The sequence below is a fragment of the Anolis carolinensis genome, chromosome 2 (assembly GCF_035594765.1).
Source record: "Anolis carolinensis isolate JA03-04 chromosome 2, rAnoCar3.1.pri, whole genome shotgun sequence".
Lineage (NCBI taxonomy): Eukaryota > Metazoa > Chordata > Lepidosauria > Squamata > Dactyloidae > Anolis > Anolis carolinensis.
Window position 1 is genome coordinate 250,479,247 of NC_085842.1, and position 121,896 is coordinate 250,601,142.

Genomic DNA, 121,896 nt, shown 5'->3' on the forward strand with positions numbered 1-121,896 from the left:
TGAGACAAAGAGCACCTTGCCTTGAAGAGCTATAGAATTGCAAGATGGATAGTGGGTTTTAAAAGGATACAACAAAAACAAAGCCCTACATGCAGTCAACAAATCCAAATGGCTAAAAATGTGAAGAACTGAAAAAATATGTGTTAGTCAATCGGGGAAATGTGCATTTCTAAAAAAAGAAAAAGATAAAACTACATGTGCATAACATGTTAGAACAAAAAAAAATGCCATGCATTGAGAAAAAGAAAGGATGGGACAATAAAGAAGATAAGGTTTGGAGAAAGGCAATATAATTGTAACTCAGACCCATCCCTCTTCCGTGAGCTGTGTTTAGCTAAAGATCTTAGTAAATCTCCTAATTCATCCTTTGATGACTGTAGTGTATAACTTCTTGACCCCCAGTGAGCTGCTAATCGATATATTTAATTCTTGTTATTCCAGATCTATTTGAAGTTTTCTGCTAGGGATTCTAGTAAACACCATTGGCACAACACCAATACTTGGACTTCACAGATGTTCCTCTGAGGATATCTTAAATTGGGCTAATCCCCTTCTTATTCAGTCATCTCAATAATTAAAAACTCCATTTACAATGTGAGCGGTAAACTTTATGATAATGGTTTATTAATACTCGACTTCATGCTCCCCAATTATAAATGTTGGAGCTGTTTTTTTAACAGTGCTGAAGCTAGCATTATCTATTTAACAGATCTGTTTATTTACCATGAATATTTATGCACACTAAACACTCAATAAATCAGCAGTGTTAATTCTGGGACCCACTGTTAATCTTTTCATAGGAATTTATGGTTAATTTGCTGGAATCTGATGCACAGTCCAATGCAGTAAATTAAATGCTATATTCCAAATGACATTTATGGTTCACATTCTGTGACAAACACAGTTTAGAATTGTGATATTGGGAAGGAGGAAAGGGGATGATGCATGATGTAAAAGAGCGGGTGGAACAAACAGGGAGGGAATCAAATGAATTAAAATTAAATGAAGGACATTGGGTCTGAGGGCAGAAACACAATCTTAAATTAGGAGGAAAAGGTTACATTCCTTTGTGCTTATACCCATAATTAATTCCGTTTTGCAAGGTTATTGCTACGTTCAGTTAACCTTTGTAGTCTAACAAAGGATAACTTAATTCCTTTTGTGGTATAATTTCAATGTGTTTTAGCTACCGTATTTCACCGCATATTTGCTGGCAGTTAAAGGAGACCCCATAGGTTCCACCCACTGGCGAGCAAAGGTAAGTGGAGCTTTCTTTGGTTGCTGGCAGCTGAAGGAGGCTCCATAGCTCTCCCTGGCAAATGTACAAGCAGGTAAAGGATCACCTGCCCGCCCACCTGCCTGCGAGCCAGAGCTAAATACTCTCTCTGAGATGATGGCAACTGAGGGAAACCTCCTAGATCTCATGCCTTCACCTGCCTGCATGCCTGCCCTTTGGAGCTATAGAGGCTCCCCACAGCTGGGAAGCCTGGTAGCTCCAAAGAGCAGGTGTGTGGGCAGAGGGTGTTACTATTATGTGAAGAATTATTGAAAAACAAAACTGGAACCCCCAAAAGGGGTGTGACTATTATGCAACAGTGACTATTATGTGATGAAATATAGTACTTCTGCCTGATTATGCGGGTATGTTTTGAATAGGGGAATTACTTTTTTTAAAGTGCTTTAATGATAACTAATTTAGAGCCTTGCTCTTGTAACTAATTGCTTTTAAAGAAACATCTGCTTTGCCTTCAGATGCTCCCCAAGAAGATTCACCTCCATGCCCTTGAAACCCTTGCTCTTTGCTTCTTGACCCATTGGGGTGCAACTACACTGTAGAATTAATGCTCAATGCCATGCAATCCTGGAATTTGTAAATTTGGTGAGACCCCAGGGTAAAGACCTTGCAAAATGACAACTCCCACAATTCATCCTCTCCCCCCCAACTTTATCATCCTGGCGCCCCAGAAATGTCATTCTAGGAGATTGCTGCAACAAGGCAAATGGGAGGGGATAGTAAAGGGTGGCTGTCCAGTGGCAAAGAACAGGATTTGACGCTGCTGGGCAGTGAGGACTTCCTTCCCACTCTGCAGCAGCCAGGTGGATGTGTAAACCATCCAAGGGCCAATCTGGCACACACCACACTGGTTGAGCCATGGTATAAAGTGTCAGTGAAGATCCGCCCCAGCTTGTATTATAACTAACAAAATGAACTTCAGCAGGGACAAATGCAAAATACTCTACTTAAGCAGAAAAAAATGAAATGCAAAGATACAGAATGAAGGATGCCTGGCTCAACAGCAGTATGTGTGAAAAAGATTTTGTAGTTCTTGTGGACAACAAGTTAAACATGAGCCAACAATGCGAAGTGGCGGCAAAGAAAGCCAATGGGAGTTTGGCCTGTATAAATAGGAGTCTAGTGTTTAGATCCAGGGAAGTCATGCTACCCTTCTATTCTGCCTTGGTTAGACTACACCTGGAATACTGTGTCCAATTCTGGGCACCGCAATTGAAGAGAGATGTTGACAAGCTGGAATGTGTCCAGAAGTGGGTGACAAAAATGATGAAGGGTCTGGAGAACAAACCCTATGAGGAATGGCTTAAAGAGCTGGTCATGTTTAGCCTGCAGAAGAGAGGGCTGAGAGGAGACATGATGGGCATGTATAAATATATGAGGGGAAGTCATAGGGAGCAAGCTTGTTTTCTGCTGCCCTGGAGGCTAGGACACAGAACAATGGCTTCAAACTACAGGAAAGGAGATTCCACCTGAACATTAGGAAGAACTTCCTCACTGTGAGGGCTGTTTGGCAGTGGAATTATCTGCCCTGGAGTGTGGTGGAGGCTCCTTTTTTGGAGGCTTTTAAGCAGAGGCTGGATGGCCATCTGTCGGGGGTTCTTTGAATGCGATTTTCCTGCTTCTTGACAGGGGGTTGGATCGAATGCCCCACGAGGTCTCTTCCAACTCTAGGATTCTATGATAATAATATTATAAGAATAAGTTGTATTTATTACCTGCTCCTCCTCATGGCTTGAGGCAGGGTAAACACAGTTAAAACACCCAGATAAAGCACAATACCATGACATACATATATTACAATACGTAGTAAAAAGATTAAAATGCAATATTAATACACACAAATGTAAAAGTAATAGTTTAAAATGGACTGAGTAGCGTTGCCAGAAGAGATACATCTTTAATTGTGTCTTCAATTTTGACAGTTCATTTAGCTGTTGAAGCTCTTCCAGCAGGTCATTCCAGAGTCTAGGGGCAGCTGATGAAAAGGTCCTCTGTGTGACGGTTACCAGTCAGGTTTTGGCTGGTTGGAGTAATGTTCCCCAGAGAACCTCAATGTCTGGGACAGATTATATGGGAAAAGGCAATCCCCCACTTAATCTGGACCCAAACCTGTAGGGCTTTAAAGTACAAAAATGGCCCTTTGTACTATACCCAAAAATGTAATGCCAGTGCCTCCAAAGTACATATATCAGCTTTATTACAGCAGAAGCATTACACCAGAGGCCCAAAGTATCCAGGCTGCATTGTGCCAGAGGCACCCTGAACATTAGGTTCCATAAAGCTATTCCTGTTTAGAGTATTACCCCAGTTCTATGGAAACACTCTCTTTGCTGAGGATAAAGTCATAACATTGAACTTAGAGCTCTGTGATTGCCGGAGGAGAGGCGGGCGGAGGGAAGAAAAGAACTTTGTTGCATTTTCAGTTTATTGGCCAATAATTCATGCTGCAAGCGTGGTGCAACAAAGAGCAGCATTTCTGTGTAAACAAGATTGTTCAGACTCATATAATTTTATATATTAAAATTAAAGCTTAATTAGCCTTTCAAGTCAAGCTGATTATGTCTTGTTTGCTATAATATTCATTCAGATACATAAAATATACTAAGCCGTGTTCCATCTGAATCCTATCAAGCAAAGTTACTGAAGCATGAGGCCTATGGAAGCAGTCAAGCAGAAGACCTTGCTATTACATGGATAAATGCTCCAGAGTTACTGAAGCAATACAAAAACAATCACAGAACATGCCTTTCTGAGGTCTCTGATGCTATTCATTTTTAAAGGGGGGAAAAAAAGAGAGAAACAGGAAAAAGCTATTCGCTACCCAGAAGCCTCCAACTCCCCATGCCATTACAGTGGAAACCCATTTCCCCGTTTAAAAAATTAAACAGTGAGGAAAGGGCTAGAAACAAAAGACACAGTGGGAAGGGGAGTATTATTTGCTTGTTATTTAATTCATTTGTTGATGTCCAGAGCTATTGTCTGTGGGATATATTTAGAAATCAAAGTGAGACTGGAATACACTGAAACATGGTTGAAAAGGAATATTTTTCCCCAGAGATCCTTCCATTATCAACACGCTGGGTTATTTTCACATAAAGAATGGTTTCGGCTCCTTCGGTGCAATGGAGTTCATGAACCAGGGTCCTGAGTTATATATACTCAATGGCGAACTCAGCAGGAAGGAAGGAAATCCCTGCTTCCAAATGAATCTCATTGAGCATATCTTAAGGATCAGAGATGTAACCCTTCACTAAGGATTTATCTACAGTGTAGAATTAATACAGTTTGAGACCACTTTAACTGCCACATTTCAATGCTATGGAATCATAGGAGTGATAGCTGGGTGAGGCACAAGCACTCTTGGGCTGAAAAAATTAAAGAACTCGCAGAACTACAAATCCTACAATTAAAGTGGTCTCAAACTGCATTAATTTTACAGTGTAGATGCTAAGTTTCTTCCCAAAAGAAGCAATTAATAATTTTAACAATTTTATTCCACTGTTAATTCTACTGTTAAGAAAATCTTGGGAAACTATGCACTTTTTGAACCCATTCACAGTTCGGGATTTGTACTGCACAGATTCTGTGCAGAAAATGCTGTTTTCAGCACACACACAAAATCCCAGGCATTTGTTTTGTGTGGAGTAACTCTCAATGTGCAAACATTCTTACCAGTTCTGGATTCTTGGGGTTTCGCAGAATTTTAAAAAACTGACTATTTTAAAAATATTTTCAAATATTCTATCTATACCTTGCTGTCATGGACTGAGTTTGGGAAAGTTCTATGAATCTCAAGAGTCACTTGGTGCTGCATTACCTATAGGAATTTTGGGAGCTATAATCCAAAATGAAACTTTTCCCTGCACTTGAACAAATCTTGTCAAGGGAATTATTTGAAGGCAGACAATAACAGTAAAACACTTATTGGGCCAATGTCTATCTTTCTTCTTAGTCAATGATCCATTTTTCTTAATAGGAAAGAGTTTATTTATTTATTTACTATATTTATTTACCGCTTTTCTCACCCCGGGGGGACTCAAAGCGGTTTACAACATAATACTGGCAAAATTCAATGCCGTACATACATGTAAAACCAAATCAAATATTTAAAACAGTAAACATATAACTATGCATTAAGATCAACAGGACTATTAAACATGAGATAAAATCAACATTTAGACATTAAGAAAATAATTAAAACAGCTAATAAAAACATTAAAATCATGTGATCCAAAATTGTAGACTAGGGCCGTTCCAATTGTCAAATGCACATATTCCCTATTTATTTCTTGCACTGCATTACTTTACTGGCCAAAAGCTTGATCCCACAGCCATGTCTTTGTCTTCTTCATTGGGGAGGGAGTTCCAGAGCCGAGGAGCCACCACTGAGAAGGTCCTGTCTCTCGTCCCCACCAACCGCGCTTGCGAGCGAGGTGGGACCAAGAGCAGGGTCTCCCCAAAAGATCTTAACCTACATTATTGTTCACAGAGGGAGATGAGTTCGGACAGATAAGCTGGACTGGAAACGTTTAGGGTTTTATAGCACTTTGAATTGTTCTTGGTAACAGACTGGCAGCTGGCAGAGTTTATGATGATTGTCAGTATTAACTAAAGTGAAAGTTTGGGGTAAAGTTAATTTTGGGATGACTAAATTGGGGGTGGTGGGGATTGTAGTCCTAAAAATTAACTTTTCCAAAATCTGCCTAAGATTAAGCCCAGAACAAAGGGCAGCCAGTATACTAATATGCTAGCAGTTTGTTTGCTTGCTTGCTTGTTTGTTTTAGCCAAGTGGTACAAATCCCTGCAAAAAATAAGATAGTTTGGCAGACTTTTAATGTGAAATGCACTTCTGAAATAACCTACTTTGTATCAAATGTATTTTTAATGATTTATTTTCCTCTTTCTTTCTGTCCTGGGGTTTTTCTTGGGTTCTGCTAGGCAATGCTGCCCTCCTGTGGTGTTAAGTTTTAAACACACACAAAACAACAACAGAGTTGTATTAGTGGGATTGCTTCTGCTTTCATTTGTGCAGAGTTAAGCTCTTCTTGACTGTGCACAACAAGCTGAAAAGGAGCGGTGGTATACTGTACATTTTAAATCAAGCAAAATATGCAAATCTGTCCAAAACGATTACAGAGCTGTGTGACAACAGGGTTTGACAGGGAACGGAGCGGCTTGCAGTTCTGTATTACACAAAGTCATACCAGGGGTTCCTTGTAGGAGCTGAAAACATCAGTCTCTCTCTCTCTCTCTCTCTCTCTCTCTCTCTCTCTCTCTCTCTCTCTCTCTCTCTCTCTCTCTCTCTCTCTCTCTCTGCATGGTTATTTTCATTACAGGAGCTGCAAGGTGAGATTTGGAAGGTTTGATGTGCTGCCTGCATCCCAATGACAGAAAATCATTTGAAATTGATTGCTCTGAAAAGGCTGAATTACTCCATATGGTCTGATCTTTGATTTGATTGTAAAGGAGAATGGTAGGAGGGCAGGTGGAAGGCAGAGAGGGGTGTGTGTGTGTGAGAGAGTGTGTGTGTGTGTGTGTGTGTGTGTGAGAGAGAGAGAGAGAGAGAGAGAGAGATTCCAGTATCCTTAGAAGAATCTGTATGGATGAAAATAGGATATATATGCAGACAAACATATAACATATACCATACACACATACACATACATATAGGTAAAGGTAAAGGTTTCCCCTGACATTAAGTCCAGTCATGTCCGGCTCTGGGGGTTGGTGCTCATCTCCATTTCTAAGCCAAAGAGCTGGCACATACATATACACATGCACAAATACACACATACATACACACAACACATACACATACACACACACACACATACACACAGAAATGCACATAGATAGATGATTGACAGATAGATAGATAGATAGATAGATAGATAGATAGATAGATAGATAGATAGATAGATAGATAGATAGATGCTGGTAAAGGTTTTCCCACGACATTAAGCCTAGTCATGTCCGACTCTGGGGGTTGGTGCTCATCTCCATTTCTAAGCCGAAGAGCCGGCGTTGTCTGTAGACACCTCCAAGGTCATGTGGCCGGCATGACTGCATGGAGCGCCATTACCTCTCGCCGGAGCAGTACCTACTAGGGTTGTCCAAATATTCGTTATGTTTCTCGTTTCGTAATTATTTCGGATTGTTCTCGTTTTTTGAAACGAGTATTGAAACGTTTTCCCTGGGCGCAACTGGCAATGTAATTCGAACCATCGTTGGCCCATTCTCTAATTGTTTCTTAAAATTTTCATTAATTTTTTTCCTTCCAAAATTTTTTTTAAAATATTTTTTTTAAATTATTATTTATTTATTTTGTTTCTGCAATCTAACATGAATGGGAGCCTAGCGCAGCCTAACATGGCCGCTCCCTGGCCAATCAGAGTCTTCCACGATGGCTGCCAAAGGTGAGGGCTAGCGTCCTCTGTGTCCACATGGAGGATCTCTATAAAAATCCCCAACCGCAGCCGACCCAAGCCATTCTGGGTTGGGATACCGAGGAGAGAGGGTGTTTGGCGCGCGCTGGGAAGCTGCTGCTTGCTTGTTTGGGGGAGAGAGGGCTAACTGGGGGTAAAGTGTTTCTGTTGTTGCTGGTTCGATATTGTGTTTTTTGGGGGGGAAATTGGCTGGGGGCTTGGGGCAGAGTTCTTGCTGTGGCTGGCTTTAGGGAACTTTTTTTTTCCAAAGGACGTCTGCGTCCCTGCTAGTGCTGAGCTTGGGGTGCTTTCCATCTACTCCTGTGGGAGACCTTTTGCCTTTCTGTTTTCTCTTTTGGAATTTAGCAATCACCACATCAGCCCTTCTTTGCAATCCTGAAAGGGGGGGGGGACTTGAAAATAATAGTTTCCAAAGGACGTCTGCGTTCCTGCAAGTGCATTGCTTCCCTCCCGCTCCGTTTGTAATCCCAAGCCCCCGGGCTAAGTGTTATTGCAGCAATCACAAAGACACACATTGTTTTCAAACCTAAAGGGTACATTGGAAGAAATAGTTTCCAAAGGACATCTGCATTCCTGCAAGTGCATTGCTTCCCTCCCGCTCCGTTTGTAATCCCAAGCCCCCGGGCTGAGTGTTATTGCAGCAATCACAAAGACACACATTGTTTTCAAACCTAAAGGGTACATTGGAAGAAATAGTTTCCAAAGGACTTGGGGCACCTGCCAAGGCATTGCTTCCCTCACGCTCCATTTCTATTCCCAAGCCTTGGGCTGAGTTTTATTTCTGCAATCACAAAGTCAGACATTGATTTGATTAAATAGAGGGTCCACAGCAATTTATAGTTTCCAAAGGACGTTGCCAATCCTGTCAAGGCATTGCTTGGCATGTGCTGCATTTCTAATCCAAAGTCTACACAAGTAGAAGAGGGACTTTTACAGTGATAAGAACCCAATTGAACAGGAAATAAGACTTTCAAACCAGGAACAGGTTTCTTCAAATATTGAAAAATAGTGTATTATAAAAAGTTATGAAAATTCGCCAAAAATCATAGGAGACAGGAAACATTCTGCAATTTGTTGAGCAAAGAGTGTGGAATGTGTTCTCCCACTGTACCAAATTTGATGCGAATAGCTCAAGAAATGAGGGCGGGAGACCCCCCAGAAAAGTCCCCCCCCCCGGTTTCCTGTTTTTTGGCGATTGCACATGCGCGTCCGCCATTTTAGAAACATTTTAGAAACATTACGAATTTTCGGAAATATCCAAAAATTTTGGGTGAAACATTAAGAAATAATTTCTATATCGAAGAGCCGGCACCCCCTACTTTAGAAACGAGAATTGAAACATTTTTTCCATCGATCGGACAAGCCTAGTACCTACATACCTACAGTACCTACAAGCCTACATACATACACATACATGCACATATACAGAGTGGCCTCTAAAAGTGTATACACTCTTTACTGGTCAGTATTTTTCGAATAAATTTAAATGAAATTTCTCTTTCAGGATGAGGCTGTCATATAATGTTTTCTCAACAGTAAAAATATGTATGCATGTGTTTTTATCTCGATATGCTTCAGACATCAATTTTACCTGCCATCTGAGAGCTGCACCCTGTGCTTTTACCTACAACAAGATGGCACTCCACCCCATTACCATCAAGATGTCAGGTTCTGGTCCCCAGATCTAACTTCAACCTATGGGGGTCCCTAAATGATGATGTTTATCAGAGGAAACTAGCTATACTGGGTGCTTTACGAGAACACTGGATGCTCACACTGAACACATTACAGAACGTAGTTGGTGCAGCAGTTAGGCAGCTTAGTATTTGGATGCTAATGGCCACTTTGAACACCTACACTGAATCCAAAATTCAAGGATCGCTCTCATGTCCATTTTGCTGTTGTATAAATAGAGTAGCTACGATTATAGACTAATATTTCTCATGTCTATGTGTGTATACATTTTTGGGCCCACACACACATACATAATACACATATACAAAAAATGCACACATTCAAATATACACATGCATCTACACACAGCCCTAAGAGTATTTTGGGGTTGTTGTGGATTTTTAAAGTGTGACCCTTTAATAAGCAGGAACAGATTCTGCAAAGATGGATTGAAAAAGAGCTCCTGCTTTCCATTGCAATTAAGGATGCAAGAAACTAAATGAGGAAAAGAGGGAATTAGCTACGGGTTTGAGGTTGCATGAAGCTTGAAACATCTGCTAAAGCACTCTAAAAACTTAATGCTTTATTTTAGAATGGTACAGAACACTGAGGAAATATGTCTTTATTGAACAGAAGCAAGTTTCCCTTAAGGTTATTCCAGTGCTAGGCCTCATTGTTTATCTATAGCTTGTTAATTCCTCTAGGAATGGACAGAAACTTCATAAAGAGGGGAACTAGCTCTCCCAATGCATATGTATACACAAAGGAGACCGAAAGTATACCTCACCTTGTTTTGTGTGTGTGCGCCTTCAAGTTGCCTGTCTACTATTGGCAAGTCCATGAATTTCATAGGAATACCCAGAGGTGGTTTGGCCAGCTCCTTCCTCTGAAATGTAGCCTATAGCAACTGGTATTTATTGCCCCCCTCCAAGTATTAACCAGGGCTGACCTTGCTTTCCCTCCATAGAATCACCCCTTTGAAGCCATCAGCTACCTCTGTACATGGCACCAAATCGGAAGAGCTCATTTCATTTTTTCCAATCCCTAGTTTTAACCCTTGAAGCCTGAAATGCATTGTTATCTGGTTCCCTAAAGAGTTTATTGTCAATCTATGCATTAAGGTCAACATTGCTGACCTTGCCTTCTAGTCCACTTCTAGAATGTCAGAAGTGAAGAATAGAACTTTCTCTATAGCCGTATCACATTTGTAGAAACTGCCTCCCCCCCCCTTGTTTCTTTTTAAAAAAATCACACTTTAATGCCTTTGTTATTATTTCAGTCTGGTTTTATTTGTTGCAATCTCACTTCTTAATTTGTACAAAGGGATATTTAAAGAATGATGGTTTGGTATATATTTTGGGATTATTTGAGAATTGTATACTGTCCTGTGAAGCTTTTGTGTCCTGAAAGGTGCATTAGAAATCTTTAAACAGCTAATAAAAGGTAATGTGTCAGCTCCAGTCCAAAAGAGAAGAATCCTTCAGTGTCCATTTCAGGTCTTTCTGGCCCATCCCCAGCATGTTCCCCACTTGCAGTGAAAGCATCCTCCAAAGTGTCATTGGGAAGCTGGAGCCACCTCCTTCCTCTTCTCCTTCCTTCAAGTGAATAACAGGTATTTCGACATTCAGAAATGGGTTTGTGCAGGTGAACCTGAAGGAAAATATCTATCCATCACATACATAAACTTGGGAGGGAACACTAAAGAACAAGTTCCCTTCAGAATGAATAGAGACATGCTCTTGTGTCTACGGGCAGCCAAATCCCATTGATTTCTGTGGGACTTTGGGAAAGTATTTCCTCAACCTGGTGCTCTCAAGCTGTGTCAGATTCCAACTTCCCAAAGACCCCAACCATTTAGGATACATGTCTAGATGGGGAAGCCCTTCTACCATCTTCCTACCAGGTATGTCAGACTTCAAAGCCCTCATCATTAGTTATGTGGTTATGATGGCTAGGGATGGTGGCAATTGTTCAAAACATATAGAAGATTGAAGGTTGGGGAGGACTGCTGAAAACCTTCCCCAGCACTGACTGATGGGATTTGCAGTTTAACATTGCAGATCTTCAGGTTAGAGGCAGGTCTGGGTGGACACCAATCAACAACAACAACAACAACAACAACAACAAATTATTTCTTACCCATCTTTCCCCAAGGCTCAAGGCAGGGTACAGCATAATTTAGCATAAGTAATAAGACCCCTGCCTCCCTCACTTCAACTCATGGTAATGAAATCTAAAATAAATTCCCCAAGTTTCTTTTAACTGAATACTGTTCCATGGGTTATTTCAAAAAATACGCACACTGCCTGCAAACAAAAATCACTTACTTTGTTCTGTACACTGCAATTGTCACACTCCATACTGAACTCTCTCTCAAACTCAATTTGACATCCTGCTCTGTGGGAGTGCCAATTTTGACAAGCTGAACAAGGAACTATCCACCCCAGAAGTCCATTACTTGTAAATATGCTTCTACGAACACTGCAAATGCAAGTCTGGTTTTCTTTTTTAAACAACACAAAGAAAACCTTTTCTTTCACTGTGCGCATAAATCAAATGATCCGTGTTCCCCTTTTAAGGAGCACAGATTTCATGCCCATCAAAGCACTTCACTCTTCAAATTATTCATGTTCCTCTGTAAAAAGCACAGTTGTTCAAGGGGAAGGGGGAAAATGCTGTTCAAACAATCCAGAACATCTACAAGACAGACTTTTAAAAATTAACTATTCTGTGTGTCACTGCTGAGGTCTCTTCTGTGTCAGAGGATCCATATTTTAATTTGAGATGGATTTCATCATCGTCAGAACACAAAAGACAGATTATACAATTGCAGATGTTTCTTCCTTCATCTACTTGCCCTTTTGTAGAAAAGAGATTCAGGATAGCAGCCCGAATGTAGCAGATGCTTGGAAGCAGAACATTTAGATCAGCGTTTTTCAACCTGGGGTCAAGACCCCTGGGGGGGTCGTGAGGGTGGTTTCAGAGGGGCCACCAAAGACCATCAGAAAACACATATTTCTTATGGCCTTAAGAACCTAAATCCCTCCAATATTTTCTGTTGGCCATAGGGATTCTGTGTGGGAAGTTTGGCCCAATTCTATCGTTAGTGGGGTTCAAGAGGCTCTTTGATTTTAGGTGAACTATAAATCCCAGCAACTACAACACCCAACTGTCAAGGTCTATTTTCCCTAAATTCCACCAGTGTTCAAATTTGGACATATTGAGTATACGTGCCAAGTTTTGTCCAGAGCCATTGTTTGGAGTCCACAGTACTCTCTGGATGTAGGTAAACTAAAACTCCAAAACTTAAGGTCAATGCCCACCAAACCCTTCCAGTATTTTCTGTTGGGTCATGGGAGTTCTGTGTGCCTAGTTTGGTTCAATTCCATCATTGGTGGAGTTCAGAATCCTCTATGATTGTAGGTTAACTATAAATCCCAGCAACTACAACTCCCAAATGACAAAATCAATCCCCTCAACCCCACCAGTATTCAAATTTGGGTGTATTGGGTGTTTGTGCCAAATTTGGTCCAGTGAATGAAAACACATCCTGCATATCAGATATTTATATTACAATCCATAACACTAGCAAAATTACAGTTATGAAGTAGCAAAGACAATAATGTTATGGTTGGGGGTCACCATAATATATATTAAGGGACCACAGCATTAGGAAGGTTGAAAACCACTGATCTAGATGTTTCAGTAAGCAATTCTCGATCCAGCATTAAACTGCTTGAGAACACTAGGAAAGAGAACATAAAACTTTTTCAAAAGCAGTTATATTTATAGTCCCAAAGCACTGGACTTTGGAGGGATTTACTGCCAAAAAGGGGCATATCAAATTACGTTAATTATTTCCTTGAAATCATAAAGATTTTTTTCTAGAATATGTGATAACAGCTCTAGAAAGCAATATAAAATGGGACCAGAAAGAGAGATAAAAATTAAATTGGACAAGATTAAGATCATTTCCTGGAGAGTTCACAGAACAGAAAACTATAAAAAGATGACATGTTGCAACCACATATAATTGCATACACGATGTGTATTGAGCACATAGCAGTCTTATTCATGTATATGACAGATGTTCTGAATTCAATGGTGTGTTTAGGATCACATCTTTAGCCTTATCTCATTTAACCTAGAAATAAATCCCACTTAATTTTTGATCTAGAGTCCCAGTCAGAGCAGGTTCACTGAATCCGTGGAACTTGGTATGGCAATAGTGATGTAAGTTCAGTTCTACTCTAGTTAGGTCTGATTGGATTTAGGCTTATAGAACCTACTTCTTAATAGACATACATGGGATTGTGCTTTCAGTGGTACACAGCTAAATTTGGAAAGGCATACATCATTACAAGTTGTATTATTTTTATTAGTTTAATAAAGAGGTCCTCAAACTATGGCTCGCAGGCCACATGCAGCCCATCGAAGCCATTTATCTGGCCCCCACGGCAGCGGCTCCTTCCTCCACGTGCATTTCCTTCCTCCCTTGCCCTGTGTGCACCTTTCCCGCCACCCCCACCGCTGAGGAAGACACGCATGGGGTAAGAGATGAGGGAAAGGTACACACCTTTCCCACCTCAACTCGCCCCATGCACGCCTTTCCCGCCTTCTCCCTTGCTCGGTGCGCACCTTCCAAAGTTTTACTTGTTTATAATGGTATTTTAATTATTATTTAATTAATAATTATTAAGGGGTACTTTGCTTGTGCTTTTAGTACACAAAGGCAGAAGGGGGTTGGACTAAATGGCTCAAGGGGTCTCTTCCAACCCTCTTTATTATTATTATTATTAGTAGTAGTAGTAGTAGTAGTAGTAGTAGTAGTAGTAGTAACATTGAGGCTGGGTGGCCATCTGTCAGGGGTGTAAGAAAGATTCTTTTCTAGTCAAGACCAAACTACTCATCCTATATCACATTACAGCAGAGGAAGCTGACAACAGTATTTTCTTAAAAGAATCTTGCTATCAGTTCCTGTGAGGATTGCAGCCATGTCCAAAGAGAACAGGGGATCCTTGAAGGGTGGAAATAGATATCATCCCTAGAAATCAGAAAGTCCCTCCCAGAGCTCCATCCCTTTGAGCTCTGGTTCCACTACACCAGAGAAGTTAGCCTACACAATAAAGTCAGATGAGCAAAGAATCTTGAAAATGTGCGTTTTCAATAAATATAGCATTCATTCACGTGTTATATATCATTTTTATTCTAAGACATTTTAGCATCACACATTTTGGCACACAATCTCTCTGCATCTGTTAAATAACAAAAGCACTTGGTAGATCTAACTTTTCAGAGACTAACTACAACAACTACTGCCTTAAAAACATGATATATAGCAAGCTTTAAAACAAGTCAAAGCAGTAAAGAAGAAACAACAGTACTCGCTACTGCGTAATGCATAAAAATAAATCTTATGTACAGAATTCACCAGAAACAAATATATACAAAGATTTTCTCTTTTATAATAAATATATATGTATAAGGCAACATGGAAAGTCAATAAATAAGAAATACTACTTTTGCAGCTAGATCTACAAATTACGTACTCTAGAAACCTGCTGGGAATTATTTTCATAAATCTGACTGAAAGCCATTGATCACGCATGCTGTCATAAATACATTTGGGATTAAACACATATGCTGTATCCCTATATATAATTTCTGAAAATGGAGAAGTCTACCAATGTGAGTGTATATGTAGATAGCACTAGACCTCAGAGAACGCGTAGGGTTCCCGTTCCATAAAAAGGACAAGGAGTTCTTGATGGCTGGGAAGCTCCATATATTCCTAGAAGCTCTCATGTTCTCAAAACATGGCTAGTGACTTGAAAAGAATCTAAAGGGATCAAAAGTGCAATTATGCTGGTTTAAACTGGACATTCTTGGTGGGTTGACACATCTCTGCTACCATTTTCCTATATATTGGTGTGGGGTTTTTTGGGTTTTTTTTTTTTTTTTACAATGAACCTCTCTAAAATACAAGAATTCCAGATTGACATGAGCCATGCTGCAATGCAGTTTCTATGATATAATTATACTATACCAAGACCTAGATCAGTGGTTCTCAACCTGTGGGTCCCCAGGTGTTTTGGCCTATAACTCCCAGAAATCCCAGCCAGTTTAACAGATGTTAGGATTTCTGGGAATTGAAGGGCATAACATCTGGGGACCCACAGGTTGAGAACCACTAACCTAGATGCATACACATATTTGGGAAACAATGCATTTTGGGGTTACTGCTTCCAGTATCTTTCAACATACCTGCCTAATCGGCCAGGCTGATCAGGAACTTGTTGTTCAATAAAGGAACTTTTGCAAGCTCTATGTATCGCAGGCATCAGCAACCTGTGGCCCTCCAGCTGTTTGGGCCTCCAACTCCCAGAATTCCTGACCATTAAACAAGCTGGCTAAGGTTTCTGGAGGTTGGAGGCCCAAACAGCTGGAGGGCTACAGATTGAGGATGCCTGATATATCCCATTCAAAAAAAGTACTCCCTTTGGTGATAAAATCTGATTTTTTTTAAAGACAACAACCTTTTAAAAATTATATTCAAGATCTGGAAAAATGAACTCCGGATCTCAGCAACTGGTATGTTAAGAGCACATTTTTTCCCCCTCTCTCTTTTCCTTCCTGTATTTCTTCTCGCAGCAGTTATTGTTCATATTCTTCTCCTAGGCCAATATTGTTTATTCTAAAAAGTCTTATACTTTTAATAACCTTCTTGTTTAAGGATAAAAGACAATAAAGATTTATTTTTAAAAGCTCACAAAATAACAAAACAATGAAACTGGAAGCTGTAACCTACATATCTGAATGATTATTCGTGGATGCATGTATTTTTTTTAAAAAAAAATAGAGAACAATCTAAAAATCACTTATGGACAGCTCATGCACGAAGTTATATTTGTATTGGGATGATTTTAGTTCATACTAACTTGCATCCTTTCTCACTAATGCCTTGAAAAAAATTCACTGTTAAGGTCTCCAATGTAATTTGAGATCCCCAGTTACATATTCCCACAAAACAGGCCATTTTAGACAAAACATCAAAGTTTAGCATTACGTGCCTCCACTTTGAGCCTGTACATTTCCCCCTCTCTATTCCTGTGCAGAAATGCTAATCGTCAACTTTAAAAATAACGAGCTTTCTTTGTTGTAGATGAATCCAAAGGAATTCTGGTTGCTTTATATTTTTGTTAGTTTAAGAAACCCAAAATGAAATGGTAACTGATAGTTCTGGCATATTTGCTAATTATAATTTAAACTAACTAGGGTTCCAAATTCAGACATAAATGACCATCCAGAAAGAAAGAGGTGGTTGAAAACCATATGGTTCACTCAGACAACATTAAAGTGCAAATAATGTTAAATCATCATCCCAAACCCATATACGTTTTAGGGTTAGGCTGCTTATCTGGTAATATATTCTGATTTACAATAATCATGTGCGAGGACAGCACAAATTTGGTAGTAAGAGTATAGAGCTCTCAGTCCATTTTTAAATGCCCAAGATGATCTAACCAAATGATTTTTTAATGTAATTTGAGTCACTGAACATTTCATGTGTTTATCTTCTGAGTCTTAACATTCCTACAATAAAAGAGTCCTCTTTGAAACCTGCAAATATGGACTTATCTTCTAGTCAATCAGCTACAGTTATGAACTGTAATTGGGGCCTCTCAGCTCCAATTTCAGAACAATGCTAATCCTGAGCACAGAAAAGCAAAATAAACCTTTTACATCTATAAAAACAGACTAGTTTTTATAAGTTAATCACAAGAAAACGATACAAATCTAGAATTGCAATAAAAAATTTAAAACATGTAAAGGAGTCCAAATTTTTCTCTGGCCAACGCATCTATGAGTCAAGCTCAACTTCCTAGGAACCTAACAACATAGACTTTCTCTTTTCATGATAAAGATAATTCTGTTGGAATAATGACATTTTCTATTCAGTAAAGTAAACGTACACGCCGCACAAATCATACTCTGAAGGAAATTTTAAACAGATACTTTTGTGATTCAAAATAACAAGGACACATTTAGAACTCAGACAAAAGGAAAGGCTTGAGTTTTCAAAGTGACAGGAAGCATTCTGAGACTAGACCACTCAGAAGCCTGTTTTATACAGCTACAGTCCAAAATGGGATATTTTTCTTCCTCCCTTTTACCCTGATTTATAAAACTAGTGGCAGGAAGGAAATAGTGAGTCTTCCAGGAAGTAGCATGAGGCCATTTAAGTTCTAATTTAAGACAAGCCAGCATCTCAGCTATACCACTGATGGGTGATTGCTCCCATATTTGTGGGGTGGTTAATCCAATCCATGATTTAACAACATTTGAAGGAGCTGTCTAAGGGCCCATCTACATGGGCCACACACCTCAGAGCTGATCTAGAGTTGGTTAGCTGGATCAGCACCAAAGGAGTCTGCACAGTGCACCATCAAGCTGGCCTGGTGAATGGCTGGAGTCTACACAGCCCAGCAGTGTCTAAACTGAAGCTCCAGATAGGGGAGGAGGCATCTTCTCAGATTGCTATGGTGCTCCGGCCAGCATCAGAAAATGTGATGAGCAACAAGCACCAGCAATATTGCATCTGGTAGTTGTCGCTTAGCTGAGGACATGAGAGAAATTGTAAGAATAATCCTCTGTCTACAGGCTGCCCAAGCCAGGAGAAAGCAGGATGGTCATGTGAAGCCACAGCCAACTCCAAGCCAGAGCTGGCCCAACTGTTTACACTGCCACGAAGTGCAGGTAAACTCTGAAGCTATGGAGAAGCTCCAGAGCATCCTCCCACTTTTTAAAATGTGGGACAAGGCCACTTAATGCAGATATGGGCCCCAAAAAGTTCATTTGTCCCCACACCATCTCATTTGACCTGTGTAGATGGGCCCTACGACACTGAACCTATTTAGAAAAAGGTTCAGAATCTTAAAAACTCCTTTAAAGCCTGGATTAAAACCTGGATTGGATTCATTATTGCACTAACATGAGAACCACCACTGAGCTATAATATTTCAGATTGCACTGCTCATATGCTTTCTAATACTAATAGCTTTCTGTGTATATATAACAAAATATCTGGGGAAACATTCTTCTATACATCCTCATTTTTTTCAAACAGTAGTGCATTTCTCATCAATGTGGAACGTTCTATCTGCAGTCTGTAGCACAACAGCCCAAAACCTTTCCAGTGCAGTGATAAGGAGTTACAGTTTCACACAGAGATGCAAATGTAGACTTGTTAATTAATTCCAAAGTTTCCAGATGAAACCAAAGGGTTATTTTTCAGTTTTGGACACAATCAAATCTTCTTCTTAATTCTGGTTCAGTTCCCTTGACATCAAGTGTTATTATGTTTCTCCCATTCTTGGTACAAGCATTGCTTAGAAATGTCCAGAACTCCCTAAAGTCCTTTGAAACAAACCCAATCACAAACTTCAGACTGATGATGAAATTACAGGACTAGAAGCACAAGTCTTTCATGATGCAATTCAGAGAATGACCCATGGACTCTGTGCAAAGCTCAACTATATAGTTCTTGGTAAGAAGTATGTCTCTGTAAAGTTCTTACTAGGCCAGTTGACTTTAAAAGGCACATGTGGTATGATGGATGTGCTTCCATTCAAAAACCAAAATACAGATGTGGTTGTTGCTGCTTTGAGCCCAAACATCTCACACCCATTGGCACAGTTTTGTTCAACACATCATCTGATGCTGCTGATCATCCTTGATGAACTTGGTGGCTGTAGAGCACTGGTCCCCATTTTCTGCTCCACCAGTCGTCCTGTGCAACTTATGCCTAAATCCTTCATTTAAAAATATAGCCAGATGTCTTTTCTCTAAGACCAAGAATTGATTAGTTTTTTATATACTGCAGCAGTTTTTGGTGAACATAGACTTTTTAAGGGTTGTTCCTGTCAGGTTAGTTACTGTCTTGTCATCCTCTTTGTTGTCAGTTCTTTTTCGCACTTCTCTGAAAAACAGAAGTTTGCTAAGATTAAACAAGCATTTTTAGGAAGAACAATGAACAATCACGAACATTCACTACAAAAGAAAGGGGAAAATAGATTGTGCCAACCTCAGTCTCTCGGTGTAAATCTCATATTATTTATAGTCCAGGGGCAAATTTTCCAACCTCTAACCCACAGAGGACCATACCTCCCCTTCAGCTGAAGCCAGAAAAAGACAGAGGTTCAGTTGCAAAAACCCTTCATTTTAAATTTTTAAAGCTGGAAGAACATGTGCACGGACCATGCATCTTAGATTGTTTCTTCCTTATACAGTATCTTGTCTTTTCCCCACATGGTAGCTTACAAGTTAAAAACAAGATACAGGCGGGAAATCCTAATGCTAAAATAACTTTTAAAAAGTAACAAGTTATCTTATTACAACACCAGTAATTCAAAACAACAGACAATAATTCAAAAATATAATAGGATGACAATAATAATAACTTTATAATAATAACTTTATTTTATACCCCGCCTCTATCTCCCCAAAGGGGACTCAGGGCGGCTTACATGGGGCCAAGCCTGAATAAAAACAATAGCAATATAAAGCACAACAATAGACAAAAAACATGCACAATTATAAAAAATTTAAACATTTAAACATACATTTAAACAATACAGCACACAAAACTAATTAAAAGACCTGTCCATCCAAATATGGCCTTGTGAGAATGGTGGGATCAAGGGAAAGCCCTCGCTCATGGATCTTAAGGCTCGGGGAGGCTTATATAAATACAGTGCCCCTCAAAGGTGGCTAACACTTGTGAAGGGGTTAGCCAATGAAATATTGCGTTGGGAGATTTTTTCAAATGATCTATGCAGTTTTCTTAAGTGAAATGCCATTTTAGTACCATTTCAGTGGTACTAAGAAAGTTAATGTCTTTGAACATACCGAGCCAGATGAAGTACTGCCTCCACAATATTAGAGCCATCTTTAGCACTGGTTTCACAGAATAAAGCGCTGTAAGCCTAGGAGCAGAGGAAAAGGTTTAAAGATATATTCATGGATAATTTCACTCAGAAAAATTCATGAAAAGTCTAAATATCAATTGAAAATAACCTGAGCTACAATACAATTCACCAAACATCACAGTGTAAAGGTTGAGTATCCCTTATCTGGAAATCTGAAATGCTTCAAAATTATCTACATGGATGGCTGAGATAGTGACACCTTTATTTTCTGATAAAATTATTAAAATTATTTAAAATATTGGGTATAGAATTGTGAAACTGAGTACCTACCAAGTGTCACTCAAGGTATTTTGAGTGAATTACAATTGAAGTCATTTATGACTCAAGACCAACAATCTCATGCCCTACCTGATTCTAATACATTCATCCAATCTTCCTGCTTATGATCTACAACAAAGGTGGAAACCATGTGGCTCTCCAAAAGCGGAAAAACTACATACAACTCACAGGATACCTAGCCAGCGTACCTAATGACAGTGCTAGGAACTACAGTCCAACACTCTACATATTACAAATATATGAAATCTCTCTCTTACCATGGCCAATTTTTCTCCATAGTTGATCGGTACACATTTGTGTCCTTTTTCAGAAACCACCTGGCGGAGATCAGCTTTATTTCCCACCATCATGATTGGGATGTTTTCATGTGTTGCATCCTGGAACAAGTAGAAAGAGTTTGGTTTAACTGGGGCCTATTCACATTACAAAATCATAGCACTTTGATTCCATTTCAACTGTCATCTTATAGAATCCTGAGGTTTATAGTTTGTTAAGGCACTGGAGTAGTGCCTTACCAAAATTCAAATTCTACAAATTGGCTACAAATTCAAAGTACCTCCCCTTAAGCTGCCAATCCCAGGACTCCATAGTAACATAGTAACCATGGAAGTTACAGGGGAATAATAATGGTATAATTGCATAGTATGAATGGGCCCTGGGTCATGGTGTTCAATTACCCTTGAAAAGGAACTTAATACATTCAATTCAAAACCAGAATTTTGCTTGACCCTCATTCACAAAAGTTTGCATTTGTTATCGGTTAAAATTGAACAGTGCAAAGTTGTTTACTGAAAGTAGTAAAATACATTTCTTGTAAATCATGGTAGCTCAGAATAATGTATATATTAGACTATACTAATAATGTATATATTAGACTATACTAGTCTGGGCAAATGCATGTTGGAGGGACAATTTCCATCCTTGCCACTCCTTGAGTCCATTGGGGCTTCCAGGCATTCAGGGAACCACAAACTGGTTACCATTTTGGTCTGGTTTTCAACTCCAAATAGGTGGTTGGAGTGGGTTGTTGAAGTATTCTGAAGGATAGTGGACCCACAGAGAAGTGGATCCCTTCCCAATGATTCATGTATCAAACTCCATCAGCAGTTGTCTACTATAATGTAAAACTGGTCCAAAATGGCAACCAATAGTAACAGTTTGTGGCTCTGTGTGTGCCTGGAAGCACTAATGGACTCAAAGAGTGGCAAGGATGAAAATTGTTCTGATTGAGGAAATGGGACACTATTCTTAGCACTGGACTAAGGGGGTTTCAGCCCAGGACTGGGCCCTCTGTTCTCTAAATTCTCCTCCCTCTTGAGTAGCTACACTGCATACAAGTGGACTACAACATAGATTTAAGGGACAGTAAACTGTAAATGTTCTTCACAAGTTCTACAGGGCAAAAATTCTTACCGCAATCATATCCACCCATTCTCGTACATTAAGGAAACTCTTTTCACAGGTAACGTCATACAGCAGAAGCACCCCATCTGCTCTTCTGAAGTACGATTTAGCAATACTACGGAACCTTTCAACAAAAGAGTTATGTTAAAAGTCACACTAGGTCTTCAATTTTTCTGACTTTGTTTTGTGTAACTTTCAGGCAAACCTGGGAAACAAGGCCCAATCTATTCAGTGCGGAGGCAAGTGAAAGATGGGTTCTCAAAGGAAATAAGAGGTAGCCTACCAATCCTAATTATTTGGCCAAGAATTTTTTCAAGAAAAGAACCTGCATCCTAGTGTAAGTATTGCCCCAAATGTCCAAGAATCATCAATGCCCATAAAAATGGAAAGGTACACTTTAATATTAGTTAAAACATTAGTGAGCTAATCCAAGATGATCAAATACAGATCTTTTTTGAGCTCTCTTGGTCTTTTCCACTTAATGAACATAGCACTAAATGTTAAAAATGACATAAATGACAAAGGCAAAAATAATCAAAGCATTGGTAACATTTGAAAGTTTTTACCCATCCTCGTAAGATCAGGACTTTAAATGAGCCACTGCCTTCAGTGACTAACATGTCACGGTCATGGTAGAATGATATTCTTAAAGGTCCAAAGAAAAAGATATGCTTATACAAGTCTCATCTGCATTGTCCTGGCTGTTAATGAAACTGAGACAGAAGACTTGTCTACAGAGGACTGACAGAACAAAATAAGGCCAGAAGTCTTCATTTTACATGTTCATTCCAGTCTTTTTGAAATAGTGTTGATTTTCATAAAAGAAGAATTAAAAACACAATTTCTAGGTTGATGTCAATGAGAGGCTAAGTCATGAGAGATTGAAAGGTAAGCAGCTTGGATCCAGTAAATCAAGAGTCATCTTAATCTTGACCATGGAACAGCTCCTTTTGTGGCCTACTATCAAAATAAACACTACCAGTGGTTGTATCATGTCTATGGAGTATTCTGCAGGTGTATCTCTGGTCTCCAAACTACACACATTGCTATGTTCCTCTCACTGAGGCAGGGATACTTCTGCCTAATACTAATCCCTTCCCAGTAACAAATTTTAGGGTTGGGGTTATCTTTGGGTTATTAATATGCATTCACATAGCCATACATTTGGCCAACTGCAAATGTAAAATTGACAGGCCCAAATGTGTGGAACTACAGTTCCAACAATCCAAAATGGGATTACCAGTGCCTGTTATATAGAAAGGCTCAGAGTTGAAAAGGATATTTTCATCTAGACTTCAATGAGATTTCCATCTGCATAAATCTTACTTTCATTGATGTCTCTTTGTCTGAGATACAACTCTAGGATATGTTCAATATGATTAACACGTGCATATGTATAAATTATTTAAACAGATCCATGTAACAGTCATACACACATATTTCAAAGCTTGCTCTGTTCCAGAGCTAAGAAGATATTCAGTCACTGCTGGAAGAAAACCTCATACCATTAAAATCAACACTTCTGCTAACCTTCAGCCCAAGGACTGCATTCAGCGGTGACATGGCAATAGGCCATATTGCACAATATACTGTATAAGATTTTCTTCTCTTTGTTTCTACTCAGTTCTTGAGCACATGAAAAACCATTTGTCTTTCTGCAATCTGGCCTCTGAAGGTTTGAGATAGAAGCATATTATTTCTTCATTACAGCCAATAATAGAGATACTGTATATACTTATGTATAAGTCTAGATATTTTAGTCAAAATATCGAGCCAAAAAACCAAGTTAAGATAAAAATAAAGGTTTCCCCTTGACATTAAGTCTAGTATAGTCCGACTATGGGGTGTGGTGCTCATCTCAATTTCTAAACCAAAGAGCCGGTGTTGCCCGTAGATGCCTCCTAGGTCATGTGGCCGGCATGATTGCATGGAGCACCGTTACCTTCCCACCAAAGCAATACTTATTAATCTACTCAAATTTGCATGTTTTCGAACTGCTGGGTTGGCAGAAGCTGGGGTCAACTGTACTTTACTGTAACTCTTATAAAAAAAGGAACCATCCCCTTCTCTGAATAGTGGCAAATGGCAAGAAGATAATCTGCCCGAGGAGCATCGAAAAGAAGCACTGGCCACCTTTATTCTCTCAATTTTTGCACTGCAGCTGGCCTTTTTGAATGCGTGGATGAGAAAATGGCAGTGAAGACAGCTAGGGGCAGCTGGCCTCCTAAGGCAGCATTGCCATTTTCCCGTTTTTACAGAATGACCCTCAAACATGGTCTCATTACAAGCAAAGAAATGAGCCCTTCTGCCAAACATGTATATTCACAAAATAAGTTGTATGCTCCACTGCAATCTTATGTATGCTTACCTATGGCTGATTTCTACTGAACCCAATTGGTCTTATTTCCCAAGCTTAGAACAATTACTTTCTGAATTACAGACTGCACAATCCTTAAACCAGCATGGACTATTTTGTGAGTTGATGTCCAAAACAAATCACTAATCCAAACTCTGCTTACTTTTCGGAAGACTTGGATTGCACTAGAAAAGGTTTTGCAATTTCTCCCAGCAATACAGCTGCTTTATTGATAATTCAAAAACAGTGGTACCATACTAACCTCTCTTGTCCTGCAGTGTCCCACAGTTGTAACACTGTTGGTTCCCCATCAACGATGAGCCTCTTCATTTGAAAGTCAACTCCTAAAGAGAAAAAAATACAAAATCTACTTAAGTCCTTTAAAGGACAATAAGGATTTGACAATATAAGAGACACAACCAAATAAAATCAGGATAAGAGATAGAAGCGTAGGAGAGTGAGAGATATGTATTAAGTTTAAGAGTTAAATCTTGCAGAGATTTAGAACAGAATTTAGTAACAGCAAGGTTATAAATTAGTAGGCATGTTATAAAAGGTATGTGAAGCCATACATACCAGCACTTAATGAATAAACAGAACATAAATGTTTTAGAATTCAAATTTGTTTTGAAAACTTCAGCAGCAGAAAAATTATGGTGAATGTCACATTTCATGTAAGTTATTTATTTGTAAGTAGCATGCCATTATATTTACACATGTACATATTTGTACATATTTGTACACATGTATGTATTTAACAGTCTATCTTCCAAAAATTACAAAATCAACTAGCATACTAGATGACAGTCCAAAAACTACATTGCTGAGGGAATTACAAGTGAATAATAGCAGAGTGCTATTCTGCTAATAGCAGCAAAGTTAATGTGCAGTATCCCACCCAAGCACTCACTGGGTGACAGGAATTTAATATTCCCACCGTGACACTAATGAGATGTTCCATTAATAGATTGTAAGCATGTTTTATCTTTGTGAAGATAATATTCTTTCTAAAAGCCATGCACAAAGGATACAATAACCTGAGTGATAAATGAATACCATTTACATTAACTGTGAAAGGCATATGTATGTATAAATGGAGAGGGTGGGTATATTTCTTCTCATAATAAAGGCAAAGGTTTCAAAAGCATGGATGTAAACCATTGTGTTTTTCATCCTTGCAGACCAGAGCAACTAATTCCCATGGTATTCTTCCCACTGGAAGAGAATATAAAGATTTCTGTGCAGTTAATTATTACTATTCACACTTTGGCAAGTTATTGCTGAAGTTATTTGACTTGTTTATGTCTAGCCTTTTTCCCCAATAATGGACTCAAGGTGGCTTACAAATGAGTAAAAAGAATACAGATTAAAAACTATACACAAATATCAGTTTAAAAATACAGGTTTAGCATTCCTTATCTAGATTTCCAAAATCTGAAATATTCCAAAATCCATAATTGTCCATATGGGTGGTTAAACAGGTATATGACTCCTTTGCTTTCTGATAGTTCAATGTACAAAAACTTTGTTTCATACATAAAATTATATAAAATATTGTATTAAACCAGGCTATGTATATAAAATAATTCTATGTTTAGACTTGGGTCTCATCTCCAATATATCTTATTATGTACATAGATACAAATACAAGTATTCCCAAATGCAAAAACCCAAAACACTTCCGGTTCCAAGCATTTCAGATTAAAGGATGCCAAACTCATATAAATATCAATGTATGTGGTTATTCTGCAAAGAAAAGGTATTTTGTGCTAAGGGAAACTCTTTTAAACAGTGAAGTCTTTTGGGGGGGGGGGGAGTCCAAAACATAAAATTATGCAAGCTTTAAAAGCTTCACTGGCTTATTAATCAGGTAAAAATGTTAAAAATCATGCAGGACAAAAATGATGATGATGTTAACAGACACAAGCCTACGTTATCTCAAATAATATCAGTTAAGATGGTATTGAGAGATTTCAATGCAGCCTGAGGCCTCTCCCCTTACTGGCCTTGTGAGATCAATTTTGGACTTCACTGTATTTTGCTGCACAACCAACACAGCTACCCCTGAATATTTTTTCCTGAGCAGATACAAGCACATTCTGTATCCACAAAAAATACCTTTTTCTGCACAGAAAATGTTTCCTGAACAAAGAAAAAGTAGTTCATGTACAAAACATCACATACCTATCTATGCAAATTAATACTACCTGAAGAAATATGCCTCTCCACTACCTCTTTTCTTCGTTTCTCGGACAAGAAATGAATAATAACCAATATTCTTTCTATCTCTAGTTAAGAGTGTGAAAGGACTTCTATAATCCCAATTCGCACTTTTCAACTCCAAAGTCTTGAAATAGCTGCCTGAACTGAAGTGCCAAGTCTCTTCTCCAGTCTGACTACAATCGTCATTTATTTATTTATTTACAGTATTTATATTCCGCCCTTCTCACCCCAAAGGGGACTCAGGGTGGATCACATTACACATATAAGGCAAACATTCAATGCCTTTAACATAGAACAAGGACAAGACAAACATAGGCTCCAAGCTGGCCTCGAACTCATGACCTCTTGGTCAGAGTAATTTGTTACAGCTGGCTGCAGCTGTAACATGTCTTCAACCACAGCTCTCTCTCACAGCGTGAGGCTGCATTGAGAGGAACAAAGTTATGGTTTTACACTTCATGATAAAGGCAGTGATTTTATATTTGTCTTCAGCAGAAGAAATCTTGGAGTCCTGGCTTGGACACTGAATTCTACAGTTTGTTTGTGCTCACAGGATTTCTGCAAGAACTGAAGGAGATAAATCCATGTATTTCAGCCTGATCTTCACAACAGAAAAGTGAGATGCAAAAGAAAAAGGAAACAGGCTGTTAGGAGCAGATCACATCTCCTCTTGCCTGTATTTTAAGGAGGAAGGCTGGAATATACCCAAATTACTTCAGATTCTGCAAGGAAAGAAATGTACAAGAACATACCTAGAGTTGCACTGGTGTTTCCCCGGAATTCATTTTTGCAAAGCCTCAACAGGAAACTTGATTTCCCAACTGCAGCATCCCCAGCAAGAACTATCTTGTAAGCCTTCTCTGAGCTTGGATATCTGGAGCTGCTGTCCGTGGCATCTGACTAAACATCACAAATACACACACAACACTGAGAGCACTAAAAACAGTCATCTTCTCCATTAAAAGCCATGATCTCATTGTTAAACCCTAGCTGTACACTTCATAGATGCAAGGGTTAAACATGAAGCACTTGGACCGTGAATCATGACTTCATTTGTATATTACTAGAAGTTAAACTCTTCATGGGGATAGTCCAGGAGGATAAAGGATTATCTTGGGTTGTGGGAGACAACTCGGTGAAAACAGTAACTGGAAACTGCAATGGTAAAATGCAAATGCCTGGATAGGTATGATTAGAAAAGGAATATTTTTTGTATTATGACAAGTAGCCTTTGGCTCCCTAGATATTTTGGTTTACAATTCCCATATCACCACCCAACATGAGCAATGGTAAGGACTTCTGGGTAGTAGGCCAAAACATATGGAAGGCCAAAGGTTCCCCATGCCAATATAAAAACAATAAAGTTCTTTTTCTTATAATCCCAAACAATGTTTTTGCCCTTTTCATTACAAATGTACAAATATTGAAGTATCTTCCATATTAATCCTTAACATGTCTGCTTTTATCTCTGTTGTTTGCACTGCTATATCTTACAAATCTTACAGTACATGAACATTTCAAATACAGACCACAGTAACCCAACTAAATAAGGATGTCATGGAACTGAGAAAACTGAACAAGAATGTGTGGTGAACGCTGCTTTCTAAATGGGGGCAGGAGGGTTTGTTGGAAGGAGAAGTAACATCATAAATCTCTTAAGAGAAAACAGGATTCCCGCTTTCACTAATTGTAGGAATATTAGAATAGTTGGAACAAGTATTCTCTTTCATTAATACTGCATCATCCAATAAGATCAACATGGAAAACACATCCTACCACCATGCATAATTAATTAATGGAAATAGCTATTAAGATATGTGGTGGTCAGTTTCTGTCTTAAATGAAAGGGATTTATGTAGGATAGAGTCATTCACTGGCTATTTGACAAAATAACTATATGTAATGAGCACATAAAGACATGGTTATTGAATGACAGTTACCAGAACACAAACAAGCTATGACTACAGTTGCCTTCATGTCTTACTTCCTAAAAGCATTTCATTAGTCACTAAATGGAAGAGAAAGATGGAGTAAACAGAGCTTTATCCAGACCCACAAGGGCTCCGTCTACATTTTAAAATTTGAGCAGAAAAAAAAAATAGAAAGTAAGGACATAAGCAAGGTAAAAAAGATAAAGGTTTCCTCTGACGTTAAGTCTAGTCATGTCTGACTCTGGAGGTTGGTGCTCATCTCCATTTCTAAGCCAAAGAGCCGGCGTTGTCCGTAGACATCTCCAAGGTCATGTGGCCGGCATGACTGCATGGAGCGCCGTTACCTTCCCGCCTGAGCAATATCTATTGATCTACTCACATTGGCATGTTTTCAAACTGCTAGGTTGGCAGAAGCTGGAGAAACAGTGGGCGCTCACTCCGCTCCCGGGATTTGAACCTGGGATCTTTTGGTCTGCAAGTTCAGCAGCTCAGTGCTTTAACACACTTCGCCACCAAGGCATAAGCAAGGGGGAGCCTAAATTCATTTCGCAAGAATGAAGTGGGGGCTGAAAATTTTAATTAATAAGCATCATATTTTCCACCCTTATATTTTGATGCTTAGATAGCTTTGTGGAAAATACAAAAAATATGACATTAGTATCTTCCCTTCAGAATGTTTCATTGAGCTTAAGGCAACAATTCTATACATACTGAGAGCAAGTGAGACCAAACGGAATTTTGTTACATTGCAGTATAGTTTCAGCAGATGTTCTTAAGATATATGGTATGGTAAGAAGAAATCTATCATTTTACAAGGAGGAGATCAGAGATACTGCTGGGCACATCCAAATCCTTGGCTACACATAATATAATAGCTCTCTGGACCACAACATGGTTGTTAGCTGACTTATTCTAGATTGAATACCTGAGGAGAGATGGCAGGGATACATTTCCTTGTTGAAGCTCCAGAACTGTTTCGACTTACTGGATGGTCAGGATTCCAATCCAACACTGTACTGACTTCATCAGGACTATACACCTCTTCATCTCGGATATCTGGAACCTGTACAGAGGAGCAACCATTACTAATGTCCATGACAACCTCAAATCAGTCTTTTGCTGTAGTTTAAGAAGGAGGTGGGGATGAAGGCTACTCAACACACAAAACAGATATTATCAACAACAAGCAGCGCAGAAGAGCAGAAATATTTCTAAATAAGAAATATTTAGAACTGTGTGTACACATTAGATATTTGGTGTTGCAAACATACCAAAGCTGTGGTTGGATGATGCCCTCTATGATAAAACATCATCTGATCCCTACTCAGTTAAGAGTAGCTTTAAAGGTAAAAGGTTTTCCCTGACGTTAAGTCCAGTCATGTCTGACTCTGGGGGTTGGTGCTCATCTCCATTTCTAGGTCGAAGAGCCGGCGTTGTCCGTAGACACCTCCAAGGTCATGTGGCCAGCATGACTGCATTATATCCATTATATCCATTATATTCATTCTCCTTCAAAACAGACTTCTAAACACGAGAGCATGGATGCTTGGAAATCCTACCTTGTCCTCAAATTTACCAAACGTAAGTGTTATACATTATCAGCAATTAAAATCTGAGTTAGGATCACTGATAACTTATAAAAATGGGCAAATTTCTTTCTTGAGTAGCTTTCAGAATGGATTTCAGTTCCCAATCTTTTCCAAGTATTGTTAAAATGATGATAGTGTATACATAGCGGGACAGAAAGGTCGAGATCCTGTTCTCAGGTGCAGAGAAAAGCATAACCCCATTTCACCCATTGTATCTGTGAAAGAGGCCCCTGTGCACAGAGAAGGTAGTAGAGCTTCACTGCTAAGTTGCCCCTGAATCACAAGCTCCGCATATCCAAAATATTTAGGGCTTGCAACTGGATGTTGTGGTTGGAAAGGTTAAAGACATCAAGGATGGAGCCTGCAGATATGTGGAATTCCTTTCAGATAATGCAAAGGGAGCTTTAAGCTGAAGAGTTGCTAAAATAAACTATTTTCTTATTTGTGAAAAAACAATAGCTTCCAAAACTTTGTATTGTCGCTTGAATTTGTGGCTTGGGAATTGTCACAGATCAGAGATTGGAATCATTACACCCTCCAGATGTTGGCCTGCAAATCCCATCTTACTCCTAACACAGATAGTTATTTCTCTCTCACCAAAAGCCTTTAAAAACCATTATTTGAGGATGTGGAAGTATTCAATTGCAAAGATCATAAAATCTTCACTGGAAGTACTAGTACAATTTTTATTGCCTATAGGTTGAACACTTCCCCTACATTATCCATAGAAATGTGTTCACACATTGTACTATAACACAGAATTCTCTTACATATATTGATATCCCTCTCTTGGAACTTCTGTGCTGCTCACATCTATAACTATTTATTTCTCACATTAAACGTTCACTTGCATTCTACAAATAGCAAGAAGTACCTTTTGCCTCTGAACACTTTTTAAAAGAAATAGTCATGGAGCTTACATCTGTATCAGAAGCATCACCAGTTGAGCCTTCCTGAAGACACTGCGACCTTTGAGAAATTCTTGGATGCTTCAGTTCCACTTCTGAATCATATTCATTTGAGTCCCTCAAAGTAGACAAGCCACTGTCAAAGCAACTTTCAGGAAGGCTATCAACCTCACAGTTTCTCCTCTGCATAGGATCACAAAGTGCTAGAGAATCATAGTCTTCATCGGCATATGATGAATGAGATAACCTGATTGGAACAAAAGAGACAAACAACAAACTTTGGTCACCAATATTCCTAATCTACAGGTAACCAGAAAATGCTATTACCGGCACAAAAATATCATTTCTGTACAGAAATGCTGTTTTGTCAGAAAATGCTGGCTTTTCTACAAACACTTGTTTGCAATTTTATCATAGAATAAGTCCTGAACTGCAAAGACTCTTGTGGGTCTCGGTTTCTTGTCAACAGAGTGTTCTGACATTCAAAAATCATGGCTTTTGGCCATTTTTGAATATTTTCAAATACTCTTATCTTTCATTAGGACACACACATTTGCTGATCCTAATGAATCCTCATAAAGAGCCTATATGAATAACTCCTCAAATTGCTCAGAATTAATAATCACCTATTCAGAATTCAATAAAATTCAGAGCAATAAAATTGAAATATTAATAGGAGCATAATAAATAGTTCCATCCATCTACAAATCTGAAATATTATTCAAATTCTGAACCCAATATGGAACATTCAGTCTACATTTTAACTGACAGGTGAATTCAAGGAAAGATGCCGCAAAAGCCTAGCTTTTAGAAATGTTGTATTTCTGAAATTATGAATCTTTTTGCACTGTCAAACCTATGTTTGTACAAACTTCAGTGGGGCTGAAATGATAGATTCACATTCAAGAGCTTCCACACCCCACTAAAACAATATCAAAGTCTAGTTGTGCCTAAGAGTTAGCAAAAATAAAGTTTCTTATAACTGGAAGATTATTAACTCCACTAGAGAGCAGCATGGGAAAGGCAGCCAATCTACATATCTGGAGTTTTTGGGGGCATTTTAATCACTTAATGGAAGATTAGTGATGTGTGTTCATGCTTTTTACATGAAATGTTCCCATTTTTCTAGAAGCGCAAGTTAACAATTAGTGGCTGGTTTTCTGTAGATAGAGAAAAAACCAGTCCTAATTATGAATGTATCATATTCCTGGTATATATATATATTCTTGTACCAGAATTACTTTTTTAAATTCCCTGAATAATAACAGCTCTGTTATCCTAAATCATAATACTAAACAGCCCATATTGTATTAATATTTATGAACTATGTATTTTAAGACATGAATGGCAAAAGGGAAGATTGGGATCTATTGGTAGATTTTGGGGTGCAATAGGCTGGCAATGGTTTCTGGCTCTCAAATACTCAACAACAACAACAACAAAAGAAAGATCACTATAAAGATCAGAATCACAACCAAAATGTATCATTTAAGTTGTAAGCTTTTACGATTTGAAATCACAAGATAGTAATCTTTACCCGTCATAATGTGGGATTTGTGGAGAATGTCCGCCACTGCGTTTTGGACTGCTTCTGGAAAGTGTGCTCCCTGGTGAAGAATTTGTTAGACGCTGGAAAACACATAAAGGTTTGTTGTTGTTGTGTGTCTTCAAGTCATTTGTGACTTATGGCAACATCTATGATAGGTGAACCTATTACTGGGTTTTCGGAGGGGATTTGTTAAGAGGGGATTTGCCTTCCTGAGGCTCAGAGAGGGTGATTTGCCCAAGGTCACTTAGTGAGATTTTATGACTGAGTGGGAAATCAAACCCTAGTCTCCAGAGACACAGCCTAATGTTCTAATCACTACACCACACTGGCTTTCAAAGTCTTCCACTTTCTTTGAGTTGCACAGATCCAATGGAGATGAAACAATGCAAATGAGAACGCTGTAAGTTTTTTTGTTTTGTTTTTTGCTAGTATGCACTCTCAATTCCATTTTATGTTATCCCTATCGCAGAGTCTTCTTGGCAAGCTTTCTTCAGCAGAGGTTTGCCATTGCCATTACACACACACGGGGGTCAATGTCTAGATATATGAAGAGGAGGACAAAGGCCATTGCAGAAGCTCTGTTTTGTGTTATTATCTAGCTTTAAGTCGATTCTGACTTATGGAAACCAAGTCATAAGATTGTCTTCACAAGGTATAAATCAGAGGAAGTTGGTATTGCCTTTTTTAAGGCTGAGATAGTATGATTCACTGGAGGTCACTGGAGGGTTTCCATGACTGAGTATGGATTTGAATCTGACCTTCTAGAGTCGTACTCTAGCACTCAAACCACTAGACCACATAGGCTGTCATGCCTGTTACATAGTAGGTGTGTAATCCTCTGCATATTTAGTCAAACAAAAGACCCACCAGGTTCAAACTTTGTCATCGTTTTTACATGTTTACCTTATATAACTGAAAAATAATATTTTGTTTCAAACATCAATTTCCATTGAACCTTTTGGACCTTTCATCTGACTAAATATGCAGAGAATTACACTGTCGTCCTTCAGACTTAGACATGCTCACCTGGGAGTAAAACACTGTGAGGCTTACTTTCAAATGGCAATGCAGAGGCTCATATTGTCAAGTTACTTTGACATGAATTTTGAATAATTATACTATTTCGCTATGACATGCAATTTTCAAGACTTCATTGTTATAATCCAAAGCAAGTATCTATCTACTAAACATTTATTGAAACATGTTGGTCATGAAATTTTGGTGCTTACCAGTGATTTGTTGTACATGCTCCAACTATTCTCTAATGCGCTTCTTAAACCATCATTGCTGTCATGCAGTTTCCTATTAGCCGATCTTAAGAAACAAGCCAGAAAAATGCATTTATCAAAAAACAGCAAAAATATTATTTAGTCAATTTGCTGGCATTATAAAACTAGAAAAGAAAGATGAGACTTCAAAGGGGTTCCTTTGTGTTCATGAAAATACCTAGAAGAGTCAATGTAAATCTGAATAATGAAGAATAATACGAATGTAGTATTGCACTCCACTGTTACACATTTGGAAGCATCACTGACCTCAGAACAGAAAAAAATGTAAAAATACATCTACATACAGAACTTTATGAACCTATAAAGAAAAGTTGTTTGTTCATCAATTTCTTAGTCTCTATCTTCTTGTTCTGCCAATAAATGAGGATTCACTAAAAGGAACTGAAGGACTGAGGAACATCAAGAGACCATCAATACCACTCCTGCAAAACACTGGTCATGGCTAATGTGGCTCATAGATAGGCCTTTGGTGCATCTCGCTTGTAAGACTGTTCCTAAAAATCAAATGTTTGTCCTCAAAGTTCCTCTAGATTTCATTAGGGCAATTTCACCATGTTGTGGAGGAACATTTTAGCCAATTAACATCTAGCTTACTTCCTATTTTAAAAAAGGCTTCCCTTTGGATTTTCACTTTTAAAGATTTTTTAAAATTTATTATATTTTAATTTGTTTTTACCACACTGTACTATTTGTTTTTTAACTTCTGTATTGCACTTTTTAAACTATGACTAAAGTGTGGAATTGTTAGCTGCCTTGAGTCCTCACAGGGAGAAAGGAGGGATATAAATACAGTTAACAATAATAATAATAATAGTAATAATAGTAATAGTAATAATAATAATAATAATAATAATAATAATAATAATAATAATAATAATAATAATAATAATCGTTAATAAAGATGTTGAACAGAACCGGGCCCAGGACGGAACCCTGCGGCACTCCACTTGTCACTTCTTTCCATGATGAAGACGACGCATTGGTGAGCACCCTTTGGGTTCGTTCGCTTAGCCAATTACAGATCCACCTAACCGTAATTATGTGGGCTAGACAAAACTACGGTTAGGTGGATCTGTAAGCCTATTGTGTCAGAGTGATTTGTATATCCCTTTTCCAAAAATACTAAAAGACATAGATTAGTATTTTTAGTGCTTTTTAAAAAAAATGATTGGGGAGATCAAAGAAATATTGTCTCTAGCTCTGAAACTACCACTACTACTACTACTATTATTATTATTATTGTGACACAAGCCATTCTAAGTCATCAAGATTCACATGTCCGATCCTACTCATTCTGTTGTATCTATAGATAAATCAATCCTTAGCCTGAGCGAGCATCCTAGAGGCAGAGGCAAAAAAGGTTCAGATTTACTATAAGATTTATGAATTTTGGTAACATAGATTAGTGCCTTAACAATATGGTCATGGAGCTTCAAGCAAAGAAAGGGTTGACTGAAAGAGAAATGAAAAAAGCTTTCACAAGAGCAAAAGATTGTGGTTTTAGCTAAGGGAACCAAACACTAAATATTAAACTTCAGTAAAAACTGAATTATTTAACTTACTGTAAAATCATTATCTGCCTTTCCAAACTATCTCTGTCTTCTGTGTACTCTCTGATCATGTCTAGGTCTCTATAACACAAAATTAACATAATTATTTTTCTTTAAAGACAACAGCATGAGCACACATACACTATTCAATGATAGATTTTCAAGAGATTCCATTACTAACTATTCTTACCGTTCAGAACTCAAACTATGATCTGCAATGTCACTTTTCAAAGTATCTAATTCACTCTGAAGGAACGCTATATTTGTCTGTGCTTCCATAAGGTCTTTTTTAAGTTTCTGGTTTTCCTGAAAAGATCAAAGACAAAATCAAAATTAGCATTTTTAAAAAAGAAATGTTTACTCAAGACATTAAAAAAGTTACTAATGATGAAATTATGAGGACTCCTTAAAAACTATTGAGTAGTCATCTATTTGACTATCGCAGATACAAATGCTTTTCTTCCCTCCCACTCCCCATATTTTTAACCTTATTTCAGAATGACATACATTCCATGGTACAGAATTGCTTAAGGATATTTCCAGGGAGAAAATAAAATCAATTTCTCTCTGCCTTGGTCAGCTGTAGCCCTGCTTCTGTACCTTCAACTGAAACTTGATCTCTCAATTGCTAATAGGTCAACACTCAAAAGCCAACATCCTTCTTAGAGAAGGGAAAAAAATAGAGCATGGGGTTGATTCAAACCACGAAGAACCAGCTGTTCTGAGCTCTTGCAGGAAAAGAAAGGTGGCTGCACTCTATTTGAGACCATTCCTTCATTTCTCTCCCACCCCAGAGCTAAGCCCAGCTATTTCTATAGAGGTTGAATAGTTTCCCCACCCCTTCCCTTCCCCACTGGTAAGAGACAACAGCAAGTCCCACAGCTGCTTTCTCTTGACTCAGCAGTGGGAAGAGGCAGAACATCATTTCTTTTTACTCTGCAATCATAGAATCATAGACTTGGAAGAGACCTCATGGGCCATCCAGCCCAACCTCCTGCCAAGAAGCAGGAAAATCGCATTCAAAGCACCCCTGACTGATATACAGCCTCTGCTTAAAAGCCTCCAAAGAAGGAGCCTCCACCACTGTCCAGGAGAGAGAGTTCCACTGCCAAACAGCTCTCACAGTGAGGAAGTTCTTCCTAATGTTCAAGTGGAATCTCATTTCCTGTAATTTAAAGTCGTTGTTCCGAGTCCTAATCTCCAGGGCAGCAGAAAACCAGCTGCAATGCTAGTCATTCTACAAATAATGTTAATAGATTTAATAAACATATTATAATTCCACAAATTAAATAAATATGGCAGGTGGCAGAGATAATACAGACAATTGCTACCTCAAGTAGGTAAGTGTTAGGAAATTCATACCATGGTCAGATCATGTATCCTGGTCTTTAAGGCTGCCAAATCTTCTTTGTGGTTAATATTTCTAGATTGTTCTTCAAGCTGAAATGATAAAAAGATTGTGGTTGCTACTGTGAAGTGCGTTTGACTAACCCATCAGACTGCACAGAGACTGATAGAAAAAGAGCAAGGCTTACACCAGAGATGAGCAACTTTTGCAGATCTAGGACAAGACTGAGCCCTATGAGACTTTTGGGATTACTAAAAATGCTCAAAGAGACTTGGAAGCAGCTGCGGGAAGGGACATATGCCCAGCCCAAGATACACAAAGAAGATGTTTTCATTATATAGCCCATGAAGGCCACTTTCAAAATGAAAACTGAATAGCCACTAGTCCAGACAAAAATATGTTGGTCCCACCACTCTCCCAAGAATATCAGATGAGGACACATGAAAAAGCCTTCTCAGTGGCTGCTCTTAGGATATGGAACTCCTTCCCAAGGTAGGCTTAGTTGACACCCATTCTGCTCTTGTCTCTTTTTGCTGGAGAACCCAGAAAGGACATATTTTGACAGACATAGATTAATGAAATTATGAGTACCAGTCTCACGTATACAGGAGCCATATAATATTTTTTTAAACTCATAGCACAAGGCAATTTGGGTGGCAAATTGGGGAAAAGATGGGATATGAATGAATAAAATAAATAAGTAAAAAATACATGAACACCAGTTCACCTCCTTTCTAAAAACAATCTTTTAAGAAGATAACACTGAAGGCTCATCTTTAAATTCTCTTCATAGCCAACCCTCGTAATTGCCCCAACAATGGCAAAATCTTATCAAAAGATCAGGCTCCGATAAATTAGCCACAAAAGATCTCAGAATATGTTCATATTTACCATTTTTAGCTTTTTTATCGTCACTTGGAGGTCTCCAACTTCTGCTTCATACTGTCGCTTCAGATCATTCAAAGCCTCTTCTGCTTTCCGTTTTTCCTACAACATTTCAAATTTTTATTAAATTACAAATAGCAGAGGTCAACAATTTCTCTCCTGCAGCAAAGACAAACTTTTCTAATTTATTGTACAAGAAATATTACATATAATTGACCCTCCATATCCAAGGATTCTGCATCCACAGATTCAACTATCCATGGCCTAAAAATATTATCCCAAAATTTAAAAAACAAATCTTGATTTGATTTTGATTTGCATATAAGGGGCCACTGTATCCTTGAAGTTAGGCTCTAGGCAAATGCAATTTATGTGCTGCTGCTTTATGGAGATTACAATGGCCAACACACATTTTGGTGCCTCGATTGCTAGATCTGTTTCTGGGTGTATCTGACCTACTGATTCCCAAAATTGCAACAGTTTTCCCCTATCAGCTCTAGTTTTTGAGATTATGTAACATACACCAGTCACCATCTGCTTCCTGATAAAAATCCCTTGATAACCATATCTAAAGAACTAGAGCTGATACAATCTATCCAATGCAATTTTCTGAATCATCACCCCAAAGAGTCACAGAAATGGGCCCAAAAACCAAGGCATCAAGATTTTTTTTGTTGGGTTGTGTTATATTTATATCTCACCTTTCTCCCAAAATTGGGACTTAATAAAGGACTTAATTCAGCAATAGTTGGAGTCAAATGCAAAATAGTGGCACACGTTTCCACTTAAAGATGTAAGCCTCAATAAATGCAATCCAACTTTTTCGGTTGGTTCAAAAACCTGCACAACAACTGGGAAACCACCAAAAGATCATGGCGAGGGAAAGAATATGATTCAGAGCTGATTCAGGCTCACGGCTTGAGCCTCCCCACCCCTGCCTGAAATTGTTTCCATGTAAAAATATGACCACTGTAAAGATTGTCACGTTCAGTGTTGCACAATTGTTGCCACTAAGGAATAAACCCCAAAGTACTGGCTAGCACCTAAAGTACTTTTGAGTACCATGAGTCATTCTAATGTCAGTGACAACAAAGTGCATGACTACCATTAAAATTTACAGTTAGTACTATCCCACAAGGTAAATATCACAGCTGCTTTACATTTACATTTGGGGTGTCATACTTTTTGAAAATATGTGCCTATTGAGAATAGAGGAAGATAAGCATAATTTCAAACAATGATAAGAGAAACAAGTCATCATGGGCCACCCCTAATATTTAACTCTAGGTGGTTGATCACTTAACAGGTGCTGATCTTCCAAGACTCAGTCCTTCCAGTCCTTTGAATTGCAATATTCGGCATACATTTCTGGAGGCTGATGGGAATATAGGTTCATCACAGATTGAGAAAGACTGTCCTAGGCAATTGCCCATTGTTGTTTTAATACTGATGGGTTCACAGTGAGATCTGAAGTCCTCCAGAAAGTGAACATCCAATCACCAACTTGGCTGGCACTGCATTACCAAGAACAACTTAGACTTTTTTTAAAAAATCAGTGCATTTTATAGAAAGTAATAGTTTTTATTTTTTACGTGTATTTTTTATTTTTATATTAAGATTTTCTGCTTGTCAAACAAATGTACAAATTTCTTTATACTATTTTACAGATCCCCAAATGATTCATATTGCTTGAATCGTTAGATTTGTGCAGACATCCGATTTCCAGAATGTCCATATGGGATATTACATCTCCCAAAGATCTTTTTGCCATGTCATGTTATTCTCTTGCTGATAAATTATTTTAGCAGTGGGTATAGGCCTTTCCCTCCCCATCCCAGGCTTGCTTCCTTTGCTAACATTGTCAACCCGATCAGAGAAACAGAGGAAGCTCTGACCTTCATACCTTTCACATCAGTGGTAAATGGAAAGGGAAAAGAATGCATACAAATGCTGTACAGATGAAGCCTGAGGCAAGAAAGTCAGAATTCTGTCACTAATTGCATTAAAAGGTGAAACTGCTTCTGAAATATTTAGTGCCAAGAGCATTAATAAGTCACCTCCTTCTTGATTTTATGCTCTGCGGCTTGTATCCGCTGGTCCATTTCTTCTTCTAGTTCTCCAAGCTGCATTGCTGCTTTGTCTTGTGCTCTAAAAAGCAAATGTTCACATAAAGCAAGCTTCCAAAACAATTGGAAACCAATACACAGTTTATTTCACCTCTAACCAAAACATGTGGCTTGAGATGTTCCAAGCTCGATATGTAACATTAAACTGATATCCCAACCTCCTGAAAAATGCATTCCTATATGAATGGTGAATGAATTTCATATTTATATCACCAAATTAAAATCCTGTTTTTCAAAATTTGGATTAAAGTAGTAAAGTAGTAACTAAATAAAATACCATGGATACATCAGGCAAGGCTACTGTTTGTACATCACCAATAGTTCATAAGTACAGAGCATCTAACCACAAAATTCTGGAGAGAGGTGGCCTACCATTTGCCAGCACTGAAAATCGCAGTGTACAAAGTTTATTATATAATTTGCCAAGAATACATGCAGAGCTAGAACGATTGTACACAATGGTACTCCTTACAAGTATATCTTACAATATCTTGAAGCCTACTGGTAATCCCAATTAGTGTAGACAAATTGGATCAATGCAAATTACATTAACAATTTGCTCTGTATTCAACATAATTAGTGATCTTTGACACCACTTGGAATCATGGGAGTTGTAGTCTCACAAGGTCTTTAGCCTTCTCTGTCAAAGAGTACTGGTGGCTCACTGAATTACAAATCCCAGTATTCCACAGCATTGAACAATGACACTGAAAGCAGCATCAAAATCATTAATTCAACAGTGTAGATCCACCCTTAGTCTTCTTGGAATGTGTTAGCTGGCCTGTATGACACACATGTAGGAGTGATTAGGATTAAGTTCACTTCATTTATCACTCCATTCAAGAGGAAGTTCAGGATTCTATCAACTTGTTATCACAAATTGTGTAAAAATATACATATTTAGCAATAAATTACTTACCCCTAACCATTGAATGCTTCCTGATACTAGGAAAATATATGGTTTGATGCTGGGAATTCTGCCCAACAGCATTCAGCACTGTCATATTTTATTGCTGATCCTACAGATGTCTGTCAAAGGGGGACAGGTAATAATACCAGAGAAAACACCTCCAGTCATAGTCTTAGACTGGATCTAAACTGCCATATAATCCAGTATCTGATTCCAGATTATCTGATGTGAACTGGATTATATGGCAGTGTAGACTCATATCATCCAGTGCAGATTCAGCCTTACCTTGCTGTTTTTCAGTGTGTCCATAAAATCCAGACAGAAACTAGTTATACCAACTAAATTTTGTTCTTTCCTCACCTAAGAGTGTCAAACAGCCTTGACTTAAAAACATTGTTCAGAACCAGGAAACATGGATATGCACAATTGATACAGACCACTAAATATTCAAGCACATCCCTCGAGTCATATAGGCCTGAACGTTATTCCATTCTAAACACTCCAAACCACCTTTAATAAACAACCTGTACATGATAACTTTTTATTTATCTATCTGTTTGCTCTGCAGCATTGAACTGCAGGACAATTCTTATAAGAAATTAATTGTAATTGTACCATTAACAAGAAACTGGAAAACTGAGAAAAGTAAGGAAGAGAAAAAAATCAAATGGGACACAGAATGGTAATCTATTTGTAAGGATCATAAGGGTCATAAGCTTTTCTCTCATGATGGAGTGGTACAGTAAAAATACTGCCTTGGTTTCCCACTGCCAAAATTCCTTACAAAGCCTTAACAAATAAAAATAATAATGTAAAAAAATGTAGTACAGTTCCTCTTTTCCAATAACGAAGACATAACTAAGTTACATTCCACTTCTATCACAACAAGAAAGAACATTCCTAAATTTTGTGTTATTATTGCAATTCATTTTAATTACTTTCACAGTCATGGGTAATGTGTGGCCTTACATGTCAGCTTTGTACCATTGATCAATGTATTACGGTGGTCTGAGCTTTTTAATCAGTTAAGAAGTTATTTAAACTGTAAAGTGTTACTTTTTCAGTAGAAGCTATAATGGTAACGAACTAACCAAATCTCTGGACTTGGAAGTATTAACTAATTACTTCTAAAGTAATTTTCCAAAATGCACACTCATGATACAATTCAGGTTGTAACTAGATGCATTCATATTAACACATATAATAGCAGTGATTGTTTAACTAAAATGTACAAAACAATTGACTCTACCTTTTCACAGCTATGGCTAAGTTTTCCATCTCTGTGCTCTGAAGCTTGATCTCTCGAATAAAGTTCTTAATAACATGCTCATACGGTTGAATTAATCTTGGTTCCACGATATTGATGTTCTGATACAGAACACTGACCTGTTCTTGTCTGGAAGGTGGAAAAAAAGATACTTAATTAAACAAACTGAAGATTTATTTGCACAATCAGTTCAGATCATATGCAGAAACCATGGTGTAAAATGTAGCCAGCAAAAGGATTTTCATACAGTACTAAGATATGTTTTAAATGTAAAGGGGAAATGATTTGGGAAAGTCAGCAATGAAAATAAATAAAAGTGCATAATGATGACTGCAGACTTTTATCACCTTTGCAAACTTTCTAGAAAATGAGGTTTACAAGTCCCTTTTAATTTATTAATGGCAAATGAGTGTGCATCTACACTGTAGAATTAAAGCAGTTTGACATCACTTCAGCTACTGAGGCTCAATGTCATGGACTCATGGGAGTTTTACAGGATATTTAAGCTCCTCTGCCCAAAGAGTGCTGGTGCCTCACTAAACCACAACTCCCGGGATTCCATAGCATTGAGCCATGGCAATTAAAGTGATGTCAAATTACATTAATGCTACAATGTAGATGCTCTCAAAAGCATGGCTGTCATTCTGGGCTTGAACTCAAGACAACCAACATGTTGGCACCATGGATAATACAAAGAAAATGGTTGACTGAAGTGAAGGCAAAGATCTTGCCCTGCTTGCTGGCTTGACATTTGAATCTGATTTCAGCAATGGCAAAGGGACAGTACCCAAGATAAGCAGGTAATGAGGGGTATAGGATAGGTCAAACTACAATGAGGGGTATAGGATAGGTCAAACTACAAAGACCAAATGCGGCTGCCTATGCCCAATAATAGTTGGCTGGAATGATATGGCATGAAGCAGAGCTTGTTTGCAGGCTTCTACACAATCAGAACTCTTGATCACACAAAGCTTACAATTGCACAGAACCTACATGTTCATATATAGATTCTATCACTGATAATGTGTCAATAAATGGACATGCTTAGGGAAAGGCCAGTGATATGTGCACACCTAAACACACATGCATATATGAGATAGAACACCAGGCTTAGAAAAAAGGACAGTTTTTCTAAGCATGGTGTTCTATCTCATATATGCATGTACGTGCAGTTGTGATAGGTTTTTTTTTATTTCATTGCTTTATTTTTATCCCACCTTTCTCCCAACATAGGAACTCAAGACAGCTAACAGTAAACATGACACAATACAATACAAATGAAAAAATGTATGTAAATATGAATAAAGACATTTAAAAACAATTAAGTATTTCCATAATGAAACTGAAAGATTAAAATATAATTAAAATACAGTTAAAATTAGAGGTAAAAACTAGACATCCCCCATCCCCTCAAATCCACTTGATGTCATTTATAATTTGAGGCCACTAGTATTCCTCCCTGAGTCAGCAAGTGTAGTAGTTTGAGTGTTGAGAATGCAACTCTGGAAATTAAAGCTCTATTCCCTGGTCAGCCATGGAAACTCATGGACCCTTGGGCAAATCATATTCTCAGCCCCAGAAATGCCTGAGTGAGAAGTTCACTATAGGTTAAAAATGACTTGAAGACACACGACAACAAAGTATTCCTCCTGTAATAGTTAAAGAGAGAGAGAGTCTATCAGTTTGATCTAGAACATGGGTAGAGCACATATAGTCTCCCAATTTTTGCTGGACTGCAGTTCAACAGCACCAAATACTTAGGCTGGTTAAAGACAGCAATCGTAATCAAACAACATCGACATGGCATTACCCCAATGTAAGAATTACAACCAAGAAACTAATGGGAAGAAGTTGTAGAAAGCTATAGTAAATTAAGGAAGATATGGGGCTCTTTTCTGCTTGGGAAAAAAAACCCAAGCAGATACAAATTTGAAGTGCACACTTAATAAAATTTCAAGACAATCAGTTGTGTTAATCTATTGTTACAACAGCAAAGAAGTCTTAGGTCACCATTTCTATCAGACACGTCCTAAGTACATCCAGAAGGGGAAAGATCTAAACAGTGAGATCAAATAGCCATAAAACAAAAGCAGTGCAAGCTGAAACAATTCCCTCAAAAGCTCAAGTGTAGATAAGGTTAAGTGTGGCAACAATTCCCAACAGCAGAAAGTGTCTATAACAGAGTCAGGATAGCTCTATTACATTAAAAGGCACTAGTAGGGAGAGGAAATCATTGTCTCTATTGAGGCCTAAGCAAAGAAAATCAAATTCCTCAATGAGTTTTAATCCAGCAATTTCACACCACAATCTCGTTCCCTTTGAAGTTCCCTTTGAAGAATGGAAACATTTGCCCAATGGGTTTTGAATGTTGTCATTTCCGATGGTAGATCTTTATTCCCTTACTCTGTTGCACAAGGACTGACTTCTCTACCCTATAAAGACAGAAGAAGACCATTGTTCACAAGGGACACTGGAGAACAAGTAAGGGCATGGACCTTGACAGTATAGTTGATATTGTTCTGAGAGCATCCAAAAGTCCCCAAGGTCCCTTTGAAGCCAATTTGGAGGCAGTTGGATGTTTGCAGGGTGAAGATGGAGAAGCAAGCCATGGTCATATGCTAATTACTTCACTTTCTAATACTGACATTAGTGCCACAATGGCTATTAATTGCTATTGTGCCAATAAAACAGATGGATCAATTCCACACCTAGAACCACAAAATCTAGAATAATCGGAGAAAGAATCTGAAGTCCATATGCATCCAGGTTTCTTCACACCAAGACTTCGTCACACAATACCACTAGAAACATTGACCCGGGTGCAGCAAGGCTTTGGAGAAAACAGCTGTTCAAAGCTGGCAGATATGGTCAGACTTCCATTATTGTACAGTTATAGAAAAAGTACAAGCATATCTGCAATTGATAAACAGGATTATAATCTTTGGCTTTTGAACTGGCTCACTAAAGTGCATTGAACATCTATTATTAACAAGCAAGTCAGGACATCCCTTATTTGGAATTCAAAATCCCAAATTTTCCATGGGTAGCTGAGACAGTGACACTTTTGCTGTCTCATGGTTCAGTGTATGCAAACCTTGTTTAGAATTAACTTGAGGCTATAAGGTATTGATGAAACATAAATGAATGTCATATTTGTACTCCAATCCCATCTCCAAGACATCTCATTATGTACATATAATTATATACAAGGGGAGGAGGAGATGCGGGAAAAGGAGACCAAAATTAATTCGGCCTAGGGAGAGATTTCTTGTAGATTTAAAATGGTCTCCTGATATGGTAAATTTGGATATCCGGGCTGGCGGTCCCTCCGGACTAAAGGTGGTGCTGTTGAACGCCAGGTCTGCAAATGGAAAAACCGCAATTATCCAGGATCTTATCCTGGATGAACGGGCAGACCTGGCGTGCATAACGGAGACCTGGCTGGATGAGGCGGGTGGGGTCAATCTCACCCAACTCTGTCCTCCTGGGTACTCCGTGCAGCACCAACCAAGATCCGGAGGGAGGGGAGGCGGAGTCGCAGTGGTCTACAAGTATTTCCATCCCCCTGATCAGGTGCCCCATCCCGCAGTCAACCTTGTTTGAATGTGTCCACCTGAGGGTGGGTGACCGGGACAGATTAGAGATTCTGCTAGTGTACCGACCACTCCGCTGCACTACAGTCTCCCTGCCTGAGCTAGCGGGGGTGGTCTCAGGCCTGGCGTTGGAGTCCCAGCGGCTTATGGTGCTGGGGGACTTCAATGTCCATGCGGAGACCACCCTGACTGGCGCAGCTCAGGACTTCATGGCCACCATGGCAACCATGGGGCTGTCCCAATTGGTATCTGGTCCCACCCACAGAGCAGGGCACACACTTGACTTGGTTTTCTGCCAGGGATGGGAGGAAGGTGGCGGTGTGGAGGAGCTCACCAGAGCTCCTTTGCCATGGACCGACCATCACCTAATCAGGTTTAGACTCACTGTGCCCCCCAACCTCCGCAGGGGTGGAGGACCTAAAAAAATGGTCCGCCCCCGGAGGCTTATGGATCCGGATGGATTCCTGACGGCTCTTGGGGAGTTTCCCGCTGCCTCGGTTGGTGATCCTGTCGATGCTCTGGTTGCCCTCTGGAACAAGGAGGTGACTAGGGCAATAGACACGATTGCTCCGGAACGTCCCCTCTCGAGTACCCGAGCTAAACCATCTCCTTGGTTCACCGAGGAGTTGGCAGCGATGAAGCGAAAGAAGAGGGGTCTAGAGCACGTGTGGCGTTTGAAGCAGAACGAATCAGACCGAACACGGCTGTGCCTTTATTTAAAGGCATACGCCGCGGCAATAGATGCTGCTAAGAATGTTTTCTTTGCAGCTAATATTGCGTCCGCAAAGAACCATCTGGCAGAGCTGTTCCGAGTTGTTAGAGGTTTGTTGAATCCCATCTCTCAAGATGGGATCCCTGACAACTCGGCAGCCCGCTGTGAAGCATTTGCTCAGTTCTTTGCGGACAAAGTCGCTCTGATCCGCTCTAGCTTTGACACCATATTAATGGCAGCTTCCGAGGATGTAACACGAGCACCTGCTTGTCCTATTTTGATGGATTCATTTCAATTGGTTGAGCTCGAGGATGTGGACGAGGTGCTTGGAGAGGCGAGGGCTACCACATGCATCCTAGACCCCTGCCCATCCTGGCTGGTGAGAGAAGCCAGAGGGGGATTGGCCGAGTGGGTGAAGGTAGTGGTGAATGCCTCCCTTCGGGAAGGCATTGTTCCAGCGAGCCTTAAATTGGCTGTGATCAAACCGCTGTTGAAGAAGCCATCACTAGATCCCACTCAATTGGACAGCTATCGGCCTATTTCCAATCTCCCCTTTTTGGGCAAGGTCCTGGAACGTGTGGTGGCTGCGCAACTCCAGGCATTCTTGGTTGACACTGATTTTCTGGATCCGGCGCAGTCTGGCTTCAGGCCGGGGCATGGTACCGAGACAGCCTTGGTCGCCTTAGTCGATGATCTACGCCGGGAACTGGACAGGGGGAGTGTGTCCCTGCTGGTTCTGCTGGACCTCTCAGCGGCCTTCGATACCGTCGATCACGGTATCCTTCTGGGACGCCTCGCGGGAATGGGACTTGGAGGTACTGTTCTGCAGTGGCTCCACTCATTCCTGGAGGGTCGGTCCCAGATGGTGTCATTGGGGGACGCCTGCTCGGCCCCACAACCGTTGACTTGTGGGTTCCCGCAGGGGTCAGTACTGTCCCCCATGTTGTTTAACATCTACATGAAGCCGTTTGGAGAGATCATCCGGAGTTTCGGGGTGCGGTGTCATCTGTACGCAGATGATGTCCAGCTCTGTCACTCCTTCCCACCTGTCACTAAGGAGGCTGTTCAGGTCCTGAACCGGTGTCTGGCCGCTGTGTCGGACTGGATGAGGGCTAACAAATTGAAACTGAATCCAGACAAGACAGAGGTCCTCCTGGTCAGTCGAAGGGCCGAACAGGGAATAGGGTTACAGCCTGTGTTGAATGGGGTTGCACTCCCCCTGAAGACACAGGTTCGCAGTCTGGGGGTTCTCTTGGACTCATCGCTGAGCCTGGAGCCTCAGGTTTCAGCGGTGGCCGGGAGAGCCTTCGCACAACTCCGCCTTGTGCGCCAGCTGCGCCCGTTCCTTGGGAGGTCTGACTTGGCCACGGTGGTCCACGCTCTGGTTACAGCTCGTTTGGATTACTGCAACGCGCTCAATGTGGGGCTGCCTTTGAAGACGGCCCGGAAGCTCCAGCTAGTACAACGGGCGGCAGCCAGATTAATAACTGGGGCGGCTTACAGGGAGCGTACTACCCCCCTGCTAAGCCAGCTCCACTGGTTGCCAATATGCTACCGAGCCCAATTCAAAGTGCTGGTTTTGACCTACAAAGCCCTAAACGGTTCTGGTCCAATTTACCTGTCCGAACGCATCTCCTCCTATGAGCCCACGAGAACCTTAAGATCATCCAGGGAGGCCCTGCTCTCGATCCCACCGGCCTCACAAGCACGGCTGGTGGGGACGAGAGACAGGGCCTTCTCGGTGGTGGCTCCTCGGCTGTGGAACTCCCTCCCCAGTGACATCCGGCAGGCTCTATCCCTTTTGGGGTTCAGGAAGAAGCTGAAAACCTGGCTATGCGCGCAAGCGTTTAATGAATGAGCTCAGTTAGCATTGACATGGATCGGATTAAGGCTTTTGCACAAGGTCTGATGGATGATTGGTATATATATATTTGGTGTTGCATTGTTTTAATTTTTTATATATTGTATTTTACTATGTTATTTAATTATTTTAACTGTTTTATTCTTATTTTATTGTATTATGATGTACTGGTAGTGATCCTACCAGTTGTGTAAGCCGCCCTGAGTCCCCTCGGGGAGAAGGGCGGGGTAGAAATATTGGAAATAAAATAAAATAAATAATAAGTATTCCAAAAGCCAGGGGGAAAACCTCAAAACACTCCTGCCCCCAAGCATTTTGATTAAGGGATACTTAACCTGTATAGTTTTTTGTCTGTCCTTGTTTACACTTGCCTCTTTTTCATTAACGAGGCACATAATCATTGTGGTGCATTTGATACCATCAAATGACTACAGACACAAGACTGAGCCTCAGAAATACAATTATTTGCATGAGCTAAGTTTGATACTGAGATGAGATTTGAAGTGCAGACTTCCAGCTCATAACTCAGAAATGAATTTAGACTGTATTGATATGTGGAGTATAGGACAAAATATAGTTTTTTCTGTAATCCGCCAGCTGCTATCTGATTATTTGAATCACTCTGAAATCCACCACTATTCAAGCCTTTTCTCATGGAAAGGTTATCAGTTTTGTATGCAATGACTCATACCATGCATAAAATATATTGAGTCATCCTTCCACTTTTGCAGCTTTGACCATTGTAGATTTGATTATTCATGGATTTGATTTAAAGCATTCTCTCTAGTATTCTCTAGGTCCTCCAGTGTGATTTTGTGGTGAATCTCCATTGGCAATGCTAAAAGAAGACCTGTCTAGGAATCTCTAGATCAGTGGTTCTAAACCTGTGGGTCCCCAGATGTTTTGGCCATCAACTCCCCAGAAATCCTAACAACTGGTAAACTGACTGGGATTTCTGGGAGCTGTAGGCCAAAACACCTGGGGACCCACAGGTTGAGAACCATTGCTCTAGATCCTCCAATGCATTCTATGTTCAGTTCCCAGCAGAGGTTGGCCACAGAGTCGGGCTGGAAGACCTAAAGTTTCCTAGAGAGGTGTTCTCTCAGGCAAATAAAAGGCAATTTGTTTGCAGTTTTTTCACTTTCAGGGGGTTCCTGTGGCCCTTAACCCTACTGAATGTGGAGAGCTGACTATGCTGGACACAGCTAGACATCTGGGTCAAAATTTACCATTTGTTACCTACTTCATATTAGCATCACAACTCGGCTTCTTCTTTGTGCAGTGGCCAGCTAATAAATATCTCACACTTACTGGCCGTTTTCCTTCTACATCCTTTTGTAACTCTACTTCCACAGAAAGGCCAAAGAGCCAGCCTTGGATGCTATCCCGGACAGTGCTACCTTTTGTCCTACTCCTACATACGTCACAGGTGTTGTTCTTGGAAATGTTTCAACTTCAGAAGATTAAGCAAACAAGAAGCCTGAATGAAGGAGGGCTGGAAGCTACTCTTCTCTCAGCCATGCTTTTCAGTCTAAGCCCGCTGTGCTCTGCTTGGAGAGCAGCTGCTGTCATAAACATATGGCAGTGATTGTATAAGTTTGCACAGCTTATTGGATCTCAAAAACCACAATAAGGTTTCATTGTTCCTCACTGGCCCAATTACAACTGTCAAGTGCAAAATCCAGCAGACTCTGGTGCCTTACATTTACACAATGCTAGTCAGGCACAAGAAGTGAGAAATCAAACCAGAGACAAGCAGAGCAGCACATGCCCCAGGAGGAGCATCAGCAGTCTAAAAGTGGGGACGGAGTCTTTTCAAATTAAAAATGACAGCAGGAGTGCTCACTTGAATGCTGAATGTGGGAAGTCTGTGTTAGAATGGTTTTTTCTTTCAAAGTAAGCCAGCAAACCTTTGAGAAGAGAGTGTGACAACTGTATTTTGAAGACCTACCTTTGATCTTGACCAAGCTGCAGTATTTATACCGGGCATGGGCAAACTTTGGTCCTCCAGGTGTTTGGACTTCAACTCCCACAATTTTAACAGCCAGTAGGCTGTTAGGCAGTGGTTCTCAACCTGTGGATCCCCAGATGTTTTGGCCTTCAACTCCCAGAAATCCTAACAGCTGGTAAACTGACTGGGATTTCTGGGAGTTGAAGTCCAAAACACCTGGAGGACCAAAGTTTGCCCATGCCTGATTTATACAGTCAGTGCCCACATTTTCAGGTTTAAGTTTTGCAAATTTGATTATTCAGATTTGATAAATATATTATACCTAGGAATTTCTAGATCCTTCAATGCAACTCTATGACATGCTTCCAGAGGTATTCTCTAGGAATCTCTAGGTTCCCCAGCACAATTCTAGGGTTAATCTCCACCATTTGAGAAGCTACACTTGCACTTTTACAAGGACACAATATTTCAAAAAGATGTAGAAAGAGAGATAAATCCCTTTGTACTCAATAACCATGGACTAACCCACAGCAGGTACTATTCAGGAAAAGGGGAATTAGTTTTTCCATCCATCCTATATTTTAGAAGGACTGTTATTCTTTTTGAGCAATTGCTACTTCTAATTATTATTATTATTTTGTTGCTAGAAGAGCACATATGCAAGCTACAAGAGATGCTACAAGGTTTTGGCACGACCATCTGCACGTTCAATGCTGCCAAGAAGTACTTTAGCTATTTGTTAACACAAAATTAGGGAGGAATAAAATAACTAAAGCTGTTTACTCAGCTTTTACTTTTTAAAAACAGATTGTTTCCTACCTCACCAAGTTGCATCAGACATGAGTCTGATGCAAAACCATCAAATTACATGAAAACATAGATGGAAAGGCTGGTCCACATAAGCTCAAATTTATTTCTTTGTTAAAATCTCATCACGAAAACCGAAATTTAAGACATAAACTTGATTCATCAAAGCCTGCTTGCAAGGGTGTCCCTCTGGGCAGCTAAACCTGGCAATTCTAACTGGATGCCCCCCATGAGGGTATTCCTCCAGGGGCAAACCAAGAATGGGCAACTTGGAAGTCCCTGAACAGACTCAGAAGTGGAGTGGGCAGATCTAAAGACAACTTGGCAAGGTGGCACTACCTGGAGGAATCCTCCACCTTGTGTGACTGTGGAGCAGAACAAACAACTCCGCATATGTATGCTTGCCCACAATGTCCTGCCTCATGCACGGAGGAGGAGTTGTTTAAAGCTACGGACAATGCGGTTGCTGTTGCCCGTTTCTGGTCTAAAACTATTTAGTTGTTTGTGATTTCCTCTATTTTTTTTCATCATTTTCAAATGCTTTTGACACGAAATAAATAAATCAAAGCCTGCTTGAAATGAAGCAAAGCATGTAAACAGGAAATTCTACCTGAGTTTTTTCTGACATCCATAAGTCATTTTCAAATCTTGCATAATGTTCAATCCACTATATGCTTCAGAATGACTGCTGTTTGATCCAGTATGGACAAATTCTGTTTGGAATCATACTACCCCATTTCCCCGAAAATAAGACATCCCCTTAAAATCCCCTAGTAGAGGTTTTGCTGAATTGCTAAATATAAGGCCTCCTCCAAAAGTAAGACCTAGCAAAGTTTCTGTTTGGAAGCATGTCTGCCGAACAGAACACCAGAACATGCAGGATCAATAAATGTACATACCATAAATTGATGTACATGGAAATAGTGGTAGTAACATGAAATTCTTGATAGGATTCAAAGTTTGTCTGGTCATGCTGGTTTGTGATGACAACTACTGAATAGTATATAATAAATGTTCTCTTTTTTGGTTCAACAATAAACGTGAATTCTTCTTCATGGAAAAATAAGACATCCCCTGAAAATAATACCTAGCGTATCTTTGGGAGCAAAAATTAATATAAGACACTGTTTTATTTTCGGGGAAACACGGTACTAAGTTCAGTGTTTACCCTACTATTATCTACCTCTGCACAGCCCAAACCTGAAGAAAAGGTGAACAGGTGCTCTTGCTGGAGGTAACCAAGTTCTTTTCTTTCCATCATACAGAAAGTGACATTTTAGGAATGCTAGTCAAATTGTCTTCTGAACTGAAATAGAGAGTGTGACATCTTGTCTTTTGCTTCAGGCAGCTAAATGTCTTGGATTAATTCTGAAAAAATGTGCTAAGACATCACACAATTCACTTGCATTTCTCCTATACTTCATGGCACCATGTGAAGTCAGTGCCACTATTTTTTGTTGTGTTATTTCCAGTATACAGATGGGAATGCCCTGATAGGGAAAGCTCCACGGAAAATGCACCCCACAAGCCCACCCAACTATACAGCAAGGGTCTATTTCTCCCAAATCAGGCCAAGAAGCATATTCAACCTTGCCATGGGAACAATTTTCCTTCCATCATAGCTGCTAGCCATCCACTCAGGATACCCAAGGATTCAAGTGTTCTCCAAAGTGCCCAGAAGCCTTACAAGAAACCTTCATCTATGAACTTCTGAAGTGAGTTTGCCTCATGTTTCTCAGCCAGTCTTGTGATAGTACTTGAGTCTAGCTCTCCTTCCCCAAATTTCAGTTCTCTCCAGCCATATGCTGGTCACCTGTCAAAGGGGTCAGGAAGGGATTTTTTTTTCAAGTGAATGTTTTTTTACTTTCCCTGGGGATCCTCTCATTGAGCCCAGGATTGTGTCATCTGTCTGATATTATGAACCTTTTACATCTGATTTATTATCTTTGAGACTGAAGGGGAGTGGATGTAGAATCTTGTACTATAAAACTGACAGGGAGCTATAGGCATCGAAGATGAACCACTTTGCAGCTTTGGGCAACTGTGAAGGTAAGCCAGAGTTTTGTCCTTCACAACTTCCAAAATCAGACATGTTAGGGTCCAGGAACAAATCCAGCTGATCTTGCACAAATCAGAGTTCTGGGATAAGTCTGGGCTAGACCACTGGTGGTGCATAACCCATTCCCCCTCACACTTTGTTCATAAAGTCTCAATTCCACTTGGACATTGTGCTTTCTTGACAGAAATGGTGTAAATAAAGGAACATCCATTTGTTAATATCACTATTATCCATAGAGAGCCAGACTGGTGTTGTGCTCTGAATGTTTGTTTGTATTTTTCATGTTTTTATTGTGGGATATATATATACGTACAAACACATAGAAACATACAATCTTGATATTCCACAATCAAAATACCAGTATTTTTCCCCAATCCCACCACCTCCCCATTCTCACCCATGAACTTATCCTTATGTAGTACGAGGGTACAGAAATATTCAATAGTATTTTTGTGCTCTGAATGTTGGACATTGGGAGACCAAGATCCAAGGATGTCCCGAATGGGTATCCTTGAGTAAGTCACACACTCTCAGACTTAGAAGAAATCTTAGGCTCCCTTTTAAACTGTCCTTATATTCCAGGATCTGATCCCAGGTATCTGCTTTGAATTGGATTATATGAGTTTCCACTGCAAGCAGATAATCTGGGATCAGATCCTGGGGTATAGGACAAATATTTGCCTAAGAAAATATCCATTGAAAAAGCCTTGCCAAGCAAATCCCACTATAGGTTTGCCTTCCAGCCATACATCAAAAGTGACTTGAAGGCATACAACAGCAAGACTTTGATTCAAGAGACCACACCCATCAACTGTACCCCTAATATCTGTACACCTAGCTATCTTTAGCTAGGTCCGGGAGTACAGGCAAGGACAGCTTTTGAGGCCTTGTACTTGTCTGAAAAATATAAAAACCAATACAGTATATCAGGGAAAAGAATAATATGCCCCTCCAAATGTTATTGGACTGCAAACCTCAGTATCCCTCGCCAAGATAGCCAACACTGAAGAATGCCAGGAACAGAAGTCATCACCTGGAGAATTATGTCATTCTCATCCCTGCAACAGAGCAGTCAACATCTAAAACGCATACAAAAAAATAATTTATCAAGTGACAGTCTCTGTTCAAAGATATCTGTGGCTCTGAATCCAGATGTCTTTGTCTTGTGTCTCACAGCTGATTTTATAACCATTTTGTTCAGATCACCATTCTGCCTCAAGCAATGCATGAGAACCTGCCATTCAGTAGAATCAAACCACATGCCTGTATACCTGTGCCAAACAAAGCACTGGCAATTCGCTCTGCCACCCTATTAACACAAAGTAGCTGGAATGAATTCAAAGGGCTGTAATAAACACTGTATCCATGGCACCAAGATAAGGGAGACGCATGCTTACACAAACTCTCAATGCACACATTCATTCCACCACCTACACAGGAATCCTAAAGCAGTACTCCAGACTTCAGAAACTTTGCCAACATTTCTACAAAAATGTTTAAAAGTTACTTTTTCTGAATTCAATTACCAGAATTCTCAAACTATAATTTAATATTAGGCAGTAATTGTAAGAAGTTAACTTCTGAAGCTTTGATCCTTCAGTATTGGACCTTAAGGGAACTGGTGCTTTTTCTGAAAAATACACATCAGGAAATACATGATTTATTTCCAAGTTTTACTTTTTTCTGGTTATTTTTGTGCTCAAAAACATTGTTCGAGATATATGTGACACCAGTTATATATTGGATAAGATCCATCCTTAATTTTTCACTGATCTTAATGAGCATGCTATAACTAAATCTCAAATCATATGATTTTTAATAATCAAGACTTCATGCAATCTGTTGATAATTCATATCTGAGAATAGTATAGCAAAGTTTAAAACATTTGCAAAGCTATAGAACAAAAGAACACTTTATTTTTAAAAGGCACTGTAAAAGCGAAGGTTCTTACAGCTTAAAATACGCATTATATATCTTTATAAACATATTAAGCTACTTGAATGTATATTTTGGTTGTTCTATGTTGCTCTCCAAATATCCTTGCATTCTCCATCACTACAAAATATTTGGCTATTTCAGTTTCTCTAAACTAGTGTCTAGATGTTTTGTACCATCATTCCCAAAAACCTAGCAATGCTGACTGATGTTACAAGAGAAAGTTAGGGAAGGTTATCCTAAGTTCTTACCAGGCAGACTGATGGGAGTTGAAGTACAGAGAGAACTAAGAGAAAAGGTTGAGCTATGGATACTGCTCAGAACATATACATGGTACATGTACTTGAAGGATGCTGGGAGTTTCAATCCACAATATGATATTATGAAACATTACTGACAATCCATTTGCAATCATCAGCCACAGAAAGAAACTGTAAAAAGCACCTGAACACTGCTCTTAACATGGAAGAATAGATTTCTGGATTTTAGGCTCCTAACCTGTAGACTTTAATTTCACTAGTGAATCCAAAACAGAAGAAAACGAATAAAACATGTTTCTGCACTCAAAACAGAACTGACATCAATAGGTCTTGACAAAAGATGACAACAGAAATCATGTTGCAAAGGAATAAATACTGTTTCTATTTATCTTTTTCTTTCTTGTGCTTTCTCAAAAGTCAAGTGTAATTCCCATGATATCTTCATTCTGTTTCCAAACAAGTAGGTAGGAAGAGTTAGAATCTTGTAAAATAATGCTGCCCTTTCCATGATTGTCCCAAGGCAATGCAGAAGACACACAGAAAGGGAGTTTCTCAAGGTAAAACATTCAAAGGAATGTAAAAAAAAAGTCTCCTGTAAAGCAGAATTTTACAAGGCAACTGGCCATTAGTGATGACAGCTAAATGAGAACTCCACTTTAAGAGGCAACGTGCTTCCAAAACCTAAGAGAACTGTTTCCTTCATGCTGCACACATGAGATTTCAAAAACACAAGACATCAACTCATCTCAAATGAGACTATTGTTAGGGCCAGTGAGGAACATTTCCCCAATAATATAGGGATCTCGCCATACTTCCACCAACTCTCACCATCTTAACAATACCTGGAGAGTCACCAGTTACCTAGACCTGATCCATGTTTTCAGATATGAGTCCTTTCAAGACCTATTTATCTGAAAGTAACAGGGATTGAAAGTAGGAGCATTTGCCTCCATAATATTTTATCACTGAACTACAAACCTTTCAAAATGGAACATGTGGTATTTGAAACTTTGGATATTGAGCCTGTGGATAATGGGTCATGTTGTAATTAATAGCAGAGTTTATCAAAAAACATGACACTTCATTAATTGTACGCTGCCCAAAGGAAAGAACAACTTTATTGTTCTTTATTTGGCTATCCCCAACCTAATGGCCTCTAGATGATATAGACTGCAATCCATGACTACACTGTGGATTTTTCCTTAGTTCACAAACACAACACAACCAAAATAGCTTTAAAAGTATTTGTTTATCTAAAACACATTGATAATGGCAAAAGAAGCTTTGTGCCAACCATATCCAGTTAAGTACTCACAATAACATAGCAAACACTCAAATATGTAAGTGCAAGTCAGATTTCATTTCATTACAGATTAAGACAAATTGTCATCCATGTAATGGCATTTATTTAAACATTATGACTTCCCTGAAACATTGGGACTAGAATCTCACAAATGTTGTTTTTTCCATTTGATAACTGTATCTTTCATACAACAGCCTGCAATCATAGAGCTTTCTTATCACAGAAACACAGAACACAGCCAGAAAGGCAAATATATGAGATCCACTCATCACTTGATCACCTGTCACGAGATTACATACATGGAACATAAATTCTTTCCACAAGGAAACATTTTTGTGCTTTTAATGATATAGCGAACAACCTCTAGTCCTCCACCTATTTTCAAAAGCCCTCTGCAAACACTCAGTTTAGATCTCTGGCAAAAAAAAAAAGATTCAGCACTCTGTTGGCAACCCTCTGAGCAAGAGGAAGGTGAAAGGCCAAAAGGGTCTTCCTACTTTTAGTTTACGCCTCACCCACCTTATAATCCTGAGAGATTGTGAGGAATATGGCCTTCAGACAGAAATATAGGTTCCTTGCTCTCCTTTAATACATTAACAACCCAATCCTATGTATCTCTGCTCACACGTATAAGCTCAGAGGTATGCCATCCTACACCCAAAGATCAGAAATTGTTATTTGTCTTAGGTTACAGCTCCCAGAATCTCTGGGAGCCCCTGGCTCTATTAGGTAATTGTGGAATCTGTAAGTCAAAATATACAGGTTGAAAGTCTCACTGCTCAATGGGATCTATTTCTCATATTAGAAATTAGGAGTGCATTAGTAAGAGAAACTCTATAGCCCTTTAGAGAAGAACAGCGACTCCCATGAACCCCAGGCAGAATCAATAACAGTGACAAATGCTGGAAGGTGTAGATCAACATAATTTGGATGGTTACATGCTTCTCAACTCTAGTATACAGGGTTTGTCATTGTGTGCCTTCAAGCCATTTCTGACTTATGGTGGCCCTAAGGGGAACCTATCACAGAGTTTTCTTGACAGGATTCGTTAATTTTGCCTTCCTCTAAAGCTGAGAGTGTGTGATTTGCCCAAGGTCACCCAGTAAGCTTCCATGGCCAAGCAGGGATTCGAACCCTGGTTTCTCTGAGTCCTAGTCTCGCACTCAGACCAGGGCTGTATGCCCCAATTTGTATGCCATGAATTGGAGCCCATTCTGATTGGCAAGAGGTAATGTGGAGCCCCCAAGTAGCACAGCGTATTAAAGCACTGAGCTGCTGAACTTGTGGACCGAAAGGTCTCAGGTTCAAATCCAGGGAGTGGAGTGAGCACCCACTGTTTACCCCAGCTTCTGCCAACCTAGAAGTTCGAAAACATGCAAATGTGAGTAGATCAATAGGTACTGCTCTAGTGGGAAGGTAATGGCGCTCCATGCAGTCATGCCAGCCACACGACCTTGGAGGTGTCTATGGACAACGGCAGCTCTTCGGCTTAGAAATGGAGATGAGCACCAACCCCCAGAATCAGACACAACTGGACTTAATGTCAGGGCAAAATCTTTACCTTTACCTATTGTGTTTAAGGTAGGATACCAAAAATAAAGCCAAAAATAAGCTGAACTGAAACCTGTATTATCTGAAATAAATTGTAGGTCCATAACAAGGTATGTTTCAAACACTGTTAATGACATGGTTCTTCAAAGCCATAATCAACTTACATTTATAAGACATTTTGTTGTCTCTGGCTGCATTTCTGTCTCTGCATTAATGTTATAGGATGTCGCATATCATACTACAAAAAAAATAAAGGATGACATGGGAACCCCATGTGCCAAAGCTAATCCTCTAAGGACAGAGAGCTCTCAACTGAAAGCCCTGATACAGATCTCATGGGCAGAGAGTATTTCCAAAATAACCACAATACAGTAAAAGTATGAACTTACAGACAGACTTCAAATAATCAAATAACTGCTACCTTTTTTGTCCCTCCTTTAGAAAGGGGAGGGGAAATGTGTCTCTTATATAAACCCAAAAGTCCGTGACTAAACAGGAACCTGTTTTCAAAAAGATATCACCTGACTTATTTGTTCATTTGTGTGTGTGTGTGTGTGTGTGTGTTTTATCTGAGAGCAAGGCAACACCTGTCTGTACCAAACATGGGGGGGGGGGGGGGGGCTTGCCACCAAGGGACACCATTTTAACATATTCTGTACTCCTTCCCAGATCTGGGATGGTTTGAACTCATCTGTGACTTGGAGCTGAAGAAAAGAAATTCTTCTAAAACAGTCAGAGCTGAAACCTGAGAAGCCAGGTTTGCCCGAGGCAATGAAAACTAAACAGAAAAGAAGGAAGACCAAAAGCCACGTGGCACTTTGTGAGTTTTGAGAAAGAGAGACTGATTGTATGTATTGCTTCAGATAAATTATTTCTAAAGATCTACAGTTGTTATTTATCACCACCCACCTATCACCAACATCAGATATCTTCACACTGCTTTAGGTTACTCCCATCTATAGATGTTAAGCTTTGGTTGTGTAATAAATATCGCAAACACTGAAGGGGAAGGGAGAAAATAAAGGAAACTGTTGTTCTTAAGGCATCAAAACAAGTTTGGGGTGGAGAGTACGTAAATGCAAGGAGTGGGTTATTACTACCATTAATTTGTTTATTTAACAGCAAGATCTGTTTGCTTTTTTGAGAGAGAGAGAGCCAGTGTAGTGGTCTGAATGCTGGACTAGGACACTGGGAGACCAGGGTTCGGATCCATGCTCAGCCATGGGCAGGTCATATTCTCTCAGCCTCAGAGGAAGACAAGGGCAAACTCCCTCTGAACAAATCTTGCCAAGAAAACACTAATAATATCATCTCAGTATCGAATGCAACGCTGGGTAAAAACAACAAATTCAAAGAATCCACTTAGATTTGAAATCAAGTTTACCAGGCTGTTGGCTCTCTCTTCGCCTAAACTATGGGACTTCCACAAGGTTGTTCCCATAATTCAGAGTAGTGTTTCTCAAACTCTGCTCCTCCGGGTGTTTTAGACTTCAACTCCAAAAATTCCAGTCAATTTACCAGCTGTTAGGAATTGTGGGAGTTGAAGTCCAAAATATCTGGAGGAGCAGAGTTTGAGAGACACTGACTCATAGAGCATAAGGCGGCACAGTCTGGAAGGAAATCTTGGACAAAACAAATTAAAAATAGCAAAATCCAAAGAGGATGGCTTTCAGTGTAGAATCAACATCAAAAAGCATTGCTTCCTCTATACTAAAGTTGCACACACATTGGTTGGTTCTCCCAGGCAGATCTAATGGGCATATTTGGCAGAAAGAAATTCGTCAAGAGCAGCCTATCCTCAGCTGATCTTTTTGCAAATACAGTGGGCTCTCTGTATTCTCTAGGGCAGTAGTTCTCAACCTGGGGTCCCCAGATGCTTTTGGCCTTTAACTCCCAGAAATCCTAACAGCTGGTAAACTGGCTGGGATTTCTGGGAGCTGTAGGTCAAAAACATCTGGGGACCCCAGGATGAGAACCACTGCTCTAGGGCTTGGTTCCAGGACTTTCTGAGTACCAAACTCCATGGATGCTCAAGTCCCATCACATACAATGATATAGTAAAACATAGTCCCATACATAAAATGCAAATGATCACACCTTGCTTTTGGAGATGGGAAATATTTTCAAGGCATGGGTGCATCTATTCTGCCATGTCTCCATGCTATGGAATCCTTAGAGTTGTCATTTTACATATTCTTTGGCCTGTCTGGCAAAGTGGGCCAGTTCCTCACCAACTTGCAGGATTCCACAACATTAAGCCATGGCAGTAAAAGTGGTGTCAAACTATATTGCTGTCTACATTGAGGATTCACCCATGGATGGTTGAATACATGGATGCAGAAACTGATGATATGGAGAGCTGTAAAGATGTGTGTCTGTGTGTATATGTATGCATGTGTATGTATGTATATATATGTGTGTGAGAGTGTGTATGTATGTGTGTGTATATGTATATATATATATATATATATATATGATGACCACTATCATCCAGAGGGAGAAGCCTAAGTTCAGAAGCAATCTCGCCACTGCCAATTTGCAACAGGTGTGGGATTTTGGGTAGACTGGATGAGGCTTCTTGGGGTGCTTTGTTACACTGTAGAATCAATGCTGTTTGATAACTGCCACTGTTCCATGCTGTGCGATCCTGGGAGCTATAGTTTCGCAAGGCACCAGCATTCTGTAGGCAGAGAAGGTGAAAGATACTGCAAAACTGCAACCCCCCAAACCCCACAGCACTACAAGTGGTGTCAAACTGGATTCATTCTACAGTGTAGATGCAATTTTGTGTTTTCTCCATGCAGCTGAGGAAGTAGTGTGCAGCCCAGACTGTATACAGGCAGTTCCTAAATTATAGTTCCCAAATTATGTTTTGTAAGTTGGATCAGGTACATTTTAAAGTGTAGCTCCAGCCAAATATATATGCTTTGGCTAGCATAGGGAATGGTTAGCACCCCTGTGGTGTTTGTTTTGCTGCCTGTGCTGCCCGAGCCCCTCACTTCCTGTCCTGTGAGAATAGTGTTTTGGAAAATGGGCTTGTTGTGGAAAGGATTGGCGGGAAAGCTTCAGTGGAGACACCTTTTCCCCATGATAATATAACTCTTTCAGTAGTGCATTTCCCTTCCTAAGGATAGATTTCTCTTCACTTCCAGTTGTCTCACCCCTGTTGTTTGTAAGTCAGGGACTGACTGTATTTCTTTAAATTGCCCCAAGATGTCTTTTGTTGCCGAATCTGAAATGAACAGAGCTGCTCGTCTAGACTTTTACTAACGGAACATCCACTGGATTCTGAAACCTTGAAGCCTGACAGTTTAAGTGGTGTCAAACTGCATTCATGCCACAGTAGATGCCCCTTAAGAGTTATATTTGGAAGTGGCATATCCTTCCTCCAAAGTAGTTTAACACTCCATCTCTTCTTCCAAAGCCATGGGAGAAGCAACCCTCTTACTATGGTAACACCATGTAACAAAATTCGGTAAAAATACTGTTACTGGTTTGAAATACTGTTTAATTGTGCAGAACTTATGCCCTTTCTACACAGCTATATCTGGCATAGGCAAACTTTGGCCCTCCAGGTGTTTTGGACTTTAACTCCCCAGCTGTTAGGAATTATGGGAGTTGAAGTCCAAAACACCCGGAGGGTCGAAATTTGCCCACACCTGAACTATAGCAAAATGTGCTGCAGGATGTCCCGTCACAAAGTTTGGGCAGTTTAATGTGTTGTCGAAGGCTATCATGGCAGGAATCACTGCGTTGCTGTGAGTTTTCTGGGCTGTATGGCCATATTCCAGAAGCATTATTTCCTGATGTTTCACCTGCATCTTGGTATTTGAGAAATGCTGGACCATTCTAACAACTACCATGTAGGCTACACAGAGAAGCCATTGAAATCCACAAGCATGTTGACAATTTCAACAAAAAGGAGGAAACCATGAAAATGAAAAAAAAAAATCTGGCTTCTAGTATTTTAAAAAAACTCTAAAATCAGGACAGTAAATAAAGAACAACACTCAGAAAACAGAGGGATTCCAGACATGAAACCATCAGGGCCAGCTAACACCCCCAACAAAGGATTCCCCCCAGGCAGGAGGAGCCAGGCTTGGAAGCTGCCGTAGTGCAGGCATGGGCAAACTTGGGCCCTTCAGGTGTTTTGGACTTCAACTCCCACCATCCCTAACAGCTTCAGGCCCCTTCCTTTTCCCCCTCAGCCGCTTAAGGAAAGGAAAGGGCCTGAGGCTGTTAGGGATGGTGGGAGTTGAAGTCCAAAACACCTGAAGGGCCCAAGTTTGCCCAAGCCAGGTGTAATAAGTGACCTTTAAGAGAAGGCGCCCTTACCTGGGGATGTAGTCGGCTTCCTCCCCGAGCCGGAGCTCGAAATCCCGCCAGGCCGGGCTGGGCGCCACAGCGGCCTCGGAAGAAGCGTCCTCCTCCTCCATGCCGGCCCCTTTCCGACGAGGGAGAAGGGGCGAGGAGGCAGGCAGGGCCCCGCGGAAGCCTTGGGCGAACTCCTGGAAGGTGATGGCGCCGTCGCGGTCCGAGTCCAGGCGCTGGAAGATGGCCTCGGCCTCCTCGGGGCGGACCCGCAGCTCGGCGCACAAGGAGCCGAAGTCGTCGCGCTCGATGCGGCCCGAGCCGTTCACGTCGCAAGCCAGGAAGAGCGAGCGGAGACGGGACACCTCGGGGGAGCCCATCCCCGGCCAGACAGAGAGAGAGAGAAGGAAGAAGGAACGAGGGAAACGCCGTCGAGGCAGCAGGCAGCCTCGAGCCTCCGCCCGCCTCTTCGGCGCCCCGCCTTCTGGCTGGGAAAGCCTAGGGCTGCCCACAAGGCTCCTCCTGCGCCCAAACCTCAGGAAAGAGGCACCTGCTTAGGACCTTTCCACGCAAGTCACAACCCAGAATATCATAGCAGGGAATCCCACAATATCTGCTTTGAAGTGAGGGCCCTTCCACACAGTCCTATATCCCAGAATATCCAGGCAGAAAATCCCACAATATCTGATTTGAACTGGCTTGTCTCAGGGCCTTTCCACACAGCCTTGTAACCCAGAATATCATGGCAGAGAATCCCACAATATCTGCTTTGAAATGGTTTATCTGAGGGCCTTTCCACACAGCCCTGTAACCCAGAATATCAAAGCAGGGAATCCCACAATATCTGCTTTGAAATGGTTTATCTGAGGGTCTTTCCACACAGCCCTGTAACCCAGAATATCAAAGCAGGGAATCCCACAATATCTGCTTTGAAATGGTTTATCTGAGGGCCTTTCCACACAGCCCTGTAACCCAGAATATCCAGGCAGAAAATCCCACGATATCTGCTTTGAAATGGTTTATCTGAGGGCCTTTCCACACAGCCCTGTAACCCAGAATATCCAGGCAGAAAATCCCACAATACCTGCTTTGAACTGGGTTATCTGAGTCCACACTGCCTTATATCCCAGTTCAAAGCAGATAATGTGGGATTTTCTGCCTCGATATTCGGGGATATAGGAGCCCCCGATGGTGCAGTGGGTTAAACCGCTGAACTTGCTGACTGAAAGGTCAGCAGTTCGAATCCCGGAAGCAGGGTGAGCTCCCGCTGTTAGCCCCAGCTTCTGCCAACCTAGCAGTTAAAAACATGCTAATGTGAGTAAATTAATAAGTACTGCTCTGGCAAGAAGGTAAGGGCACTCCATGCAGTCATTCCGGCCACATGACCTAGGAGGTGTCTGTGGACAATGCCAGCTCTTCGGCTTAGAAATGGAGATGAGAACCAACCCCCAGAGTCGGACATGACTGGGCTTAATTTCAGGGGAAAACCTTTACTTTACCTATTCTGGGATATAGGGCAGTGTGGAAGTCCATACTGCCACACATTCCAGTTCAAAACAGAAAATGTGGGATTTTATTTATCTGTGTGGAATCAACCCCAGGCAGGCCAGTGTGATGGCCACCCAGCCTCTATTTAAAAGCCTCCAAGGAAGGCGCTTCCACCACACTCTGAGGCAGAGATTTCCACTGCTGAACAAGTCAGGAAGTTCTTCCTAATGTTCAATTGGAATCTCCTTTCCTAATTTGAACCCATCGCTCAGAGTCCTAGGGCCCTTCCACACAGTTATATAACCCAGAATATCAAGGCAGAAAATCCCTGAATATCAAGGCAAAAATCCAGCTTTGAAATGGGTTATCTGAGTCCACACAGCCCTATATTCCACTTCAAAGCAGATAATGTGGAATTTTAATCAGCTGTGTGGAAGGGGCCCTATTTTCCAGAGCAGCAACAAACAAGCCTGCTTCATCTTCCTTGTGACATCCTTTCAAATATTTCAACATGGTTATCATGTCTCCTCTCAACCTTCTCTTCTGCAGGTTAAACAGACCCAGCTCTTTTAATTTGCACCTCATAGGGCATGGTTTTTATAGGATTGAGCCATGGCAGGTTAAAGTAGTGTCAAACTGTATTCATTTTACACTTTAGTAGATAGACACACCCCCTCAGGTTGCATGTGGGGTTGAAAGTGCAAATGAAACCCACCAAATCCCACTTGCATGCCAATTTCCTCTTCTGGGAATTGTGTGTGTGTGTCAGGAGCAACTTGAGGAACTGCAAGTCACTTCTGGAGTTGAAAACAGTGCTTGCTTCGATCGCACCACACCATTATACGTGTTTCCCCGAAAATAAGACAGTGTCTTATATTATTTTTTACTCCCAAAGATGCGCTAGGTCTTATTTTCAGGGGATGTCTTATTTTTCCATGAAGAAGAATTCATATTCATTGTTGAACAAAAAAAAAAGAACATTGATTCTATACTGTACAGTAGTTGTCATCACAAACCAATATAACTAAACCAGACAAACTGTGACTCCTGTCAAGAATTTCTTGTTACTACCATTATTTCCATATACAACTGGTATGTAAACTGCCCCGAGTCCCTCTGGGGAGATGAAGGCGGGGTATAAAAATAAAATAATAATAATAATAATAATAATAATAATAATAATAATGTACATTTACCAATCCTGCATGCTATGGTGTTTGTTTGGCAGGCGCCGGGCATGCTTCCAAACAAAAACGTTGCTAGGTCTTACTTTCGGGGGAGGCCTTATATTTAGCAATTCAGCAAAACTTCTACTAGGTCTTATTTTTTGGGGATGTCTTATTTTCAGGGAAACAGGGTAGCACTATTATGCCACTTTAAAAATGTATTTATGTATGTTGGGGTGTACAAAATAAATAAATGCTGGCCAACACTGCAATGGAAAAACGCAAAGGGAGAGCTCCCAGAAAATGCAATCACTGATCTATACCAGTCAACCTCCTACTATTCCATACTGTTAAGAGTGCAACTCCTGTCACTCTCTCCACAATGACTATGCAGGCCAGGCAGATGGAAGTTGCAGCTGTTGGTCAAGAAAGTGTTTTAATTACCCTACTTTGGCAGTTGAGCATCAATTCCACATTTAGCAGCAATGAAGCATACCTTTCTCTTCATACTTACTCAAAAGTAGCCTCAAAAGCTCTTGATGGTTAAGAATGTGGCCCAAGAGCCTTATCACACCACACAATTATAGCATTATTATTCCACTTTCACAACCATAGCAACCTCCAGTGAAATTCTGGGCTATGGAATTGTGTGAGGCCCAAGAATACCCTTCCATAAACTGCACATCCCAAGATTCTACACAATGGATGCCTTTACATGGTGAATTAATGTAGTTTGACACCACTTTAACTGCCATGGCTCAATACCATGGAATCCTGGGAGTTGTAGTTTGGTTGGACACTGCAACTCCCATGATCCCAGAACAGTGAGCCAAGGCAGTTGAAGTGCTGTCAAACTGCAATAATTCTACTGTGAAGTTTACAAGGTTATTATAACTATTACTCTTGTTACTACTACTACTACTACTATTACTGTGAGTTAAATTGAGCAGTAAGATCAGAAGTGATATGGGCTGCCACCCTGACCTTAATTGTAAAACTAGTAAAGAACCTTGAAACTCAATTTGTCTTGTCTGCCTGCTTCATTTGCTTCATGTCTAAACGGACTCCATTGATTCCACTATATGTATTATTATTATTATTATTATTATTATTATTATTATTATTATTATTTTATTACTATTACTATTTCTACTACTACTACTACTATTTATTTATTTCTATCCCACCTTATCTCTCTAAAATTCATTTATTTTCCATATTTTCTGCAAGGCTAAGACTCAAGGCAGCTTACAAATATTAAAACTAATACATATTTAGATGCCTTATTTTAAACTGTAATAAAACAACTTGTAGAACTAAAAGTAGCCCAGTGCTATGGAGTCCTATGAAAGCTGCAGTTAGGTGAGGCACCAACGCTCTGGCAGAGAAGGCGAAAGACCTTGTAACATGACAACTCCTAGGATTCCATTGCATTGAGCCATGGCAGTTAAAATGCTGTTGAATTGCATTAATTCTACAGTACAGATACACCCTTTGTGTCCTGCCCCCTGGAGCTGATGAAGTGGTTTATAGTACAGATTGTAAATTTCTTTAAATTGCCCAATACTTTTTATGTTGCTTGGTCTGAATTAACAGGGCTGCCCTACTAGACGTTTATTACATAGGCCTCACCTCTGCTCCAATTTCTCTTTGTGAGTGCTAGTGTTTGGCTGGAAAATCTTTTATCTCTTTTACCTTGGATAAAAATAGCTACCTTAGTATTTCCTGTACTGTGATTCCTGGAAAATCCCTCCAAAGGTGTACATACCATTGCTTGGTTTCATGGCATACCTATACCTTGGTTTCATGGCATACCTACACCACTGACTTGATAGTAGAACATGGCACAGAAAGACTGGTGTGGAGGGAAAATTCAATATGAAGTCATTTCTGGATGTATCTACACTGTAGAATTAATGCAGTTTGACACCACTTTAACTGCCATGGTTCAATGCTTTGGAATCGTGAGAGTGACATGTTTCCAAGGACATTGCTGGTACCTTACTAAACTACAACTCCCATGATTCCATAGCATGGAGTCATGGTAGTTAAAGTAGCATTAAACTGCATATCTACAGTGTAGATATACCCACAGTGAAAATATGCTGTGTTGCTAAAACTGGAATTCTTTAGTCAAACATGTCAGGAATCAGTTCTGAGATGTTTAGTTGCATGTAGAGCTGTGTATTAAATCTTGTGTAGCTAAAGTATTGCTAAATACTGACAAAAAATACAAACATCTCAACTTTTCTCCTGTTCTAAGTGATTTGTCACCAGTTATTGTTCTGAGTCTAGACTTTTGCAAGCCCCAGTAAGTGGGTGGCGCTTGTCATTTAGTTTGGCCTTTCCGCTTGCAATAATTTTGTACTCAAAATAGATCACCTGTGAGTCAAAAAAAGGAAGTGGCCTTTAGTTGTAACACTGGTTTTGTGAGGTTGGGACTCATTAAGAGTAACTGGAGAAAGTGCACTCTTGCTGAACTGGTTTCTGATCATAACTCTGCTGCAGCTGTCCTTCAATAAATCTTTCTTGGCATGAACATACTTTAGAGCAGGGCAAGCAAAATGGCCCTTCAGATATAACTACGGCTCCCATTAACTCTGGGTAATATGGTCAATGACAAGGAATGTTGAGACAACAAGTGCACCATTATCTGTTGGGCCACGGGTCCCTGAAAGTTTATTGCTCCTGGCGCACTGTGACACTGGAGTGAACCCATCATGAGACTTTCTTGGCAAGATTTGTTCAGAGCTTTCTTGAGGCTGAGAGAGAGTACGATTTGCTGAAGGTCACCTAGTGGGTTTCCATAGCTGAGAAGGGATTCAAATCCTGGTTTCCAATCCTATACCAATACACAAGCCATTATGCCATGGTGGCTTTCACATTTTCCCTCATAGTACTTTATAAGAAAAGGCCATACATTTTGACCTTCCATTCATAGTCTTTAGTTTGGCTCGTTTCTTAAAATCCAACATGGCATCATTTCATGCTGTCACAAAAGCATAGCCTACAACAACAGATGGCATTTGCAGAATTACTCAGAGCATTTCCGCCTATGTAGGTTTGGCACCTATGTACCACCACCCCTGCTATTCAAGCAGCTGGCATCAGAAACATACAACAAAAGATGATTTATTTGTATGAGCCCTAAGAGTGGGCGTTGAAGGCAGACCTCCCCACAGAAAAAAAGCAAAACAAGGTTTTGTTCTGAAATGTCTTACGCACTTGTTGGCCAAAAGAGAGAGATATCAGTCCAAACGCAGCTCTTACTTAAAATGAATGTTTTTTAAAAAAATCTGTAGTGTTATGTCCTTTTAAGTGTACACAGTGTTCTATTTGGTTTCAGTAATGGACAGATTGTGATAGAGATGTTAAACCAAGCAATTGTTGAGATATATTTTCTTACATCATATGTCACCATAAATTAAAATCCCACTTCAAAGACAATCAACTTTTGAACCCCAAAGCATAAAGGTGATTTAAAATTCTTGAACTATAGGCAACCAAGACATCTATTTTGTGATGTCTAATAAGAACTGTCACCAATAGTTTGCAATTCAGTTGTTATGTTTCCCCCATCTTTACCAAACTGAAACATCCCAGCATTAGCCTCAGATATTTATGTTATGCATGAGACACTTTAATGAGGTCAAAAGGTAAGAGCAGTTCCCTAAGACAAGTAATGTACAATGGGCCTTCCAGGACCACAAGAGTTTAGTTTCAGAACCTTCTCCCTCAAAGAGAGGGATTATAGTAACATCTGGGATCATACTGTCACTAAAAGTGACAGATGTAAACTGCAAGATGGATGGGCCACCGGTCACCTCCCCACTAACTCAAAATAGAAATCGGTGAGAGCCAGTTTATTTAAAATATGGAAGTATTACTTCATCTATATTCACACAAAAATGCACATGTCTGTGTTAGGGTTGCAATGTGAAAAACAGGACAGAGCTATTGTTCCTGCTCCTTTAATTGTTATGCAGAACAGGGAATTTCAGTAGTTGTTTGTGTAATAAGAATTACCTCCTGAAATGCCCTCTTCCACACAACAATTTAAGTAACAAGAACCCTGTCTTATTTTTCACACGGCAACCTTAATGTTATGCATGCATGAACAGCCAACCAACAAACACACATCCATACTATCTTTCAAGTAAAGCATATGTGTACATGCATATAGTTGCATGTAGGAGCAGTCAACCAATCTTTGCATGCACACACACACATACTTGATAGGTATAATTCATATGTATATTTACTTTCAAAGTTTTTTTTAAAAAATCCTTCTTGATCCAGGAAGCATTTTAGGCCAACACTGGTAGAAGGCAAACAAAGAGGCAGAGGACAAAAATCCCCAGACAAAGTTTGGGTGTATCATTATGAAACATTGAATGGGCTTAACTGGCCAGCCTTAATGGATGAGCAAGCTTTATACATTTTTCGTATTTCTGGATATATATTATAAAGTTCTTATTTCTTTAAAAAAAATAGTCAAGCCAGCACTTTAAATTATATTTAATGAGACGTTTTGTACTTATTTGCAAACATACTTATATTTCTTTCGGTGCCCCTACAAAATTAAAAGGGTTTTTTTCTGTTTAACAAACGTTCAAAATGGCAGAAATAGTTAAGTATGTGGATGAAAGTTAAACAGAGAAAGTATCCTTGGCCCAAATTCAATTGCTTGTGCAAACTACAGTAGATCCATTAAAACAATAGAACTTATATAGGTATCAACTTGCCACCTTCCCATTGATTTCATGGGTTTGATCCAGTTAAGACTACTAATTAGGTACTAGAGTTTAAAAATAATGTAACTATGACATCTCTTTTGTATTTTGGTAGGATTCCTCATTCCGATGAAAACTTAGCAGCAGGGACGTGCAGGTCATACAATATTTCTACATTTTTATTGACTTTTTTAATAGACTCCAGATCTGGCACAAAGCGGCAACCATATAAATGAAGGATCCTTAATCTGTTGCAAAGAAAAGAAAAAATTAGTAAAATTAAGTAATTAACAATTTCCATGACATATGACAACTACACATAAGCACCTAAAACTTGTCTGTTTCCTTTAAAAAAAATATTGAGAACCTTCAATACATGACAACTTACAAAGCCTTTGAATAAATAGAGTGGCGTGAATATGCGTGGTATGGGGCAATGACACCTCTGTCTTAATTGCTTTCATTTCTCAGAAAATTTATTTTTATTTGTTTATTTACTTTGTTTGATACCCCACCCTCTCTCTCACATTGAGGAATTCAGAGCGGCTAACACTCAGCAGCAATTTGATGATGTACGAATCTCAGACAATACAAAAACTCGAAATAAATATAAGCCACAGATACAAAAAAAATTAAACACATCATATAGATCTACAGTACATAATAAACCAATAATTAAAACCAGCTGAAAAACTATAGTTTTGAGGTTGCCTGTCTTGGTCATTGTGAGTGAGTTGCAAAGTCCTGTAATGAAAACATCTACATGAGCCTAGAAAGCTGGCAACATTATTCCTCATGGTCCGGAATTTAGTCCTCACAAGGTAACAACCCACAGAGCTGGAGTCAGTTTCAAGAACAGGTTCAAGCTAATTTGAAAGCTTTGAATTTGGAGAAAAAGAGAAAGCCATGGGTTGGCTGTATGTGAAAGTTCTTGGGATACACAATCTCTTTGGGAACATGTTACAAGACCCGGAGAAATGTTGCTTCCTGTAACAGAATCACATTGCCTCCACTCTAGTCTGCCTTTCTATTTGTAAATCAACAAAATAGTACAAAGACATTAATAGGTTTTCACTATTCTCCCCTCAAAATCAGACTCTGTCACATAATAACCATGGGTCATCTGAAATATCATGCCCCAAAAAAATACTATAAATTTGGAAGAGATACAGAAATAGCCCTTTCCTTGAAAAATTTAACACAATTTGGAGCTTTAAAAACAGAGCACAAGAAAAGATGTAACAGAAGGTATGAAAAAATAATCATGGTTTTGAAACGTAAATGGGAAGAAGCATTTCTTTTTCTGCCCTAATATTAGAACACAGGGGCATTCACTGTTGCAAAAAAAAAATCAGAAAAGATAAATGGAATTGATTCTTCACATGGCATATAATAGAAATGGAATTCATTGCCACAAGATGCAGTTGAACAGCTTTACAAGATTAGATTACATTTTAACATATGTGCACACACACACATGTACACACCATGGAAAAATTGTGTGTACATGTGTATGTATGCACATGAGTATCATCAGTTACTTTGCACACCAGTTGCAAAGAGGAGAATGTCCTGCTCGTGGCCTTCTAACAGGCAACTATTTGCCTAACAGAGGTCTGCACAACCTATGGCCCTCCAGGTGTTTTGGGCTTCAGCTCCCAGAATACCTGACGACTGGACAAGCTGGCTAGGGCTTCTTGGAGTCCCAAACACCTGAGGGACCACAGGCCTTGCTCATCAGAATGCTATTTGAAGGCCTTCAGTCTGTTGTACCAGAGCTATTGTTATGCTCTTGTATTTAACTTCTCATAACATTGGTAAGAGCTCCCCATGTCCTCAATTCATTTGTCTTCAAACCTCTCAAACTGCTTTGAAATTAAAAGAAGCATCTGCATTAGCATCCCAACTTGATTCCCTGGCAGGAATCCAGTGCCAAACACAGCTGACAAACCTGACACTGTACAGCGAGAAAACAAAGGCAAGAGTTGGAATCTGAGTTACAGTCTTCCTTAACAACAATTAATATTGTTAAAAGGCACTTCCTTCTTCATAAAGCCAAATGTCCAAATTCACTTGGGAAGGCAAGTGTTAAGCCCTTGCTGTCAAGAGTCAGACGCCAATTAGCGAACAAAAATAGAGTTTATTCAGCAGATAAGCCAAAATGTAATGTTAACACAGAAAAAACCTTGAAACACTTCACTATCAGTGCTTCAAGAGCAGTTCAAACAAAAATATAATTCAGCAACACAAGCAGGTAAAAACAAAGCTAAACAAACTTAGTGCAAACTGCACTTTCTGAGTCCAAGCCCTGCCAGCCGGCTCTGTAGTTCTCAAAGGAACAGTTCCCAAAAGAAAACACCAAATTGGTCAGGAAACAAACAAACAAACTAAGAATGCAGTAGACTGCTTCCACAATGTGGATAAAGCTGAAGGCTCCAAAAGGATGGTGAAAAGACGTCGTCCGGGATTCCAAGGTCAGGTCAGGAGATAACAGCGGTGTCCAAAGAGCAAGCCAGGAGTCAAAAGCCGATAGTAGTCATCAATCGCAGGGTGAAGGCAGTAGCAAGGTCAAATTCCGATCCAAGGTCTGAAGAGGGTGCAGTCATCCAAAACAGGTCCACGATAAGACACAGCGAGAGCCAAGCTAGGTGATAACAGCATATTCAAATCATAGCCCAAGTCCAGTCTTCATGGAAACACAGAGATCCCAATGGCGCCTCAGCAACACCTTGCCACACGCAAAGTGCAGTGGCCAAACATTCCCATTTTATTCCCCTTCCTCCTGGGTGACCAAACACTCACACCCAAACACCAGGTGTCCCAAATCTACTCAGAGTCTGAGCTCCACACAGCTAGAGCTCGTGGATCTGGAGTACCTAGCAATTCGTCGGAGTCCCAATCATCCTGCCCACACTTAGCCCCATGAACACTTAAAGAACCATCCTCCCTTCTCCAAGCATCCCAATTGGGATCAGCTCCTGCAGAAACCCCAGGTTCAGAAGTATCCATAGACCCCAAATCCCCAGACATCTCCGGTGGCTGTGCCCATTCAGTGCCCGCTTCCCCAGCCACCACCTGTTCCTCAGCATCCATCTCCCCATCTGAATCTTCCTCAGAAGATCCCCCATATAGCTCTCTAAGTCGCTTCCTGCGCAACTACTCCAGTGAACCCTCATCACGAGGGTTTTTTCTTCCTCTTCGAATTCAATCCCCATCAACCATAATCCCCGAAGGCGCAGTCACAACACTTGCAGTTCTAGTGATAGAAATCCAAAATATTCTTGCTGGAAGAGTAACATCAGCACTTTTCTTTGGCCCTCCCATCCAGTTTCCTCCAAAGAAATTGAATTCTATCTCCAACAGAACTGCAATCCAATGATCATTCTTGATTCTTATTTCCAGAGCTTTTTCTTGTAATAACCAAGTTATTTTTAAAAAATTCCTTGGCCCACCACAAAATGTTGGAAAGCCAGAAATGTGACATGTTTTCATAACTGAAACAATTGAGAAATTATAGTTTATCTTTGTTGCTCCATACCAGTAATGGTTACAGCAGCAGCATGGAGTACAAAAACAAAAGGCCATGCTAAGTATTATGCTATTGCTAAAGAATATGTTAAAATTAGGAAGCAGTTAAAAGGGGTCTGAGCTATTCATTTATCTGAAAAGATTTGTGAGGCAACTATGCTTCACAAATTTGTTTTATCTCTTAAACACACTAGTTTAGATAATATCACAGTAGCCTGAACAAATTGATGAGCACTAAGTGTATCATTCCTTCTGTTTCTGCTGGTGTGATCCCAAATTATCAACCTTGGTGAAAACAAACATTATATGCAAATAAGTGCTTCTCTTTTGGCTGCTAACAACCTACTGGCACAACCCAAGTTTCACTAATGTAGAAGACAAAGGGGGGGAAACCATCTTCTTTCTTCACAGCACACAAAACTTTATAAATCTTGAAAATCCTGTCAATCATTTTTTTCTGAACTCAACATTCCTTAATGCTAAACCATTAGGACTCTCCTCATTATCTGTCTCTAGTAAGCCAATGAAACCTTTACGGATTCCATTTTATATTGACTTAATTGTTAAGCAATTTTATTAGTGTACAAATCACACTCACCTTTTGCAATTTCTGCATAGTTTTCCAACTGCATCCAAGGAGATATCCTTGCAGAAACTAAGCTTCACACATTCCAATGTCTGGAAGCAGAAACTAGCCAATAAATAAACTCTGAAACCCATAATACAAGATGCCAATTAGATTCTGGTCTTATGAGAGGATTTACTCTTAGAAGCTACTTCTCAGAATGGGTTTATGTTACATTTAAGCTATTCGTTTTTTTCCTGAAAAGGACAATATTGGATGACCATTCCGATGAATCCCCCCCCCCACACACACACACACAAATAGACACATATTAAGTACAGTAGAGTCTCACTTATCCAACATTCGCTTATCCAATGTTCTGGATTATCCAACGCAGTCTGCCTCCTGCTCAGATCCACAGCTGTTTCTCTAGGCAGCAAGGACTGAACTTTTTACGGATTTAATTTCCGACAATGTTGTTACTGTACATTCATTTTATGTAATTCTATCTTTATTTGTAGTCAATTTGTTAGTAGCCAATGTTTTTGTAGTTAATGTTTAATGTAGTTAATGCAATGTTTTGGTGCTAAATTCATAAATTACTGCATAATGTTACCATGTATTGGACTGTGTTTTCTGTTGATATGATGTAAAACATGATGTTTTGGTGCTTAATTTGTAAAATCATAACGTAATTTGATGTTTAGTAGGCTTTTCCTTTTTCCCTCCTTATTAGCCAACATTCTCGCTTATCCAATGGTCTGCCAGCCCGTTTATGTTGGATAAGTGAGACTCTACTGTACTTTGGTTACTTCAGATCTGTCATCTCATACACAGAGGATGTGGAAATTGTGTGATCCTCTAGATCCTAAACTATCTGTGGCTTCCCAGGTGTTTTAGACTTCAGCTCCCAGCATTCCTGACCATTAGACAAGCTGGGAGTTGGAGTCCTAAAAACCTAGAGGGCCACAGGTTGTCCAGGCAAGCTCTAGATGTTGCTGAATGGCAACTTACAATCACAGTCCAATTTAGTGGGGTACACAATTCCCATCATTACTATGCAGTGCTCATAGCCAATAGGCTACATATAATAATAAACTTATAATAAACTTTATTTATACCCCACCACCGTCTCCCAAAGGGACTTAGGGCTGTCCATAAAGCCCTCAAAGGTGCAACCACGCGGAATACAAAATGTGCAAAGACAATAACAGAAAAGCAATAACAACCAACATATAGGCAATACTGTAGTCTTTGATAGGTTTCTGTCCAATGTGTCCTGCTTTTTGTTTGAGATGGGCTCACATCTTAGCCAGGAACAGCTCTAGATCTGAGTACACCCTGGACAAAGTAACTTCCATAAGAAAGAGAACATTCTTTATCTTATGTGTGTATTTCAGATTAACATGAAAACTATCATAAATGTAAATGAATGACATGTAAGTGACTAATACATACACTCTCAAATACATGTATCTGACTTGAACTTTCAGTTATTCTTTGGCATATTCAGCACCAGTCAACTATGCATGACCAGCAAAAACAATGAGGCTAAACCACAATGAATAAAGCAGTTAGTTATTACTTAGCACACGTACAGTGAACCAGCTTTTCAACTTTATGATGTCCCTCCTTATAACTGTAGAGTGAAGAGCAAGTTAACAATGGGTGGATTCGATATATATTGTTTTCTTTTATGAAAAAAGATCAGAAGTCTTTGTAAAAAATACTGTAAGTATTAAAGCAGCTGGAGAATAAACTTCACAGATCAATGTTTTTCAATGCCACTGCAGTGCTTGTGTGTACAAACCTTTTGTATGGGTGGACCAAAGGAAATCTTGCAGATCATTAGTCTCTACTGTGATAGATTTGTGGTGAAAAAAATGTTTTAACATTTAAAGATGTTAGAAAAAAGTAGAAGTACTTTTTATCATGCTCTGACTTTTTAATGGCTTATGCTTTTAATTAATCTTATTTTTTCAATAGTTAATCACCTTTTTGATTTTTGTAATTTGTGAATTGCTAACTGGGTAAATTCTTTTTATTTGTTTTAAGCTGCTGTGAGATGCAAACTGAGAAAATGTGGGATATAAATAAATACTGTCGTTGTTGTTGGTGATGATATTATACTTACAATCTCTGAGTAGAATACAATGCAAACAATTTAAAACAATTCCATATTAAAAGCATAATGAATTTATGCAAGATAAAAACCAGTCTTAACATAGCAACATTTTAAAAACTTTTAAAAACTTCAAAGATTTTAAACCATCTGTATGCATATTTTGAAATAAAAAATCCCTGTTTGGGCTTGGCACCAAAAAAAAAAAAACTCATCCTCCTGCCACTAGACCACTAAAGGGAGCTGATTTCTGCTTTTTGTCTTGGTTTAAAATCAGCCTATTCCAGGCCTTGAAGAGCCTGATAGGAGCAAAAAAATATAGCAAAAAAATATTCACACGCCCCCTGAGGAATACAAGTAGTGTTCTTAGTAAAAAGAAAATATATTAAAATGTGGGGCACACTTAGAGGCCTCAGACAAAGCCTTTGGGGGCTGCATATAACCCATAGTTGGTGTTTTAAAACAGAACACTGGATAACATGTTAATTGAACTGAATTTGTGCTTCCTCACATTCTCAAGGCCCCATTGTAGTCCATATACCAATGCAAGCTTTTCCAAGAATGTACAAGATACAGATCTTGCAGTCAGTGAGTGCAGAGGCAATGCAAATCAAGAAAATCCATCAAAATTATTATGGTCATTTATATAAACTGCATTGGCTAACTAAATAACCACAAGGACATGTTCTGGTACAGTAGCACTTAAGTCCGCTGGGCTCTTAAAAAGAAAAATAGCCCCATGAGATGCAGTTGAATATAATGGAATCAAGAAGGAAATGGACCAGACCAGACAGATGAAACCCAGACCGTCCAGAGCAACTGAGTTGTATTTAAGGAACATAAAACCTCACATTTATGGAGCTCCATTGCTACCTAGGAAACACAGTCTTAATGCTCTGCAACTCAGGAAGTGAAATGTAAAATGTAATGAGGGGAAAGCTCTTTTGTCACCTCTTTACTTTTCATCTTAATTAGCAGACCCTGGGCTCTTGAAAAGATCCAGCAATGAGATGAAAAGGGAGCTCCGTCATTATAGGGAATGGCAACAAGAGCTTTTGTACCTACTACTGACGCACACTGACTGAATCCAGCAGGGGGGTGGAAACCTCGTTTCTTTTAACATGTAGATACCTCGATAATTAAAAATGCTATTAAAGCATGACAACAGCTCTATAAAGGTCTCTGTCAGTACAATGGGGCATGCAATCTGAAAGGGACTTTTAAAAATCATGGAATAGATTTGCCTTTTCAATCACCTAGGATTTGGAATCAAATTATTAACCACCAAGTCTTAAAATAGCATTTAGTAAAATTCACAGAGTAGTATCATTTTTGTTATGTGACCTGGACATTTTAATCACTCTGTGCTGAACCAAGTACTTTTTCCAGCCAGAGCATACTATATTCTGGGTTAGTTTTACTGAAAAGTTCATGAAAATCCAGGAGCTAGGTGGAGGAGACAGTCACGACAGACACTCCAGGACTGTTTTTATACAAAACGTGCAAGATTAGCGATGATAGAATCATAGAGTTATAAGCTAAATGGCTGCATTCTGTTATTTAATAGACACGTGTTATTGCTTGCAGTAACAATGTAGTTAATACAAAACACACCTTGAAAGTCAGACTTTACTTGTATTACATATTTCCTCAGAAGCATTAAGTGCAAAACATTCTCAAACATTTTACCCTCTTTTGCTTGTTGCTGTGGAACTTAAATCAAGGTAAGAAATCCTATGACACTTCCTTGCCAAAGCTTGAACTCCGGCATCAGTCACTTTTTCACAGCCACTAACATCAAGGTACCTGAAGGAATCAAAACAGAGCATCCAGACATATCAATCAATCAAATAAATAAATATTTGACATGTATTTAGTGAAAATGTGTTAGAATATATGAAGTGTTTAAAGTCACATGATAAACAGAACAAGATACTCCACTTAGACAGAGAAAATGAAATGCAAAGATACAGAATGGGAGACGCCTGGCTTAACAGCAGTACATGTGAAAAAGATCTTGGAGTCCTCATAAGCAACAAGTTAAACATGACCCAACAATGTGATGTGGCAGCTTAAAAAAGCCAATGGGATTTTGGCCTGCATAAATAGGAGTATAGTGTCTAGATCCAGAGAAGTCATGCTACCCCTCTATTCTACCTTGGTCAGACCACACCTGGAATACTGTGTCCAACTCTGGGCACCGCAATTTAAGGGAGATGTTGACAAGCTGGAATGTGTCCAGAGGAGGGCAACTAAAATGATCAAAGGTCTGGAGAACAAGCCCTATGAGGAGCGGCTTAAAGAATTGACATGTTTAACCTGCAGAAGAGAAGGCTAAGAGGAGACATGATGGTCATGTATGAATATGTGAGGGGAAGTCATAGGGAGGAGGGAACAAGCTTGTTTTCTGCTGCCCTGGAGACTAGGACACAGAACAATTGTCAGGACCCAGGCTGCAGAACACCAATAACCATGCGCAGAGACCAGAATCTATCTAATATCTTTATTAAGGAAATATATAAAGTCAATAAAAACAAGTGAAGAGTATAGTTCAGAAGTAGACCTTTCAGGAAAGGTCAAATATAGTCCAGTAAAACAATGTCCAATAAGTGATATTAGAGTCCAAAGTTATAATCCACTTAACCGAAACACACACTATTTGACAATCAATAGTGTGGGGAACTGTCCATAGTCTTTGAGGCTTAAGGTAAATCCATAGGAAGCTGGAAAACAAGGCTTGAATCTAGGAAGCAAGGTCCGTGATTTAAAACGCAAGGCAAGGCAAGACTTGAAACTTGGCAAGAGCAAACTTGAGACAAGGCAATCATGAAACAAGAACTGGGTCCATAGAAGTCCGTAGAACAAGGCAGGGCTGGAAGCTTGATCCGGGAACTGGGAACTGGAGTACGAAGTCTACACACGATCTCACTCCTCGAGCTGACGAATTGACTCCGCAAGGATTTCTTTGCGGGCAAACACCTATATAGGATCTTGTTTTCCCGCCAAGGAACACTTTCTCTGGGGAACAAGAAACGAAACCCATACTGTGTCCAGATGCATGACTCCTTAGTTTCCCAAGGGAAACAGACTTAATCAGCTAATTGGCAGCTATCCTGGCGCTCCTGCGAGTCGCCTCCCGAGCGCTTCTATCTTGATTATAATAATCCCGGCGAGAAAATGGGGGAGATTTCTGCTCAAGGCTTGTTTGGCTGACTTCTTGTGGCCAAACATCTTGCAGGTGCAAGGGCTCCAATTCTGGCTGAAACGGTGGAAAACCCAAGTTTTCTTCTTCATCTGCCACAATAGTACTAGGAACGGGACTACATGGCCCATGAGTCATCACAACAATGGATTCAAACTACAGGAAAGGAGATTCCACCTGAACATTAGGAAGAACTTCCTCACTGTGAGAGCTGTTCAGCAGTGAAACTCTTTACTCCGGAGTGTGGTGGAGGTTCCTTTTTTGGAGGCTTTTAAACAGAGGCTGGATGGGCATCTGTCGGGGATGCTTTGAATGCAATTTCCTGCTTCTTGGCATGGGGTTGGACTGGATGGCCCATGAGATTTCTTCCAACTTTATGATTCTATGATTCTATGATTCTATGATCTGTGCCATGTCTGTTTCCTGACCTCTTAAATAGAGCTCAGGGAGTAGATCACAAAATCATGCACTTAGTTTCCCCTAATGGGCACTTCTTTTGCTTATGATGTCAATAGCCATTATTATTACTAATATCAAATAGAATCTCATTGCTTCCAAATAAACAAGGCAGGCAACTATCAAAATTAACAAAATATTAAATAGTGGAGGAACCTGTGTTACCAAAGAAACTATATAACCGCTGTCCTTTATTTTAAGATAACATTTGTTGCCATAGTACATACTTCTGCTATCCATGGGAGAGGGATGTAAAAATCTCCAGGTTGGTATGCAGGGCCCACAGAAACACAGAACTGGAAGAGACCCCAAAAGCTACTGAGGCCCCTTCCACACAGCTGTATAAAATCCCACATTACCTGCTTTGAACTGGGTTATATAGCAGTGTGGACTCAGATAACCCAGTTCAAAGCAGATATTGTGGTTTATATGGCTGCGGAGAATTCACCACCCTACACTGGTACTCTTTAATCAGAGGCATTACTGTTGGGGTAAAATAAGATGATCCACCTGTATGCTGATTTGCAATACTGAGCCTGAATAACTACATTTTGACAATAGCTGGCATCTACTCACGGCCCATATTGTTTGCTGAGCTCAGCCATTTATGTTATGCTAGAAATGCTGTAACTGCAATACTATGTTTCCTGGTCCAACAACCAGATGTTACGGCTACATATAGTGCCAGATTCTGAGAACATCCTCATAAACAACAATCTCTAGTTACATTTTGCACTGGTCAAGAATAAGGATTATCACATATGCATTAGATATTGCTCCTGCACACTTTGTCTGTATAACTGAAATTCTATAAAACACTGATGTTTGGAATAAGCCCTATCTATCTCAGCCAGTGGTGTGAGTAGGTTGGACTGAAAGCACTGTTGGGGCTTGTTAATTCTTTGGCCAAAGTTACTGTTTGTTGTCTATTTACTTTCCTGCTCAGATTCAGGACTCATTTTAGCTTTGTATCTGGGAGGATGTTTATTTATTTATTTATTTATTGTGGTATTTCTATCCCGCCTTTCTCTACCCCGGAGGGGACTCAAGGTGGCTTTACATAAAAGGCAGCTATTCGATGCCTTGACAACAATACAGTGTTAAAAGATATTTAACAAATCATAAAATTCAAGTAAAACAAAATATTCAAAATCACAGTCATAATTAATCACATGATCCATAAGCATAAATCAGACCACTCCTATAGTCATAACATATGGATCCATATCTGTTTGTTTATTGCACAGGTTCTCTAAAGGCTTGGTCACAAAGCCATGTTTTTACTTTGTAGGGCTTTGTAGGGCTAATATTTCAGCCCTAACCAACAATTCAAATGGCTCATGCAATATTTCAGTTTCTTAATTACTTAAGCCACAGGAAGTAATTCCAATAATCCCTCACCACTGGCCATCCTCATTTGATAATGTGGCAATTATAAGCAAAAACCATCAGGAAGACTGTATTGCTGTTGTTATTTGTCTATATTCCATCTTCTTCTCAATGCTGGGCCTGAGGAGATTGAAATAGTGGCCTAGCTGCAATCAATACAATTTAAGAGACTTATACATCCTGTCTAAAATTATATTCAGGAAGGATTCTTAAAATGTGGATTCAAGTCCATTCTCATGTGACTTTGGGCCACTCTTTTTCATAAAGAACCATTAATCATCCTTCTGGCCCAAATGAAGTCACTTGGTTTACCACTTTAAATTACTATAAATAACAGCAATGTTTCAGAAACATCTTCAAACATACCTGATTGAAGGTAAATGAGTGCTAATTTCCACCAGGCTGCTGTCAGTTACTTGAGAGCAAGAATGGAGAATGAGGCATTCCAAGTCAGGACATTTTTTCACAATAAAATGAACCAAACTATCCTTCACCTGCAACCAAGCAGAAAAGAAAAACAGGAAATAAGATTATTTAGATGCATTTTCTTCAAAAGACATTGCACAAAAGTGCCCTAAGAAACTCCATATCATCTTATACATGTTAGACTAGGCTATGACTTCAGCCTATTGAAAAATGCCACTTCGTCATATTGTTGATCTTGTGTAGCTTTCAAGACGTTACCAACTTAGGGCGATTCTAAGGCATATCACAGGGATTTCTTGGCAAGATTTGTCCAGAGGGGATTTGCAATTGCCTTTGTCTGGGGGATTATAACTGGTCCAAGGTCACACAGTGGGTTTTTTTGGCCATATTGGGATTTGAACCCTTTATTTCAGAGTCCTTGTTCAACAACACAGTCATAACGCTATGCTGTCTCTTGTGCTTCTTCATATAGTTATGTATGACTTAAACATTAGGAATTCTTCCAAATGTTGCTACGTTGCAACTCCCATATTAAAGGGTTCCAAACATGTGGATGTGAGTACAATGTCCTTCTCTTGTGAACAGGGCAACTCCCATAAGAACTTTAAAAGAGCTCAAAGTGAAGCAGATCTGTTGTTAGGACTCAGATTGTGTTATCTTCAAATCTAATCCAGGTCAAAAGTACTTCCTCTTATTGATAATGAAGATGTGGCTGAATTAAGATATTTGTTTTTAAACAGATACAATTCAAAATCAGAATCAAAATAATTCATTTTACATTTCCTTATGAATCTGAACTGGACTAGGTATAAATAAACAAACTGTGTTCTATGGCATCCAGTACTTCCTGTTTCTACACACAAAGTCAGCTGATTCTATGTTAATAAATTGTTTAGCTGTCTTTGAAATCTGTGTGTTCCCTTTTGCATGCCAAATGGTTCAATCAAAACCTCGCTTTCCTCTTTTCTTGCCTTCTGCTTACAAACTCAAAGTTACATTTTATTTTTAAATGCCCATATATCCAGTAAATAGACAGAAGAATTATCTAATATAACATTCAACAATGTGCATAGACAGACAAACATAATGATTCAGAGTCAGCACTGCAGTTTTCACTGGTCTTCAAAGGCCCCATCTACACTGCCGTATAATCCAGTTTAAACTGCATTATAATGGTAAGTGTAGACTCTTAAAATGCAGATTAAACCACATTGAACTGGATTATATAGTCTACATTGCCATATAGTCCAGTTCAACGCAGTTAATCTGCATTCTGAAACTAGACTAAAGGCTCAACACATTATGTGCAGTAGAAAATAGGCATTTCTGCAGCTTAAAAGATAGGAACAACAATTTGAATTAGGTAACAAGAGGGAAATCTTTCCTTACCACATTGAGCCCTGTACAGTTCAGACTAGTTAGCTTTTCCATACAGTTTACTATTTTTGCCAAACAGTCCTCAGTAATCCTGGGAACTCTGCCGATATTCAAGACCTTTAGGTTAGGACACCTCACAGCAACACAATTCAGGCATTTGGCAGTAACAGCATGGCAGCCAAAAATTTCGAGTTTTTTAAGTCTGAAGAAAGATAAGACAATATAGTCAAGTAAATTTGCAATCTCCTTTAACATCAGTAGCTCAATATTCAATAAAACTGTTTCCGTGTAAAGCTGTCCAAAATATTAAAGAAAAACAAAACATGAACTGCACAGCAGGGTAATAGCACAAAATTGTATACACAACAGGTATCCCTTCTCTGGAATGCCAAAATGCAAAATACTTCAAAAGGTAGTGACAACTTTGTTTTCTGATGTTTCAGTATATGCAAGCTTTACTTTCTGCATAACAGTATTAATAATACTGCGTATGAAATAGCTCTCAAGCTATGTATATAAAGTGCACAGAAAATATAAATGTATTCTGTGTTAAGATTTCAGTCTCATCCCCAAGGTATCTCATTACGGGCACTTCCAGACAGCGCCAAACTTCCATCTTCACCCTCAAACCACACAATAACCCGAACTTTCCTGGGCGGGGTGTCTAAATGCCATTCCTGTAAAGTCCCCCAAAACAAGCTTTAAAATTTAAAAATTAGCAGGATGCCATTAAGATGGTTCTTCAGTCCTCCTGACCTGCCAGGAGGAAGGTGAGGAGGGAAATCACTCCTCCCTCCAGTCTCCAGGCACGTTATCCTGAAGGACCACCTTAAGGGCAGCCCACTACATTTCTTTTAATTTTAAGGCTTGTTTTGGGGGCTTGGGAGAGGGGCTGGGTGTCATACTGCACCTTTGGGCTCTAGGAGCCCAAAAGGTGCGAGATGGCAAATGGGGATTCACGCCCAGGTGATTCCAGTTGGTCCTGGAACTACCCAGGGATGAGTCCCCACAGGCCCAATATCCCATTAGACCCAGGCCTTCCAGGAAGGCCTGGATCTAATGGGTTATCAAATTAATTTGGAACAAAGCAGGTAAACCCTGCCTTGTTCTCAATTAATTTAATTTTACTGAGACAGGTCTCAGTTTAAATGCCTGTCTGGATGGGCCCTATGTATGTATTTGCAAACATAGGTATTACAAAATCTGGGGGTGGGGGGAATCCAGTATGAAAAAAGCAATGATTTAATAGGTTAAATGTTCTACAGTAATCATTTATTTAAATGGTGAACTCTGAAATGAGCTAGTTTCCACACTAAGATAAACAACTGGTGAAGACTTCTCTGATGCTAGATATATCCAAACTATTTCATACAATTGCACATAGCACTTGAAATTAACAGAAAGAGACTTTATTTCAAACATTTAATTAAAATGTTTTACACAATTTATACTTATCTTACGTTTCTGCCAAAAAATGATCAAGTAGCCAACACCAGCTGCACAGAATGATACTTTCGGAAGCCTGTATGATCATTGTTGTTTAATGCAGTTTGGGAATGGTTGTAACTCTAAGATGCTAAACCAGTCATGCCTTTTCACGCTTCTCTCTTAGGCTCAGGAATTAAGAGTCATTGCTACCTGTCAATTCATCTAAATTCTGTCTGGGAATCTGTTATCACCTTCTGGTCATCTGAGTGCCCAATTATTAATAATTAGTTAAAACTAGATGGAAAGAAGGTGCTAGTTAATTTTCTAAAAGAACACTATAGGCCATGATTAGAAAGTTAAAACCATTTGTATTGTCGAATACAATGGACAAAACTATGTCTTTTGCAGGCAATAAATAATGTGGTCTGGACTCCGGCATATTTATTAGTAGATCCTGTCCATATTGTTCCTGCAATAGCTCTTAAATGGCTCCGTTACAGTTCCCTGAATTATCACATATGTTTTAGCAGCCTGATTTGTACTCTGTGCTGCTATGCAAATTCATTTTGTGTTTTTATTGCACTCAGCTGGAGTATGCAATATCATTAAAGTGTATCTGTCATGGGTAAACACATCAGCAGGAAGAATCGTCACACTCCATCATACTCCAGAATTTTATAATAAAAGTAGTACTGGTGAAATATAATTATGACCAGGAAAGAGATAAACAAGGTTGGAGAACATTTGGGGTTTTTCTTTAGAAATTGAGGTAAGGAACACATTTCACTCTTGCTCTCTTCCAGTTTTATAGTCCCAGAAATCTGAAAGCAGATGCACATCGATGGCAGATCAGATTATATTAATGTAAAATAGATGCTAGAGTGAAATAGTGCATCATTCCACATAACATTGAATTTCAGCTCCCCACATTCCTCAGCATTGGCTAGGATTGCTATGGCTGATAGGAGCTGCAATTCAATAATACCTGGAGTTCCTTCCCCTATGCTAGAGGGATCTTCTAGGCTCCTTTCCACCTCTAAAGCATTTCCAGTGTTGGTTGGTGTCCTGGTGGATCTGGAACAAGGTGTAGCAATGAGAAAAGGGGAAATACATTCCCTAAAAACAGACTGCTTAATTCTATGATTCGCTATATGCTATATTCTATGATCCACTATATTACATGTTTATACCACCTTACAAAAAAACTCTTCAACTATCACTAAAAACAAGTGGTAACAATAAAACCACCAAAATTATTGCAATGATCAATAACCATCTTAGAATCATAGAATAGTAGAGTTGGAAGAGACCTCATGGGCCATCCAGTCCAACCCCCTGCCAAAAAGCAGGAAATCGCATTCAAAACACCCCCGACAGATGGCCATCCAGCCTCTGCTTAAAAGCCTCCAAAGAAGGAGCCTCCACCACAGCCCGAGGGAGAGAGTTCCACTGCCAAACAGCCCTCACAGTGAAGAAGTTCTTCCTGAAGTTCAGGTGGAATCTCCTTTCCTGTAGTTTGAAGCCATTGTTCCGTGTCCTAGTCTGCAGGGCAGCAGAAAACAAGCTTGCTCCCTCCTCCCTATGACTTCCCCTCACATATTTGTACATGGCTATCATGTCTCCTCTCGGCCTTCTCTTTTGCAGGCTAAACATGCCTAGTTCTTTAAGTCACTGCTCATAGGGCTTGTTCTCCAGACCCTTGATCATTTTAGTCGCCCTCATCTGGACACTTTCCAGCTTGTCAACATCTCCCTTCAATTGCGGTGCCCAAAATTGGACACAGTATTCCAAGTGTGGTCTGACCAAGGCAGAATAGAGGGGGAGCATGATTTCCCTGGATCTAGACGCTATACCCCTATTGATGCAGGCCAGAATCCCATTGGCTTTCTTAGCAGCCGCATCACATTGTTGGCTCATGTTTAACTTGTTGTCAACGAGGACTCAAAACTATTTAGATGTTCAAATTCTATAGGCACATCCTCACTTCCATTCTACAGTGTACATTCCACAAACTGGATGGAAAACAGGAGAATGACCTCTCCCATCCGCTTGTCAACTAAATTCTGCCAGTAATTGAATGCTATGACACAAAAACACAACTGCACAGCAGGAAGCCATCACACTATTCGCAGTGTTTGTGTATGCGCATTCATGTTGCCTGTTGACTTAAGACAAGTGCATAAGTTAGGCTTAAATTGCAAAGTAAAGTAAAGCTGATATATGAACCATCTCTGGAATACAGAAACCACTGCTGGCACCTTCCTTGGTTTCTTTTTGCCAGTAGGCAAAGTCCCTCTTATTTAAGCATATTTTTAATGGCAATTTCTTTGCAGATGATTTTCTTATGGGATTGGGAGGGTACTTTCCTTTTGACTTTTGTATGTTTTTAATGAGTGTATATTGTTTAATGTATCATTGTTAAGATGTTAACATTGTAACTGTATTTTATTATGTAAATTTTGGTTTATTGTTTGTGAGCCATATTGAGTCTCATACTGGGACAAAGATTTATTTATCTATTTATCATATGACAATATAAATGCAGTAAATAAATAAATACATTTTATAAATGTTGTTTTAAATGTACAAAACAGGAACTGTAATGATTTTGGATCACTGCAGATGTTAAGGGGAAAGTTAAATCTTTCCTCATGTGGTGTGTTCTTAACAAAAATCACTCACTTAAACCTAGTTCTGTACTGGAGGAAAGCTCCCATTATCTCTCAGAAGTATTGAAACTTCTTATGGATAGATCTTTAAAGCAAGGCAGCAGGAGATGAGGCATGAAATAGCTGACAGTGTAAGAAAATATAATTCAAATGCAATAGAATAATAATAATAATAATAATTATAATAATAATAATACTTTATTTATATACCGCCCTATCTCCCGGATGGGACTCAGGGCGGTTTACAGTCATAAAAGCAAACACAAACATTACATAACAACATAATACACGTTATTAAACAAAGTAAAACAATACAATTATAACAATAAATCACACTTACATAACCAGATCAAGGGGACGGGAACCATAAAACCAATATATTAGAATGTATCATTTTAGGCTAGGGAAATCTTGTGCAATTAATACAAGCTGTACAATTTGATGGAAAGGATGGGAAAAAGCAGTGTGATGGAAAGGATGGGAAAAAGCAGGATGGGAAAAAACAGGTTGCCATTTGTTGAAAACGGTGGCATAAACAAACACAGAAGTTTCTCAATGCATAAATTTTCAGAGAAAATTATACGGGGATAGAGCATCCTGTTAGGAAGTTATGCCATTGCAAACTGACTTATGATAGCATAAAGTTGTATTGTGCTATTGTGCAACATTTATATTCTCAAGAGGAGAGAGGAGACATAGGATCACTGTGTAACTAGAACTTGCACCTGTTCTGATGCAGAATATGCTCCGTTGCACAATGTGTGCTGTAGAGCAGTGGAAGCCCCTACTGTTGAATGGGACACTTTGTGTGGTGTTTCAATTATTAAGGAGGCTATGAAGGGTAGCCTTGGTTAGTACCCTAATGGGATACCACAGTATCACTTGTGGGTTATACTGTAGAGGAAGGAATTGGCAAACAACCTCTCCGAGTATTCCTTGTCTTTAAAAAGTCCTATGAAATTCATGGGGTTGCCATAAGTCGACAAATGATTTGAAGGTGCATACGCACCTTACATAAAGGTAAAGGTTTTCCCCTGACATTACGTCTAGTCATGTCCAACTCTGGGGGTTGGTGCTCATATCCATTTCTAAGCCGTAGAGCGGCATTGTCCGCAAACACCTCCTATGTCCTTCCTGCCATAGCGGTACCTATTGATTTACTCACATTTGTTTGTTTTTGAACTGCTAGGTTGGCAGAAACTGGGGCTAACAGAGTGAGCTCACCCTGTTCCCCGGATTCGAACCACCGACCTTTCAGAAAATTCAGCAGCTCAGCAGTTTAACCTGCTGTGCTTCCAAGGGCTTCTACCTTAGATACTACAGGGTTAAAATTAATATTAAAACATTAAACATATTGCTGCTCTTAGCAACCACCTGCTCTTCACATGGGTGTGTGGTAGCCAGCCTCAGACAGACAATATTTAACTAGCAATCGCTAGGTAAACATGCAGTTCAATAAACTACGAAAATATGGCACTGTCAAGTTTATTCTGATGTATTAATATACATCATTCCCAAAATCCAGTCATTTTCATCTTAGCGATGATTCAAATCTTGTACACTGAGCTTTGATTATTTGGCATGAAATTTATCTAATGGTTATTTCCAAGGAGAAATTGAAGTCAAACATAACAGGAGATATGACTGGAACTGAATGCTTGTGCTAAGGTAAGACATCTAGTCAGACCATTTGGCAAAAATATTTTTATAGGGGAGTGTAATGATTACTTGGAGCCAATTTTGACTGCAGTTACTAAGCATGACAGCCTTTCATAAAACCTCTACAGTGGGCATACAGTTTCTTCTGAGGCTTGGTTTCAGGACCAAAATCTGTAGACGCTCAAGTCCCATGATATACAATAACATAGTAGAGTCGGGTTCTTTATATAAAATGGCAAACATCTTAAATGAGTGCTGAAGAGAGGTGAAGTACTTTGGCCACATAATGAGGAGACAGAAAAGCTTAGAGAAAATAATGATGCTGGGGAAAATAGAAGGAAAAAGGAAGAGGAGCTGACCAAAGGCAAGATGGATAGATGGTATCCTTGAAGTGACTGGCTTGACCTTGAAGAAGCTGGGGGGTGGCGATGACCAACAGGAAGCTCTGACGTGGGCTGGTCCATGCGGTCATGAATTGTCAGAAGCGACTGAATGAATAAACAACAAACAAGGCCCAATCTACACTGCCATATAATTCAGGTTCTTCAGAATGCAGTTTAACTGCATTGAACTGAATTATATGCGTCTGCACTGTCATATATAATGCAGTTCAATCCAGTTAAACTGCATTCTGAAATTGCATTCTGTGACACTGTAGATGGGGCCATAGATCCTCAAGAAATGCCCTTTTCTAAGTCCCACCACAGCTTTCACTACACAATCAATATACTCTTGTCATTTGAATTACCTTTTTCCATGGTCTTCTATCAACATAGCCACCGAATCATCTGTAAGCCTGCATCCATTAGCAGAAAGACACTGTAAACTAAGACACAGGGTAACTGGAGTTATCTTACATTTTTAGACAAGTTAAACAACATGGAATTTCACTAATTTAAACCTGCTTCTCATGTTATGCTTCCTCTAATAAATAGTAATATATAACCTACGCTTAGGTGGAGCAGAAGGTAAAGCAGAATCTAACTAGCAGAATTCTGTCAATCCTGAATCTCTTGCCTGTAAAATATGAGCATTATTTGGCTGCCTTGAAAATGTCCTCTGTGCTTCTCACTTGGCCAAGTGTCTTGAGTTTTGTATTAGAACCCTTGTTCTGTAACAAGATAGATGTATATTTGTGCTTGCAAAATCAACACACAGCTTGCATGGAGTTGTAAGAACTTAGATCTTATCTGAACTTTTGTTTTATGTTTGGCTCCATCTCACACACACAAATATATTTCATCTGACGTCATATCTGAGATTCTTGTAAAAAAGCAAAGCAAATCCCATATGGCTGTAGTTCAGGAGTGGACAAAGGGCAGCTATGGTCCGCATACAGCCCCTGCACCCCACTTCTGTGTCCCTTGAAGATCCCCATCAGTCCATCCAGCTCCTCAGTTTTAAAAAAGCAGTTAAACACACCCACAAGCATTCCAAAAACTCTTACTGCCCATCAATTTTCCTCTGAGGAGGCTCTCAAAATGATAACAGAAAATGATGCAGTATCAATTCCTGCAGCCATTTTGAGAGTGACTGCAGCAGAAATTGGGAGTGTGCTGGAGGTGGGTACAATCTGAAGTGAGAGAATTTGCAGTTCCACATCTCATATAGTTGCCCATCTTCTGTAGGCTGTCTTCCTTCTGGTGTCTCATCTCTTTAAGAGAGAATATACTGACTAGAGCAGTGGTTCCCAACCTGTGGGCCACAGCCCACTGGTGGGCCACAAGACCTAAAATAAGGTCCAGGAGACATGAGGGGAAAATCAGCTCTAGATTATTAAATATGGTTTTCTGCGGGTGAGCAGATAGCGACTACTGGAAGGCATATGTTCTATATTAGAAACTAGAGCTGATGTGGTCTATTCAATGCAATTTTCTGAATCAGCACCCCAAATAACCAAACTGAATCTAAAGTTGACCAAAAACTAATTTGTAACCCCTTTGATACTAATGTTGGAGAGTGATCCCTGGTCAAAGTGGTCCCCAGTCAAAATGGTCCCTGGTCAAAAAAGGGTTGAGAACCACTGGACTAGAGAGTGAATATACACATTTATTAATGCACATCCAGGAGGAAAAATTCCTTACCGCACTCTTCTTGTAATACTGTATTATTCTATCCACAGCATTTCTTACAGTGAGAATATCTCTGGTGTGACAAGGGGCAACAAGACAAAATATGACACCACCTTGAATGTACACCTTTCTGTTGTATTCAATCACTATTTCTATTAAAAAGCAGTAATAACTAATAACAAAACGATTTAAATGTCCTCCAGCTAGTCCTCATGGATCAGGCAACAAAACATAGTCTTCATCGTATTTCATTTTCTTTAATAGGCAGCTGAAGTTTTAGAATGCCAATAGATCTGTAATACCAAGAGGGCATCTATAGATGTTTAAAAAGTAGGGAAGTTGTGAGAAGCATATAAACCAAGATATATAAAAAAACCAAAACAGAACCCCAAACATGTACTGGGGAAAAACATAGGGGAGAAGTCCAACAATTCCAAATAGCCCAATAGTTGCAAAGTGGCATTTACCTACTAATGGATTCATGGAGATGAGACTATTAGGAGGAAAAGAATATCTTAGGAGACTGCATGCCACACTACAACATTTCATTGCAAGTCCTCACACAAACTAAGTGTGGGCAAAATGCATGAAGACCCCAGGATCAGTCTTGGGCAGTCAAAGAAGTCAACGAAGGAAAACTGGTCTCCAAATGCTCTCTAGGCAGTACTGGGAAATTCTTGCCTTGGCATCCTCTCCCCAGCAATTTCAGGCCAATGAGAGTTGACCCCGAGGAAGTGTTGGCAAAGAGGGAGGTGCTTAGAACTGCCCAACCCCAGATGGCATCTGGGAGCATTTGGGAAGTAAATAATATCTTTTTGGGGGTGGGGATGCATTGGGGGTATAGACCTCCCAGGTCTAGTGGAAGGCTAATGCAGCCCATAGCCTCACATAGTTCATTCCCAGCTCTAAACAGATAAGTGCTTGTTATGCTTGGCCTCTTTCCTTCCCCCCCCCCCTTTTTTTTTGCAGGTGCATTATATAAAATGGTAGCAATGAGGCTGGATCTACACTGCCCTATATCCCAGGATCTGATCTGCTCTGAATTACACAGAATCTACACTGCCAGATAATTTGGGATAAGCAGATAATCTGGAACCAGATCCTGGAATACAGGGCAATGTAGACCCAGCCTGAGATCAAGGACATTAAGAAGAAACATTTTCTACCTTCTAGAAGCTTTTACCAGGGCAATGAGGCCTGAATCAGTAGCTCCTGTCCAGCTTATATCTACAGCCCTTAGGTTGTGGCAAAAGGTACTTGCATGAAGCAGAATGGTATCCCCTCTAAATCCAGGACCACTGCAGCTTCTTATGTTCAATTCCTAAGTGCAAAAGAAACAAAGAAAATTACAACAGTAAGTTAAAAGAACAGTGTTGATGGTCCTATTTTTAAACCGTTTGCAGTCCTTCTTGTTTTTTATTTTCGCTGTCCTATGTTTAGGGAGAACAATTGCTCCAGGATCAAGAAAATTCTGCATACAAAAAGTTCTAGATTCAATCACAGCTATTTAACTTCAGCTACGAGAATCAGTTACAAAGTGATGGAAAGCCTCAGGACCCTTTCAGACAGGTCTTTAATTTAAGACCTGTCTCGCTTTTACCAGAGGAGTCCAAACAACACTTCTGGTAAAAGCAAATCAATGCTGAGTAAACAGGGTTTCCCTGGTTTATTCTGCATTGATTAAATACCTCATTAGATATGGATCTTAATGAAGGATCCAGGTCTAATGAGGTATTGGGCCTGTGGGGATTGACTCTCGGGATGATAGAATAATCAAGTTGGAAGAGACCATGTGGGCCATTCAGTCCAACTCCCTGCCAAGAAGCAGGAAAATCACATTCAAAGCACCCCCCCAACAGATGGCCATTCAGCCTCTGCTTAAAAGCCTTCAAAGAAGGAGCCTCTCTGCATCATGCGTTTCCCGGGGGTCAATCCACACAGCCATCTTGCACTTTTGGGTTCCTGGAACCCAAAGATACAGGAAGGTGCATACCCCCTACCTCTAAACCCCAAATTTCCCCCCTAAAACTTACTGAAAAAACTTACTCTGACAACCATGGAGCCCCTCATCACCTACTCCTGATGGCGGAAATGGCGCATAAGAGGGGGGGGCACGGAGAAATAGTTCTCCTCACCCCTCCCATCTACTCAGGCTTCATTTCATCCATCAGGAGGATGTGAGGAGAGGCTCCATGGCTGCCAGGGACACACTTCAGTAAGTATTAGGGGGGGAAATGTGGAGCTTAGAGGTATCTTCATGCTATCCCGATTTCAATCGGGATAGCATGCAGCCACCCCACAGGGTTTTGGGATGGGGACTAGAATGTGAGCAGAAGTGGGTCATTTTAACCTATTTCAGCTCACGTTTTACTATAATGTAGAAGGGCCCTCAGATCTGAGAGAGATCCTTTATTTATATTTTTAATATTTTTAATTGAGTGTTTTTGAACATAAAAAGAGTGAGAACAATAATAAATGTAGAAAAGAAAGTGAAAAGGGGGGATGTGGTACGAAGAAGAAATAGAGAAAAAGAAAAAACAAAAAACAAACACAAAAAAACTAATGGAGATAAAAATAAAAATTACTAAAAAGAAAGGGAAAAAATGAAATGTTAAAAAAAGGGGTTTAAAAAACCACAAAAATAAAAAAGGGAAAAAAGGTTGTACTTCCCATCTTTTCTTCTAGGTGATAAAATATTTTGTACTTGTTACCGTACCATTTGTAAATCCACTCCGTCATTATATTTTTCTAAAAAGTTCCTTTTGTTCTATATAGGTTGTCAATAATGTCAAATCTGTTTCTTTTTTTGGTTTGCCATGATGGGTTTTTAATAAATATGTCAGAGAGATCCTTTATTGCAGGCCTACACAACCTGTGGAGCTCCAGGTGTTTAGGACTCCAACTCGCAGAAGCCTTAGCCAGCTTGTCCAATGGTCAGGAATTCTGGGAGCTGAAATTCAAAAGACCTGGAAGGCCACATGTTGTGTAGGCCTGCTTTATTGCATTGTGTCTACTGCAAACACACTGCTGCAACCTGACAACAAAAAGTCTGTGCTTCTCCAGCTTTCTTTCACATACTACCAGTGTCAAAGATGATTTTTAAAAACCTTTAAGCTAAACAGAGGACAAAGAGGAAATGGGGATGGTCAAGTGTAAAAAGACTTCTTTAAAGGGAGCTTAAATGTTGGAGGCTTTGCTAACTGAAGTATTCCTGTATGTGATCAGAAACATGTCAGTCTTGTCAGAATTAAGTTTCAATTTGTTTACCCTCTTCTAGTTCATTACCAGGATAGCCTTATTGGCTTGGGGTGGAAAGGACTAGTAGAGTTGGATGTCATCTGCATATTGATGGAACAACATCCCAAAACTCTGGACGACCTCTCCCAGTGGGTATATGTTAAACAGCATGGGAGACAAAGTGGAGCCCTAAGGGACTCCACAGGCCAATGGCCAGGATATAAACAGGAATCCCCCAGCACCACCTTCTGCGTTTATTCCTCCAGGAAGGAACAGAGCCCCCATAAAACATGCCTCCAAGTCCCATCCCCATGCCCATGGTCAATGTTATTGAATGCCGCTGAAAGGTCCAGTAGAACCAAAAGGAACACACTCCCCCTGTCCAGTTCCCTGCATAGGTCACCCACCAAGGCAGCCAAAGCTGTCTCTGTCCCATAACTATGCCTAAAAATCAGTTCAGCGGCAACTACACTCAGTGTTGAATGTCCAGTTTCTCCTTCCTCTACTTCTGGACCTTTGATGAGACATTCTGCTAGTTAATGCAACTGGTATCAATTGATTATCTCTATAAAATATCTAAGAGGAGAGGGAAATCCAGACTGTAATCTAAACTCCCAATGTGTTGCTCCAACACCCAAATCGCTACATCATTCTGACTGTCAAAAAGGTCTAGTCAAACACATTTCAAGACTGGTAAGGGATATTATCAAATCAACTCAGCCAAAATCTAGCTAAGAAAAACTCCCAAGCTCATAACCAACTGAAAAGGTGAGACTTGAGATTCATTCCTTCCAGCATGAACAAATACATAGCAAAAACAGCTATTTCAGCCTTCTGATATTTAAAAGTAATTCAGTTTTTATAAGCCAGCATGACTCAATATGTAAAGCCAGACCTTCCCGCAATGCAATTAGAATAACCTTTCAAATAATTACACACCAATATTATTTTCCTTCTGCTTTGCATACACAAAGCACACAAATACGCACAAATTCAAAATAATCACATTATCACATTACCAGTCTGTTTACCAAATTTTGCAAGTATTTTTTAAAACTCAGTTCACCTTCATTTGCAAATAATACTCATTGTTTTAAAGCAGGAGAATACAACCATGGGAGGCTAGACTTCATTAACCTCCATGAGACTTTGTACTTCTCCAAAAAAATACCTCTTGGGGGTATTTGCATCATGTTTCAGGGGGTTCTTTCTTGCGCCTAAATTGACCCATGGGGCCTGTAAAATGTGATGGAAATGCATTTCATGCCATGTAGTGGAAGTTTTGGAGCATTCTGGTACAAGATAATGCTTTTTTAAAAGAAATTGCAAAAAATGTTTGACTTCAGCAGAACAGAAGTGACAAAAATTATCCTCTGAATTTCATGCAGCCTGTGGGCAGCATTTTGACAACCCCATTTTAAAGTAGAACGTTTATCTCCTCATGAAAACTGTGAAGAGGGAAACCCCAATACATAAATCCAAATTGTATTTCATTCTTATTAGAAGAGGATAAATAAAATCCTTTATTCTGTAGTTCACTATGATGTATAGACAATAGAATTTATTGATTTATATGCAAATCTAAATTGTCTTTATGGACAAAGTTCCTTGTGCCCTATCCCTGTTTACCATTTTTCTATAGTCATCTGTGCACCTCAAAAATAACCACCTGAAAAAACCCTTGTAAACAATAGGAGATAGATTGTGGGGTTGCTGCTGGAGGAGAAGTAAGTCAACCAAAAGCAGGTGGACCTTCACCTAATTTAGGGCAATTCCTCACTTCCTTATATTCATCCCACAGACAATCATGGTCTATAATGTCCTATCCTCTTTAGTACTTAAAGGTTTCCTACAAGAACTCTTCTAAAACGTGGCATTACCTTAAGAGATCCTTCACAGTGCTGAAAGAACCGTTTTAAACCTACTCTGGTAATATTCTGGGATTCATCATGGCAATGATCAAGAGTGAAGCGTTGGGGGTGATGGCTTCCCAAAGTGATCAGCCAATCATCGTTTAAGCAGTGGCAATTGGTGAGCTGAATCTCCTTCCCTAAGAAAAGAATGTTCAATGAGTTTAAGATGCATGCCAAAATGTGTAAAGAAAATATTTGAAATTTTCCTAGAATGAACAGAATCAATTGCTATTGAAAGTTTAATTCTTCATTTACATTTCTAACCCACCTTCTCTCCAAGGAGCCCAATAGGGACTATCAATCCTAGCAGGAAGAAAGACAAACACAATGTATAGCACTCATGGAACGGGATGTTTCTATGTTACTTGGATGACATGATTAAACATATTTTAAAAACAGTAACCAAATGTATCATACAAATAAGACTATGAGTTCTTTATTACTGAACTTCTCATGGAGAATGACATTGTTATTTTATGCACAAGTACAGAGGATGTAAAGAATATTCACTATTTTTCTTGCTCTTGATAAGAAAGTCTTCGAGATGTCAAAAACAGCTCATATTTCCCAAAAAGTTCTAAAATACATATAAAAGTGAAATATTGTACAAAAACTCTAATAATCTTGCCAGACAGATTTTTTAAGTTTCATTCTCCCATGCAAGAACAAAATTAAGTTAAGTTTCATTTTCACATGCGAAATCAAATAAGCACATACAAATGTGCAGCACACCAGGGGAGGGAGGCATTAATGAGAAAACATATGCATTGAAAGATCTTTTAACTTTGCCAGCAGCAATATCTTAGATCAGAAGGTATGTCCCAATAATTTACATTTACACCAGTTCCATTTCTCAGAGGAAATTTCATTAACCTAACAAAGTAAAAAATATACTAAATAATTTCTGATTTACAGAAGCAGTTTGTTTGGGAAAGGCATGTAGTTACAAATACATAGGTAGTGTAACAGGGAATTATATACAGTATACAATATACAAAATATTTATAGTCATTGTGTAAGGTATATTATCTCATTGTAAAATTATGCATTATATGTCAATACTCAACTTTGTTATTAGAAGAGGGACTATGAGGTCTGAAGAGCAAGGATATGGCGGTATGTAGCTTGTGCAGACTGAAAAAGTAACAGCTGGTGGCTCCCATATCAGGGAGCAGTGAATCTATCCCATGTTTTAGCTGATTTTATGAAAGATATCCAAAGTGCTCAACCTGATTGGGAATAAGGTTCAGGACCTTGGAGAGTTCCTTAAAAGTGTAAATTTAAACCTGGAGTGGATTATGACATGAATACCCCGAGTTGCCACTGGGCTATTCAAGCAGGAATGCTTTTGGGATTCTTGGTTGCTGCAGCAGTAGGAGGGAAGCAAATCAGGTTTCTAAAGCAGCAAGAGAGAGAATATGAAAACATGGAAGAGAGATCAGGACAAAGAGTAATGCTTAGAAAATCCTGTGATAGAATCATAGAATCATAAAGTTGGAAGAGATCTCATGGGCCATCCAGTCCAACCCCCTGCCAAGAAGCAGGAAAATGTCATTCAAAGCACCCCTTTGTCATAAGTGGGAAATGACTTGAAGGTGCAAATATGCCATGTGCATAAATGACCACGAGCCCATAAAGGTAGTGTTTACTAGATTCTGGTTTCCCAGTTTTCTCTTACTGCCTACTGTAAATTTCTGCTGGAACTACCACATCTTCATGGCGGTCCATATGAAGCAAAACAGAAGCCTCTCAGGGTTCTTCCAGACAATAGCAAAATGCAAAACAAATAATTGGGGCAAAAAATTGTGGTACCTGACAGCAAGTCCAGACACAGAGCTGTCAGCCTGGTCAATGCTCCACTGGCATCTTGACATGTCCGTTTCCAGTGGATTTTAGAAATTTGCAAGATGGATGGAGGCCATCCACCAGAAGTTTACTTTTTTATTCATTTATTTATTTATTGACTCTCTAAGAGGCGTTGGACCTCTGATGCAGATATCTGAATGTGCACACAAGCAGATTTCTTATCATTATCTCTCCTCACCCTCCTGCTGCCTTTACATTTTTCCTCATGAACCCCGCTTCCCTTTGGGGTCAATTGACTCCCATGCTGGTGCTCACTGTATAAATTCAAGCTCTGTTTAATTTCATAAACATCAGAACAAAGGAATGGTTGCAAAGAGTTCTAACGGGAACTGCTTTCCAATTATGCTTCCTTTTAGTCACCTGTGTGTCTGTGGCTCCCATCAGCTGTTTCAGGATTTTAAAATACACATTCACACTAGAGCAGTCTACACCAGCATACAGGAATGAAGTCACGCGTTTTCCTTGAGTACAGACATATACAGTCATGCAAATATGCACATTCTTCAGCCAAAATTGGCTTTTAAGTGTACATTTTAACAGGTGTTTTTGACTATTAATGTGATCCACCGCGCATTTTCAGCAAATGTCATTTAGCCGCCCCCACCCCACTCCTTTTACCCTGATTTCTTCTGCATTTTAGGGCCTATGTAGAACAGCCCTCAAAGGAAACATTTCATTATATCACAAATACTGAGAAGGATGGATTCCAGGCTTCTTTTAAGTGCAGCAGCCTGTCAACAATTGGCTAGGGATAACCACTGGCATCACCACCAGATCTTCTCAACCCCATCCCACCCATGGCTCCAAAGGATCTGGTACTTCCCTTTCTCTAACCTTCACATTTCTCAATACTCCCAATTTTCTCTGCTCTCTTCCTCCTCTACCCTTCTTCACTTCTGGCTCCCCTTTCAACTTTCCCAACCTCCTAGTCTTCTAACAATTTTAACAAACAGTTCCAGCAAACTAACACACACCAGCTGAACAAAATCACTGGGGATAATCAGCTTTTGAAAAGCTCCATTATAAAAGCAGGATCAATGACAAACACTAATTAGAACAGCAAAACTTGTAAAATCCCATTGGGGCTAAAACATGAGAGAACATAGAAACACTGACTCCTTTCTAATTGGCAAGGAGGTCAAGCAAGGCTACATTTTATCATCCCATATGTTTGATTCTGTGCACTAAACATATCATATGTAAAGCATAATTAAATATGGAGAAAGGAGACGTGAAAATTAAAAGAAAGAAGACCAACAAATTGAGATATGCAGATGACACCATATTACTTGCAGAAAATAGTACAAAGATAACTGAAGAAAGTCAAGGAAGAACATGCAAAGATAAGATTTAAAAAAAAGAATGACTACAGATTATTTACATAATTTGAAAGGAGATGATAAAGACACTGAAATAATTCAAGATTTTCCATACCTTGGTTCCCTCATGATCAGAATTGAGACTAAATTGAAGAAATCAAAAGAAGACAAGAGCTTGAGCAGAACTAGATAAGATCCACAAGTGTAATGATATGTCATTGAATACTAAAGTTAGGATTTGCTGTTACATTTCTTATTTCTATGCCTAATTGTAAAAGATGAACAGTGAAGAAAGTCAACGTATTTGTAAAGAGATGCCAGTGAAGACTACTAAAAAATTATGGATTACTAAAAAAGAAACATAAATGGGTCCTAAAGAAAATCAAGCCTGAACTCTTCCTAGAAGCTGAGATGGACAAACTTAGACTGTTGAATTTTGAATACATCATAGGAAGACACAACTAAAGTAGAAAAAACAAAATCGCTTGATAAGACAAAAAGCAGTAGGAAAATGAGAGGTTCAATTTCAGATGGATAGACTTAATCTAAGAAGCCATGGCCCTGAGACCTGAGCAGGGCTGTTGAGGATAGGGTGACTTAAAGTCCCTTAAAGTTGAAGTCAACTGAACAGCCATTAACAAAAACAAAACGCAAGGATAAACCCAACTAAATAATATCTGTTTCATCAATGTGTGTGTTTGTGTGCACTTGCAGGTCCTTTCAAGTCTTCTCTTGATTTATGACAACCCCATGAATTTCAGTCTTTTCTTAGGTGGTTTCGCCAGTTCCTTCCTTTGAAATATAGCTTAAAACACCTGGTATTCATTACTTGTCTTTCATCCAAGTACTACCCAAGGCTGACCCTGTTTAACTTCCAAGAACAGAAGGGGCCTGGTGCCTTAAGGGTTTTGGGAGTTTCATAGGAACTAAGTAAGTCAAAACTTATCTAAATCTTGTTGATTCAACAGGTCTACTCACTGGGTTTGCCCCAAAGATCTTATTCTGGCCCAGGTTTATAAATGATTAACACCATTCCAATTTTGTTTTTGTTTTTTGTTTTCTTGTTTTCTTACTTTCATAAATGATAAACTCAAAACAATGCTCAAGAGAATTCCCACACAAACCTGCCATGGGAGGCTGGGAGGCTGAGAGTCTTCTATCCTATAAATCTCATCATCTCCACCTCCTCGCCTGCATAAATTCCTTTAAAGATCTCCTAAAAACAAATCACATCCTGGATCAGAAAGGTGGATCCTGTTGACTCAGTGATATTCAATTTCAGGGTGACGAATAAGCCCATATTTGTACTTCTGTCCTTCAAAAACTCTTGCAATTCACTTTCTACAAAAGCTGTAAGCAAGCATGAAGTTAAACCTCTACTTTCCTAACTTTAGCTATATGTTTGAAGATGTCTAGAGCATAAACATTCCTACAGAAGCATGAGAACTGCTCAAGAAAGTCCATATGTACTACTTGAAGTTATTTGTAGAACAGTACTGGTTATTTCCCTTCCAACCATGATTCTAGCCTTGTGCTTTCCAAATAGATCACATTAAACATTTGCAGTGTGATCCGATGCACACTCAATCTCAACTTCAATGAGATGTGCAAAGGATGGAAGATTTAATGTAGAACATTACACTCATATGGTTTCAAAAAAATTTTTAAAAGCTAGGAACTTAAAAATCTATGACCCCCCCCCCCCCCCCATAACCATGGAACCCATATCTGCTGTTTCACCTACCTGTGCTCAAGGGGAAAGTGGTCTCTGTAGAAATTTGCGAGGTCCTCCAGGAAATTCTTGGCTATATCTCCCCTGGACCTTACCCCAGTTAAATTGGAAAACCTATTAAATTCCTCAAGAGAACACCTCTTTAGGAATCTTTGTCATCTAATGATATATTTGGACCAGAAGTGAGGTAATTTAATGGCAGACATGGGGGTCTTACTATATTTTCACCAAATAGCACTGGGCAGGGCCAATAAATCCACTACTTTTCCATAGTGGTGGGATTCAGTACTCTCATGGGAGAAGAGGCTATTCTATAGGAATATCCCAGACAGGCATTTGCTTATCAACATTTCAATCTGGAAAGGGAAAGCTCCCGGGCAACAATAGTGGGTAGGGACACTGGTGCAGGATCACTCAGAGACAACAAAGGTGACACTTTAGGTAACTCACGTTAGCACTGCACAGAAGGAAGCTCCAATAAACTATTTCTGAATGCCTTTTGTTCTGAAAATCCCAACATGAGACAATCCAAAATGAAGCAAGAGTAAGTGTAAGAGAAGACTCCCAGAAGGTCAAGAGGTATTCAACCAGCTACTGCAGAAGGAGAAAGGTCAAACACAAGTATTGCTGTATCTAATGATGCAACTGGACTGAAGCTAAAAGGATATTCAGTCGCTGGTATGTTCAGATGTGAAAGGAAAGTCTAATGTTCTATAACAAACATAACAGAAAACAACTTGACCATGATAAAAAAAACTTCAGTAGAATAGACAATCCTTACAAGATGGAATATGGAATATGAAAAGTATGAATTACGGAAGCTAAAAATCATAAAACAAAGGAATGCAACACATAACACCGTATGTAAAACCTATACAAAGACCAGATCTGCAATACTAAGGAACCAGAAGACCTCTGGAGCAAAAACAATGGCATTATCAGAAAAGCTGTAAAAACACTATCTGGACCAAAAAAAAAAAAAGAACTACCATGAACTACTGATGAAGAGAGCTGAGAAGCAAAAAAAATCACAGAAACAGAGACAAAAGCATAAATGCAACTGTTCAGCAAAGTGTAAAGAAAGTTGTAATGATCAATGCAAAGATTCAGAAGAAGCTGTCAAAAGGGCAAAATTTTATCTTTCCAGAACATCTGAATAATAAAACAAAAATTAAATCAAGAATAGTGGTGCTATATAATCAAAGGATGGCATATTGTATGATTAGGACAAGAAAAATGGATGAGATTAAGTTAATAAAGGAGGCCATGACCCTGAGTTGGCAAAATCTGTGCATGACTGTTCATGACTATAACTGCTGGAGGTCTCTCATCTATAGAGTTGCCAGAAGTTGAAGCCAACTTGATCGCAAACAGAAGTAACAAGGGTTGGGAGTAGAGTATGGAAAATGGTTAACTTCCCTGATTCACTGAGATAATATTCACCAGGGCTGAAGAAACCTGAACATAGCATCTTTAACACTAGACCAAGCTCAGTGTGTCATAATTCGTGACCTGTTTCATACCTTAAATCAATTTCTAGTTTACTTCCCTTGTATCACAGTTCTCTGAAGCCATCAGCCATACTTCTGATGTTGACTAATTAATTCTGCACTGTTTGAGTCTGCACACAAGAGACCTGGGTTGTTGGAAACACTTGAAAGCATATTATCATCTCTACAAGAAAAAAAAAATTGTCTGAAGTTCTACATATATATTGTCTGCATGGTCTTATGCTAATAAAAAGCCCAGCTTTCCTCCCATATGTAGTTCCAAAAGTATCCAAGGATTTAGTCTCCAAGCTCCTTGGCTTTTAATCCTCAAATGAAAAGGATTTTATCCCCTGTGGTTCACTCCAGCTGACATCTCTTTTATATTTTCCCTTTAGCCTTTTTCTTTGTGTTTAAGGATGTAACTTTTTATCTGATTCAGACAGGACAGGTTGAGATGCAAGAGAGTGACTGCATACTCTGTATCCCATGTGGCCAAACAAAAAGACAAAGAAAAAAAGATCTTAAAAGAAAGACATAAATATCAGCATCCCAAAATGGCATGGAAAGATCTGAACAACTTCTTTTGAGTTAAGGAGCTTTAATGTAGCAAAGATATCTGAGAACAGAATAGTCACCAAAAGCATATATCCAAGGAAAACACCCTCCCTGCAGAATTTGTCTATCCTTGTGTGTTTTTCTTCTGCAGATATCACTACTCACAAATGTACATAGCAACAGAATTAACACTGAACTGTTGGGTAAACTTAAGCCTATGACCTTAGCCAGAAAACAGTTGGAGTAATAAAAGTTTGCCAAATCACAATTTATAATGCGTTAGAATATTCAGTGGAATACTGAATATTCATTAGTTTTCAGCAATTAACTATTTTTAGGTCGCAGCATTGGCAACAACACAAACAGGTAAAGATGACAATACAGTCTGGAGTCCCAGATTTTCGTGTAAGTGTAAATAAGCCCTCTTTTTATGAGAACGGTATCAATTTGAGGAATAAGAACCACAACCTTTGCACATTTCTGCATTTTAAACGTGTTTAAATTTAGGGTGGAGTCCCTTCATAAACATGTACTCTCTTCATGAGTTGCTCTTTGCCTTTGCCTTTATTATCACTAAGGCTTCATACTCTGGGGAAACATGTTGTTTTTGTTACCCTCTGGCGTAATACACAGGATCTGTATGTTTTTGTAAAGGAATGCAGAAAATCTACTGAAGTTATTATCTATTACTATCTATTTTTACATCTTAGTTTCTTAGCCAACGTGGTATTTGTGATCAGTTTTGAATCCTCAATAATTTAGATACCACTCAGGAATATATAAATCATTGTGCCATATTCCAAACAATATCATGTTTATAACTATGCAACTGTGATCATATTTATACCTATTCCCATTCAGATCATTTGCATTATTATTATAGCTCCAAAATTACAAATTAAAACAAGAACAATATAGTCAAAACATACAAAAGCTTAACATTAAAATGTTAAACTTTTATAAACCTTTAGAACATTTTAAAAATATAATTAAAAACAATTTTAAAACAATCTGAAAAGGACACAATTTAAAAAACAGAGTTCCCTAGTTAATTTAAAAAAAAAAACATTCATTTCACAACAAGCTGGCATTATCTTTTATAACACAGTCTGAATACTGCATTTGGGGTTGTTAGGTTCAATCCATGGATTTTTTTTAAGGAGAAGGATCAGTATGCCCACTTTTTATATATACCAATGGCTTCCCTTTGATATGTATATCCATGGTAATGGCATTACTGTTTTCTTTCTTGCATCTCAGTTACGATTTATGTCAATGTTCCTCTCACAATTTTTAACACCTGATTTGCAACGTAATCAGTGATGAAAGCTTCTAGCAAACCACAAGAATTGATAACTGTTTTGTTCATTCTTTGATTTCATATAACACCATGCATCTCTCTTATTGCCATAATCTTGCTCTTCTTTCTTCTATTGCAATCTACTTGAAAAACAAGCTGGAACCTTTTCTTTCAAAGAAAAAAAATACCATGCACGTCATGTTCTCCTTGTTTATTAAAACACACAAACATAGCGAGAGCTCTAGAATATTTACATAGCATTACTGAAATGCAGCACTTGGCTGTATCTGATTGCACACCTCTGTTTGTTCAAGGTGGTAAGCATTTGGCTTGGAATTTACTGTGGGAATGAATTTGACACAGGTTTGGCAGTACATGCTGTCAGCAGGTGACACACAGGTTATTTGCTATCAAAGTAACTAGGCTCTTTTCTTAAAACTTTCACCTGCTTAATAAAAGACTCTTAATCTTCTTCCTTGGGGAATTTTTAACAAAATCTCTATAATTCTGTACCATGAAAAGGGCTGCTCTCTGTTAGTTTTTAAGCACTTTACATGGTTTTCAAAAATACTGTAATTGCAAAAATGTTTTTGTTACCGTATATACTCAAGTATAAGCCAACCCGAATATAAGACAAGGCACCTAATTTTACCACAGAAAACAGGGAAAACCTATTGATTCAAGTATAAGACAAGGATAGGAAATGCAGCAGCTACTGATAAATTTCAAAAATAAAAATAGATACCAATAAAATTACATTAATTGAGGCATCAGTAGGTTAAATGTTTTTGAATATTTGATATTGTGAATATTAAAACTGTAATTTAAGATAAGACTGTCCAACTCTGATTATCTATATACTTGAGTATAAGCTGACCCAAATATAAGCCGACCAGGACCCTCACTTGACTATATACTCGAATATATATGGTAATTCATATACAGTTGACACTCCACATTTGAAGTTAAGCATTCATGGATTTGATTAGCCTTGGATTACTGTATTTGCTGTCACCTGTGCTGCTGTCATATTCCAACATATTCCAAGACCCAGAGATTCCCAGGAAGAGCACTTCCATAGCCACCTGCAACTCCTCGAGTGCTATTCTGTGATCAGCTTCCAGGAGAAGTTGGAAATAGAATCACACTAGAGAACCTACAAATACCTAGGGAAACCTTCTCTTGGGTAAAAAATAGTTTGCAGTTTTTATTTCTATTCAAAATGAGATGTCATCAAAATAGCTTCTCCTTAGGGAGCTGGATGAAGAAAACAAAACATTTTTAATCACTGTGGCAAGAATAATGTGAAAATGATAAGGTGACAATTTTTTAAAGCAAACACTGGGATTTCGAGAGACAATCTGTCAGATAAGCACGGAAATGTTTCTCCAGAGTCTGTTACTGAAAATATGCATGCTTTGTTACTTGTAACTGATCCTAACAAGGATATACTGGCTCCTAGGAAACAAGCAATTTTTCACACAGTTTTCGGCTACTAAGGAAACACCAATGGGATGGCAGAAGTGAAATCTGCTAGGAAGAATGGAAAGGCAGAGAGTGTACTTAATCTCATCCTCCACATTTCTTCCAATTCTACTATCGTATCCCTTCTAGTTTGTTTCACTAGATATTAATTTTTCGGTCCTAACTAATTAAACACTCCCTGAGGATTTTATGGCCAATATTTCCATTATGCAGAGTAAGGAGGCCAGCTTAGAGAGTAGACACTGGGAGATAGCATCCATTTGCCCTGGCCAGTCCATGACAGCCTCTCAGTCCATCTTCCCATTGCAATCCTCCTGAGGCAGCACCTTTGTAGCTGTAGCTTTTTATTTTCTGCTGGTCTGATCTAGTTAACTTGCTGACACATTTAGTGCTTGTATATAAGTCAACTACATGTATAAGTCGAGGGCAGGTTCTGGAAGCAAAATTAAGGCTTTTGATATGATCTGTCAAGGATCATTCCACAGAGAACAGAAAGCACCAATGTCATGTCAAAGAGTCAAAGGCCCCTGACAACCACTGCCATTTTTCTGTCCCAACATTTTTAAAGACCTGTCATCATTCTACTTAAAGAAATTCCATTTTTAAAGTTAAAAGACAGTATTTTTAAGTACCATTCCCTTCTCTAAATAGAGTGGCAAAAAGGAGGGCTTGGTCAATCCAAGGATAACCTAAAAGAAGCACCAAATATCTCCAGTCTTGGTGCTCCTTTGAAGGGAAGTTCTCAAAGAACTGCTGCCACCACCATTTTCTTGTCCAGATGTGGCCCCACTGCCAAGAAAGAAGGGGGTAGGTGCATCTTTTAGGTTTTCCCAGGGGTAAGTACTGTGATGGCATGGGGCCACCCAAAACCCACCATGACATCTATACAGAGGCCTCATGGTACATAGAAATGATGTGCCATGAGGCAGGGGGCAGGAGCTATTCCCACCCCTCACAGGCTGTCATTTCTATGCACCAGGATGAATTTTTTTCTTATTTTAAGGGCTTTGGGGGGGGGGGCATTAGGAGAATACCCTTCTTGGTTCTCTGGGCTCATGGGGCCTGAAGAACCGAGATGGGCTGTGGAGACTGACCCCTGGGTAGCTGCGAGACTACCTGGTAGTCATTTCCCACAGGGCTCAAACCCAATTAAGACCTGGGCCTTTCTAATGGGGTATCAATTCGGGACAAAATAAGGTTTACCTGCTTTGTCCTGAATTAATCCTCTTTTGCTGGATGCATTGTTTGGATGCCTCTGGTAAAGTCTGGCAGGGGCCATAGGGGCATTAGCTTTGGAAATGCTGCTAATTGAAATAAAGACACACAATAAGTCTAGGCTACACAGTTCCGCAAGCTTCAGGCATAGGTAAAGACATTGCTCTTCCTGCTAATATAATGCATTCTGGTGTCTTTGCCACTTCATTGCAGCATTCGGATGGGTGGCAAAGCAATGGCCGTGCTACTACAAGTCCTATTAGCTGCTAAGCCAGAATTTCAATTTTCAGTCACCATATCTGTGATTTATTCATTTAGTGGATCATAAGACTGAAGTGTGATCAAATGTGAAATTGTAAGTAGAATGGCTTTACAATTTCCTCCAAAAACCCCAGATAACATTCCATTATGCCAAACGAAACATCCCTTTAGTTTGCTGTTTTGAACCTAACAAAAGCATTTTGTTTATTCAAAAAATATTCATAAAAAAGAACCACAAATAGTTCTATCAATTGTTCACCAGATAAGTCTGAGATGATAAGCTTTATTGGAAACAGTAAAGTATACACAAACACTGAAAGTGAAAAGAACAATAATGGCAAAAAATGTAAGAGTCCCCGTAACTGTCTACCAATACAGAAGCTTATAAAAGTTATAAAGAATGTTTCTTTTTTAAACTCTGATTAATCTGTTTCAATTTGATAGCCTAGGTTTGGAAAGAAAGATATTAACTCCCGCTGTCTGAATTGGAACTGAATTTGCATACTAGACTGAACTGAGCTTTTCTCAATTTCCCTCAATATTTCATTTCAATCATTTTGATGTACTTACATAAAGATTTATCTTTAGCCAACCGGTAAAACCGGTGACAGACTTGGGAAACCCGAGAAATATCTTTGTGAGTCAGCAGAGAGAAGATACAAAACCACAATTCATCAGGAAGAAGTAGCCATGGCAAGAGGTCATAGTCACCTTGTGTTCTCTGAAAATAATTTTTAAAAAGATTGCTCTGTGTTACAACAAGGAATGGCAACAAGAGCCATAAACACCCAATGTAATCAAATCCAAAAACACAGGAAATGGCAAAAACCCAAAATAAGGCGGGTAGTAAACAAAATTTAACTGAAAATTGTAAAAAGAATTATTCAGCAAATGCATTCAACGTTTTCTTGATGAGAAACAGTTTGGTTGCCTTCCTTTATAGACCAACTATTTCACAAACAAAACATCTTACATTTTATATCTGCAAAATTATCTGTCAGTTAAAAATCTATTCCTGAATCTTCCTCAACTCCATGAAATTTTGTGTCATATACTAGAGAAGGAAACAACTTACTTTTAATTTAGTTATATGCATGTGTATATAAGTAGGCAATCAATTTGACAAGGTCTTCTTCACCTGTTTACATTTAAATTTAGCACAGATCAGGAAAAAAAGAGAACCAGGATGCCATCACTGGTTGGGTATGGAATGCAGAAGTGGAAATGTAATTTGTAAGAGTTTGGCCTGACTGAAGCCAGAATGGCATGCTCTGCAGGGTGAGCAGGTAGCACCAAAATACAGCAGAACTATGTTGTACTGTCCATTACTCCCCCGAGAAGCAGCATGGGCTCTAACATGTAACACACCTCACACACAAAGAACTATGCACACAGAGGGTGGGGAGAAAAATGGTTTTAAAAAGCACTCTTCCATGCTCTGCTGTGGGCAGTACTCGTACATCAACATTATATGTATTCTTGGCTTGACAATGCAACATGTGCATGGGCTGACAAAACTGATTTAAAGGTGATGCCATCAATGTGTAACTACATACATGTCACTGGGGGCGGGGGGGAGGGGTTTGCCGGCCCTAGGACATCTAAACACAGTCTTGGCACTGGATACCACACAATTAATGGGCAAGCACAGTTCTTTCTATCAGGGTCAGAAAGACATTTAGAAATCCTCCTTTAAACACACACACACATATTACACAAGAAAACTTTGATTTTTCTAAGAAAAGACTGTTACTACTACTGACATTGATCTAATAGCTGAGGAAAACAGAAAACATGCTTACCAAATTGATTTCACCACCACCTTGAACAGCAGAATTCGGATGAACTTTGGATTCTGTCCCTAAAGTGGTGGAAGTTAAAGATTTTACACATCATTATCAAAGTTGCACTGATGTGGGAGAAAACAGTAAAGCCCTCAGAATTTTAATCCACGTAGCAAAACTGCTTTCTCCCAAACTGGTTCCAAACCTACCCAAGTGGACAGGGTTAATGTGCCCAAAATAGGCTTTTCAAAGATCTTAATATGCCCCAAGCGTTTCAGCTCAAAATAGGTAAAATGTTGCCACAAATTTTCTGTTGTGGGTGCTGCTGTATAATAAAAATACCCAATGCCATGTAACAAATTCCTTATGAGAGTATTTTTAACAGAGGAAGAGGAGAGAGGAGGAAGAGGGGAAAGTGGTATTTTTCTTTTTGTTTGCCATCTATGAGGAAAGTCTGTAAGAAAAAAAAGCTATCCTTTCCTCAACTACTAATTCCCTGCATCCAGACAATGTTTCAGTATGAGGGAACAATCCTTTGTCTGAACTTTTCACCTGTAGCTTGAAATGGTACAATCCAACACACGTTTACTACCTCATATGTGACTGTGACAACTGGGCCTCACACTGCTTTCATAATAAATGGCTTCCTCCCCCCCCCCCTTTCCCATGTACAGTAGAGTCTCACTTATCCAAGCTAAACGGCACGGCAGAAGCTTGGATAAGCGAATATCTGGGATAATAAGGAGGGATTAAGGAAAAGCCTATTAAACATCAAATTAGGTTATGATTTTACAAATTAAGCACCAAAACATAATGTATTACAACAAATTTGACAGAAAAAGCAGTTCAATACGCAGTAATGTTATGTTGTAATTACTGTATTTATGAATTTAGCACCAAAATATCACGATATGTTGAAAACATTGACTACAAAAATGGCTTTGATAATCCAGAAACTTGGATAAGCGAGGCTTGGATAAGTGAGACTCTACTGTAGTTTTTATTTGTTCTGCTTCAGACAACAATGAATAGCTACCACTTGACTGGCTTCTGAATTGCCCTTATCATTTCCAATCAAACCAGTTACACATACATCATACTAAAGTGAAGATCTGACTATTTTCCTTATACAATAGTGTGACCTTAGAAGTCTCACTAGCATTACTCCCAACCTTTTTCTGTGTGCAGAAACAGAGTTGGATCACGCTGGCTCCACACACTGACTGCTTTTAGTTATGCACTTTGCTAAAGGCAAAATTGGGTTGCATGCAGGAGACATTCTGCAGGAAGGACTGAAGAAACACAAGTTTAAATCCCTGCTCCATTACAAATACACAAGGTAACCATAAATCGGTCACAGTCTCTCAGCATTGTTGTGGAAGTAATTATGGGGAACTGGAAAGAACCATATTCTAAATCTGAAAGCAGAGCAAAAAAAAACCCACTGGCACACTGGGTACTAGATTGCAACTTTGTCCTAGCAGTTGTGCAAAGCAGTGGAACAACAGCATGCTACAAACACCTGTGAAATAAACTTATAGTGGATATGACTATTTCACTAATTCTGAAAATTCATAGCCACTGATTAGCCCAATGGACATTGTACAAGCACAGTGGCACACTTGAATACAGGCCCATGCATACCAACTTCAGCTCCTTGGGAATACACATACAAATGCACAATAATGTAATAGTAAGTGGGAATCCTATAACTTAACATAGCTTTACATGTATTTAGATAAGGGCTTGTCTACATAGTCCAAAAATCAATAATCACTGTGAATTGGCTGCTGGTTGTCATTGGTATACACAGCAACTTCTAGTGAATATCCTGGGATATTTTTTTCACATTAAGCCAACTTTATTCCAGGGCTTCAAGGTAGTCTGGAGAGCTGGATGAGGTCCTTTCTGGACTTATCCTCTGTCCAGATAGACACCGCTGCATCATCCTTTCCCTGTGCTGATATGCACAGGGAAAGGGAATGAATCACATCACTGCCACCACTGCTTCCCACCAGCCATGGTGCTACGTCAGAATACCTGGCTGTCACAGTAAGGTCTACTGGTATCAGAATGGGACATCCATGCAACCAGAAAGGAGATTGGCCCTCCTCGTTTTTGTTGTTCATGCAAATACCCCATTCTGACATGAACAAAAGTGACCTTGATGACCTGGATCCTAGATGGAGCAGCAACATAGAGGAGGTGACAGTTCAACGGGTCAGATGTAATCCTGACCCGTCTGGACAACAGCCCTAGATTCAGTAACTACAGGCTAGAATTACACTGGGTGAACCTGCCCTAAGATTTTGTTAGTGAACCACAACAATATGTAATGGGGTAATGACAAGAGTGCTTTGGTCCCAAAGTGCACTGTTCACTTTGTTGACTCTGCTACAGAGTAAAAGAATGATCCTCCACTGGATATGGGACATTATGAAACTGCCCAATCCTAATTCCCACTTACGAACACATGACTTCCATAAAGGACTCCAGCCAACAATGTTTAAATGAGCATGCTGAGTCTTTTCCCTCAATCAGGATAATTAACAGAGAACAAAAGCCAACTATCTCCATGTATTTGCTCAGCCTATGGGAAATAAGATAAGCATGCAATTTTTGCCATATTTTGTACAAGGAGGCACCCTAAATTTTACTAACCTGAGGATGTACATCTCTGGGATTTACAGTTACTCTTCCTTATTACCTTGTTTCCAGTTGCAGGTGTTTGAATATGCTGTGATCTAATGCAAGAAAGAACTAATCAAACAAAATCAAATTTCAAAAAACCCTCCACCAGAATTATAACGGACCAATGTATCTGACTATGGCATTGGAAACACAGTCCTAATCATTTTTCATTATGGGAATATCCAAATAGCTTTGGCTCAGATTTGATACAAAGATCTCAAAAGTGGTGAAGTATGGTTATGAGGCTGAAAGTGTGCTGTGTGGTTGCATATTTTCTTCTCTCCTTATGTGTCTCACTTCAGGTCACTTATCATCTGTTCTTCTGCAGTTTCCCATGACAAATAAATAAGGCAATTTGTTATTTAAAATGCAACTTAAACTAAGATATGAAACCAAGTTCATGGATGTCACAGAAAACTATAGCAATGAGTAAAAACAAAACTGTAAAATTAAAGTGCATATGAGAAGGAATACAGAGTTTTCAAATTAATTAGGTAAATTCAACAGACCCACAATTGTGACATCTTAGACATATCATGGTTATCTATGACAACATTAGAAACTTGAAACCCAGGAATATTTTTGTGGGAAATTACTTTAATTGGAGAGATGGCACACTTGTTTATTTTTGAGGGATTTTTTCCCATTTTGCTGCAAGAAAGGAGAAACAAGATCTTTTCTTGTAACTATGAATAAAGGTTTCTGTTTACTGGACAAAACAAAAAAGACATATCTGCAGTAGCTTTTGGAATACACATTTCATTTCATTTTAAGATAATTAGTTAAAAGTGATATAAAAGGTATTTTTAAATTGCCTGACTACTTTCACACAAAAAGTCCCTCTCCAAAGAGGAAACCACAAAACATGATAAATATACTAGTCACTCTGTTGAACACACATGTAGTGGAAGTGGCAAACAAACCACAGAGCTTCACTCCATCATTTGCTTATGGTCTCTTATGGCTCTGGCTTGTTTATTTCCCAACAAACCATAGTCGGGGCCCATAATTTGATTTAGGTTTGTTTATAAATTTCACCCATGGCTAATTGGGAGAAAAACAAACCTGAGAAATTAGCATGCCAGAGCAAACATGGTAAACAAACTGCAAAGCGAAGCTCCATTAATCCAAAATATGGGGAAATTGAATTTTCTTCCTGGAAATTACACAGTGACCCTGATGTCCTTATTGAAGTGTGGACAATGGGATTGAGCTGATTTGGGTGCATTTGTGTCAACACTTTAGAAAAACACATCTCTTATTTTGTCAGTCAAAGAGTTTCAAACAGCTCCTCAGCAGAGCCTTTCTGGTGACATTTCTTCTAGCCTTCCATCAGCAAGGTTGGAGACACTTCTGGTCAGGCAAAACAGTATCAGTCTCCAGGAGAAAAGGCCACTGCTGCTGATGTGCCCAACCAGCTGTCTGGACTCCTAATAGGCTTTGGGGGACTTCCATGACAGCAGATACAGACTCCCCATGCTGTATTTGGGGCAGGTTCAGAGGAGTTTACTTTATTTACATATAGGGGGAAAATTCAGCCTCCTTCCTCCATTCATAAACTTAAAGATGAATGCAATAAAATACAAGAGGTTCCAAAGTGAAAAATGCAAAAACATAAAAAGCAAACCTTGGCTTCACTTCTCCATGTGTGTAAGCTGACCACGCAATGCTGGCTCTTGCCCAGTGCCGCTGAGGACAAAGGGTATTTGTAGCAATTTTCCTCACTTCAAACACTTCTTTATCTACAAAAAGATGTCCCACAGAATGTAGGTATAGCCATGATTTGTTTCGTATCTCCAAGAATTCTGGATAATGTTAATAAGAATCATATACAAACATGGAACAAGGTTTTCTCATTAATTCTCTAGATGTCAGTTCTGCTGTTGGCTCTCTAATGGTTAAAAAAATTAGGCCCCGTTCTGCAGGCATTCTGCTGTCCTGAGAAATGACTGAATGCTGTCCTTTCCTACTGATCTCCTTAACTTTTAATAACAGTGATAAAACCCTCCTCCTCGCCAAGTCCTGACATACAACATCTGGGCAATGCCTTAACAGCAAGCCTACAGGTATCTTGCCATAAAGAAGTCTAACTGCTTTCAGAGGTCATTCCTTGGTGGGTGTATGCACATCTTCATCCTGAATTAGTTATTCAGCTTGAGACTGCATGTTGGCATAGACTACACATTTCAAGGCAGCAATAAATTATGACTAACATTCTGTATTGCAGCTACAGATTCATAAGCTGGAGTTATGGATCCATGACTGCTCGATATTAACTAATGTTATGTGGTCACAACTGTCACAGAATCACTAAAATTATAAATGTCCTTCCAACCTATTGTACTAGGTAGAAGCCACATTAAGACATGGATGTCATTTCAGGTGGCAACAGAAGCACAGGATGATGGTGTTTCCACCCACTCCAAGAAATGAGACTGTGAATCAGAAGCATGACTCCCACACAAATCCTTATTGCAGCCTCACTTGCTGATGAGAGGGGGTGAAAATGTCATCCTTATTGTATCCTAATCAGCAGCAAAGGAGACCTCCCAGAATGTCTGCTGCCTGGTAAAGTAGGTGGCATGATAGCCATGTTTAAATATTTGAAAGGATGTCATATTGAGAAGGGAGAAAGCTTGTTTTCTACTCCTCCAGAGATAAAGAACACAAAGCAATGGATTCAAACTACAGGATTTCACCTAAATATTAGGAAGAGCCTCCTTAAGGGAAGAGTTATTCTGACATTCTAATTACTGTATTTCCATGCATTACTTTTAAAAGCTATTTACACGCATCACAATTTTGTTAGAAAACATTAGTATAGATTTACCTTTCAAAATCGATGGGTTCCCTAATCTGTTAGTATTCAGTGCAAGATTAGACAGAGGTTTGGGATTCATACTTGCAAACACAGCCTTATACTCTTGTTGTTCAGGATGACCTTGTTGCTTTAAAGCCTCGGTCCTTTTATCCTTGTGGCAACTTATTTCACAAGTTCCAAAATCAATGTTCATACATTCCTCAGCCTGTTGTTCATCCAAACTATTACTCTTACAGGTGCAAAGGGCAGAAATGCTTGCTTCTCTAGAAGATTGCTGACAAAAGAATGAATAATTGTCTTCTTGATATTGAAGTCTTTTGGATTTATTGAGATAATTCAAGTAGAAATAATATTTAGCCAAAACACTATAATCAGAGTGGGATTTGTCATTCCTAAATAGCTTCTGATTGACATTATCTCTTACCCTTGCACTGAGCAACTCCTCAGCATCACTTTTAGAACCTACAATTGATCTGATAGCACCTTCAGAGATGTTTCCTTGCAAACATCTTGGACCTGTACTGGGTATACATGCCATACTTTCATCATTAAACTGAGGCACTGTGCCTAACAAAATGCAATCACTGTTAGTGCACAAGTCAGTACTTTTGTAACTGAGCTCCAAACATTCTGAACCCATTTTACAAGTACTATTTTCAGAAGGGCTTGGTGATATACTCCCACATAAACTGTTCATTTGCAAAAAAGACTCTTTCCTCTGAGATTTTAATTCTGTTTTCCTTTGGCCTTTCTTGCAGTTACCTCTGTGAAAAGTACTCTTGGTTTCATCTTCTCTATTATGTTTATTCCCTTCAAAATATTTTTCTGGAATACACCCTGCTTCAGATTCATTTATTTGATCTGTGACTTCCTGTAGAGGCTGAAAATCTAACATGCCATTCCTTGATAGATCTTTTTTCACCTTAGACCTGTGTTTGAAAAAGGTGCTTCTCTTTGTAGCCTCTTCACTGAGGCCTTCCACATTATTGATGGTCTCGGTGGAGCCTTCAGGTTTTTCAACCCACTTGAAATCTTTGGATTTGTAGTCTTTGATCTGCAAGATTTCTGGATTCCATTTTTCTTCACTGCTATCAAAAGCTTCTGTGTAGCAAGGTCTGCCTCCCAGCATTTGGAAGCCGAAAAGCTTCCTCTCTTCTGGTCTGAAAATGTCAGCAGTGTCACAAGAACTTTTAATTTTCTTGCTCCCTGCAGCTGATATCTGTAAACCGTTTGTCTTCACATCTGTCCAGTCCTTACACTCCTCATCTGAACTATCATTAAGGGGAGCCCAAAAATAAGCTTCATTTTTCTGTGAACCTAATGTAGACACAAATGGATCATCATCCTTCTGTGTAATATGGGAGTTTTGAGAAGTGTTCTTTATTCTATTGTGATGATCTACCTCGTGTTCTTCTCTAATATTGCTGTAAATGATGATATCCTCTCTTTCTTTCTCATACTTGAGTGTTTGACCAGGATGTAAAATCTCATTGGCAAAAGATGACTTATTGCTTTTGGAAAAGGTATATGGATTCCATATTTCAGAATGCTCTTGGCTATGTTTGTAGGTTACATGGGGGCGTGGGAAATCTGAATGTAATAGGTCTAAATTTAAAATGCCAAAATTCTGATCTATATCATCCTTCTCTTTCCTCTTTTGAGCCCTCCTAGTTTCAATGTCATGATCCAGGATGAATTCTCCAGTGTCCTTTATGCTGTCCCCAACAGGATATTTTTCTAGGAACAATTCATCCCAACTTCCAATATCTTTGAGCTTCTGTGTTTCGGGAAAGCCAATATTATCACATAAGTCATTCGCTATATAGGCAACACTCAAGCATTTTCTATGTGTCTGTTCATCTGTGGTACTTGCTTCTTCTTGTATTCTCAAATGTTCCATCCCAGGGAGTCTCTGAATTAGGTATTTCCCTCCATTTCCTTTACTGCTGAACTCTTCAAAACCCATTTTATAATTAGCAACAGAATGTATTGAGCTGCTTCTGGACTTGATTGAATCTGAACTACTGGTAATGCAGCCAGATACACTCCTTTCATAGGATGCCATATGCTTATAGTAAGAACTTCTGGTTCTGAGTATAATGTGTATCGATTGCAGCAACAGTCTCAGCAAACACTGATTTCAATATCTTCAGAGGATACTCTTTCTGCAGAAAAAAATGTGGACAGATTAAAAATTACCCCAGTAGTAGATGACAACATTATTTACTAACAGTATGTTAACATTCCCCATCCATAGCATTCAGATACAATAAATGGGACAACCGTGTCAAATGGGAATCATTATAACATAACTTTCACAGTCCAAACCGCCATCTAAAAATGATATCCTTCCTCTTTTTTCTGTCAAAGAGGAATACTATTTAAACACACAGGAAAGTTATACCTAATTCAGGGCATTGGCCAAAACAGGAGCATAAAATTGATCTGGGTCTAGAAGGATGATTATCATATTTGTTAACTAATTGAGCCAAAATTAAACTGGCACAGACTTGAGCTGATCACAAATGACCATGCAAGATGTCAAGGTCCAACCACACATTAAGGTTGATGATGTGATGCTACCATGTTTCCCCGATAATAAGACAGTGTCTTATATTAATTTTTGCTCCCAAAGATACGCTAGGTCTTATTTTCAGGGGATGTCTTATTTTTCCATGAAGAAGAATTCACATTTATTGTTGAACAAAAAAATGAACATTTATTATATACTGTACAGTAGTTATTATCACAAACCAGAATGACCAGACAAACTGTGAATCCTATCAAGAATTTCTTGTTACTACCATTATTTCCATGTACAACAATCTATGGTACATACATTTACCAATCCTGCATGCTCTGATGTTCTGTTTGGCGGGCATGCTTCAAAACACAAACTTTGCTAGGTCTTACTTTTGGGGGGAGGGGGGGTGGCAATTCAGCAAAACCTCTACTAGGTCTTATTTTCAGAGGATGTCTTATTTTCAGGGAAACAGGGTAGGAAGACTCTGATCTAAGCCACAAGGTATGGAATGGGGACACAGCTAAGCTTTCCCAGCTCTTCTACTATGCAGTAATTAATATTAATAATTTAAAACCTCCCATTTGACCACTGGGAGGCTTTTCATTGATGCTAATTGGCATACTAAGAAATTGGAACTTTTACAGAGATCACGGCTCTGAAAAGAAGTCTTGAACTATGCAACTTTATAAGAAAAGACTTCAGTGTGGTGGAGTGGGACATCTGGCAGTGGGGAAGTGATCTGATTTAGTGATTTATTTCTCATTTCTGTTGCATACAGGACCCAAGGCAGTCTTTAACCCATGCCAGCTCAAAGCCTGAGTTATATTTGCATAGGGTTAAATATACACTTAAGTAATTTTAAATTGCTTGTGCTAGACCACCCTTCTGATGAGTATCAGAACTGCAAAACTGATCATATATCTGCCAGAGTGGTGCTCATTCTCCCAGTAGCTGTTTCTACAATTCCATTAGAGCAGTAGTTCTCAACCTGTGGGTCCCCAGATGTTTTGGCCTTCAACTCCCAGAAATCCTAACAGCTGGTAAACTGGCTGGGATTTCTGGGAGTTGTAGGCCAAAACACCTGGGGACCCACAGGTTGAGAACTACTGCATTAGAGACTGTTTCTGCAATTCCAGTTTTTAAAGGGGAGGCACACTGTATGCACTGATGAACAGTTGTACACCGCTGAAGAATGTGGGATGGTTAGTTATTCTCAACTAAAGTCAACAAATCGGACAATGGTGACCGTTTACTGCCTTGTCAGTGGCACTGTGAATCCACCACCAATTTTACATAGCTTTAAAGGTGCTGAACCTATTTGGGTGTTAGACTTCAGAACTCTGGAGAACATCTTGAAAGCCTGGATTAAAACCTGAAGTGGATTAACCATCTGCCATAAGAGTCGCCAGTTCCCAAGATTATGTGCTGAGTGGTGCATGAACATATAGGAGAGTCCAATTGATTCCAAAATTCTGCTCTGAACAGGACTAACAATAGAATTGGCTAAAATGGTTCCCTAAAGGCCCACTTAAGTTTTTATTTCATTGCACATGTGCTTTGAGTTCAGAGCAAAAAAAACCTGCTGGAACACATTGAGGCACTCTTCTTGTTTCTTATTATTAGGTCCCTATTTTATTATCTATGCATTTTATCTTATCATTGTATTCTTGCATAGATGTTTCAGTTCCTCCACCTATGTATACAACAGAATTGTATTTGATGGTTGATTGATATTATCAACTATTATAATATTTATTTATTTACAATATTTATATTCCACCCTTCTCACCCCGAAGGGGACTCAGGGCGGATTACAATGAACACATATATGGCAAACATTCAATGCCAACAGACAAACAACATACATTACACAGACTCAGAGGCATTTTTAACATTTTTCCAGCTTCACGATTCCGGCCACAGGGGGAGCTGTTGCTTCACCGTCCAGAAGTGGCTGTACTTCCTCATTCCTTTCCTTGTGTTTTGCTGGCAGTTTTTTCTGGTGTTGTAAATTAGCCTCCCGCATAAAGTGTCCCTAAATTTCCCTAATTGACAGGTGCAACTGTCTTTCGGGGCTGCATAGGTCAACAGCAAGCCGGGGCTATTAATGGTCGGAGGCTTAACCCGACCCGGGCCTCTCGGTCAGTAGTGATTTATAGCAGCTGGTTACTAGCCAGCTGCGCCACAGCCCGGCCCCTAATACCTTTGCTTTATATTGTATTTTGTTTTTATCTTGTTATATTGTGAATTGTACATATGTTGTTTTTATCTGATTATGCTGTCTGGGCTCTGCCCCATGTAAGCCATCCTGAGTCCCTTTGGGAAGATGGTGGCGGGGTATAAATAAAGTTTTGTTGTTGTTGTTGTTCACTGCAGAGGATATTGCTTCTTTGGGTGCATCTATGCTGTAGAACAGGAATGGGCAAACTTCGGCCCTCCCAGTGTTTTGGATTTCAACTCCCACAATTCCTAACAGCTAGGCTGTTAGGAATTGTGGGAGTTGAAGTCCAAAACACCTGGAGGGCCGAAGTTTGCTCATGCCTGCTGTAAAATGAATGCATTTTGGCATCACTTTTACTGCTATGATTCAATGCCATGGAATCCTGGGACATGTAGTTTGATGAGAAAGCTAAAGATCTTATAAAACTCCGCCTCCTATGACCCTATAGCAATGAGTCAGGGCTGTTAACGTGGTTTCAAACTGCATTCATTCTACAGAGTAGGTGCACCCTTCTGTTTTCCCCTTTATGTCTCCCTCTGGTTCCATAATTCACGTGAAATAAGTAATGCTCAAGAACAGATTGACTTGTGGACTGAGAAGATGCCTGGAAGGGAGACCCACCTCGTCCATTGACTGCTTCCAGGCGCCAAGGAAGACAGGCGACGAAGGGGAGAAGTCTGTTCCCCAACGAGTCAGGCTTGGAGGAGTGGCTTGAAGTGGGTTTCCTCCTGGGAAGAAGACTCTGGAGGCGTTTTCACAGAGACGAAGCAGCCTCGGCGGAAGGTGGTCCCGCAAACAAGGGCGGGAGGGAGGCGGCACCTCTCTCCGACAGTCTTTCTCTTTCTGTTTCTCTCCCTGCCTCCATCTGGCGCTCCTGTCTCTGGCAACCTGCTCCACGCTGTCCTCATGGAAACGGCAAGGCTTAGAGTCAGGGAAGGGCAGAGAGGAGTCCCGCCCTCCCGCCTCTCCTGCTGAGCTCGTCCCAGCCCACTCATTGTAGAGCCCGGCTTCTTTTCCCCTTGCTCTGAAACCCCAGGCCTTGACACAATTCGGAGCCACAGCCCAGGATGGGCTATTGAGCAAAGGGAGGACGTTGCCCGCCCAAACTCTGCGTCTCTATTACATTTTCCCTCCCTCACCAGGTAGTATTTCAGGGGGAGGAACTGGCAATACCCTCCCAAGTATTACTTGCCCTCAGAAAACCCGATGAAATAAATGGTGTCGCCACAAGCGAACAGGCGGCATGGAGGCAAACACACACAAATCCCACCTGAGAGCCATTCCACACAGCCCTATGTTCCAGAATATCAAGGCAGGAAATCCCACAATATCTGCTTTGAGCTGGGCTAGCCGAGTCCACACTGCCATATATTCCAGTTCAAAGCAGAAAAACGTGGGATTTTATTCAGCTGTGTGGAAGGGGCCACAGTCATATAACACAGAATATCAAGGCAGTAAATCCTACAATATCTGCTTTGAACTGGGTTATCCGAGGTCCCTTCTACACAGCCCTATACCCCAGAATATCAGGGCGGAAAATCCCACATTATCAATGTGGACTCAGATAACCCAGTTCAAAGCAGATATTGTGGGATTTTCTGCTTCGATATTCTGGGATATAGGACTGTGTGGAAGGGCCCCCAGTCCACACTGCCATATGTTGCAGTTCAAAGCCACCTGTCCAATAGATGATTTCCACTCCAATGGGAAGCTTCCCATTAACAAGATGAAGTATAGCAATGAAGATGGAGAATAAGGTTTGGGCAATAACATATCCCTGTTTGACACCTGATTCCACCTTAAATGGGTCACTTTGGGAGTCATTGCTATCGTGGAGGAGCCACAGGATATCCACCTCGTCCATTGACTGCTTCGAAGCGCCAAGGAAGCCAGGCGACGAAGGGGAGAAGTCTGTTCCCCAAAGAGTAAGGCTTGGAAGATGGTGCAGAGAGCACTGTGATTCACTGTGTCAAATGCCTTTGCAAGGTCAATAATGCCATGTACAAAGGTTGTTTTTGTTCGCTGCATTTTTCTTCTAATTGTCATGCAATGAAGATCCTCTGGAGGGGCGGAAACCATTCTGGGATTCTGGGAGGGTGTCTTCTGAAATAGGTAGAAGGTGGTTTGTGAGGATTTTTGCTAGGATTTTCCCAGCAGAGATTAGAAGAGAGATACCTAGATAGTTTCCACATTCTGTTCTTTCCCCTGTTTTGAAAAGGGTGATGATGGTGGCATCTTTGAAGTCTGCGAGGTTTTTCTCGGTCGCCCACACTTTTTCAATGAGCTGGTGGAGTTGTTGTGCCAGCTCAGGGCCACAAAGGTCATTATTTTTTAGGTAACTGTGGTGCTATAAATTTTGGAACAGAAAGAAAATCTTCATTGTGAATGTGTGAAGGTTAGCCTCGTTTCGTCCCACACACCTCAGGCCCTATCCAGTTCAAAGCAGACAATCAGGATTGTGTATGGCAATACACAATCCAGATTGTCTGCTTTGAACTGGAGTATATGGCAATGTAGACTCATATAAACTAGGTCAAATCAGATACTCTCTATTATTTGTTTCGATAATCTGGGTTATATGGCAATGCAGATCCAGTCTCAGTGACACCCCCAGGTCAGCCTTTGGTAAAAACACAAAGAGACAGCTGCTTCCCTTGCAGGAACATTGAAGTTCCAATACTGAGAGATGCTGCAGCGGCACTAATGTCGGCCTTAAAAGAAAAACACCAAGATCTGAAATCAACCATGTGATATCACCTTTATTGGGTCAACCAAATGTTTTTTTAAAAAATGCATTAGCTTTCAGGACTTTTGATGGCTTCTTCATAAGGCTGAGATAGAT

General features: G+C 39.6%; 2 protein-coding genes across 8 annotated transcripts; both read right to left on the minus strand.

The window, feature by feature from the left end:
• Positions 1–14,596: 14,596 nt before the first annotated feature.
• Positions 14,597–62,849, minus strand: rasef (RAS and EF-hand domain containing). Its single transcript, XM_003216524.3, has 17 exons — positions 62,385–62,849; positions 41,999–42,145; positions 39,771–39,861; positions 37,720–37,815; positions 36,843–36,920; positions 35,671–35,786; positions 35,493–35,561; positions 33,871–33,955; positions 32,630–32,721; positions 31,105–31,339; positions 29,521–29,658; positions 27,417–27,564; positions 24,704–24,785; positions 22,095–22,209; positions 20,939–21,058; positions 20,323–20,399; positions 14,597–19,393 (listed from the first exon to the last, which is right to left on the minus strand). The coding sequence occupies exons 1-17, from the start codon at positions 62,738–62,740 to the stop codon at positions 19,285–19,287; spliced, it is 2,154 nt and encodes a 717-aa protein (XP_003216572.1). The 5' UTR covers positions 62,741–62,849; the 3' UTR covers positions 14,597–19,284.
• A 6,668-nt stretch (positions 62,850–69,517) lies between these two features.
• LOC103277653 (uncharacterized) lies at positions 69,518–120,023 on the minus strand. Of its 7 annotated transcripts, none has more exons than XM_062972017.1 (14): positions 119,676–120,023; positions 114,391–116,474; positions 113,116–113,230; positions 111,459–111,541; positions 108,816–108,874; positions 107,584–107,734; positions 95,758–95,927; positions 91,807–91,961; positions 89,317–89,394; positions 82,825–83,014; positions 81,376–81,503; positions 77,652–77,768; positions 73,874–73,984; positions 69,518–69,995 (listed from the first exon to the last, which is right to left on the minus strand). In XM_062972017.1, the coding sequence occupies exons 2-14, from the start codon at positions 116,372–116,374 to the stop codon at positions 69,869–69,871; spliced, it is 3,468 nt and encodes a 1,155-aa protein (XP_062828087.1). In that variant the 5' UTR covers positions 116,375–116,474; positions 119,676–120,023; the 3' UTR covers positions 69,518–69,868. The 7 variants fall into 7 exon arrangements, 6 of the variants coding, with proteins under 6 accessions (XP_062828087.1, XP_008101468.2, XP_008101467.2 ...); XM_008103261.3 differs by having other exon boundaries at positions 89,317–89,364; positions 114,319–116,474; positions 119,676–120,011; XM_008103260.3 differs by having other exon boundaries at positions 114,319–116,474; positions 119,676–120,010.
• Between the last annotated feature and the right edge of the window lie 1,873 nt (positions 120,024–121,896).

Coding starts and splice junctions, on each gene's coding strand:
- rasef (XM_003216524.3), bottom strand. CDS start 62,740: ATGGGCTCCCCCGAGGTGTCCCGTCTCCGCTCGCTCTTCCTGGCTTGC. Junction 32,722..33,870: donor GCATGTACAACAAATCACTG/GTAAGCACCAAA, acceptor TGTGTTTTCCAG/CGTCTAACAAATTCTTCACC. Junction 19,394..20,322: donor GCAGTACTTCATCTGGCTCG/GTATGTTCAAAG, acceptor TCTGTTTTTCAG/AGAAGTGCGAAAAAGAACTG.
- LOC103277653 (XM_008103260.3), bottom strand. CDS start 116,374: ATGGCATCCTATGAAAGGAGTGTATCTGGCTGCATTACCAGTAGTTCA. Junction 113,231..114,318: donor GAACCCATCGATTTTGAAAG/GTAAATCTATAC, acceptor ATCTTTTTGTAG/ATAAAGAAGTGTTTGAAGTG. Junction 69,996..73,873: donor CTATGCAGAAATTGCAAAAG/GTGAGTGTGATT, acceptor TCTTTGCAACAG/ATTAAGGATCCTTCATTTAT.